This window comes from Triturus cristatus, chromosome 6, assembly GCF_964204655.1.
Source record: "Triturus cristatus chromosome 6, aTriCri1.1, whole genome shotgun sequence".
Lineage (NCBI taxonomy): Eukaryota > Metazoa > Chordata > Amphibia > Caudata > Salamandridae > Triturus > Triturus cristatus.
In genome coordinates, this window is record NC_140589.1 from 687,529,474 (window position 1) to 687,673,652 (window position 144,179).

The window sequence follows — 144,179 nt, forward strand, 5'->3', positions numbered from 1 at the left end:
AGCTTTCCAAGTTTTGCGCACAGTGACTGCTACATTATAGGTGATGCGCACACCTTAAAGTTACATTATAAAATTTTAAACTGCACTATTTTAACAAATGAAGGTGATGTGCACATCATATTAATTTGTAACTTCTCAGCACATAGTGTTTTTACTGTAACATGCATACATTCATTTTGCACACTGTAAACAACTATTATTTATTACATACGTTGTTCTTGAGGTTTATTGATGGCCACCATGTGGAGAAGTGTGTCTCAATGATTAGAGCGGCAGACCCTGATGCAGAGGACTAGTCTGGGACCAGGGTTCAATTCCCCGCCTCGGCGGGTCTTGGGCTCAAAATTCCACGGACCTGATAATTCTCACCTTGGTGCCATTCCAATCATGGAGTGCAACTCTGGGCAATAGCTTGCTTAATCTCCACAACGGCCCCACAATGCTAAGGATGCCTGGCCTCCACCTTGGGGGTGCCCAGGAATGGACGCCTCACAGGGAAAGCCAGGATGGGCTCCACAGCGGTATTCGTACAAGCACCTTGAGACCCTTGCGGGTGAGTAGTGGGCTATACAAGTATCAATTTACATTTTTACCATGCAAAATATTTCTTGTCTACCTCATTTTTTAGCTGAACCAGGTATAATTAAAATAAAATGGAAACAATGGTTTAAAGGTTTTGCTAGCTATATTATAGCTTCGGATGGCACAAAGTTTGATCCAATCAGGAAGTTGGCTCTATTGTATAACAATTTAGGTTCTGAAGGTCAACGCATATTTCATCATTTACCTGTTATCATTCAAACTAATGTGAGTGACTGGGATGTCTACAAAGAGGATGTGTGCAGACTCTCTAATCATTTTAAAGAGGAAACAAGTGTCGTAGTTGAAAGGCATACGTTTTATACCAGACGCCAACTTGAATTTGAGACAATTGACACTTTCCTAACCGAATTAAGAGTCCTAATAGCCACATGCGAGTTTGATGGAAGTATTGATTCATATTTGAGAGATCAATTAGTTGTCAACTGCTTCAATAAAAAAGTACAAGAAAGACTTCTCTGTTGCAGGAATCCCTCGTTAGAAGAAACGTTAGATTTGGCTAGAGGGATTGAGAGATCAGTTGTTGCACTTAAAGCGTTAAATAAAAATGAAACTTACATTGAACCGGTGATGGCTATAGGTACTAAATCTAAAGGTTATAATTATTCCAAAACTCAAGATGCAAAAACACAAAATGTTTGTTATATATGTGGGTCATCTTCTCATTGGGCCAATGCAAAAAATTGTCCAGCTTTGGGAAAACTTTGTGTTAATTGCAACAAAGTTGGATACTTTTCAAAGATGTGTAAAGTGCCTCGTAAAATTGCCGCTCTTGAAACTGTTGAAAATGTAGTACAAATTCCTGATTCCAATGTTTGTGCTATCAAATGTACAAAAAAAATTGTTTTAGCAATTGATTCTGAATCCTCTGATGGTGGTCCGTTATGTGACGTTTCCATTAGCGATATTAATTTACAAGTCACTGTAGATTCTGGTTCGCCGGTTACTTTTATTACTGATGATTTGTTATTCAAGCATTGGAAACATTTACATCTCAATCCTCCGGACATTCGTACCATTGCTTTAGGGGGCATAACATTGAGATGTTAGGGTTTTTCTCCGATAATATCAAATTCAAGGACAGAATCATTTTCACCAAAATCTACGTAGCAAAGAAAGGGTATAATATACTAGGATGGAGAGACCAAGGGAAATTTGGAATGATTCTTAGATCAGGCACTTCTTTCCCTATTTCTCTGGTTGATATCCCCAATTCAAATATTGATCTTCAACAGCTATTGTCTGATCATCACTCCCTTTTTCAAGAAAGACTTGGTTTGGTCCATAATTATTGTATTAAAGAAGGACGCAATACCAGTAATTCACAAAGTACGAAAAGTTCCTCTATCAATTAGAGATCAACTAAAACTACATTTGGAAAAATTAGTTTTGGAGAAAGTTATTGAACCAATCGATTCATCAGAATGGATTTCTCCGATTGTTGTGGCCAAGAAAAAGGATTCTAATGACATCAGACTCTGCATTGATTTGAGATCCTTAAATAAGAACATTTTAATTGATTGTTTTCCTCTTCCTAAGATTCAAGAAATGTTAGCTCGTTTAGATGATGCTAAATTCTTTTCATGTATCGATCTTAGATCAGCATATCACCAAGTTGAACTTGCTGTTGAATCACGTTCCCTTACTGCGTTTAGCAACCCTTTTGGTGCTTTTCATGTTTTGAGAATGCCTTTCGACCTTGCTGCTTCGGTCTTTCAAAAATTGATGTTCAAATTGTTTGGGGAATCAAAGAACGTGTTGGCATATCAAGATGACATTCTCATCTTTTCGAAAACATCTGACAAACATATTCAAATTTTGAGCAATGTTTTGTGTACTCTTGAAAGTAATGGGTTTACGGTAAAAAAAGAGAAGTGTAGGTTTCTTCTCAATAACATTGATTATTTAGGTCACCATATCTCAGACATGGGTATTAAACCTAAGTCTGATCTGGTTAAAGCAATTATGGATAGTCCTACTCTAATCAATAGGGATCAACTTTGATCTTTTCTTGGACTCTGCGAATATTATTTGCGTTTTATTGACAGCTTTTCTTTACAAACCGAATCTTTGAGGAAACTGCTTAAGAAAGATGTGGAATTTATTTGGAGTGAAACTCAAGCCGCAGCCTTTTCCAACTTAAAAGATTTAATTTTAAAAACCCCTACTCTACATTCCTTTAGGGATGATGTTCAATCTATTCTTACAGTTGATGCAAGCGGTGTTGGTTTGGGTGCTGTTCTCACACAATTGGTTGATGGTATTGAACATACAATAGGATTCGCTTCAAGGTCACTTTCTCTATCTGAACGCACCTATAGTACCATAGAAAGAGAAGCGTTAGCCTGAGTTTGGGCTATCAAACATTTTGAAACCTTTCTCTGGGGGAGAAAGTTCCTATTGATCACTGATCATAAACCTCTTGTTTTTCTTTTGTCTAAGAGTGATCATGAGAAACTTAGCCCCAGATTAGTTAGGTTTCTCTAAAAAAAGTTCGAGTTTCATTTTTCTATCAAGCACATTCCTGGAGGGAAAAATATACGCGCTGATTTCCTCTCTAGGTGTCCTCTGTTTGATGAGACTCCATCCAATTTTGTTGATGATAACGAATGTGTAGTAGGTTTAGTAGATGGTTTGGTGGTGTTGGAAGGGGCTATCATTCTGAATGGATTCAATGCTCTATATCAGATAATCTGAGGTGTATAATTAAAAAATGTATTGTCAATGGTTGGCCACATGAAAGAACGTTATGTGAAGATTTAAGATCTTTTCATAAAGTGAAAGAGGATCTCACCATTGAAGGTGATATTGTTTTGAGAGGTAATCTTCTAATTCCTCCTGCAAAACTCAGACTTAGGTTAATCAATTTTGCTCACCAGGGTCACCTTGGCATGACAGGTACTAAAAAACGATTAAAACTATTTTATTGGTAGCCCGGGATGGATGTTGAGGTAGAAAATGTTGTTGGTCATTGTACTAGTTGTTCTATGTCTGACAAGTCCTTAAAAGTGCCTCTTCACCCTGTTGACTTTCCTGATGGTACATGGGAAAAGTTAGGCATTGATTTTATTGGTCCCATGTATAATATTGACTCTAATCTAAGATATGCTTTGGTTATTGTAGATTATTTTTCAAAATGGGTAGAGTGCAAATTCCTTCCCCAACCCTCTACTTTAGCTGTAATTGATTTACTCACGGATTTATTTCGACGTGAGGGAATCCCTAAGAGTTTAGTCTCAGACAACGGTGTCCAGTTTAAATCTCAAATTGTTTCACATTTCCTGGATAATTTGAGAATTAAACATTTGACCGTTGCCCTTTACAGTCCAGAAGGTAATGGGATGGTGGAAAGGATCAACAAAATGATTAAAGAAACTAAACAGCTTGCGTCTTTGTAAGGTGAGAACATACATGAAGCGATTCAAGAAAGACTCTGGAGTTATCATAATACTCCTCATTCAGTCACAGGAATTCCACCCTTCGTTCTTCTCAAAGGACGTTATGGGTCGTCCAAACTTTCGCCTTTCTGGGTACTGGAACAAACCAATTCTGCTTGTAACTTACCTGATATTGAACAAGTACGTTCCTCTGTAGAAAAGGCTCAAGATAAAATGAAATTGGCTTATGATGCAAATAAAAAGTGACAGTTCTTCATTTTATGATAGGGGATTTGGTCAAAGTTAGGAGACCGCTTGGTTAAAAAAACTGTAAATCTAAGTTTTGTCCTACTACTCGCATTGTCAAAGTTACCAAACATGCAGTTTTAGTTGAAAATGCAAAATGGTGGAGCAAAAGGAATGTGGTTTTGGTAAAGAATGATGTTCATTTTAAGTCTGCTGGTGGAATCTTCATTTTTCCAATCGCTCTATTATTCAGAGTAATACAAATTGCAATGATAATGTTATTGCACAGGATATTGTTAATGATGAGCAGTCTGCTGTGAATACTAATCCAGATTCGTTGTTTTCGGAAAGAAGGGAGAGTTTGGAAGATCAGTTCAGGATACTATTGCTAGAGGTAGCACAGGAGTCACTCGTGTTCCTCATTATTTGAAAGACTATGTATTACAATGATCTTTTATTTTTGATTTTGTTTATTTTAATAATTTTTGATTGTCACTTTTATTTGGAGCTATTTTGTTTTGGTGTTTAAGAGGGAAGATGTGTTGTATTCTCTGTTGTATTCTCACTTGGAATGTTCTGCTGAGTGTATTCGAGGTTCTGGTGATGAGGTTCGGAGGTCGACAGTTGTGTTGAGACCTCCGGACCTGATCGCCATGGTTTCCTGTGCCTGCGTGCATCGGCGAATAAAGAACCCCATTTCTTTAACATCGTACTCATCGCTTCATCCTGATTTATGATGACAGCTTCTACTTAACACTATTGTTCAAGCCCTTGTACTCTTTCATCTAGATCTAGATCTAACCTTGCTCAATTACCTCCAAGAGTCTAACAGGGACCTCTTAAGGGCATCTTCCACTATGCAGCACGTTTCATTCAATTCTTGAAGAAATATGATTATCATTATTATCCAGCTGAAACTGCATTGCCTTTCCTTGTCAGCCTGCAATATCTTCAAAACCAGCTGCATCATTTACAAAGTCACAATGACCAGCACCCTGACAAAGAGTGCATACAAGCTAACTATCTCTAATAGCTCTCGGCACACCCGTAGCTACCACAACTAGAGACTACAGACTAAGAAGTGCAAAAAACAAGGCTGTAGAGCTCTTCCATCTATTTGCACAGGATCTGGAACAACATCCACATATCCATCTGGCCTGCCCCAATGCTTCCCCAATTTAGGAAAGCATTGAGACACACTGCTTGATAGAATATCACATCACACTGCATCAACCGTACACAACCCAACTCTCTCTCCTATCACTTATTGACATTATGCTCTTCTTTGATAAGCTTGAAATGCTATTTTCCATGATTTTCCATGATTAATCTTTTTAACTGCTAGTGCTTCAGAGAATCAATGATGGCGCCCATACCTTTCCTTTGATTGGATTTGCATGCATATCGACAATATGTTGAAATGCTTGTACCATAGTGTGATTCACTCTATATCTCTACTAACAGTTACTACAAGTAGGGAAGGGTAAACCCATTGATCACTTCAGAATCACCCCAAGCGTTACAACTATGGCCTTTGAAATTATTGATATTGGTCCAACACAAATATGACTAGGCAACAAATACCGTTGACTCCTCAACTACAATATGAGGTGGGTATCCTAGTCAGATAACCATTACTGGTATAATGAGTAGAGGAGTGCCTCATTCTTTAAGGCATCTCATTTTTTTAATAGAAAAGTACCTATTTGATATTATAAAATGGCAGTTGATCTCACACAAATTTGTACCATGTCTCCTGATTTACACAATATGTCTCTAAAAACGAAATGTTCTCCATTGACAAATCTTTTAACCAAAACTCTTTAACAGGCTCAAATCAAGTGTGATGACATCCTCAAGATGCCTAACACTTGCCAGTTCTAGACAATGAAAGGATGTCAGGACTCTGCTTAGATATGTGTTCATGCACTCCTCAATGAAACAAATGTAATAGCCTAACATATCACTAGAACAATTTTGACCTCTGAAGCAATCCAAATGTATTGTCTCTGGCATCTCTACAAGTGCATCTCTTGTAGTAACTGGTACTGGCATTAACACAATTCAGTTCCAAAATTATATGTACAATCCTTTTTTCAAACTGCTTTAAAATTAGTGATTCTAAAGAGGTATTAAAACGAATTTCGAAACCTATTCAACACATGCCTTGGGATATGGTATCTTAGCTGTATTTCTTTAAAGATTCAACCCATCCTCCAAGCTGTGTATGGTTTCCATCTAATGTAGCATGAATGTTAATTATTTTCTTTTTTTGTCACCTCACTATGAATTCTACAGAGGACTGTGTCTTTCATCTGCCTTTCCCTTGCAGCTGTTAAACTATTTATTGAGCATACATGCACATGGTTGTCAAGCACACATTTAAGTTTATAAGGTACTTCGTGATTAAATGATTTTTCTTCATGTGTCTTGTCAGCCTCTCTACTTAGACTTGTAACCGCAAGAGATACCATGATGTCTTCACAACATGGACCCTACTCATAAAGCAACATTTGGTAATAGACGTATGTGTACAGTCAAAGTTACCTTTTTCTATGCATGTCTGTTATTTATTAAGGGATTGTGGTAGGAGAAAACCCTTTTACGAGAGTGAATATCTCCACCACAAAGTTGTATTTCCCACTCAAGCAGTGGGCATTCCAAGGCAGGGTTTGGCTTGCAAGTTTAGGAATGCCACAAACATGTATGTTTGCGGGTATTCTCAAACTCCAATCCAAACATTTACCACCATGTAAAGGATTACAGATTTACTTCAGCACAAGTCTGGAATAACTGCCCTTCCAGGGTGGGAAATCAACATATCACCCGCAGATTTAGTGGGGGTGTAAGGGAATGGGGTTCTGCATGGGGAAACAAAATTCACCTCATAAATAAGAAAAAAAGTGCATTTGGAAATGGGATCCTATTCCCCCAGTGCAGAGTTCTTCTCCATGGATATTTCTGCACAGCAGGAATAGGAGCCCACTAGAAAAGTCACCTCATTTTACCAGGAGTACTTTTGGAAACTTGCTCTTAACTCAGCTTTCCAACCCTACTCTTGGGAGCATTGGTTAGAAGCAAAAAAAGTACATTATGGTGAAGGCGAGACCACTCAGTCCATACTTTTCCTACCTGTTATGTAAATCATGCCCAATATGGCTTACAACTAACCACAATAAATAATGCATATATTTTTCTATGATCTTGTGAGTTTCAGTGGACTTTTGCATAGCTGGTCACAAAAGCAGTATCACCATGCACCATTCCATTCAACCTAGAACTTCTCCTATCCAACATGCTCAATTTTTGGCTTTGAGTTGGTGAGCTTGCAATCATGTGGCCTGATGTTGTTGTGGAGGTGGCGGTGTGGGTATTCTTGTGCGTTTAAGGGAAGATGTCTTCTGAATCAGCATCTTCACTTCACAACCACGATAACTTATTGACAACTGCATGCAGGATCCTTCATGTACAGTTGGGTTTCACTGTCTGCATCCCGTTCTGCAGGCTTAGAATTCACAGTTTGAGGGACAGATGATTGTATCTTAATGCTCTATGTTACGGTCACTTCTAACCATTGTCTATCCATGCAAGATGGCCCAACTGCATGGATTGTGCATAGGTATAGAGGGTGATGGCTGCCAAATTGTTTGAAAATAAACCACTTTTAGCAAGTTGCTACCATCACATTTATTTATTCACTTCAGCTAACATTATTGTTGCTGCACAATGCACTAGGAGTACAATTGCTAAAATATGCTTCCATCTCATAGTAAATGTCCCTCTGAGAATTCTATAGGCATATATGAAGACACTCAGACACATTCTAGAGGTGCACAGCCTATTCCAGTGGAACCTTAGCAACACAGTTAGCTACTAGTACAGAAGGAGATAGAACTGCACATAAGTAAGAGCACAGGAGCTAATATTTGTTTCAAAATACTGCTTGTCAATCTCACATGAGTTTTCTTTCCTCTTCTTTGTAGCTGTTTTGAAGTTTTTGATGTAAAATGCCGGAGCACAAAATGACAAACTGTTAACTCGATCCATAAAAACAAAATGGCTCTCCTCTGCTTCTTTATCATACACTAAAAATAAAAAAGATGCAGGCTTTATTAAATTAGTTAAGGAACAATCAAAAGACAAGGACACTGAGACCTTCTCAAGAGGATACCTCCCCATAATACAAGTAAGGTGCGGATGCAGGGTGGCAGCTGACTGCTGGGACTCAGTGGCCCCTCTACCGTATACCATGCCTGAGATGCATGCGGGCATTAGGGGGTGAAGTGCTTTGGCCGATTGAGCCCGGATGGACCTGTATGGGATGACACTGGGGGCTGTGCGCTACTGGGGGCCTCCTCCATGATACATCATCTTTCCGTTAGAAGACTGGCAATGGACGGCGACACACCATACTCTCGCCTGCCTTTGTCCATGGCTGAGGTGACATTTTTAACATGGAACATTATGGACTTGAACGACTACCGCAAAGCACGACTCATACTTACGTATCTCTCTCTCAAAATTGATGTCTGCATTTTACGAGAGACACACCTCACAGTCAACAACACAGCTAAACTGCATGAGAGATACTGGGGTGACTCCTACTCTTCATTCAACTCTACGTGAGAGGTGTCACTGTATTGCTTAGGAAGTACCTGCTATGGTGCGCTACACAAACCCACATAGATACTGAGGACAGGGGACTCTCTTTGCCCAACCTGTAATCATGGCAGCTGTATATGGCCAGAGTACGGACGATTCGGACTTCTTCCTCCCTATGTTGAAGTTGATTTCCTTAATCGGCCCTTACCCACTGATATGGGGTGGGGACTTTAATATTGCACCCGCGTCCCCAACACACATGGCTCCTGGTCCCACATTGACCTATGGCCGATCATTCAGGATGTTGCATCTTGGGCTTCATAAGTTGAGCACATTGCGTGTAACCTATCTGATCACTCCCCTGTGCGCCTTACCCTGAAGATCCCAGTCACTTTCCAGCATATGTTTGCATGGCGCTGCCCCCTTTTGCACTTTGCGAGACTGTATTCAGGGAGGGCTTGTGTACTGCCATTGTCGCCTTCTTTGAACTGAACATTGGTTCAGTGGGATCTCCCTCTGTCTTCAAGGAAACTTTTAAGGTGGTAATCCGGGGTTATGTATCGCTGAGTAATCTGGAGGGGGAACAACCTTTACAACGCAACTTTTACAACGCACTACCTTTACAACGCATTTTTTACAACGCATAATCCATTACAACGCATGACATTACAACGCATGACACTACAACGCATTTTTAAAAACTACCTTTACAACGCATTCCATTACAATGCATACTACCATTACAACGCATACCATTACAACGCATAATATTACACTACACTATCCAACACTTACCCTACTGTTGCACCCCCTGGAGTTAGAATAGTAATTTTTACCCCTATACTATCCAACACTTACCCTACTGATGCACCCCCTGGAGTTAGAATAGTAATTTTTACCCCTATACTATCCAACACTTACCCTACTGTTGCACCCCCTGGAGTTAGAATAGTAATTTTTACCCCTATACTATCCAACACTTACCCTACTGATGCACCCCCTGGAGTTAGAATAGTAATTTTTACCCCTATACTATCCAACACTTACCTTACTGTAGCACCCCCTGGAGTTAGAATAGTAATTTTTACCCCTATACTATCCAACACTTACCCTACTGTTGCACCCCCTGGAGTTAGAATAGTAATTTTTACCCCTATACTATCCAACACTTACCCTACTGTTGCACCCCCTGGAGTTAGAATAGTAATTTTTACCCCTATACTATCCAACACTTACCCTACTGTTGCACCCCCTGGAGTTAGAATAGTAATTTTTACCCCTATACTATCCAACACTTACCCTACTGTTGCACCCCCTCGAGTTAGAATAGTAATTTTTACCCCTATACTATCCAACACTTACCCCACTGTTGCACCCCCTGGAGTTAGAATAGTAATTTTTACCCCTATACTATCCAACACTTACCCTACTGTTGCACCCCCTGGAGTTAGAAAAGTAACTTTTACCCCTATACTATCTAATACTTACCTTAAATGTAATTTAATATTATGCGTTGTAATGGTATGCGTTGTAAAGGTAGTATGCGTTGTAATGGAAATGCGTTGTAAAGGTATTTTTTAAAAATGCGTTGTAGTGTCATGCGTTGTAATGTCATGCGTTGTAATGGATTATGCGTTGTAAAAAATGCGTTGTAAGTGCATGCGTTGTAAAAGTGTGCGTTGTAACGTCATACATCCATCTGGAGTGCTTCGATCTATTTGGGGTGCCCTGGAGCGGCTAAATGCGGAAATCAAGACACTCGACCAACAATATATAACTGACCCTTCCCCCACCTTGCTGGCAGATATATGGGTTAAGTTGACCGAATACCACACTGAAGCCAAACGAGAGGTGGCATACCTTGGCCATGAGGTGCAGGCCCACCAGTATGGAAAGAGAGATCGCCCTGGCAAAACTCTGGCAAATCTATTGAGGAGACCCCATGCATCCTCATACATAACAGAACTATTGAATGACACTGCGGGTAGAACTACATCCCCAGTGAAATAATTAATAGAATCACGTCATTCTATTCCCAACTGTACACTGCTGGGGCAAAGACACCCCATGACATCATAGACCAACATTGTGACTCGATCGAGTTGCTATGGCTAAGTAATGTACACCGAGAATACCTAAATGAACCATTCGCTACCAAGGAGACCGCAGAGGTCATCGCTTGCCTTCCGGCCGATAAAGCACCAGGATCTGTTGAGCTTATGCCCATGTTCTATAAAGAATACGCCTTTATCCTCATCCCCCACCTTGCCGAAATGTACAATGAATCAGTCTCCTCCGGCCACTCCCCCCACCCTCCATCAGGCACTTATTACACTAATTCTTAAACCGAAGTGCCTGAGTGTTGTGATTCACATCAACTCCTATCGTTAACAAACACCGACATTAAGATATATGCAAAATTGTTAGCAAACCGATTCCTCCCACTCATGCCCCTAATAATCCACCCAGACCAATTTGGCTTTATACCAGGCCGCGCTACGTCACACAACTTGCGTACCATTTTTTCTATAATGCACCAAATCAACCCCTCTTTGCCCGTGGTGGCGGTCCTGCTGGATGCCACCATTTGATTCATTAGAATGGCCTTTTCTCTTCTCGCTGCTTGCCCGCCTAGGTTTTAGCCCAGCCTTGATCCATAAAATCAAGCTGCTATACACCCTGCCCACAGCGTGTATTAAAATTAATGGGCAAAATCCAGATCCCATCACTCTCACTAGGGGCACAAGGCAGCGCTGCCCACTTTCTCCGATGCTGTTCACCATCTCGATGGAGCCATGACTGCGACATCACCATACTCAGCGAGGCATTGGTTTTTTGACCCACAGCTTGGTGACCTCCATGTATGTGAACGTCGTGGCATTATATATACGCAAACGCAAAATAACCTAGCACCAATGACAAGGGAGGTGATACGATTTGGCGGGTGTTCTGCGGTACAAATAAACTGGAGCAAATCCATCCTCTTTCCCCTAACTGATGCGACACAGCCCTTCCCACCGAATACCTGATAAAGTGGGCTACGAGACCGACCATGTACCTTGGTATGTGGCTGAGCAGGTATACAGAGGAGCTTTGGAAAGCAGACTTCGGCAGAGCCATGGAATGGCTGGAAACTAAAATTCTTGTATGGAAACATCTCCCCTTTCCCTGGGGGATCGCATTGCGATTGCCGAAATGGCAGTGCTGCCGAAACTAGTAAACCTGTTTCTGAATATTCTGATACCTCTTACTTCGCACTTCTTCAATAGGCTGCGATCAAACATGATCAGTTTAAAATGGGCCGGCCGGCAGCCACATATCGCCTATGAAACCTTGACGCTACCTTTCTCATGCGGTGGGATGGTAGCTCCAGATTTCAAACTCTATTCTTATTGCGCCCAAGCTAGCTTCCTTCATTTTTGGCTGCACCCTACGCCCTTTCAACCGCATGTGGTAGTCGAGACAGAACTTGCTTCCCCCTGGCCGCTTAAGACAGCACTATTTCTGCCATATGTGGCTCCTAGGCACGAAATTAACACAGTTGAGTGTGCGCGCTTGGTGTCGGAATGTATCTGCAGACACACTGGGAACAGCGATATATATGCGTGGGCGATGCAACTGCCTCACAATCCCTCTTTCCCTCCACTGCAGACTGGCGGGATTGAGCACCGGGCTGAGTTGCTGGGTATACGCACTAATGCTGACCTTTACCCTAATGGGAAGTTCCTTTCCCTTCCTGAGGGCGCCACGCTACTCGATAACACGCTGTACTATCAAATTAGAGCTACCAGCAGAAACATTGGTGACATATTCCCAAGTCCCTCCACCAAACGCAGCACTTGAATACATACACACCACCACATCTTCTCGTAAACTTGTCACCAGCCTATAGCGCTTACCCTTGCGGAATTCCTGACGGACACTGAGTGCTCGTGTTGCACCTGGGTTGCAGACCTAACTGAGTGACCGTCATCAGAACAATGGCAATACTGATGCAATCAGACCGAAAGGCTTTCCCTAAACTACCGCCTGCGACTGATACACTTTAAATTTCTCCACAGATTTTACTGCACCCCAACTGGGCCTGGTCGCAGATGCGTGAAGCGCGCACTGCTAGGCCCCCGACGCAACATTCACAAACCCGGCCTGGACTTACATGAAAGTGGCTAAATACTGGCAGAAAGTGTTTGAAATTATTAGTACCATCTCCTCCGACACCATCACATCAGACCCGCTCGCGTGCCTACTGGGATATGTCAGGGAGATCCCGGATGCCAGTCGTAGACTGGTCTCAATGCTGCTTGTGTTGGCCAGGCGGAGATTGGCGATTGACTGGGGTCACAGGCCAGCGTAATTGCCCAAAGCTGTGCTTGCAAACACAGCACACTGCCAGACGCACTTGAGTGAATACTGGAACCTGATGCCCCTGGCTAGCAGGCCACATGATATCTGGGCTCCCCTGGTGACATACCTCCACCAATCTGCTGACACTGGTGAATGCCCTGATGCCCATGAGACAGAATCCCAGCCCGAGCCCCTGCAGAGCCTCCGATAATGTCAGGCCTGTAACTTTATGACCACGAGATCCTATGACCTGTATCCATACCAGCGAAACAAATGCTGTTTCATGCCCCGATACCATCAAGATGTCATATACTCTTTTTGCACCGTTGCCGTATATTTACTTTGCCAAATGCCAAATGTCAAAATGCACAATTGAAGGCCTACATTGTAACGTGTTATCTTCAATAAAAATAAAAATAAACATTTAAAAAAATGTATCTCAAGGAAGAGGTAGTCCTAACATTAGTGAATACCCATTTGTGAATTGTACACTTTCAGGACATGATGAGTTTAGGCTTTGGCAAGGGGGTTTGATTGCCAAGCCGATTTTGCAGTTTTTGCAATGGCAGACCTGGGATATGTTTTGAGAGCCTACTAAAGTAGGAGGCACATTAAGTGCTGCAGGCCCACTAGTAGGATATGAATTTGGGGCTAGCATCTATAGTATACGACTTTACTAGGGACATGTTAGTAAATTAAATGTGCCAATTGGGTATAAACCAATGTTAATGTGTTTAAAGGATAGAGCACAAGCATTATACCACTGGTTAACAGCAGCTAAGTACACAGAGTCCAAAAGCCAACAAAATGGGTTTAGAACACAGGCGAGTTAAGGCAAAAGGTTTGGGGATGACCCCGCAGAGAAGGCCAAGTTCAACACCATCGATGTAAGAACTCAACCTTTCCTCCTTTCCTAAAAACTCATGTCTTTTGATTGTTCCTTAACTAATTTAATAAAGCCTGCATCTTTTTTATTTTTAGTGTATGATAAAGAAGCAGAGGAGAGCCATTTTGTTTTTATGGATCGAGTTAACAGTTTGTCATTTTGTGCTCCGGCATTTTACATCAAAAACTTCAAAACAGCTACAAAGAAGAGGAAAGAAAACTCATGTGAGATTGACAAGCAGTATTTTGAAACAAATATTAGCTCCTGTGCTCTTACTTATGTGCAGTTCTATCTCCTTCTGTACTAGTAGCTAACTGTGTTGCTAAGGTTCCACTGGAATAGGCTGTGCAACCTCTAGAATGTGTCTGAGTGTCTTCATATATGCCTATAGAATTCTCAGAGGGACATTTACTATGAGATGGAAGCATATTTTAGCAATTGTACTCCTAGTGCATTGTGCAGCAACAATAATGTTAGCTGAAGTGAATAAATAAATGTGATGGTAGCAACTTGCTAAAAGTGGTTTATTTTCAAACAATTTGGCAGCCATCACCCTCTCTACCTATGCACAATCCATGCAGTTGGGCCATCTTGCATGGATAGACAATGGTTAGAAGTGACCGTAACATAGAACATTAAGATACAATCATCTGTCCCTCAAACTGTGAATTCTAAGCCTGCAGAACGGTATGCAGACAGTGAAACCCAACTGTACATGAAGGATCCTGCATGCAGTTGTCAAGAAGTTATCGTGGTTGTGAAGTGAAGATGCTGATTCAGAAGACATCTTCCCTTAAAAGCACAAGAATACCCACACCGCCACCTCCACAACAACATCAGGCCACATGATTGCAAGCTCACCAACTCAAAGCCAAAAATTGAGCATGTTGGATAGGAGAAGTTCTAGGTTGAATGGAATGGTGCATGGTGATACTGCTTTTGTGACCAGCTATGCAAAAGTCCACTGAAACTCACAAGATCATAGAAAAATATATGCATTATTTATTGTGGATAGTTGTAAGCCATATTGGGCATGATTTACATAACAGGTAGGAAAAGTATGGACTGAGTGGTCTCGCCTTCACCATAATGTACTTTTTTTGCTTCTAACCAATGCTCCCAAGAGTAGGGTTGGAAAGCTGAGTTAGGAGCAAGTTTCCAAAAGTACTCCTGGTAAAATGAGGTGACTTTTCTAGTGGGCTCCTATTCCTGCTGTGCAGAAATATCCATGGAGAAGAACTCTGCACTGGGGGAATAGGATCCCATTTCCAAATGCACTTTTTTTCTTATTTATGAGGTGAATTTTGTTTCCCCATGCAGAACCCCATTCCCTTACACCCCCACTAAATCTGCGGGTGATATGTTGATTTCCCACCCTGGAAGGGCAGTTATTCCAGACTTGTGCTGAAGTAAATCTGTAATCCTTTACATGGTGGTAAATGTTTGGATTGGAGTTTGAGAATACCCGCAAACATACATGTTTGTGGCATTCCTAAACTTGCAAGCCAAACCCTGCCTTGGAATGCCCACTGCTTGAGTGGGAAATACAACTTTGTGGTGGAGATATTCACTCTCGTAAAAGGGTTTTCTCCTACCACAATCCCTTAATAAATAACAGACATGCATAGAAAAAGGTAACTTTGACTGTACACATACGTCTATTACCAAATGTTGCTTTATGAGTAGGGTCCATGTTGTGAAGACATCATGGTATCTCTTGCGGTTACAAGTCTAAGTAGAGAGGCTGACAAGACACATGAAGAAAAATCATTTAATCACGAAGTACCTTATAAACTTAAATGTGTGCTTGACAACCATGTGCATGTATGCTCAATAAATAGTTTAACAGCTGCAAGGGAAAGGCAGATGAAAGACACAGTCCTCTGTAGAATTCATAGTGAGGTGACAAAAAAAGAAAATAATTAACATTCATGCTACATTAGATGGAAACCATACACAGCTTGGAGGATGGGTTGAATCTTTAAAGAAATACAGCTAAGATACCATATCCCAAGGCATGTGTTGAATAGGTTTCGAAATTCGTTTTAATACCTCTTTAGAATCACTAATTTTAAAGCAGTTTGAAAAAAGGATTGTACATATAATTTTGGAACTGAATTGTGTTAATGCCAGTACCAGTTACTACAAGAGATGCACTTGTAGAGATGCCAGAGACAATACATTTGGATTGCTTCAAAGGTCAAAATTGTTCTAGTGATATGTTAGGCTATTACATTTGTTTCATTGAGGAGTGCATGAACACATATCTAAGCAGAGTCCTGACATCCTTTCATTGTCTAGAACTGGCAAGTGTTAGGCATCTTGAGGATGTCATCACACTTGATTTGAGCCTGTTAAAGAGTTTTGGTTAAAAGATTTGTCAATGGAGAACATTTCGTTTTTAGAGACATATTGTGTAAATCAGGAGACATGGTACAAATTTGTGTGAGATCAACTGCCATTTTATAATATCAAATAGGTACTTTTCTATTAAAAAAATGAGATGCCTTAAAGAACGAGGCACTCCTCTACTCATTATACCAGTAATGGTTATCTGACTAGGACACCCACCTCATATTGTAGTTGAGGAGTCAACGGTATTTGTTGCCTAGTCATATTTGTGTTGGACCAATATCAATAATTTCAAAGGCCAAAGTTGTAACGCTTGGGGTGATTCTGAAGTGATCAATGGGTTTACCCTTCCCTACTTGTAGTAACTGTTAGTAGAGATATAGAGTGAATCACACTATGGTACAAGCATTTCAACATATTGTCGATATGCATGCAAATCCAATCAAAGGAAAGGTATGGGCGCCATCATTGATTCTCTGAAGCACTAGCAGTTAAAAAGATTAATCATGGAAAATCATGGAAAATAGCATTTCAAGCTTATCAAAGAAGAGCATAATGTCAATAAGTGATAGGAGAGAGAGCTGGGTTGTGTACGGTTGATGCAGTGTGATGTGGTATTCTATCAAGCAGTGTGTCTCAACGCTTTCCTAAATTGGGGAAGCATTGGGGCAGGCCAGATGGATATGTGGATGTTGTTCCAGATCCTGTGCAAATAGATGGAAGAGGTCTACAGCCTTGTTTTTTGCACTTCTTAGTCTGTAGTCTCTAGTTGTGGTAGCTACGGGTGTGCCGAGAGCTATTAGAGATAGTTAGCTTGTATGCACTTTTTGTCAGGGTGCTGGTCATTGTGACTTTGTAAATGATGCAGCTGGTTTTGAAGATATTGCAGGCTGACAAGGAAAGGCAATGCAGTTTCAGCTGGATAATAATGATAATCATATTTCTTCAAGAATTGAATGAAACGTGCTGCATAGTGGAAGATGCCCTTAAGAGGTCCCTGTTAGACTCTTGGAGGTAATTGAGCAAGGTTAGATCTAGATCTAGATGAAAGAGTACAAGGGCTTGAACAATAGTGTTAAGTAGAAGCTGTCATCATAAATCAGGCCACTGCACCTGGGGTCCAGCTGCACAGCATAAATCAAGCCCCAGGTCGCTGTGCAGTAGCCGCCACGGCCAACAGGCCAGTGGAGGTACAAGGCTTAAGAACTCCAACAGGTCACTCGGCTAGGAGGCTGTATTTCTGCATCTGACCCTGGCGCGGCCCCCGCTCCTTCATGAACCACAGCGGCATCCAGGGCTCAGGCAGGAGCACTGGTGTAATCCCATGTAGTAGTGACAATGCAGGTATTTTCACTCAGCCAGCGCTTCGAGCAGAGCTGCAGGCCGCTGATCTTACAGGCCACAGTCCCCGTGCTTCTCAGGCACAGTCCCTGTTCAGTGGCCGGGTGATAGCGTTCTTGGTGTTACAAGGCCTTCGGGGTAATCATGACGGCATCGCCTGCTACCTGGTGTACTCAGCAACTCAGGTCCATCGTCTGAGCAGCTGTACCTCTACTCTTCTTTGCAGATTTTGGTGAATTTGTACGCTCGGCCAACAGAGTTCGCTTAGAGCGCAGCCATCTTGCCGCTGGTGAACCCCCCCCCTTGAGATAACATTGGGTAACCTTGTTACATTTAATGAGTGCTAATCCTTGACTGAGAACAGGTAGGTAAATAAAGTTTGGTGAGGCATTATGAATTAAAATCCTCATTGGTGGTAAAGTCGGTTTTTAAGTCTTTATTCAGAAGTATGGCATTTTCTGGTCCTACCCAATTGGTGCATGCGGCCTGTATCTGGGTCACATTACTAGGTACAGCTGGCCACTGGTGTGTGGGTCAGGATGGGCCATCTCTGTCAGGAAGAGACGGAAGAGCTGTCACCTACCATACTTGCACATCACAAAGACTCTGCCCAGCACACTTGCACAGGCTTTCAAACCAGTCTTTTGTGCCTCCAGACAAGCTGATACCATGGCAGGAAGGCAGGAAATTCCAGACAACTCTGTAGGGGGGGCTCTAGAAGCTTCTCCCACTTCAAATTGGTCAGCAGATATGCATAGTGGACCCATAGACACAACTGATCAGCACACTACTGGACCGGGGGATACTAAAGAAGGACTCCCTGCTTTCTCAGAAGAAAGGCTGGACCTGCACCCTTCATCCCAGGCTGATGTGACTACAAAAATCAGCTGACTGACCTCGTGTTAGAGCTGCAGGGAGACACCAAGCTCCAGAGGTCTCTCTGCATCTACAAAGCTGGCCTGGCCTGTGTGGCATCAGTTGACCTTGAAGTAAAAAGGAAAAATCCTAAAGTTTTGGACTACTTGCAGCCATAAATGGGCCTGTTCATACCAAGATCTGGCCTCCCACACCGCCCGCCAATGCAAAACTCAGGTGAACCCGACTCTTTGTACAACATTGACTTCCAGCAACTTCTGACAATGCAAGATCTGCACTTCGTGCTACAGCATAGACAGCCCACAGTGACCACCAATGTGAATCTTCAGCAACAACCATTCGCAATGCTTGACAGTATGTTGGCGCTACACGATTACCAACCACAATGCCTGACCTCTTCGCGCTAGAGACATTCATCTATCTGCTCCTCGCATCCTCCTTCTCGGCAAATGGAACTCTTCACTTTAGACCTGAGAAGTAAGGTTTTTTAGTGGAACTCTCCTGGTCCCTGTATCCAGCACAAGCTCCATTGCATTCGGCCTCAGCTTGCAACTTTTACCCGGTCTTGTGCAACCAGAAAAATGCAAGTGGTGCTTTGTGGTTTTAGGCACTATACTTGCATTCAATATTTGACATTGCATATCTACGGTTCCACTGATTGGATTGTTGTCATTTTGGTGTCAAATAGTTTATTACATTTTATTATATTTTTCTAAATTGTGTGAGATTTTTCCTTTGTTGAGTTTCTACTTTATTACTGTTTTTGTGCTGCATACATACTTTACACATTGCTTCCAAGTTATGCATGACCAGTTTTGTGTCAAGCTACCAGAGGGTTAAGCACAGGCTAATTTAACAACTTTAATGGTTGACTCTGACGGGGATTGTGGCTGTTGTTTGAAGAGGGCTGACACCCTCCTCAAAGAGCAACCCAACTTCTTACAAGTGGACACTGACTTTCAGTGTTCCAAAGTTATGTTGGCTCACTGGAACTTGTTTGATTGAGTTATTGCATGGCATTAAACCTTTGGTATTCAAGATACAGTGTGCTTTTGCTTCAAAGCACAGCTTTTTAAATCTAGAAATAATAAGTTAAGTAAGTATCGATTTAGAGTATGGCTGAAAGGCTATTCCCTTGCAAATGCAGGGGAGCACCCTGCCCCTAAACCCCATGGCTTGCCAACCTCAAGTTTTCAATTGACAGGGCCCCGTTGTCCCTGCCAAAAGAAAGCTCCCACCAATGGCCCGCCAGTATCGCCCATTCCAGGAAGGACAAATGTGTTTTTTTATGTCAGTCATTGCAAGGTACATCCTGGCAGTGAGGGATAGAATAATAAAAATGAGCTCCACACCAAGAGAGAAAATACTCGGGAAGTTGGAGTTATTTATGTTTGAAAAACAAAAAAAATGTAAAAATGTTGGTGTACAGCCATCAAAATGGACAGCGGCCATCCTCCAAACCTTTGATGCTTTAAAGAGAACCACCGTGTTTGCGGCTCCCTTTAAGATACAGAGATTTAAAATATAACTAAAAAATTAGGAAGGCAGATGTAATGTTCTCAGCCACCTTGACAAATGTAGTACTGACTGTAAAATGATAAATCAGGCTCTAAGTGTCTGATTATGATAGCGGGAGGACCGCCACCGTCAGCCAACCGTAAGGGGCGATCCGGCTTCCACATTACAATGGTGACTGGATCGGTGGATGGTTCTGACAGTCGGATTGAATCAGACCGCTAGTAGGACCGTCTGCATAGCCCAAATTGGTGGCAGTCCCTGTTAGGCACCACCAGGCATATTATGATCTCAATCCTTTGCCAGCCTTTCCATGGTGGTTCACCCGCCATGAAAAGGCTGGCTGGGAAGGACATTGGGGGCCCGTAGCGGACCTCCCTTTCCCTCTGTCCTATTCCTGTGGGTGTTGGGGACAACAACATATCCCTGTACCAAGTGACAGGCACCGCATGGTGCCTGTCACATAGTACAGGGATATGTAAAACATCCCCTTTTAACATTGCGGTGGGTAATGTGACGTAATTCCTATTGTGGGACTGCCGCAAGGTTTGCGGGCAGTCTCCAAAAAGAGACAATAGCGTCCGCCATTGTAATCACCCCCAAGTTTTTTTTAAATGGGGGCATTCATTAGAGGGATGACTTTGTTCAACAAACAGCAGATTGATCATTTTCATTTAGCTTAAAAGTGAAGCCATTACAGACTGTTTTTTAATTAGTTGAATGCCTTCATATTTTTGGAGGGCTGCGGGGCAGGGAACTGCTTTCGGTGGCTTACGTTTCCAACTGTGGGTGGTGATGGGGTTCGGGAGCAGAGATAAATGTTGTAGGAGAAAGTTTTGGTGATGGCTATATCTTATCCAAACGTTACACTTTCGATTATTCTACAGTTAGAATATTGAGTAGGTATATTTATTATTTGAGGGTATTCTAGATATGGAGATTAGGTTATACGATAATTATTTTTGTTTTATATACTTTCTTTAGATTATGTTTTTATATAAGTTCTGTTTTTGTAATTTTTTGGGTCTCTGATTTCTGCACATCAGCACCAATTGTGCGTATTTTAAAATCAACACTGTAATATTCTTACCACTCTTCATCTACTTTTTGATGTAATGCAAACGAAACATTTTGCTTGCTCATATCTTCACAAAATATAATTTACTTGAACTGTGCATGTTTCTCAATATTCTTTTGTAGCAAATTACATGTGGTATGTTGTAAAGGGTTTGTGCAATACATTGATTGGAATCTACATACAGCGTCTTTATGGAAGTGAAATATGAGATTGAAAAATATACTGTAAAATAAAAGGAATAAACAAAGCTATCATTGGGAATCTAAAAACATTGTCATTCAACAAGCGAGTCATCCTCAAGATTAGAATCAAAAAAACGAAAACTCAACTAGGTAGGTCATGAAAATAAATGCTTATAGTTAAACTAAAAGGAACTTTTTGTCTATTTTTCACAAGAATGTAAATGTCAAGATTGTATACACCAAGAGATAAACCATTGGGAGAAAACTGATAAGAAAGATACTGGTTAATAAACAAGAAGTGCACTGGGACATATTTATCTTCCTAACCATAATGTACAGACATTTGTACAACGATTCAGATAAGCAACTGTCACAAGGTGGAACACTATACAGTGATCCATGGTTGTACCAAGTCCTGTAAAAGCAATATGAAGCAACATGTATATCATGAACCTTATTAAGTCTCTACCTGCCCCAGTGAGTAGAAAATAGGGGTGATGGACCGCAAAATTAGAAATGGGACACCAGAGATAGATAATTATTGTAAACAAGGAACTCATTTTTTTCATGCCCTCCTCATTTATACAGTTGTGAAGAAGAAGAAACGTAATTGTTTGGTTAATTACAACAATAACAATGCTACAAAAAACATTTTTTTTCTGTACATAATAAAACACATTACAACTTGTAACTACCTTATACGAGAATTAAAATTGCCATTCGGTGTAATACAAAACGTTTTGTTTATATTGTTGGTTGAACTGGTATGTTTTTAGTGCTAATCCATGACACTTAAAAAAACTTTAGCAGTTTACAGTTCAGTTGAGTGTCTAAGAGATTAAGACACTGGGTCATGGCAGCCCTACATGTCCTGATTTTCCTGTTTTTGAGGTCAGGCTGCAGTAAAGTGACTCATGCCGAATAAAAGTGTGGGCAAATACAAATCAGATGAACAAAATCCTCTTTGTTTGACCACAAAGTCTACATGTTATGGTGCCTTTATATTTCCAGCTTGGTTGATCTGCTGTTGTTTGTGGGTCACCAAACCAGAGTACCATCAGTTGTTTCTTGTAAAACATAGATAAAGTGGCGCTTACGTAGGGTGCTTGTTTAAAAAGGCGTAGTTATTAATTTCCATTCACGCATGTGTTCACCTGCTGAATGTTGTTTTGTCTCCTAGCAATGTTTGAAGTCTTGCAATTTTGTTGGCAATACATCTGAATTCTGAGAAGGACAGACTTTCTTTTCGCAGGTCTTCTGACTTGGTGTTTTGAAGGGCTTTATGAGGAAAATTATAATATGATGATTCTTTATCTTTCTCAACTTCCATCCAAAGTGCTTCACTGAGTTTACAGTGTTCTCGGTTCAGTTTTACCAGCTTTTTACTGTCGAAAAGATCCTTTGTTGTGTTTCATTTATTTGGGATCAATTGCAATCCTGTTTAGAGGTGCTCCGAATCAGATACGGGTTTGCCAAATCTGACACGGAGCCCTTGTTTCCGATCTAATCGTACCCAATTCTGAACGACTGATTACAATGCCCGGAAACATTAGGGCTGACTGAATCGGTTCCGAATGGCATTCATACAGGTCGAGCCTTTCAGAGCTGATTCATACAGCTCTATGGTAACGGTTCCCAAGCGAGCAATTATGATGACAGATTCAGACAGCCGTTACAATTCGGTTTGCCTGGAACAAAACGTCTGCTGGAATCTGTCTTAATGCATTAGCCCATTTTTTCCATGTAATTCCTTTGTGCTTGTTGATTGCATCTGTTGTCTAAGTAGACTCCTAAGTATTTATAGTTTGAAACTTCCTCCGTTTCTTGCCGTTCAGCCAGATATTGGGCTAGATCTATTTTGAATCAGCATGGTTTTTATCTTGTTTATGCTGATTTCCAGTTTATTTATTGATACACAATTCTGAATTTTTGTCAGCGCCCTCTGAAGACCTACGTGCATGAGGCTCATTAGTATGACGTTTTCAGAATAAGAGAGGTGTGACAGTGGTGGGAGCCCTAGTCTTGGGGGTTGAGTGTTAGTTTGATCCAACCTTTCAGCTAAGTCACTCGTGAACAGGTTAAATAGGGGGGGGGGGCAGTGTGCATACTTGTTTCAACCCCCTTTGTGTCAGGGCTTTTCCTTGAGACACTTATCCTGTCGCCTAATTTGACTCCTACCCAGGTGTGTAGGTGGATTATTCCTCGTGGTATATATCCTGGGATTTTCCAGTCTTTTAGCTTTGTCCATAGCCTGTGGTGGTCCACGCAGTCAAAGGCTGCCTTTAGGCCGGGAAAGCAGAGGTGTAGTCTTTTCCTATCCTGTTTACATTTGTTGGCGATCCGAGATACCGCTAGTTTGTTCATAATGGTTCTGGTTCCTTTCTTGAATCTGATTTGAGTGACTGGGATCAGGTTCTGCTTCTCCGACCACTCAGTTAGGTTGGCCAGAATCATGGAAGCATAATATTTTGCATCAACGTCAAGTAGTGTGATGAGTCGATAGTTTGCTGGATTTGTTCGGTCACCTCCCTTGTGAATTGGATTTAATTTGGAGCCATGCCAGCTTGGAGGGATACTGCCCAGCCTTTCTATTTTGTTGAACAACATTGAAAGTTGTATACCCCAGAATTTTGTTTCTCCCTTGAATATGCTTTTTGGAATACCATTTGGACCCGGAGCCCCATTGCTTCTTCCTCTCTTCACTATATCAATGGTATCATCAATTGAATTTTTTTTATCAAGATGTTTTATTTTTAGTTATTCTGCTGTTGCAGAGGCCGTCTTGCCTGTGTTGTGTTCATTATTTGATTGGTGTACCAGTATCTTTGTTTGAAATGTAACTGAAAGGATTTTCCCTTCTAATCTTTTTACCATGAAGTCTACCCAATTCTACTCTTACACATTGGAATTACACAAACTTTTAGTTGGCCTGGGCAGATTCAATTCTTGTGATGATGTGTTTGTCCACCTCAAGCGTTTTAGGGAAATTGTGTTTAAGATGCCATCCAGGCCTAAATTGTTTGGGTGCCTTTCAGGTGTATACCAAACAAAATTTGCTGTTGAGTATGGTCACGCTACATCAAGAAGTTGATAGAGAACTGGGCCAGATGCGGCATCAGGGGTAGGGAAATGATTTGGTAATCCAGTATTGATTGAACTTTTGTAATGTGAAATGTAAATTTTGGCGGATGGTCCTTTGTCGTTCTCCCTTTGATGACTCGCAGTCCTAAGTACTCTAACGTTGTCACGAGTTCCCGACCTGTGTAATCTGGGTGGTATGCTGGCAGCTGAAATTGCAATGGAACTTTTCTATGCATGTTGTTGGAAGGCACCTGTTATAATTATCTCCCAGAGGGTCTGCGTGTTTCTTGCCTCTGCAACTATTGATATCAGTGACGAGATTAGTGCTTTTTTAATTTTGGTACTTGGGTGTATGTAGATGTTGATCAATAGTACTGTTCTAAATAGTGGATTCCCGCCACGCGAAAGTTTGATCAATTGCAGGCCGGGGTCTAGAGATATAGGTTTTTCAGATTTGATGTTGAGTGACCTCCTTTCGGGCGGCTGTGACTCTCAGTTTTTCTTGCGCAACTCCAAAACATGTGGTGAAAGTCTGCTTCCTGTGATTGGCATCTGGGGCAAAGAAACTGTGTATCTGGATAGAATCACTGAAGGCGTGCCGGTGTCAGGTACGCTCTATGGAGTATGTAGAATTGTATATTTTTAAAGCGTGTGTTTCTAGATACCTTCTTGGGGTATTCCAGGGCCCTCTCCCATTCTTTCTCATGTAGTGGGCGTCCGATTTCTTCCTCCCAAGTGGTTCGCAGGGTCTCTAATGTTTTATTAGTAAGTTCTCGTATGGTTTTATATAGCCAAGTGGTTAAGTGTCGCCCCCTTCCCATATGTAGAACCGTGTGTAGGACTGGGTGTGAGTTCGGCTCCCCTAGCGAGAGGTCATGGTATGGTCGGTAACTCTCAAGAAGTTGACGGTGGAGTAGGAACTGGCCTGGGGGAAGACCGTGGTCGTCCATAAGGCTTTGAAACGGTCTCAGCTGTCCGTCCTCGAAAAGGGACTCCATCTCGGTAATGCCACAGTTCGTCCAGGCGATGAGCATATTGGTTGTCTAATAGTGTTCGCGTTTGGGCCACCCAACCAACGGGAATAACGAGGAGTACAGGGGTGTCTCCGGTGACATGCGGTGTACTCTTTGCATACACTTGCACGCCACTGCTACTTGTAAGGGATATGTACGTTTTGGTTTAGTGCCGGGTAGTAATAGGCGATGGAGCTCCGATATGGGTACCCGACCAGTCATGGTGTGCGTTTCGTCTGTGTGCCTATCTGCCGTCCAGTAGGATAGCCATTGTAGTTGTGCCGCTAGGAAATAGGATTCAAAGGAGGGAGCGCCCAGTCCTCCCTGTGTGGTCGGTAATTGTAGTTTCTTCAGTGCTATTCTATATCTGGTGGGACCCCAGATTAACGTACTGAGAAGCGAGTCTAAGTCACGAAAGAAGGTTCTAGGCGGGATCACTGGTAAGTTGGTGAAGTGGTATAACAATCGCGGAACCATTATCATTTTGGCTAAAGCCACCCGGCCGATCGGGGCCAGTGGGAGGCTCTTCCAGAATCTGATTGCGGCTCTGATGCCTGCCAATGCCTTACGGGGGTTACCCTCGAAAATGTCGGTCGGGGAATGGTAGAGACGGATCCCGAGGTAACGGGGTGCTTCCGTGCTCCAGGCCACCTGTTGGCTGCCTAGCCATATGTCCTGGGGAGGTAGGTTTGGACGTAGTGGGTATACTGCGGATTTATCCCAATTCACTTTTAACCCGGAGGCTGCTGCAAATTCTGTTAGTGTCGCCCAGATAGGAGTTGAATCTTCCGTGATGTCTCGTACGAATATTAAGAGGTCATCAGCATACATGGAGACGCTGTGTATGGTGTCTGCTATGGGAATGCCCCAGTGTGTCCCCTCTTGTCGCAATCGTATAGCTAGGGTTTCGACTGCTAGGGCAAAGAGTAGGGGCGACAGCGGGCAGCCCTGCCTCGTGCCTGTCCGGACTGCAAACTCTGCCGAGATGTACCGTCCTATGCGGACACGTGAAGTGAGTTTGGTGTATAAGAGTTGTGTGTATGCTAAGAGGACGGGACCGAGTTCCATCCGTTGCAGGACCGAGAAGAGATACTGCCAAGTGAGGGAATCAAAGGCCTTCTCGAGGTCTAGGATGAGACAAGCTGACCGAGGATGTGTCTCTCTCACCTGGTCTTGGACTATTCGGCGTATGTTCTGGGATGTGCGTCTCCCGGGGACGAATCCACATTGGTCCGGATGGACCAGAGGTCGTATAATTTGTGTGTATCTGTACGCTAATATCTTCCCGAGGAGTTTACAGTCGGCGGAGAGGAGCGTGATAGGGCGGTAGGAGGCCATCTGTTGCGGATCCCGCTGTGGCTTTAAGAAGGTCACGATTACGGATTCCCTTAGGGATCTCGGCAGCTCTCCCCTTTCTAACGCGGTCGCAAACATCTCTACTAGTCGAGGGACCAATTGTGGGAAGAAAGTTGTGTAATATTCCAGGGGGAGCCCATCTAATCCCGGTGCCTTGTTACGGGCTAGGGCATGCAGGGCTTGGGTTATGTCTGTGGAGGTTATCGTCGTATCTAGGGCCGTCCTATCCGTCTTCTTAACTTTGGGTATTGTCAAGGGGTCAAGGAAACAATCTATTATGGCCTGTGTAGTTGGAACCGGACTGTTATAAACCTCCGCATAGTAGCAGTGGAACGCTAAGAGAATCTCGGCCTGGGATCGCACTAAATTACCTTGGGGGTCCAGTATTTCTGTTATGGGCTTCACGTCGGCGTCCTGCTTGGCTAGCCATGCCAACAATGTGCCTGTTTTATCCCTTTCTTTATGCATCCGGGTTGCATACGATCTAAAATTGTACCGGCGGAGATCAGCGCAGGCAGCTTGGTATTCTGTTTTTGCTGTGGCTATCCGCTTTGCCCCTTCGGCGGATGTGGTGTCCCGTTTAGTAGCTGCGGCAAGTTGTTGTTCAGCCTTGGTGAGCCCTTGTTCTAGTGTTCGTTTGACCCCTATGATTTGTTTAATATATTCTCCTCGGGCCACTACTTTGAATGTGTCCCACTCCACTAATGTTGAGGAAGCTGTGCCTGCGTTGTGTGCGAAATAGTCTTGGATGCTACGTCCCTGTTCGTGCCTAAAGACCAGGTCTGATAAACAACCCCGTGGTAGACGCCAGGTGGGGACGGGGGGGTGTGGGGGTCTCCAGTTTAACCGTAGGATATGGGCATCATGATCAGATATGACCCTGCCCATGTAGTCCGTGTGACTAATTTTGAGTAAAATCGCTGCTGAGCATAGGAATCTGTCTAGGCGGACTCGTAGGTTATGTGGGATGGAATGGAATCAGTAGAGACGGGTCTGTGGGTGGCACATTCGCCACGCATCAGTGAGCACCCATTGTGTAATCCAGGCCCGGAATCTTTCGGTTTGTCTGGAGGCGGGAGAATGTGCGGGAGGGGGGTTGTAGCGGTCCAGGGCTAGGTCCAGCGTGCAATTGTAGTCCCCACCTAAAATCCAGGCAATAGAGGCAAATGGGGCCAGAATCCCGGTGAGGTGATCCCAGAATTTGTCTTGCTCTACATTTGGGCGTATATGCTACCCAGGAGTACTACTTGCCCATCGAGGAGTCCCTCTGCCCTCTTTATCCACCACCCTCTGGAGTTCCTGAAAAGGAGTTCCCGGCCGAACCCAGATCAGTGCCCCGCGTGCGTATGCGGAGTATGTCGTGGCACATATAGTGCCGCGCCATTTAGTTTTCCCACCTCTGTCACAATGAGATGTGTCTCCTGTAAGAATGCTATCCGAACATTGTGGCGTTTTGCATATGAGTACGCTGCATACCGTTTGCTCGGTGTGTGGAGTCCTCTGACATTGAGTGTGAGTGTGTTGCATGGTTATTGCCATGGCTCGGTGTCAGTGCGCCACAAAAGGGGAACATGTGTCTGGTGGAGCATGGTAATCGAGACCTCCCTAGTCGGGTGAGGGCACGCGCGACCCATTGCGCCAGTCGTCTATGTATTTTGAGTACCCGGGTGTATGTTGTTCCATGAGGGAGGTTGGGGCATTGCTGAACTGGTATAACAAACCGTACAACTGAGGTCGGGAAACAGTCCCAATACCAGGGACCCATCGTTGGGGTCGATGCGTCCAAACCTACTCTCCCTAGCGAGGAGGGTGTAACCATATATAGTAGGGGCGGCAGTGTGTATGCACGAGGCCAATCACAGATCGGGCCTTTGTAGGATCTGTGGGCGTTGCTCAGGGCATGCCGTGAAATGGCTATGGTGCGTGTATCTAGCTAGTGAGTTCCGGGTGCACCTGCCCTCACAGATATCTCAGCAAGCACATCTCATGCCGAGAGGGTCCTCGTTTGTCCATCTAGGATGTTGTCCGCTGTTTGAGGAGTGACCAGAGAGGGTGTAATGGAGTCCTCGCCAGATAATGTTCCATTGCTGTCATTCTCCCCTTCCGATGAAAAAATGTGCGGGGTCGATCTATGTCCTCTGTAGGGGGGATGCCTGAAGGTCAATCACTGCCTGCAGGGCCTCCCGTCGTTCTTTCGCGATTTGTTCCAGGTCTGGAGAGTCTTGGGTACGTGACCTGGTCATGCCATTTACTCTGCCGCGTTGCTGCTTCTGGGTGCGTCTCCAGGTTCGCGGTATTTTAGGGGTGGGGTCTCGTGTAATTTCGGCTCTGGATTGCTGTGGGCATTGATGATCCGCCCAATCATGTGCTTCCTCTGCGGTAGTGAAAAAGACAGTAGAGCCGTTCTGGATGACCTTGAGGCGAGCTGGAAAGAGCAGGGAATACTGGATATTGTTCTCTCGGAGTCGGCGTTTCACATCCAAGAACGAAGACCGTTGTTGCTGTACTGCTCGTGCATAATCCGGGAATACCATTATCCGCTTATTTTCCACCTGCAGGGGGCCTGCCACCCTTGCTGCTCGCAGCACCGCATCCCTGTCGCGAAAATGTAGGAACTTCGCCAGCATCGATCTTGGCACAGCTCCTGGTGGCGGTTTGCGGGCCGGGACCCTGTGGGTGCGCTCAATGGAGAAGAATGCCGTCCGTCATATTGAGTAAGTAAACATTAATTCTAACTTTATAGACAATATTTATATATTTGGGTTTCACGCTGGTCGTAGACCTTAGCATTACATTCTTAAAGTAGGGTGGCTGAACAGCAAAAAGTATACATGTTTACAATCTCTTGAGTAACCCTTTCCTAAAGCTTTAATGTGTTTTGAATAATGTTTGGAGGGGAACCAATGCTTAACCCTAGGTAGCTTGGCACAAGAACAAGCAGTCAGGGTTAACTTAGAGCTAATCTATAAAGTATTTTTGCAGCACTCAAACAGAAAAAAGTGAAAACACTACACAAGAAAAATCCCACACCAATTTAGAAACAGAAGGGCCTATTTATGAACAGTTTGAGTCACTCTTACACCACGCAACGTGGTGTAAGTTTGACGCAAACCTTACATGCAATATATGAAGCCACACAATGCCACTTTGCATGGTCCTGAGTGCTTCCATAAATCTGGAGTAAGGCGACACAGCGCATATTGCTATGTTACCTTACTCTGCCCTGGAAGGGCATTCCATGGGCTTTGCATGGGTGTTCCCACGCAACTCCCATCTTTTTGGAAGCATTCCCAGATTTACCAGAACTGGTAGACCTGGGACTGAGCCAAAAAGATATGCCTTCTCAGGTGAGGAACAAAGAGGAGAAATATATTCTATGTGTGTTGCATTCTGCAGAAGAAAGAGGAATATGCCTCTCTGGATTGTTTTTGTGCAGGAAGGTGTCCTTCCAGCGCAAAAACAATCCTGTATGCAATGCAGGCAACCTTGCACCATGGCGAAAGGGTGGCTGCGTTAGCGCTAGGCTTCCAAAATGGCAACATTGCAGGGAAAAAGGCAGGAATGTGCCATATTGCCTTATTCATGCCCTTTCCCTGTCATGCAGTGCAGTGAAGCAAGGTGACTTGCTGCGCTGCACTGCATGCCTTTCTCATAAATTGGCCCAATCGAGTAAATTCTAATATATTACTTGATACTAAAAGGACAAACATTTTATCAGTAGAACTGGAGTTATGATTTTTAAAGTTATTGGTGAAAGCTAGTGCCTAAAAGATCAAAGCACCAACTGCGGACATGTAGTCATGCGAGACCTGGTCAAAGTAAAAAAATATGGCTGACCGTGATGGAGCATGGGTAGGGTACAAGAAGTGAATTAAATCTGGTTGACGCTTATCTTCGGACTTAGAAGAAATTTTGAAGAAAAAGCTCAGAGAAGGTAATGTTTAGCCGGTCAAGGCTGTAGGCGGTGTCCAAGAAAGAAGCATCATCATCAGGGAGCCACTGAGTGAAGTCACGGTGAAGATCTCAATATTCTGGCTTACATACTTTTTTGTGGTCGAAAATCTCCAGCAGGACGAGGCAAGAGGCTGTAGCTGATGAGACTTCCAGGAGGTCAGATACCTTCTTGGGGAAGGACCACTGAACAAGAATTGCTGCTGTGGAGGACAATGTAGCAGGAGCAGCTGCAAACTCAGACCAACCGGCTGTTCACCTTGGATGGATGGACGAGCAGGTTGGGCTCAGTCTTCTCTTGTTCTCAGAGCTGTTTTTAGCCAAACATGTTTTAAGTTCCAAGTTTTTGCTTTTGGCCATCTGGGCAAATTCAGCACCACCACCAAGGGTCCAGGACTGGAGGGTAACCACATAGGGGGTTAGGAAACTCTGAGCCTGGTTACAGGTGATAGTTCAAGATGGTGTGAGCTTATTATGTCCCCTGTGGCTCTGAACAGGAGGCCAGAAAACTACCCCTTGGAGTCACTCTAGTAGTCCTGGGATCAGGTGAAGAAGCAGGGCTCAAGCAGCAGGGCCAGCCTCTGAGAGATCAAGGCAGGTCCCAGGCAGCAAAGCAGCCTTTCCAGGTGCAGCAAAGTAGTCTTGCGGAGTATGCAGCAGGCCACAACAGAAGACAGTCTTCTGAGAGTCTTTCCACAGGTCCAGAAAGTGAACCAAAGAGTGGATCTGAGTGCCCTATTTTTATATATGGTGCCTTCCTTGAAGTAGGAGAAGTTTCCAGAGGCTTCTCTGAAGTTCTTAGAATTTCCGCCCTCTCATGTCCTGACTCCAAGCTGGCTGCAGAAACAATGAAGTGGTGACAAGCCCTTTGTTTGCAGGCAGCGCACAGCCTATGCAGTTGCAAGTACGGCTGTGCCAAGCACTGCCCCCTCGTCCACCATGACATGCCACATTCAGTCACACGTAAGCCCTCTATTGTATGACTGTTAAGGAGTAATTCACAAAGTCCAACTGCCAACTTGTTGTAAAAAAGTAGTTCCATTCCATGTAGTTTCTTTAAATGATTTATTCCAAGATAAGATGTTACAATAAGAGAGCCCCAACAGGAGCAACCTCCCTGCTGCTCAGCCCTTCCTCCATCTGACACTCTCTCATCCAACATTCCACAACCAGCTCTCACACCTGCATTCCACTCCAAAGACACACAGGCTGAGCAGCAGGTATAACACATCTCCATTTCTTAATGCAAATGAAAATTAATTGCAAAAAAATCACAATGAAATAGATGCATGCATAAGGTGACAATAATAAGTACATGCAAGAGAGGGGCAACCAGCAATACATGTTGATGGCGATATACATGTATACAAAATAGCAAAAGATAAATATTTGGAAGAAGTAAGGAGGTCACACAATCTAGCGATTCTAACACACACCACTTCTCCCTTTCCCATACAAAACAAAATACACGCTCCCATAAAACCAAGCCAAAGCAACACACAGACTGCCACACCACCAAAACACAAACAAAACCCCAAAAACCAAACAAGAAGGCTGGCCAGGCCAACAAGAGGTAGGAAGGGTCCCAACTAAAAGGCGCGAAAGCAAACCATACTTGCAAGATGTTCAAAAAATGTAATGCTTCCCCCAATCACAACGCTTCACTGAAAAATGTAGCACTCCCCCCAACTAAAAATGGGGTGTGATGTGTAGGAAAAACTGCACATGGAACTATGCAAGATCACACTCTTCACTAAACATCTAAATACATTCCCCAAGTAAAGATGGGGTGTGACGTGTACAAACTGTGCTCCACACGGAACCTGAAGAAAACCAAACAAAAACTCCACCCAAATCAAAAGTTGAGTTGTGATGTGTGGAAAACTACGCTCCACACAGAGCCTGAAGAAAACCAAGCAAAAACTCCATCCAAATCAAAAGTTGGGCTGTGATGTGTGGAAAAGTATGCGCCACACGGAACATCTGCAAAAAGCACAATTAACAAAATCATGAGCACAGCACAGAACCCCCTGCACAACATCATGAAAAGTAAGGGAATTCTCTCTGGAAGCATAACACAGCACACAAGAAACATATCAAAAACAAAGTGCAGAACTTTCAAAATCAACAGAATTAGAAATCAGGTTCAGAAAAACTCCCTGGACAACAGCATGTACACAGTGAAAATGTAAAGTGCACACAACGGTCCTATCGGGTAGTACTCGCACACACACCACAACAGTGTGACACTGACAAGTAATCATCACAGAAAGTACATAGGCATTAAATTAGGTAATGCAGAATGGTTACTGTGGTAAAACCTTAAAAGGAAATTAAAAAAATAAATTGAGCACTAAACACTGGTGAGCGACCTCTCACCCGAAGTGTGGCACTGTCCCCAAGCTCACATTACTATCAGATGCTGTAAGAAGTCAGGAAGAAAGTGAGTAAAAAGTCACGGGATACTGACTTTACTGAAGACATTGTAGATGCAGCAGTAGCTGGGCAGAACTCTCGTTACCCAGTAAATACCTTTCCAAGAAGGAGAAACAGCTGGAAAAAATGCAGTAAAGGAAGAAAAACTAAGCTTCCACACGTCCAAATAGTCCTAGTTGGCACCTCGAGAGCAAGATGACGGCACTCACTGGTGACGCCGCGCTGGATGGCTCTCGGCATCACTGTGCTCTCCAACATCACTAAATGGCAGACACACATCACAGAAGAAGCGAAGAAGACATCGTAGGAGCGCCGGACGCAGGTAAAGCTGCACACACTCTGTGTATGCACTATGGACAGCTCGTGGCAATTTGAAATTTCAGGGAGCGTATAAACTGCCGTAGTATTGACGCAGGGTTAATACACAATAAAACAAAATATAAATATATACAAAAAAGTAAAGAACTCACAGCCACAGCCAGCAGAGTTTAGATAAATCCATCAGCTCACCAGGGGTGCCAATCCTCTGATTCCTGTGAAGAGCCATCACCGCAAAGTAAAACCAGCAGAACAGGCATGGTGCTCATATCTCAGAAGGGCGGTTGGAAACAAGGCAAAACAAAAAAACGGTGAACTGCTCAAGGACACGCAGCTGGGCCATAAGAGGGTAGAGACACAAGCAGGAACAGCAGGTCTCGTACATAGAAAGGGTCAAAAGAACAAAGTAGGTCTCTGGGGCACTTAGCAGCAGTATTACCACAAAGAGACTGGGACTTGTCACTCCTATGGGAAACTCCACATACGGGAGGCACTCTTCAAACGTAGGAGAACAGGAACCCCTCTCCGAAGGCTGGAGGGAAGGCAGCTGGGTTGGATCTGGTAATGAGTGTAGCCAGAAGCAACAACAGGTCTTCTCCATCGCAGGGTAGCGGGGTAAAGTAGATCACTGAGGCAGTAGAGAAGAAGACAAAGATCGCTCTTCTGGGAAACTGCAGTTTGTGCAAACACTGTCCCAAAGTGACAGGACGGGGACCACTGTCCCAAAGAAGCTGGAGAGCGAGGGAAGTAGATTAGGATCTGGCACATTACGGTGGGAACTCTCATCTTTGGGTTGTGGACGACCAATTGAGTGGTCACTGGTGGGGCTCAGGGGTGCCAGCTTCTTGAAGTTCCACTTGAATCTCTATATAATAATAATAATACAGCATTTTGTAGAGCGCGAACAGCTACCTCACAAGGAGGTGTCCCGGCGCTGAAGACCGCTGGGGAACCCATCCTGGTTTTCCCTGTGAGATGGTCCCTTTCTGGGTGTCTCCAAGGTGAAACCAGGCATCCCTGGCATCTGTGGGGGGCCATTGTAGAGATGAGGCAAGCTTAATGCCCAGAGTTGCCGAGTGTGTTCCTGGTTAGAGTAGGTACCGAGGCGAGAATTAACAAGTCCGTTTTTGACCCTGGTCCACAACCCTGCCGCGTCGGGAATTGAACCCTGGTCCCTGGCCGAATCTCTGCTTACGGGTCAGCCGCCTCTAACCAGTGAGCCACACCTCTCCAATATCTATATCTTCAATTCAGTTACTTCAAGCATAGTTTCAGTCCAATAAGATGGCGCACACAGGTTCTTCTCTGATAAATCGTCGCCAAAATATGTTGTAACGAAGTAGGTCCATTCCATGTAGTTTCTTTAAATGATTTATCCCAAGATAATATGTTACAATAAGAGAGCCCCAACAGGAGCAGCCTCCCTGCTGCTCAACCCTTCCTCCAACTGACACTCTCTCTCATCCAACGTTCCACAACCAGCTCTCACACCAACATTCCACTCCAGAGACACACAGGCTGATCAGCAGGTATAACACAACTACACCCAGGCATGTGACATAGGCCAGGCTGCAGTCACCAAATGGCAAGGGCAGGAAAATGCCAACTTTCTAAAAGTTGTATTTTCAAAACTGCTATTGAAAATCTGACTTTACCATTAAAGAGGGTTTGAATTACAATTTCATAGATAACAAACATGAAATGCAAATCTATCCCCAGTCAAATGTTAGCACTTATTAAATGTAATAAGGCAACCCAATGTTATCCTAGGGGACAGATAATCCTCATAGTAGTGAAAAACTAACTTAGGGGTATTTCACCACCAGGACATGTCAACCTTAAAAGTACACACCCAACCTTATATTTACAATGCATCCTGTACTATGGACTATCTAGGGCCTACCTTAGTGTTGACATATGCAATACAAGGGGGTTTATGGCTTAGCAAGGGGATTACATTGCCAAATTCAATTGACAGTTTAAAACTGCATTCAGAATGCAATGTCAGGCCCTGTGACATGTTTTAGGGGCTACTTAAGTGGATGGAACAACATCTGCTGCAGGTCCACTAGTAGCATTTAAAGTACAGACCCAGGGTATACGGTACACCACTCTACAAGGGATATATAAGTAAATCCAATATACCAAGCAGATGTAATCCAATTTAACCATGTATAGGGGAGTGAACGCAAGCACTTCATCACAGGTTACCAGTGGTAAAGTGCACAGAATCCTAAGGCTAACAAAAGCAAATGTCTGCAAAACTGGATGGAAACAGGCAAAAGGTTTAGGGAAAGCCTACCATAGGCTGACAGGTCTAACACCCAACAGTTAATTGCGGCTCTCTAAAGTTCCATATATGATGATAGCGGCATTGGAGCACATTACGAGTGTTTGTGTAAGCTTAAATGGTAACTCACAGTTGTTCAAATACAGAAAAAAAAACTGTGCGGCAACATGTCACCACTTTATTTTAGTAATTTTTTATTATTTAGTTGAGCTAGAAACAAATGTTTTTGATGATATCTTCAAATTATGCAGCAAATGAGGGAGTGTGTGGCAAATGTTGTATATCCATAATTATGTGTAAAAGGCCGTTTTCACAGACTGGTGCCGGTGTTTAAAATATGGTCTCCTTCAAATTTGTATGGATTAAGACAGACTTTAATCCAGTTGCGACAATTTCGAGGGGAGACTGCCAGGAACATTTGGCCTCCTCCCTAGCATCTTCAGGTGAGTCGCTGACACTGGCTTAATGGCCACAGACAGTCCCATGAAACTTTTATGATTGAAAGGGACATGGGTCCTCCAGGTGAAAGCAGGATTCATGAAAGTAATGATTTCCAATATGCCTCAACAGGATAAAAGAGAGTGCCAATGAACAAAATAAGCTATTTGAAAATGTATAAACAAAGTAGACACCTCAAAACTCCTTAAACGACATAAGGTTTTAAGCAATGAAACGAATAAGGATAAAAAGGTGCAGTTGCAATAAAAATAAAAGTTGTAATAAGCTGGTGAAAATGCCCTCACGTTTCATGCTCGCAATAAAATAAAAATAACTTGACCTACTTCCCACAAGAGGTCGACAATGAAAAGAAAGCCTAAAATGAGAATGAGATGGCTGTACCCTTTGCAGAGAGTTGCCCTGAGAATAGGTTCAAAGATTATTTCAAATACTGACAAAAGAAGCTTTTCATTCTTTCATTTAATTCTTCATTCTGCGATAGAAAAACTGGCCACCTTTTTATAGAAGTAATTTTTCTGTCCACATTTCACAGTGTTTGCATTAGGCAGAAATTCACGTTTACATATTTCAAAGAAGAAATTAAGTTGTTTATATGGTTATTTGTTCTTTCAGGCATACATTCAGTCACATCTCACTTCAAGAGAGGGACACATTATGTAGCAGTGTGTCATTAACATGAGATTGAAGGCACTCCTTTTCAGAAACATATAAGGTGAAAGTGTTTTTTATCCTATCACTACAATCTCTATAATATAGCCTGTGAAGCAAGGAGGAACAACGTTCTCTGTAATGAGCTGTCACACAAATCAGGCTGCCTGGCCTCACATATGGCGATCAGCCTCCCATCAATCCTTCTTCAACATATTTTACACCAAGAATCAAGACAGAAGAAGAGTCTAAACATGAGGATCAAGTGTGTCTGGCAAGGGGACTGCTGATTTAAGCCATGTTTTCAGAATACCTACAAAAGACAAATTTGCACACACTTATTATACTGGTGTTTGGCGATATTTCTCTTGAACCAACCATATATGCCGTGCTGCTCCTCAATACAACATTAAAGGTGTGTGTGTGCACGTTTTAGGAAGTAATGTGTTAAACTGTACATTTTACTACCAGGAATCTTGCCCTCTAATCCCAGTATTTTTCAAAACTGTGTCATCTTCTACAAATCTTCCACACATCAAATATTCAACAAGTATCGCAGACATAAAAAAACACTACTATTAAGCACATTTTGAAAAATGAAACGAGTTCAGTATGATTCATCAAGACGCGATAGGGATTCATTTAACAATTTCTCACTGAGCCAGACTCTATCCTCTGCGACGTACCTGTAAAAAAACTTAATATTTGTCACATTTTTAATTTTAATGTATGTTGAGTAACTGACAGAGCAAGGGACACATTCCAAGTAGCAATAAAGCGAATTACAGAAAATATTGTTTTATGACGTGTGTTTGAAACCAAAAGGCAGACAATGAGATGTGATGTGGAAGAAATACAAAGCGTGGACAGCACACGGCATAGTTATCATGGAGTGACCTTAATGTAATTTAAGTATTTAATAAAATATCTGGTACTGTACAGAAATAAATAAAGGAAGCAGTGGAGCCAAACCTTTTCCAAACTACTTTGCTTAAAGATTTACTGAGTTAAATAAAATTACACTTAGCACTATTCAATTTAGAATTTTGATAAGGAATTAAAAGTGTATAATTGTGACATCTGCCCACAAAAGACATTTCTACTCATCTTTTTGGAAAATGAGATTATGTTACAGGAAATAGCAATTCAGAGATATCAACCATCTGTTCTCACTTTCCTTCTGCAGCTTTATGTTCAGTGCGTGTGAATTTTAAGTATTGCAAAGGTGTCCCACACTACAATTAATTATGTTAACCTTCGATGTGGGGTCAGCATTAAGGTTTAGATTAAGAGCTGCACAGTGAAAAAGTACCGTCTTGACAGGATAATGTGCAGCCAGTTCGCTGAAGGACAGATTTATGGGAAATCTGCTCCCTGTTTGACACTTATCCACCAGCTCAAGCAGTATAAATTCTGTCCTATAATTGAATTAGAAATAATTCAGTTGTAAAATGTCTAAAATGGACATTGCTTCTTCTGAACGAAAATCGGTTTCATTTTTATTGTACTGAACAAAAATATGACTTGTGTCTGCCATATTTAAGTTCAGGTCTCCCTTTAAGAAACAACTAGTATATCAGAAATTAAACATTACCTACGGCTCAACATAATTCACAAAACCCTACCTACCTTCTCACAGGTTTCTCTAGATATTTTCTCCTATATTGCCCAGATTAGAGACATGCAACATAGATAGAGGAGGGACGTATCCACCCTTGGTGTCCAGGTTGCCAAATGACTACGTGAATTTATCCCACTTATTAAATAAAATATTATGTTTCTTTATAAAAAAAAAAAAAAAACATTGATTGAACCGTCTGATACACTGCTGCTGATAGTGTAAATTGTTGGACCTATCAGCCTTAACGTGGTGTCCCCCCAAACCTTATGCCTACATCCGCCTATTTTTGCTGATTTTGCTTTTGTTGGCCTTAGGACTTTGTGCACTTTACTACTGCTGACCATTGCTAAAGTGCTTGTGATCTCTCCTTTAAACATGGTACGATTGGCTTACACCTAATTAGCACATTTAATGTACTTGTAAGTCCCTAGTAAAGTGGTATCGCATATGGCTATGGCCTGCAAATCTAATACGATAGGGGGACATGCAGCACCCCTTGTGTCACCCACTTTAGTAGCCCTCCAAACATGTCTCAGGTCTGCCATTGCCTTCTTTTTTAATATATTTAAGTCACTCCTAGGGCAGGCCCTAAACAGCCCATAAAGCAGGGTGCAATGTATTTGAAAAGTAGGGGCTCCAGGATTGGAGGGGTCCATGGCTGGTGGGGAGCACTTTCAGCAAAAAAGAGCAGAATCATAGTAGATTATGTATTGTTAGGGTTTTACTATATAAGGAGGACACAATTAAGAGTGTGCTACCATGGTAATGGGGCTTAAAGCTAGATTCATTTCTTGCAATGTCAATGGTATGTCTAAGAAGCAGAAGTACGGCGGCTTAATTAGATTATTAACATTGTTTTTTTCACATGTTCTATTTCTTCAGGAGACTCACTTTAAAGGCAACTTCCTGAAACGTTTCATTCTTAAGCATTATTTAAAGATATATTTCACTTAAGGTGGGTTGGCAGTTAGGAGGGTAGCAGTGTACCCAGGTAAAGGAGTGGAATGGCTGATCTCTCCAGTTATCAGGGGCCCTTAAGGCAGATGGATTTGGCTGAAAGTTAATGGAAATGGAAATCCCTTGAATTTGGTGAATTGATGACCCAGGTACAATAAACCTGATCACTAATATGGCTGTGGGAGCAGTGGGCCCAATAATTTTAGAGGGAGATTTTAATTTTATCCAGGATTTAGTCTGGGGTACATCCAATAAAAAAAAAAACAATTAAAGCTGAAAACAAAAAAAGTGGTAGGTGCATTGAAGCAGCACTACAAATTGATTGGACCGTGGAGTAGGGAACACTTAGGAATCTCTCAATATACGGGCTTCTTGCACCGCTTTCATATAGCTTCCCGTATTTTTTATTTCCTAAATTCTCACCCCTTTAACTAATTTTTGGATCATGCCCTGGTTACCATTGAAGTGGAGTTGGAGGCAAGGAAAAGGGAGAGGTCCAGGTGGCATATGGATTGCAACCTTCTTGCCAAAGGTTATGGGAACATTTATTGGGAAATTGTATTCTGTTGAATAAAGGCACTGCATCACTGTTTTTGGTCTGGGTAGCCTTTAAGGCCACAATCCGGGGGCAGATAATTGCTTATATGACTCAACAATCTAAAAACTGTGTGGAGCAAATAGCTGAGCTCCAATCTGCAGTGGATGCTGCTCTCCAGAAGAGGAATAGGCCCCAGAGTTCACAATCTCTTATAGCTAATCATCTGAGTAAAGCTAAACACGATTTGAGGGATCTTTTTTATTCTGGAGGAAACCAATAGCCTGAGGGCTTTTGAACAGCGGGTACATGAGGAAAGCCAGATGATTGGTAAATTTCTTGTCTGGTCGATGTGGGTTAAACAGGATGTGTCACTAGTTACTGAGTTGCAGAAGCCTGGGACAGGAGAAACGATTTGTGATGGAGTCAAAGTGTCCAACATTTTCTTACAGCATTATAAAAAATGTGTACAAAAGTAAGTACTCAGTCCCTCTGGATAGTATATACCAATTCTTTTTGTCCATTAGGCTGACGCAGTTGGCAAGCACCAGGAAGAGAGAATGGCTGTTGGTATATCTGCGGTAGAGATACAGCAAGCTCTTTCCTAAATGTCTTGTGGCATCAATGGTCTTCCAGTAGAGTCTTTTAAAGCATCTGCCAGCGAGCTTCCACCCTTCTTTACGGAGCACTTTAATTTCATAAGGGAAGTAGGGGAGGCCCCATAGGCCTTTAAGGAATCAAGGGTTGTCAGTATTTTAGAAAAAGTATAAAAATCCAAGAGTTGTCAACTCATATCGACCAATTAGTTTGATATATGTGGATTACAAGCTTTTAATGAAAATATGGGCAAATCCCATTACACTGCAGCAAATGCTGCAATACATAATAATCAGACGGGGTTTGTGGTTGATACGGTGATGTCAGCCAATACTGGCTTCTTAGTGTATGCAGTAGTTTATTTTGTGGTAAACCAGACCCCTGCAGTCACATTAATGGTCGATGCAAAGAAAGCATTTGACCTGGTAAATTGGGATGCTCTGCTCTGTGGTCTAACAAGGTTTGTTTTTCTTTCTCAATTTATTGTAATGCTTTGGAATTTATACCAATGGACTCAAGCGAAGGGGTTTGCTAATTCTAATCTAGCTGGGGTAGTAGGTATAAACAAGGAAATGCTCCAGGGGTGTCCTTTCCCCCCAGTTTTATTTAAAAATGTATAGATCCCTTGGCAGTGAGTATTAGGGAGAATGAGAAGATTGAGGCTCCTATAATAAGGATGTTCAAATTAAAATTATTTGGGTTTGCGATTGTATTCTCTACCTTAGGCCAGGAGAGAAGATCACCCAAAAACTGTTCGCGGAGTTTGAGCAGTTCAAAATGATTAGGGGGATATAAAAGCAATCAGACTAAAATATAACTGCTTTTATTTAACACCTCTGCTAGTAATCTCCCTTCTCTACAGCAGCAGGCTCGTTCTCTTAACCTGATCTGACATTTAGGGATATATGTAACAAATAGCTATTCCCAGATTAAATTATGTGGTTATGATGTAGAAGATTAAGGATTTGTTGGACAAATTGACACTTTTTCCCTCTCACACTAGTAGGTAGGGAAGCCCTTATTAAAATGTCAATTTTACCTTTGTTCATATTTCTTTTTTCATTTTTTTTTTAAAATTTTTTTGTGCAGCGACAAATAAATACATAGCAACAATATATATTATACAGAATACAAATAAAAACTGTAATATGAGGTGTATGTATACAAATATTTCATAGTTAGATCTTAACATATATAAAAGAGATAGCAGCTGAGGTAATAGCAGCGGTTTATGAAGTAAAGAAGGTGAATATGATTCCAGATTTAATTATAAATACAATATAATATTAAACACAGTATCAAAAATATCTTCCAAATTATGAGCCCCCTTTCACTCCATTCATCCAATTTACAATGTGTTGCCAGAGTTTTTTACCAGCCAATCTATAATGTCTCCCCCTAGTTATATATATGGCTATTTCTTGATTAAATATAGCTAAAAATCTGGCAAGCCACATTTGAAAAGAAGGTGGAATCTGTTCCTTCCAACTAGCTGTTAATAAAATTCTAAATACCGCCGATCCAATAAACAAGCATGATTATTCAGATTTATTCAGCCCCAATGAGCTATCACAGCCTAAAATAAGCAGAGAAGATGAAATAGCTAAAGGGTGTCCAAACACCTCTTCCCAATATTTAGCTATTCCAGCTTTTAGCTCTGATAATTTATCGCAGGTATAGAGCATGTGGCTTAGATCCGCGGGTCCAAGTCCACATCTAGGACAATGATCATCGAGTCTCTTCCCCCATGTAAACAGCTTCGCAGGGGTAAAATATAAATTAAAAATGGTTTTATATGCTTGGGCTTTGAGGCTCGATGACATAAGTATTTTAGCCACTAGATATAAACTCTTATCGATGTCCACATTGGGGTTAATGAGTCTTCGAGCCCAGGAGGATTCAATGTGCTCTAGATCATCAGATAGGTTGTTTAAGAGCAGGTGATAAATGTTCCCAATTTTAACTGATTTTATACAGAGAGTATCAAAGAGTGGTATTTTTTTTAATAGGATCTTAGGATTTTTTGATTTCAGGGCTATTTTAACCTGCATAAACTTAAAAATGTGTGTTTCAGGAATTCGAAATTTATTCTGAATCCTAGAGAAGTTGCAATCTAATTCTTTCCCACAGAAATCCCCAACTGTTCTTATACCTGCCCTTTCCCATTTCTTTGCCATGTCATCATTAGCTAACATGGCAATAGCGGGGAGCCCCATAAAGGGGTATATCTGTTGTATTTTGGGATTTTAAGAAACCTTAAGATCTTGCACCAGACACTCCTCATATTCTTAATTATTTTAAATTTGATTTTTTTGAAATAGCTGGGCTCGAGTTGGATTAAGAGACAGTCTTGATATTTTTACCCCATCAGTAGTTCATAAATGGAAGGAATTTCTGATGAAATATTCTCTGTAGCTGGCGTTAAAGTACTAAATAAAGGAATCATTTGTTGGAGGAAGGCCGCCCAGTGATAGAATACCATATTAGGGAGTGCTAAGCCTCCTCGATGTTGAGGTAGCGTTAGATGTTTAAGTGACCTTCTAATTTTCCCATATTGCCACATATAAGAGGATAGCAGCGAGTCTATAGTTTTTAAAGTAGTGTCTGGTAGTATATTCATTTAAAAAAAATTTCCCTTCCCAATAATAGATAAATGTAAACTATTAACTCTCTTAAGATCTTACTCAATGTTCTTAATTAGCGGGTCATAATTCAACCTATTAATCAATTCAACCTTTGATGTTAAACATATCCCAAGATATGTAGATTGCTCTACTCTCCGCGGATCGGCATATATTGTATTATCAGTACATATGATAATCGTTTTTCCTTTGTTAAGTGAATATCCAGAGAATAGGCCAAATTGATGAGTAATTATATCAATTTCTGTAATTGCCTCAGCGGGATTTGGTGTTAATATAGCCACATCATCTGCATAAGCTAAAACCTTTGTATCGTAGTTACCAATTCTTATGGGTTTAATTTTTTTTTCTTGTAGTAGTCTAACAATTAATGGATTGATATAAAGGGCAAAGAGAATCAGGGAACAGGGGCAACCTTGTCTTGTTCCCCTAGATATTTTGATGACATTCGATTCTTTGCCCAGTATCTGTAATTTTGCCTTTGGTTGGTGATACATGGCTTTGATCGAATTTATAAAATTAGACCCAAAATTATTTAGGGAAAGGACCCTCCATATGAAATCCCAAGATACTCGATCAAACGCCTTTTCGGCATCGAGTAGGATCATCGACATATGGCCCCCCACACCGGACATATAATCAAAGAGTGCAATGGCTCTACGGATATGATCCGCTGTACCCTTTCCCGGAATGAACCCGTGTTGCCAGGGGGAGACCAAGTGTTCAATGACCCTCCCGAGACGATTGGCTAGATTCTTAGCATAGAGTTTAGAGTCTGAGTTAATTAGGGATATAGGGTGAAATGATGCTGGATTCTCAGGGGGTTTATTCTTTTTTGCAAAAATTATTAAGTCTGTTTCCTTCCAGGAATCTGGAGACTTACCGGTTCTTTGTATACCAGTAAATAAATCATGCAAAAGAGGAACAATCAGTGGGCCTAGAATCTTGTAAATTTCTAGAGGAATTTTATCCGGGCCTGCTGCCTTCCCTGGAGCCAGCCCAGCAAGAGCTTGTTGTAGCTCAGCAATACTAAACTCCTTCTCCAGATCCTCCTTAGTTATCTCATCTAATATCCCCAATTATGTGGTATTTCCGATGAAGTCGGTCAAAGCATTCATAACTTCGGTGGCACTCTGGGGGATATCATCCATGTACAATCCCTGGTAGTACTGGCGAAACCCTTCAATTATTTCATCGGGATCTGTATAATTACTGCCATTTATATTAATAGATGCTATCAAATTATACGAGGCCTTCTGGCGAGTACGTAGCGCTAGTTGTTTGCCAACTCTCTCACCATTCTCATATACACTACTACGATGTGTCTTAAATACCTCTGCCGAACGTTTTGTTATCCAACTATTTAACTCAGTTTTTAGGATTAGTATTTGATAAAGAATATGGGTTCCATCCTCACCTTGAGTAACTGCTATAATATGCTCTTCTTCGGCTTTTACTAAATCTTTAATTAATTGTAAATTCCTGGCCTCACGCTGTTTCTTTGCCCTAGCCACATAGCTGATCGTTTCCCCTCTTAAAGCTGCCTTAAAACAATCCCATTCTACCCCCCTAGAAGCACTATACCGATTCATATCGAAGAATTCCTCTGCCCATTTTCTAATAAACATTATGGTGCCGATCACGATCCGATAAAAAAATTCCCCGTACGACTCGTATCCGGTCTTTTTACCGTACGAATCGTACAAGTGCCGTACAAACTGCCAATTACGATTCGCATGGGAAAAAGACCATACGAATCGCATTGGGAAGAATTCCCCACACGTCCTCGGGTCGGAAAATGTGTCCGACATGTCCACGGACGATTTACCGTACAAACGTGAAAAGTGAAGTCCGACCGAGGAATCACGATCCATCCCGTGCGTCCGATGTTACAACCGTATGGAAAAATACTGTCCGCACCGAACACCCATAGCAAACATGGAGACATGTGCCCGCATACGCGCCGAACACCTCCCCAGCCCCCGTACGTTCGAGTCGTACCCCCACCCGTGTATGTACACCCCTGTACGTGTCGTACTCCCCCGTGTATGTACACCCCTGTACGTTCGAGTCGTACCCCCACCCGTGTATGTACACCCCTGTACGTGTCGTACTTCCCCGTGTATGTACACCCCTGTACGTTCGAGTCGTACCCCCACCCGTGTATGTACGGTGCGTACGCGCTGGGGGTACGCACCGTACATACACGGGTGGGGGTACGACTCGAACGTACAGGGGTGTACATACACGGGGGAGTACGACACGTACAGGGGTGTACATACACGGGTGGGGGTACGACTCGAACGTACGGGGGCTGGGGGGGGTATGACTCGAACATACGGGGGCTGGGGGGGTACGACTCGAACGTACGGGGGCTGTGGGGGTACGACTCGAACGTACGGGGGCTGGGGGGGTACGACTCGAACGTATGGGGGCTGGGGGGGTCGGCGCATACATACGGGGGCTGGGGGGGGTCGGCGCGTACTTACGGGGGCTGGGGGGGGTCGGCGCGTACATACGGGTTCTGGGGGGGTCGGCGCGTACATACGGGGGCTGGGGGGGTCGCGCGTACATACGGGGGCTGGGAGGGATTCGGCGCATACATACGGGGGCTGGGGGGGGACGGTGCGTACCGGGCCACCTACTCTGGTCGTTTCGCGCCGTACTTTGCTTTTCCGGCACTTTTTGGGTGCCGTGAAAATATCGCCGTCCGGACTGCTGTCGATCCGAATCGTACTTCCTGGGTCATGAAACGCTGCCTGAATGCGCCCGACGTCACTTCGCAGCATTCCCGGATCACATTCGTACGTATATTTTCGTCTGTCGGTGTTTTTTACGATTCGTACGGAAATGGTGTTTCCGTGCGAATCGTAATTCCATGTTTATAAAGTTTTCCGACCGGGTACGAGTCGGACGGAGAAAATTCTCCGACCGACGGTTCGTACCCGGTTTTTACCGGATCGTAATCGGCACCTATATATTCTTCATCAACAAGAAGCTTTCTATCAGATGTCCATTTAAAATGTGGCCTGGTAAAATTAGTTGCATCGATTGTCAGAAGTAGAGGATTATGATCTGAAATGATCTTGGGGAGTTTCTTTATTTCTGCTTTAGTGATTAGATCACGTGATGTAAAAAAATAATCTATCCTAACATATCTGTTGTGCGGATACGAATAATAGGTAAGGCCAGGATCATGGCGTTTCTTTATACTCCAAATATCTACTAAATCATGGCTGGAACAAAGATGGCTAATGGCATTAAACACTTTAGGCTTTCGGCCTAAGTAATTATCTTGTATATTTTTACCAGAAAAAGGGCCTAGAGATATATTTAAGTCTCCACAAAAAATTATTGATTTTGGCCATGAAGCAAGCTCAATCTCAAGGTTTTCAAACAATTGAGGCTCATCTTTATTTGACCTATAAACTGAGCAGATGGTAATGCCAGATGTCAGTGTTACGATGGCCCACCTCCCTTGGGAATCGGTTAGTTTACGATTAGGCCTCCCCAAAGCAATTTTAGCCATAATTACTACTCCCCGGGTGTTCGAGGTTTGGGTTGTGGAGGCAAGCTGATTGTAGCCAGTAATTTTTAAAAGCTCTTTCTTCTCGCAGGGAATGTGGGTCTCTTGTAAGCAAACAATGTCAAAGGAGCCTTACCTAATTAATTCAAAAAAATGCGCCCTCTTGTTTTTATCATTCAAACCAGCCACGTTCCAAGAACAACATGTTAGTCTTCCCATAAACATTTAGAATAAGAACCCTCAAATTCCTCAAAACCATCTACAATAATAAAATAGATCAGACCAAGCTCTCTAAGTATACACTTCACAATCATTATTTCTTTGTATTGTACTGCCATAGTATTAAATTTGAAGCTGCTTATTTTTTCTGTAGTCTTCACCCTCATCCCCCCGCCCTCCTCCTGCCCACCTACCCCCCCACCCACAAACCCCCCACACCCCCACCCAATAGTGAGACAAACAGACTCCAAGAGAGTCTGAGATGATAGACATGCAACATATGACATGAGCTCCCTTATATTCCCTTCTTATTCACTTCTCCTCCCTTCTCTCCATTCTCTTCTCTTCTCCATTAAACTTATTCGTTCCACCTGTCCCCCTTTTTTTTTTTTTTGACTGCATTTGACTAATTTGACGTACTTCACCGTGCAAAAACTTAATTCATAGCTACACATAGGACCTCAAACCTAAGTACTTAGCTCATCTAAATATTCTTTGGCTTTAATCTCTGATAGAAAAAATTAAATCTGACCTTTCCAAACCACCTTTAAGCGAGCTGGGTTGTTTAAATAGGCTTGTGCATTTATATCCTGAAAAGGCTTAATTAATTGTCTCAGCCTCCAACGCCTCTCAACAGTGGTATGACAAAAGTCTGGACGGACAAAGTACATAATCTCATTTCTAGTTCTTTTGGCCTCAGGTCGGGCATTTTCTGCCTGCCGTAATAAAAAGTTGCCAAAGTAAACCAGTATGGCTCGAGGGTACGCTCCAGATTTCTGCGGGTGTTTCAAAGTGAGAGGTACGCGATGAGCCCTTTGGACCTCCATAAAACATGATTCGAGGCCTGCCAATGCAGCTCAGCTGGGCACTTTTCAAACTGCCAACTTGACCTAGCAAAATTAACCTTTTGGCAGGTCTAAATCTTCTGTTTTAATAATTACACACCCACCTTGTAGTAGGCAGAGAGCCAGGTGCATGGTATTTACAAAGTAGGACAGGTGAACCTACTTCTATATGGTCTTTTAGAGAACAATCTTCAAAGTTATATTTCAGGGTGGCACAGCTGGCACTCCCATAGAACAGCATCAGCTTAATCAGGTCAAATTACAACACCTTGTAAAGCATAACTTCAGTTTGGGAATAACAAGAACAGTGGTTCAAGGACTCAAAATAATAATAATTTAAATTTGAATTTGATAGCAAAGTCAGATTTTAAATGACTATTTTGAAAATACCACTTATAGAAAGTTAGCATTTTCCTGCTTACATCTTTCAATAGTCTTTTTCAGAGCTAATCGCTAACTGTCACCTGGCAGCCTGCTGGCCTGGAAGGGGAACAAAATAGCATGGGCTGAAAAGAGGTGTGACTACCTTCTCAGCAGTGTGCACAACACAAGACATCAGCGCCAGTTTTCTAACCCTTTGCATGTTGAATTGGGTACTCCCAATTTACATAAGTTAACTTGCTTATTATGACTCACTAGTAAATGGTACCATGGGTACCCAGGACCTGTATGTTAGAGTGTCCACACAGGGCTGCAGAACTGATTGTTTCAACCTGGGAGTGACAAAGTACAACATGGCTCCTAACATGCCATTGCAGACTGGAAGGGCAGTTTTAAAACTGCTAGCTCAACTTTGCCGTTTCAACCAATGGGAAAGTCCACACTTCCCTTAACAATACATATATATATATATATATATATATATATATATATATATATATATATATATATATATATACACACCAAAAGTTCCCACGTTACTGGTGCCCAGGATCCTACAGAGCGGCCTCACAAAGAATGGGCACGGGGCAGCCCATCAATACATCACTGTCACCAAAAAGTAGTGAGACCCTTTGCTGCAAATGCCGTTTATTTCTCAAGTACAGCAGCGCCATTTACATCTTCCATCCCATCTTCTAACGTTTCAGCTAACTGCCTTGCTCACAGAAGGAAATGAAATAGTTTGCAGGTGTGCTGAGGCACGCTTTTTCAAAGATGCAACACGTGACTGAATTAAAGCTACTGCAAGTCCCAAAGTGCATTGTGTTAATGTCTCAAAGTTCAAACTGGAAGTCTCCGATAATTTTTACCTTGGTGGTACTTTTCTTTTAAACACAAGCACTGATCTTGATTCGGGAAATACTGGAGTCAGTCAGGTGAGTAGAAACAGTGTTAGAATGCTGTTAAAATACGGACTTGAAAAACACACCACTCGCAGCATGATCATGGCAGGAGATAATCCTGAATGAATCTCTTCCTCGCGCCATCCTTTTTGCACCATTGGCATCACCTCAGTAGGTTAGGTGCGCGAGTGGATCAGGCACCTCAATTAATATACACCAAAAGTTCCCACGTTACTGGTGCCCAGGATCCTACAGAGCGGCCTCACAAAGAATGGGCACGGGGCAGCCCATCAATACATCACTGTCACCAAAAAGTAGTGAGACCCTTTGCTGCAAATGCCGTTTATTTCTCAAGTACAGCAGCGCCATTTACATCTTCCATCCCATCTTCTAACGTTTCGGCTAACTGCCTTGCTCACAGAAGGAAATGAAATAGTTTGCAGGTGTGCTGAGGCACGCTTTTTCAAAGATGCAACACGTGACTGAATTAAAGCTACTGCAAGTCCCAAAGTGCATTGTGTTAATGTCTCAAAGTTCAAACTGGAAGTCTCCGATAATTTTTACCTTGGTGGTACTTTTCTTTTAAACACAAGCACTGATCTTGATTCGGGAAATACTGGAGTCAGTCAGGTGAGTAGAAACAGTGTTAGAATGCTGTTAAAATACGGACTTGAAAAACACACCACTCGCAGCATGATCATGGCAGGAGATAATCCTGAATGAATCTCTTCCTCGCGCCATCCTTTTTGCACCATTGGCATCACCTCAGTAGGTTAGGTGCGCGAGTGGATCAGGCACCTCAATTAATATACACCAAAAGTTCCCACGTTACTGGTGCCCAGGATCCTACAGAGCGGCCTCACAAAGAATGGGCACGGGGCAGCCCATCAATACATCACTGTCACCAAAAAGTAGTGAGACCCTTTGCTGCAAATGCCGTTTATTTCTCAAGTACAGCAGCGCCATTTACATCTTCCATCCCATCTTCTAACGTTTCGGCTAACTGCCTTGCTCACAGAAGGAAATGAAATAGTTTGCAGGTGTGCTGAGGCACGCTTTTTCAAAGATGCAACACAAGACTGAATTAAAGCTACTGCAAGTCCCAAAGTGCATTGTGTTAATGTCTCAAAGTTCAAACTGGAAGTCTCCGATAATTTTTACCTTGGTGGTACTTTTCTTTTAAACACAAGCACTGATCTTGATTCGGGAAATACTGGAGTCAGTCAGGTGAGTAGAAACAGTGTTAGAATGCTGTTAAAATACGGACTTGAAAAACACACCACTCGCAGCATGATCATGGCAGGAGATAATCCTGAATGAATCTCTTCCTCGCGCCATCCTTTTTGCACCATTGGCATCACCTCAGTAGGTTAGGTGCGCGAGTGGATCAGGCACCTCAATTAATATACACCAAAAGTTCCCACGTTACTGGTGCCCAGGATCCTACAGAGCGGCCTCACAAAGAATGGGCACGGGGCAGCCCATCAATACATCACTGTCACCAAAAAGTAGTGAGACCCTTTGCTGCAAATGCCGTTTATTTCTCAAGTACAGCAGCGCCATTTACATCTTCCATCCCATCTTCTAACGTTTCGGCTAACTGCCTTGCTCACAGAAGGAAATGAAATAGTTTGCAGGTGTGCTGAGGCACGCTTTTTCAAAGATGCAACACGTGACTGAATTAAAGCTACTGCAAGTCCCAAAGTGCATTGTGTTAATGTCTCAAAGTTCAAACTGGAAGTCTCCAATAATTTTTACCTTGGTGGTACTTTTCTTTTAAACACAAGCACTGATCTTGATTCGGGAAATACTGGAGTCAGTCAGGTGAGTAGAAACAGTGTTAGAATGCTGTTAAAATACGGACTTGAAAAACACACCACTCGCGGTCGCCAGTAGGTAGTTATAGTTAGAACAACGTTTCCATAGGAAGAGCATTTTTTGTTTTGCTTATAACTTTGGCTTTGTTGGATGAATCTTCATGAAATTTTCGAAACAAATTCTTTGTTCATATCAGCTCCTATGTCGGAAGTTTGGGGGTGATTCATAAAGGGGGGGCTGAGAAAAAAGGGGGTCCCTAAATGTGTTTTCTCCATGTTAATTTCCATAGGAAACTTTAGACAAGGCTACAGGTCGAACGGGTGAATGGAATTACCCCAAATTTGGCAGGGAGAAGGGTCTTGGTGTAGAAAGCACGCTTTTGTTTATTTGGTGTAAATCCGTTCAGTAGTTCTTGAGAAATATGGAAATTTACAGATATCAATATTTGGGAATTCTGCCATCTGATTGGCTGAGGCGTTATGAGCACGAGCTTGCTGCTTATTGGTTGGGAGCGCTGCGAGCGGTTGCAACTAGGAAGTGTTGGCAGCCATTTTGTGATTCCGTCGAAGCGAGTAAGGGGGTAAAAAGGGCAAAAAAGGTAGGAAAGAGGACGGTAGAAGCACTGTAACCTTTGTGGGGGTGTTTAGGGTGTGCTACAGAGGTGGTGCGAAGCGAACTACTCATAGCTATCGGTCTGAAAGTGCTGGGTACGGAAATTAAGTGAGGTATTGCGTAGAGTCTGATGCTGCTAAGGTGAGCTGGTGCAGGATTCGGGGATGAAAGCGTGAGCCTAAACTGTGTGTCTTATGGTGTGAAGTCATGTGCCCTGGCCGCTGTGCCACACGTGTCTAAGTAATGTCAGTAATATTTTATACGTAGTAGGAGGAAGTTTTGTTTGGAACACGGTAATTTGTATATGGTGCTTAGGTGGTGTTATACATTTGTAAAGTGCAAACTACACAGAAAACGATTATTGATTGGAAGATAAGAAGCATTGGGTACTAAAATCTAGGGTGCATATTAGTTGCGTGAAAAAGCATGTTTGTCATTGGTTAATAAAGAGCAGTCTAAACATGGAGTACAGTCGATAGTATGAAATGTGCAAAAGCTCAACTAGACGTGATACTTGCATTTGGAAGGTACATTTGGAACTTAAAACAATGGTGAACTTTTAACCCATAAGTGCTGGTAAATGTTTGAGAATATGCTGAAAAATAAAATGATTCGTATAAAAAATCATGAACTTTTAACCTGCAGGTGCCGTAGAATGTTCCAAAAAGTGTGGTGATAAAATAGGTTGAACTTCTGACCTGTATGTGGCGCGGAATATTAAGTAGCTTTTCAGATGGAAAATTCAAAAATAACCAATGGAGATAGGTTTTGGAATGTCAAAGAAGGAATTAAGTATTCTGATTTGTTCTTTACATGTATTAATATGTGGAGCGACAGAGAAATTGTGCCATTACTGGTTCCATTCTTGATGAAAGCGGTGCAAAACATGTACTGTGTGACAAAGAAAGAATTGCATGCGTGTGTGACATTTGAAATCTGCATACCAACTACAAAGGTGAGGTAGAAATTAACAATGTATGTTATGTGGTCTGTAGTAGTGATTAAGTATTTGAGGTGGTATTTTTCAGTTTGAAAGTATTTTTTATTTCAAAATAGTATACTGTTAGTAAAGTGTGGTGTTTTATATTGGTTATAAAATATGCATAAAGTTGTTAAATATGTACTTTATATATGTTTAGGAATTTTTCACAAAGAAGAAATGTAGTTTCTCCTCTTCAAAGGACTGTATGGTTTTGAAAATGAGGTACAGCGTTAATTTGGGTTTGTTAATGTATTCAGGCGAGATAAACAAAATGTCCCACGTATGCAAATTATACTTTTTGTGGAAGTAGTGGGGAAGGGGAGAGGTAAGAGATGTATGTGTTATTAAGTTAAGAGCGATAAAACCAAAGCTAGAAATGTTATGTGGACAGGTTGTGGTCTCATTTTTGACAGTGAGAGGTAGATTTGAATATAAGTCTAGGTAGGTTGTTGTACTGTGAGGCCGTCTACAGTGTTTGGAGATTACATAGAGAGGCGATGGAGATAGTAAAAGTATTACGTTCCTTTTATATGTACGCATAGTTTGAATAATTTGATCATAGGTTGAGATATAATATGAACATGGTTTCTGGTTTGCATTTGGGTATAGTTAATAGTTTTAGTAGTTTGTGACTAGTGAATAATAAAACGGTAGATATACTAAAATATGTGGTAGTAAAAGTATTAATTATTGTCTGTTCTTATGAAACAGAAGTGGTTGGGGAGTGTTTCTTTAGAAGAGATGTTTTATAAATGTGTGAGAGATAAAAAAGAAATGAAAATGGTATATTTTCTGTATGACTTTCTTGACATTAGTAAACTACATGTCATCATTACAAGTGATAGTAATTGTCAGGCTGTTTTCCTGTGCTGAATATACGTAGGTGTTTAAGTGGTCTGGGTTTTACCGGTGCTCAGTTTCACTATCTCTTTTGAGATACTCGTCAATTTGTTCGTTCAATTTAATGTCCTTAATATGCATACAGTAAAGGGACGGTATATCAAAAGTTTGGAAATTACAACTTTGATTACTCTCCCCATCCTCTGCTATTCACTGTACAGAGTGTTTAAACGACTTTATTAACATACAGATGTATAGCTAGTAAAGGTGGTGTAGTGCCACTGGGCCCATTTATAAACCGTGCTATGGGATGGTTTATGTTTTACCCGCCAATTTGCATGTTTGAATACTTTTGGATGATAAGCGTTACAGAAGACACCTTTAAAAATTATGCCCCAGTATGGGTATAGTGCCGCTACTAGGAATGGTCGCGGTCTCTCTTTGATTTCGTACGGTTAAGCAATGGTGGGGGTGGGGTGGGGGAGGTGGGATTTGTTGGTGATTAAAACACAGACTTTAGTAACGTGCAGATGTCTAGCTACTAAAGGTGATGTAGTACCACTGGGACCATTTATAAAGCGCCCTATGTCATGGTATATGTTTTATCCGCAAATTTGCATGTTTTAATACGTTTTGCTGCTGAGTGTTTTGGGAGATATCTGTTGAAATTAAGCCTCTGTATGGCTATAGCGGCGCTTCCAGTTTTGCTGGGGCTCTTTGTTTTGTTGCATAAAGTTAAGCAAGGGCGGGTGTGGAGGTGGTGTAGTGGTACTGGAACTATTTATAAACAGCCTTATGGTATGGTGTATGTTTTACTTGGAAAATTGCAGGTTTCAATTAAGGGTGGGTGGAATTTGCTAAATTGACTTTTGCAAATTCTCGCGAAATTGCGCAAATATCCGCGAGCATGTGAAACTTTCGCGAAGATGCGGAAGATGCTTTTCCTGTCTGTTTGCGATGTGTTTTTGAGTGCTCACGGGAAAATATATCTCCAACTTGCTAACCAACTAATGGGCGCGGTCATCTTGCTCGCGATGCTTATTTCCTGTTCGCGATAGCAATGACGTGTTCGCGATCGCAAACTCTCGCGGGAAATCGCGACCGGCTACCAACAATCCAACATCTTGTGGCGAGAATGCATTTTTAAAGCATGAACAAGAAAAAACTTCCGTCTCGCGGCAGGTTGCAAAAGTTTTGACATTTTCGCGCTCTCCGCGGAACGCAAAAATGTCAAAATATAGCAAAATACGCGAGCGGAACGAAATTTACCGCCCAGGCCTAGTTTCAATACCTTTTGCTGATGAGCGTTCCAGCAGACACCTGTTTAAATTAAGGCTATGTATGGCTATAGTGGCGCTAATGGGAGCACTGGGGCTTGTTGTTTTGATTTCGTAAGGTTAAGCAAGGGAAGGGGTGGGGTTGGGAGAGGTGGGTATGTTGCTGATTATAACACGGACATTTGTAACGTGCATATGTGTAGCTAGTAAAGGTGATGTTGTGCCACTGGGTCAATTTATAAAGCACTCTATGGCATGGTACATGTTTTATCCAGAAATTTGCATGTTTTGATACCTTTTGTTGCTGGGCGCTGCGGCAGAGACTTGTTCAAATTAAGTCCCTGTATTGCTATAGTGGCTCTACCAGGTTTGCTGGGGTCTTTCTTTGATTTCGTAAGGTTAAGCAAGGATGGGGATGAGGGTGGTGTAGTGGCACTGGGCCCATTTATGAAGCGGTTTATGGTATCGTATATGTTTTTCTTGCAGATTTGCATGTTTTAATACCTTTTGGTGATGAGTGTTCCAGCAGACAGCTATGCAAATCACACATTATTTCTGTGGATAACAAGTCTTCGTGCTGATAGACACTCTTGCACTGTGATAGAAGGCTGCCAGCATTGATGGAAAATCATGAAACTTGCTGCTATTGTACATTTAAATGGAAGCTTGGATCATTTCTTTGTTACTATGGTGCAGTGAGGGCTTTAATTGGGAAAAAAACTGGGGTTGCTCTAAAAGGGGTGGGGCAAACCTGTTAAAGGGGTGTGGGCTATCCAAGTAGGGGCGTGGTCTACATGAAGATAACTAGCATTGTGTGCTGAAGAAAATCCCCTCGATTTATCCTACATTCGGGAAACACGCTCTTAAAAGGATTGCTCTTCCTCCTACAACGTGGGTCACGTAGCATGATGTCTCCACTTCTCAGTAGTGAGCAAAATGAGCATGCACACATCAATGTGCATGCTCTGACTGCAGTGCAATAAAAAAAAGCAAAAACTTGACTACCTTTGCGAGGGCCGAAAATAGAGCCCGCTAGAGACCCGTTTCGAGTTTTTCTGAAAATAACTGCCGGTGCTCAGAGCCGGCCCACTTAAAGCCCTGCATCCATTCATCCTAAGCACTGCGCCATCCAACCATCTTTCAATTCATTCAGACATTCCTACCTACATACATACATCTGTCCCTGCAGTTATTCTAAGTATCTATCAGCCCACTCGCCTATGGTAAGCACTGTGCCATCCATCCAGTTATGCGCCCATATATTCATACATACATCTGTCCCAGAACCAATCCTATGCGTCTATCAGCCCACCCGTGTATCCTAAGTACTGGTCCATGCATCCATTTATCCTTCCATTCATCCATATATCCATACATCCATCCATCTAGCTATCCATTCATTCATCTGGTCATGCAACCAGTCGCCCTTTATTCAACTATCTGTTCTCATTTTCGTGCACTCTCCGCCGCCGATCCTAAATACTGGGGTATTATACTCATTCACCCAGCCTCTTAAGGGGCCGAAAAGGCTGGCGATAATCATTGAGAGGCAGATGAAGTTTCTGATAAAGAACAAGAAAGCTTTGAGTTGCTCTTTGTGGACCAGAGTTCACCACCCTTCTTTGGTGGTGTTTTAAACAAAGGTTGATGTAGGGAAAGAAATGTAAAGCAGCTTTTCAGTGTTAGACGTTAATTTAGAAAGATAACAGGGTATATTATCAAGAACGGCGTTAAAATTATTACTCTGCTAAAGCGGCGATAATGGGCTTGATAATATTCCCTTGTCAATTGCCGTAGCCGGCCAGGTTGTGGTGTGAAGCTGGGCTTCTATGGGAATTCACAGCTCATTATTGCTGCTTTAGCGGCAGTTTCCTGCCGAAAAAGCGGCAATAATTTTAACGCCGTTCTTGATAAAATGCACCTAAGTGAGCCAGGCAAAGCGTGTGTTTTCGTAGCTCTACAACAACACCCTGTGAAAGGTGAGAGCAGGGTTGTGTTGGAGTTGGCTGCGTGTGGTCGTCTCCAAAGGTGCAACAAGAGCGAAATTTCGGGGGAGGCTAGTTCTTTCAGCAATAGGCAGAGTGGGGATGTAGGGGCTCTAAAAAGGGGTGGAAAAAAACAGAGCATCATTTACAAGCAAAAGGTCTTTTGAAGACCTGTGAAGTACTCGGGTGAGGCTCTGTGTGTGCTATTGCGAAGCTGTCTAAGGGAGTCAGGGGCAATGGGCGTTGTGCGCCTTGTGGTCTCTCTGCTAATCATGCCACGATGATGTTGCTCCGACACTGCAAAAAGAGAATGGAAATCGTGAGAGAAAATGGCTCTCTTCAAAGGATCTTGGGGCATATCACCAAGGCCTGGCGTTAGAATTATCGCCGCTTTTGCGTCCGTTTTCGGATGAAAAGCGGCGATAATTCTATCGCCCTATCAGCATGGACACACTAACGCGTGGATCCATGCCTTAGCTCCAATCTCCTTAGTGCCTCGCATCGCTAATGAGATGCGAGGTAGGCGTTCCCGACAGAAATCCAGCGAAAATAACCGCTATTCCGGCTTCTCCCTATCAACAATGGATTCGCTATCCCACCTAGTGACTGAAAATGTAGTGCTAACCGGGTATATCGCCGGTTTCTTACGCCTGCTCTTTTTATTACTAAGCCATATGTGTCATGGGAGGTGGATTGTCATGCTAAGTCCACATCTCCCTATTTACAATATTTATCCTAATGCTGTGTTTGATCGCTGGAAATTCTGCGATATTGCCGAATTACACTGCTATTGCCGGGATTTCTATCGCCTCGGCGATGCGCGTTGCTAATAGTGTGCTAACCGGGCGATGGAATCCGGCGATAGGCGGCGTTAGAATTGTGCCCGCTAGACACGGCCAGCGATAATTATCGCTGGCAGTTGATGATATGCCCCTGCTTTTTTCCTACAGCGCGACTCACCTGGCATGATGTCTCCACTATTTAGTAGTGAGCAATGTGCATGGTCTCACTGTCTCACTTCAGTCCAATAAAAATAAAAAAAACAATGGACTACCGTTGCGAGGCCCGAAAATAGAGCCCCATAGAGATCCGTTTCGAGGCCCCCAAAAATAAACTGCCGGTGCTCAGACTCCCTCCCCTCCAATTAAAGCTTTGGGTGCAGTGTTATGTTTGCGAAGTTGTAGATAAAATTGTTAGGCTAATAATGGTAATTTTTCTGTGTGCCGTTTGGATGGTAATATCATCCTAAGTATATAGATTACAATTTTTTTAAATATTATCTATAAAGTTCTCTGCGGTGGGTTGCAGAGGGAGTTTGTGGGGTGGTGGGGTGTGGTGGAGAGGGGAAAAGTACGAGGTAGTGTACTTACATGTAAATTGTAAAGGTGTATGTAAATAATTAAATAAATAGTTGCTGTATGTTCTATGGCACTACCCGTCATCCTACTGCTCCCCTGCCGTGCTCCATCGCATTGCAGCACTGCCTCTGGAAGCCGTCAGTAGAATTTATGTAATTGTATGGTATTATTGTAATATATTGAACTGATGTAAAAAATATTTGAATCTTTTTTTTTTCACAAAATTATTTCGTTTGGATAACAATTTGAAAATGCCTAGAAGAACTGAGAAAAAAAGACAAGAAAAGAAGCATTTATAATTGCAGAAAAGAAAAGATTTGGAATTACAAAAATATGAGAGCACTACACAAACAGTTTCTTCTGGTAAAAAACACTCGACAATTTCTGAAAAAAATATTACGAACATTTAATGAAAATAACAACACACAAAGGAAAAAGAAGAATTTTTCAAGTAAGGAGAAGGAGACTTCAATTTCAAATACAAGGAAAAGAAAACATGATAAAGAAACAGTATCTGTTACCCGGAGACAAAAACTATTTCAAGAAATTCGTCAGAGACTTTTTCAAACTAGAGTGATTCAAAATTTAATGAGGACATGCTGCAAATTTTTAAAAAAAGCTGCAATTCAAACAGAAGCAGCGTATCGAAAGTATAGTGGATACTGCTTTCACTTTAAAACAGAAGTTATTCATTGTGATTTTGAAGAGGATCAAAGTATTAGATAAACTAATCAAAGTGTTGAAAGAGAAAAGTAGAAGAAAAAGACTGGTGAACAGAACCAACTTTTGCAAAATCTTTAGTGGACATCGGAAACATACTTCCAGTAGTGAGCCTTTTCTTAATGAGGAAAGTTACTTCCAGGAAAATAGTTTACCATTTGCAGTTGTTACTAGAGGTCGTTGCTACAAAGTTCAGGATGGTTGTCCCCTTCCAAAAGTTGGTTGGTAAAAGTGCAGAAGAGTTAATAGTTGAAGAAGTGCAAGGGAAACGTACACAAGCTCCTGTGTATAAGTGGGGTTGTAGCAGTATTTGTAGTATTCGACAGGAATCTATTGATATAATGCAAAATTTGCTACGAGAATATACATAGAAAAGTATTAAACAGAAGATTAAGTTGTTGCAAGGACTAGATCCATGTAATGTAAGAAAATATACTGAGAAACATGGGCATTCTCTGGCTTGTCTTTCAAGAAAAGTGTATAAAAGTGTTTTTCATCACTTGCGGATGTCAGCAGTACACCATTTAGAAATGAGGAAGTTTGTAAGAAAACTGTACTATGTAAAAAGTCCTGCATTATGTTTAATTGAACTGAATACAGCTCTTTTATATGGTTCTTTATCAGATGTTCAAAACAATTGTGATGATTTTGAAATGCGATATTTTGGTTCAGAAGAGCAGTCAATAGAAAGTGAAAGTTTGACAATTACAGATGTTGAAGGAGATGGGAAAGTGATTAGCACTGACCAGTTTGAAGAAGAAATTGGAAGGTTTAATGTAGTGTGCTCTGAAATACCAAAATATGTTTGTTGTCGACGTAGTCATTATAAAAGTCAAACTAGGAATGTTGATTTGTATTTGAAAAGTGAAAAGGAGAACAATAGTAAGTCGGAAGAATTTGCAACATACTTGTTGGTGGAAGGTCGATTTGAGTTAGGTAGTGATCAACGTATATGTAAATATTGTTACAACAAATTAGAAGAAAACAAAATGCCTGCTAGAGCAGTACATAATAACTTAGAATTAGTAGCAATTCCGGAGGAACTGAAAGAATTGAATACATATGAGTCGGTTCAAATTCAATCTGTTCATCTTTTTCAAACTATAAATCGGATGGAGCCTAAAACAGGTAAACTGCCACCAACAGACTTGCAAAGAGGGCTGAAAGATTGATAGTGGTTTACTTACCTTTGGATTTTAAGAAAAATATTGAAACTATTGCTGGAGAGAAAGACGAAAATGAGGCAGTAGTCATTCTAAATAATGGTGTACCAACAAAGAATCAGAAAATATGGCAAGAATTTGTGGATGTTAACAAAGTTGAAAAGGCTACCTTATATCTTATAGAGAACAATATTTATTACAAAACTGTAAACGTGGATGAACAGGTAATAAGTTTAGAAGATGAATGTGAAATTTCAAGTGGTCAAATAGAGAAAGTGGACAAGTCAAGGACTGAAGAGATTTATGAACATTACACAATATGTCCTTTGCATTCAAAAGAAGCAATAGGAAGCAGCATTGAGTTATTTCAAATGAAAAAAGCACAGGGAACTCCAATGAGTGTATGGGAGAAGAGCTTGGAAGCTCGTTGTTTTCCACAGTTGTTTCCTACTGGAGAAGGTGGACGATATGATGACCGACCTGTACATATTCCAGCTTCAGAATATCGGTCAACAAGATTATATTCTGAAGATCCTAGATTTCGACAGTGCATTCCATACATATTTCACCTTTTGTTTGAAAGTGATTTATCTTCTTTATCATTGAACCACATACTTAAAACTTGAGTTCATCAATCACTTCTTTCTGCGAAAGAATTTGTGGAGAAAGTTGAAAAAACAGATGAAAATTTAGAAGCACAGTTAATCAATTTGATGGCATGTCAACGTAGAACAAATGAGTATTGGTATCATCATCATGTGTATGTTACGGAACTTAGGTACACCAACATGGTTTGTCACACTTAGCTGTGCAGATTATGCATGGGAAGATTTGCTTGAGTTTCTAAGAGAAGGGAAATTCAATATTAAAAATGTTGAAATAAAGACTCCTGGTGAACTGTGTTCATTGGATCCTGTAAATGTGTGCAGATATTTTAATCATAGGTTTCAAGCTATGATGTCTTTTATCTGCAATAAAAAGAATCCACCTCTTGGAGAAGTTACCGATTTCTTTTGGAGAAAGGAGTACCAAGCAAGAGGTGCACCTCATATACATATGCTACTATGGGTCAAGGATGCACCTAAATTTGAAACTTATTCTGATGAAACAGCATTGCCTTTCATCGAACAGTGTGTGACATGTGAGATTCCAGGAGAAGAAGCAGATAGAAGCTTGAGACAGCCAGTTTTATGTTTCCAAAGTCATCGTTGTGGAAAGTGCTGCAGAAGAAAATACAAGTCTAAAGGAAAATGTTACACCAAGGGGCCGATTCCGATCCTGTATTTTTTTTTCCCGTACGACTCGTATCCGTATTTTTTTATGTACGAATCGTACAAGTACCGTACAAACGGTGAAGTACGATTCGTACGGGGAAAATACATACAAATCGCCTCGGGGAAAGTCTACGAGACGTCCCCGGACAGTTTTACGTACGAGTCATAAAACTGAAGTCCGAGTGCACAAGTCCGATCTGTACCGGCGTTCCGAATGCACAAGCGTATGGAAAATGTCCCGTACGGAGCGAACTGTGTACGACCCCTACCCTGGGTACACATGTGCCTGGGGTACGAGTCGTACGGCCCCCCACCCCAGCCCCGTATGTACGTGCCGTACCCCCACCCCAGCCCCGTATGTACGCGCCGTACCCCCACCACAGCCCCGTATGTACGCGCCGTACCTCCAGCCCCGTATGTACGCACCGTTCCCCCACCCCAGCCCCGTATGTACGTGCCATACCCCCAGCCCCGTATGTACACGCCGTACCCCCACCCCAGCCCTGTATGTACGTGCCGTACCCCCTGCCCCGTATGTATGCGCCGTGCCCCCACCCCAGCCCCGTATGCACGCGGCATACCCCCAGCCCCGTATGTACACGCTGTACCCCCACCCCAGTATGTACACGCCGTACCCCCAGCCCCGTATGTACGTGCCGTACCCCCACCCCAGCCCCGTATGTACGTGCCATACCCCCAGCCCCGTATGTGCGCGCCGTACCCCCACCCCAGCCCGTATGTATGCGCCGTACCCTCAGCCCCGTATGTACGTGCCGTACCCCCACCCCAGCCCCGTATATACGCGCCATACCCTCAACCCCGTATGTATGTATGTAGATGTCAGAAGTGCAGCGTACTCTATCAACACACTTTCTAGAACATTCTACAACACGTGCAGGTTAAAAGTTCATCAATCTTTTTAAACTTAACCATATTTGTTTGCAACATTTTCTCGAAAATTTAACGGCATGTGCAGGTTAAAAGTTCACAATTGTTTTGAGTTCAAACAGTGCCTTCCAAATGCAAGTAGCAGATGTGGTTGAGTTGACAATTTTTATCCTATGATATGTACTCCACGTTGAAACTGCTTTTTCTTAACCAATCACAAAGATGCTTTTCCACAAAACGAATGTGCACCCTACTTTTAAAAAAGAATGCTTTTCGTCTCCCAATCATGTATCGTTTTGTATGGCAATACAAATTAGTTCCCCATCTTTAAACATATCTCTTATTCTACCAAGGAGCTGCATGAGCTACAGACATCTTTCCATACCTTCCAGCCATACCTTCAGTTTTCCTGAATAACTTAAAGCTGTGCATCCGCACTTATATGTAGCTCCAACTAATCAACACACGGGCTCTTTTTAGAGCCAACCTATAACTGACAACTTGGGCCCACTATTTTAGGGCCAGGTAACGGCAGCTCCCGCACCCTCACCAAAATGTATTCTCCACACAGCCGTGACGCAGCGTCCGGACCATCTGACTTTGCAGAACAGAGCTCTCGCTTTGATCACCACCTCTACTCCCCCATAGGGGTGAGTAGTTTGCGCTTTACAAATACCGTATTGATTTAGCTTCGCACTCCCTATACAACACCACCTAACCACCATATACAAGTTGGACAAGTGTGGCACAGCGCTCAGAGTACATGACTTCACAGCATAGCAAACACAGTCTCATGGTTTCATACCTGAGTCCAGCAGCAGCTCAATTGAGCAGCATGACACTCTAGGCAATACCTCACTTAATTTCCGTACCCAGCACTTTTAGACCAGTAGGGGTCAGTAGTTCACCGGCTTTACCCCGAGTCTATCAGCAGCTCAGCTTACGCCCCCAGTGCCATCAGACCCGTAGGAGTGAGTAGTTTGCACTTTACAAATACTGAATTGATTTGATACACACAAATTTATCTTCACACTCCCTGTATAACACCCCCTAAGCACCATACACAAGTTACAATGTTTGAAACAAAAGTTCCTCCGAGTAAGTATAACTACATACTGACACTACTTGGACAGATGTGGCACAGCGGCCAGAGCACATGACTTCACAGCATATGACACTCTGTTTGGACTCATACTTTCATCCCAGAGTCTGGGAACAGCAGCTCATTCCTAGCACCATGAGACTGTACACAATACCTCACATATTTCTCGTACCCCAGGACTTTCAGACCAGTACGGGTCAGTAGTTCATCCTAGTAGGTATAAACACATGCGGACACTACTTCCACAGGTGTAGTGCAGCGGCCACAGCACATGACTTCACAGCATAAGACACACAATTTGGGCTCACGCTTTAATCCTCGACTCCCGCACCAGCTCACCTTAGCAGCATCAGACTCTAGGCAATACCTCACTTAATTTCTGTAGACCAGCACTCTAACACTGCTAGGGGTGAATACTTTGCTTCACACCCCGTATATAGTACACCCTAAACACCCCACAGAGGTTACAGTGCTCCAACTCTCCTCTTTCCCACTTTTTTCACCCTTTTTTCCCCTTACTCACTTCGACTGAATCACAAAATGGCAGCCAATACTGCTCGTAACGCCTCAGTCAATCAGATGGCAGAATTCCCAAATATCGATATCTGTAAATTTCAATATTTCTCAAAAACTACTGAACGGATTTACACCAAATAAACAAAAGTGTGCTCTCTAGACCAAGACCCTTCTCCCTGCCAAATTTGGGGTAATTCCGTTCACCCGTTCAACCTGTAGCCTTGTCTAAAGTTTCCTATGGAAATTAACATGGAGAAAACCTGTTTTGAGACCCCCCTTTTTTCTCGGCCCCCCTTGACGAATCACCCCCAAACTTCCCACATAGGAGCTGATATGAACAAAGAATTAGTTTGGAACATCTCATAAAGATTCATCAAACGACGCCAAAGTTATAAGCAAAACAAAAAATGTTCTTCCTATGGAAACTTGGTCCTAACTATAACTACCTACTGCCGACTGCCAGTAATGGTAAAATATATATATATATATATATATTCACAGAAAAAACCATAGGTTTCAGGCATGTTATAGTTAGGAATTAGCATTTAAACAACCTCAGAAATTCACTGAAAAAACCATAGGTTTCAGGGGTGTTATAGTTAGCTGGACTTTTCACTTGTACAAAACCATTGAAATTCCCCCGTTATAGTTAGTTCAGCTAACTATAACTCGCGCGCCCGCAATGCACTGCTGATGACGTCACATATAACATCACTCATGACATGGTCAGTGACATCACTCATGACATCACTGATGACATCTCAAATGACATCACTGATGACATCACTGATGACATCATCCAGTGAATGTGTGTTTTTCTGAAAGTTAAATATGTTTTATATATGTATATCTCAAGGTCGATGGAAGAATAAATGGGTATATAAGTGTCTAAATGGATGATTTGTTTTTGAAAAATTGATTGTGTAACTGACTGATTAAGTGCATCATAGTGAAAACATGGCTTAGTGAGTAATGTTTAACCCCTTCGACGCTCATGACGGAGCGGTTCCGTCATGAGCGTCGGTTGCGCTGTGCGCATGACAGAACCGCTCCGTCATGGCCCCGCCCGCGCACAGAACCTTCAGCACGGCGCAGAAATCCGCGCCGCGCTGAAGGGGTTAAATATGTAAATATCTGTATCAGTCTCTCACTTTGTGTATAAGTGGCTGCATGGGTTGGTGAGTAGCTACATGGGTGTCTATATAGGTTATTAGTTGTTTTTTTGAGTATCAGTCTGAGTGTCTGCATGGTTCGGTGGGGGGTATTACGTAGTGCATAGGTGCATGAATGAGTGACTCACTGTTTGTATGTGTTGAAGACAGCATGTGTGCAGGACTGTATGGGTGGATGAGTGTGTGTATGGGTGTGTTAGTGAGTGAATGACTGTCTCAATAGAGTCTTTATGAGTAACTACATATGTTTTAAACTAGTACATGTGACTATTGGTGTACATAAGTGAGTATATGTGAGAGTGAGAGATTGAAAGAGTTCCTGTATGAATAAGTATGTGTTTCTATAAGTGATTGTTTACAAGACTAAGTATGTGTAAGTTTCCATAGAAGTAAGTGTGGTGGTGTGTGTATAACTGTATAAGCAAGTAAATGTATGTTTGGTTCTTTATTAGCATGAGTGACTATGTGTGTGAGTAACTCTATGGATGAGTGGCATTGTGTAACAGGATGTATAGGTGTATGAGTACATATGATGAGTGAGTACATGTAGGAGTGACTGTATAGGACTGTTGGTGAATGAGTGGATGTGTATGAGGATCTTAGAATTACTGAAGAGGTTGTTGTAACTGGTATTGGTATGTCCATTGTTTTGAAAATTTGAGTCTCTATTTTTGAATGTGTGTATCAAAGGTTATATTAGGGTGAGAGGAGGTCTGCCACTCTATCACAAGGATGATGTCATCAGTGATGTCATCAGTGATGTCATTTGAGATGTCATCAGTGATGTCATGAGTGATGTCACTGACCATGTCATGAGTGATGTAATATGTGACGTCATCAGCAGTGCATTGAGGGCGCGCGAGTTATAGTTAGCTGAACTAACTATAACGGGGGAATTTCAATGGTTTTGTACAAGTGAAAAGTCCAGCTAACTATAACACCCCTGAAACCTATGGTTTTTTCAGTGAATTTAGGAGGTTTTTTAAATGCTAATTCCTAACTATAACGTGCCTGAAACCTACGTTTTTTTTCTGTGAATTTCAAAGGTTTTTTAAATGCTAATTTCTAACTATGCCTACAGAGATAGGACATGTGAAGAAAGAAGAAAAAATGCACAGTAAGAAAAAAAAGAAGTGCAGAAAGAAGCAACAGAAGTCCGCAAAGACGAAGAAAAGTGCAGGAAGAAGGATAACGTGCAGAAAGAACAATAAGAAGAGCAGAAAGAAGCCTTGTTGCAAAATCATCCTGTACCCTCAACTTTTTCAGATGGATACTGGTGGTAACTGAGTCTGACTAACCAGTCCTAGAGCCAGTGGTAGGTTAAAAGACACTTAGAATACAGTGAAAACACCTACATACACTAGGGAACATTATGCGTTGGGGTCTCCCTGTGATTAGCATGACCTCCTCTGTAAGCCCCTAGTATATAATAGGGCATGGGGATTAAAACTACCTCTTAAAACAGGCCACAGGGCGTTTTTGCACACGTTAACTCAGGCCCCGTCCCCTCCCTTCACCACTCTGTAAACACGCCCTGTGTCCGTTTTTAGTTGGGAGATTAAGTTCATTTGAATCCTGAGGGTCCCTAGGGTCCAACTAGCCCACTAGGTACCTCCAGTAAGTGCCAGAGAGCTGCGTTGCAGAGAGGTGTAAAAAGTGGCACGGCCTGGACCACCTCTCTGCAATGCAGCTCAGTGGCGCTTACTGGAAGCACTTGGTGGGCTAGTTAGCCCCCAGGGGCCCTCAGTATTGAAGGGAAATTATATCCCCAATTTAAAATGTGCCATAGTGCGTGTTTGCACACGTCACCTCAGGCCCCGTCCCCTCCCTTCACCACTGTGTAAACGCGCCCTATGGCTGTTCTAAGTGGAGAGATTAAGTCCCCTTGAATCCTAAGGGTCCCTGAGGTCAAACTAGACCACTAGGTACCTCCAGTAAGCGCCACAGAGCTGCGTTGCAGAGAGGTGTAAAAAGGGGCTTGGCCTCAGAACACCTGTCTGCAGCACAGCTCCCTGGCGCATACTGGAGATGCCTGTTGGGCTAGTTGGCCCTCAGGGACCCTCAGTATTGAAGAGGAATTAATTCCCCAACTTACAATTCACCAGGGGGCATGTTTGCAGAGTGCTGCAAGGAGGGGGCGTGGCCTCCGGCACGATGCCAGTCTTTTATTTATTTGAATTTTTTAAGAAGGGGGCTGTGTGGTTCCCCTTCTTATTCTAATTTATTGGCCCTGATGACCCCATCCCCCAGGGCCTGTCTCCTAATTATATTTATTTGACCCCAATCCCCAGGGCCGGCCACTGTTTTTTATTATTTTTTAAAAATATATATTTATAGACACACCGAGGACATGCTGGACAAACCGTACATACCTATCACCATGACGATTTGCGTGATATTCATTAAAAGGCGACTATGCATACAATGAATCCACGTGGAATGTATTTACACCACTAGTGAAGCTCTGACATGTCTGATGCCCTACCGTGCCTAATCCCGGTAGACACCCTTGTCGTTTATTTATACAAACATAGGTAGCTATTGACGGGCACATTTAATACACATGCACACTAACCCTGGGCGTAGTTCGCGTAGTCGCGCTTCGCGAAGCTTCGCGAAGATGTCATTGCACTACGCGACCTTCGCGAAGCTTCGCGAGCTTGCGTAGTTGCTTGTGGCAACCTGTTCGCGATGGCTTTTTCTTGTTCGCGAGCGCGGTAAGCATGTTCGGGGAACTGTTTGCATGCTCGGGGGATATATCTCGCGATCTTACCCATGCGGTCGCCAATGGGCGCGGCCATCTTGTTTTTATATAGTCCCGCCCGCTCGCGATGCCTTATTTCCTGTTCCGGGTCGCGGATAGCGTGTTCGCGATGTGCATTGACGTGTTCGGGAGCGCATTTTACTTGTTCGCGATAAATTGTACATGTTCGCGAGAAATATCGCGCGAACTTACCCACGCGGTCGCGAATGGGCGCGGCCATCTTGTTTTTCACTCTATGCCATGTTTCTGGGCCTACTTTTGTATCCTCCCTTTATCTCAGCAATCCTTTGTCTTTTAAGCCTTTTTCCTGACTTTTTTTAGTTATTATCTATCTCTCTGTTTGCCTCAGTTTATATTTTGCATTTTATTTCTACTTTTACTGTGTTTTTGTTACTTTTATAAAGTTCTTTCTATCTTCTTCCCCCTAACTTTTTTCCCCTTCTGACTTTTCTTTTCCGCCTCCCACCCACCCCAGAACCATGGCCAAGGGCACACCAAGTCCCAAGGGCAAGGGACCTGCAGGCGCAGAGAAGCGCCGCCTGCCTTGCGGCAGAATGCGTCCTGCAGGGGTGCAGGCCCGGCAACTGTTTGGGGAGGAGGAGGTGGCGGCTCTTGTTTTTTTCATCCAGCGCCTCCTCCCCTTGACCTTGGCAGCAGGCGGCAGGCCCGGCTCCGGATACGCTACCCAGGAGCGGCACCGTCGGTGGGCGAAGGTGCGCCGGGCCGTGTTCCGGTGCACTGGGATCCGGCGCACCCACAACCAGCTAGCTCACCGGTGGTCCGACATCCTGGACCGGGAGCAGGACCTGTTGGACCTGCTAGGTGTCGAGGTCATCGGGCTTGGTGAGTAACTGATTGTGTATATTAAATTAGATGAACAACAAGATTACTGCTGCGTGCCAAGCGTTGCTGGTATTACGTTCCAAAAAGCAAAATGTTCTTTGATTTAAGGACCCAGGTTCCCGGTGGTACTCTTACTTGTTTGCAACGTAGTTTGCGCTAGCTTGTGCTGATGCTGATTATGTAAGAGTTTACTTTACAGAACTGAAGTTAGGTAATGCGATTTGCTAGAGAGACTCTAGTCCTTCCATTGTCCTACTGTGAAATAGTGGTGGATGGATATTGGATACTAGGTTTAGTTTGTTAGTAGTAGTTACTAATTGTTTTATGCGGTCTGCGTGACGCATCCTCTGTCACTGAGTGCTGCTTACCCCAGTCCTCCGTCGAACCTTTTGTACTTTGTTTAGTGTGTGGTAGGCTTAGCATGGTCAGTCAGTAGCAGAACTAGATCAGCATTATGCAACAAACCCACAATTTGTTGTATGTATGCACTAATGTATGCAACTATGCATGTGTCCTCCATCTCATCATCTATGCATTTGATGGCTGACAAAAAATTCAAGTGCAGACTTAGTGAACAATTGGCCCGTCTGGAATAGGTGGTGTAGGTCAGGTGGTACTTACTAGGCTTTGTTAGTATTTGGAATCAGAATGATCAAGGAACACTGGATTGTTCATAAATAAGTAGACGATCCGTAAATGCACTAGGAAGCAGCCAGTAGTCGATCCATCTGATTAGATAGGGCAATTTTATTGCACTTGTTGTTTCCTAAAATGTTCTTTGACTTATTGTTTTTCCAAATGATTTATTATTTTTCTCACAGCACTCCTTAATGTTGGTCTCTTTCTGTATTATATTTTACATGATCATCAGCACCACCCAGGGGCAAGAAGACGGGGTCGGAGTCGGCGGGGGAACCCCAGGACCTCTCCTCTACTGAGGCTCCTGCAGCTGGCCCCAGTAAGTCCTCCATTGGTTAGATTGACATTTATATTTCCCTAAATGTTATGTTACTGCATCTTTTTTTTTCCAAACTCTAAATTATGGTTCCACTTTCTGAATCTTTTTTACAAAAGCTTACTTCTTTGACCTTGACTATCTGTTTACTAATTCTGTTTATCCCTGCCTCGAAGTTGCTTCTAACTCCCTCTGCTATGACTCTCTGTGCTACTAATACTACTACTATTACTATTACTATTATTACTCTGTGTGTAGCGAAGCTTGCACAGTTGCCCACTCTTTAATAGACGGTTTTCTTTGCAACAATTAAACTCTGATTGACCAATAGCTCTAGCCACTGGGTCCTGTCCTTTGGTTGTCCTCTTCAAGTCTTCTCAATGTTGAGGCTTTGACAATTACCACAAACAAAATTCCCAACCAGATATTTGACTAGTATTTTTGATCGGATAGTACATGATACTACTATTGTCTATGATTCTGCAGAGCCACATACAGAACTATGCACAACAAAATAGGATGGTGGTGATGGGAGGTTGGATCTTACTGATCACACCTCAGTCAGAAAAACCCAGGATCCCCTAACAGACTAGCTATAGTGTCTCACATTAGGGTCCCACTCCCGACCCCCCCACGAAGACGATACACAATGTTGATGATGACGGAGACAGAGACAATCCAGAACATAATAACAAACACCATTTTGCTCACACACTTGTGTAAGTCCACTCCACCACACCAAATACCACAGAGTCTATGTGTAAGTTCAAAAGGTTTATTTGAAACAAGTATCAAACTCTGTACATCGTTAATATGAAATTTAATTTACGACAGCCATAGTCAATAAGCCAGCAAAAAGCCTAACATTAAAACAGTAAACATTTACAAGTGCATGATTGACAACAAGAACAAGAGCCAAGATCTTTATAATTGTGGAAGATCCCTCACCGTAGAACGTAGAAATACTGGTTACATCATCTTGCATCCACTATGCTCTGTAAATCTCTGGTTTGTAGAAGGGAATCTTTCGCCTATGATATATGAGAAAAACACTGCGAGTTAGCCGTTAGATAGTATACTGGTGAATGATGCTAGCATTTTGCAGTCATGCCAAAAAGTGTAACATGTATGTGTGATGGCTAAGCAATATAAACTAAACAAAGTCAATATGTTGTTTTTTTTTCGACCTCTTCACTTGTACGCAACAGTCAAGCGGCCTTAAAGGCATCTACTGCACATCAATACGCTGGCAGGTATAATATGCACCAAAAGAGTAGTAGTCGACATGATGAATCTAAAAGGGTTACTCATGGCTCAGGCTAACTTTCAAAAGAGTAGAGTAGGACTAGATGACCCTCGGAAGTGGAACCATATCCTACTAGTGTCTGTCTACTGACTGTACTTACTGTCTAGTGCTGATGTATGTTGCATCGCATTAACTTTTTGTTCAATGTTCCAAGTGAACACTTAAAATAGGGGGAGGTTTACAGGCATCTAAAAAATTTGATGCTTTTTTCTAGGCACACTACCATCCACCAGTGCCGTCGGGGCCAGCGATGCGGCCATTCCGGAGGGGGCAGGCGAACTGGCGGCACCTGCAGGAGACACAGGGCCCAGGGGGGATCCAGCAGCAGTGGCCGGCGGCGGTGAGTTATATTCATTACTTCTTGACATTACAGCTAGATGGAACTGTGTTCACTATTTCACTGTACTGTGCGACAATATACAACGGTTGAAGAAGACACCCTTTACGTAGCATTACCAGCGTGAGTAGAGTAACCAATGGCCTCTTCTATTTGATTCCAAAATCAGCTGTGAATGTTTTATGGAGAAGACAAACTCAGATCAGATGACCTTCATGGATGTGTTGAACATAGAGGGAAAGCACTAAGGGTGGAAGGACGGGCGAGATAAACAATATGACTGACCGGCAGAGAAGGATATGTTGTTGGAAGCATGTATAGGAGTCTGATAGTAATAAGATCAGATGCATGGGTTGTTGAAGGATGGGTGGAAGGTGAAAGAATGCCTGCCTGGGTGGGCGACACAGTATGGGTGGATAGTACTAGATAGCAAGAATCAGCGGTGTTTTTGGTTCAAACTCAAAGCCAAGGCAAGGAAGGAAGGAGCAGAAGCATGGGTGTTTGTTGGTGAAACCAACTAAGGTTTGTTAAGAGATATATACAAAAGGATAGACGTTTACTTTAATGGATGTATGCCTGGATGTACTATCACCAAGAGACAGTATAGGTGGAAAGTGTCCCAGGAGATTCTTACCTTGAAGAAAATGTAACAGAAACTGCGCGACAGTAGCAAAGCCTAGAGGAATCAAGGTAGTATTATGAGCATACAGTACACTTGCAGTAGTTTGCAAGCACGTCATATATTATCAAGCGGAAACCCCTTCCTCCCACTCTGGGGACCACTCCCTACCTATTATTATTAATGTATTTTCGATTGGGGCAGCCAGCCTGCAAAGGGTGGCCTATCTCTTGTTTAATGTTTATGTATATTGGTTACACAAGCAATGAAAGCAATGTACCCTCTGCAGTAGCGGTTGGTGGTGGGATTGTTGGCGGGCGGCGACATGGGGAGGGGACGGGTGGGTGGCACTGGCGAGTAAACTGTGTATTACTGTTACGGCCAAATACAGGTAATCAACATAAAAATAAATTAAACTATTTTCAAGGTGCGCACTGCACCGCCGAATGCGATGCAGTGTGTGCTACTGTGTGCAGCAATGTTTTTTTTTTTATGTATTCTTTAATTACCTGTGAATGTCCTTAATCCATCGTTTACTATCCCCACCCTGCACCTTCCCACGTCACCGACCGGCAGCACTCCCACCACCGACCGCTACCGACCTGATGTCGTATATCGTATTAGCACTAGCAGCATCTATAATATGAATATAAGCAATGATCGTTGGATCCGATAAATAAATAATCAGCCTTTTTGTAGTACCCATGGTAGGGTGTAAGTGAAATTGTGCATGCCATTTGCCCTCATGTAACAGAGTATGACCAGTGCCAACGGCCGTAAGGCGTCAGACAAAAAGATGAGCTACCCCACCTGCAGACAGTAGTAGTAAATAAAAGTAACGTGAGTCTGCATCATCATGTGGCTCATATCTGTTTCTCTTGGGTGCAAGCTTAGCTGATGGACCTGGCATGCCGCCTACAACAAGGTTATGTAATTGGGCTAAACTACAGATAAGAACAGCACGACTGGTGTACCGCAGTACATACATAGTACGATTATATTTATAAATAATGTCTGAAACGGTCACAAATGTTAGAGTCCAAGGAAGTAGGATTAGAGATACTTACCCCAGCATCAAATCCCAAATGTTATGAACTGTGCTTGCTAGTGATACTGTGACACTATGTGTTGAATGATTAGTGTTCCTGTTTTGCTAAGAGTATTGGCTCCAACATGTTCTTTTTCTTTTTTGATATAGATGATACTCCTTCCCAAAAACCATCAAGGAAGGAGTTGGCCGCTAGGGCCCGGCGCCGGAAACTGGAGGCCATCTGCGAGCATTATCGCCGGCTGGTGGCTCAGGAGGAGGAGGAGGAGGAGGAGGCGGCTGAAGCTGCAGCCTCCTCCAATGCCCCGGGCCCCAGTCAGGCCCGGCCTCCACTTTCACGGCGCCGTGGTCCGGCATTTGCCCGCCGCCGCGCCTCGATTTCCAGCACTGCTGCCCCCCACCCTGGAAGCAACTTTAGGGCATTTCGCCGCCAGCTGCTCCGCCGGATGGCCCGCTGGGAGGAGAACATGGAGGAGCGGGTCAAGATCCTGGTGGATAAACACCTTAAGGCCCGCCGACAGTAGAGGACCTCGTCGTTTGCCCCTTTTTTAATTCCTTTTGTTGGTGGGTGGGTTTGTGGGCGTTGGGGATTTCAACGGACATTGGGACTTTGGACTTTCGTTTCGTTGGGGTTAGGGAGGGGGGTGGGTTAGGTCAGAGCGGGATAGTTTATTTTTGTTAGGGGATATTAAAAATATACTTACTATTTATTTATATGATGTTAATGTTTTTTGTGGTGGGTTACAGTTTTCCGAATTCAATGTAAGTTACATGGTTGTTTACTTTGTTTCCGTGCTGCTGCATGCCCACAGCCAGTGTTTGATTTAAAAGATCTGCCGATTTTGTAACACACAAACCGATAGATGCAGTACCCCTCACTGAGTTATTTTTAATTGTCATAGTACTGTCAGTCTCTCCTCCTAGTCCATACCTCCCACCAAACTCTTACCTGTGATTGATGATGAAGTTCGGCACACTGATGGCTGCATGGTTGGTTTCTCAAATTGACGGAGTAGATGCCATTATAGTGGTGGTAGTAGTAGACACTGGCAATAGCGTTTGAAAAAAGAAAGAGAAAGTCACTTGACTGAGACTCAGGGAGGAGGAGTGGAACAGAACACAAAGTAAACTACAGCATGGGTGGTCAAGCAGAAGAAGATCCTTGCCCTGCCTTAGTTGAAATTGAATTACTGTTGCTTTCACCACATCTGCCCCAGCAAGCGTGTGATCAATTGGTGTACATAGTCATCACATCACACCTCAATATAAATCACACAGCCCGGGGGAAGAGGGTTAGGGATTGATGATTGGATGGGAAGTGGGGTTTTGGGAAAGGTTTGAGAAAGAAAAACAGACAATATGCATGGACACAACAAAAGTAAAACACAATCTTGTAAGACGACCATGATCCATTATCAAAGAAATCAAAGTATGAAGTGAGAGAAAGCAAATGCATGCATGCTGAGGAGGATAACTTGATGGTTAATGAGATAATGAGTTGTACTATAACTACTATGACCCAATGAGACAGTACAGTCAGGGACGAAATTGAAATTTGCCTTGCCTGTCTGACGCCCTCAGAGCTCAGACCGAACCCAATTGCCTGCTCTACCGGGCTTACTTTCATTTTTCAAGCTAGCTAAGGAAACTAAAAAAAAGTTGGATCAATTAACAAACAAACCACAACACACAGTCGTAATGATTAAAGAGAAAAAAGCAAGCAAATAAATGTAAAGACGAATGATGATACTAAAGTTACTGTATTATCCTGGTCCAAATGAGGAGTTGCATCATTCTCGTCATTCTTCTTGGTCCTCCCTTCCATGGACACTCCGCACATCAATCTTGGGTATCACTGCCTGCCTGATGCGTATTGGTAAGGTACGTGTGAGTCGTTTCTCCCACTGTAGCACAGGGTAAAGGGCCGGCCAGCCTGTAAGTGTAGATGGAAAAACAAACGGGGTATTGAAAAATTACAGCCTTTACAACAATAAACTCAATTACAGTGGAGTGCAAGACAACACTCTGGAGAGAACACTTTCAGACTGAGGCAGCTTGGATAGGCTACATAGTGTGTCTACTCTACAGCAAGCATTAAGGTACAACAACAACGGGACAGGATTCAGGAGCCAGCACAGCCACAGGACAGGAGAACCGCGGCACAGGCCAGGCACCCTACCCCTTACTTACATTTTGACCGAGCCAGAGAAATGTCAAATGCACTGCAGCAACCTAGAATTTTCCCAATGAAGTGACTAAATCAATGCGCCACTGTCCGTCATACCACTACACTCTACTCCAGTCCACACCACTACAAGGACATCTAGCCTAGGTCTGCTGTGGTTCTTGTTCAAACTTTTTACCTTTTATGTCAGCCCATCAAACGCCGTTATTCCATACATTTTCTCCAATCCAACTGACTGTGTGCAAAGATAGTATGCTCAGCATCCTCAATGATGGTGACCGTGTGGTACGTATTCTCCAACACCAACTCAGTCTGTAGTGACTGATTAAGTTTATAATATATTCCATATTACCAAATTGCAACGGATATTGGCCGGCACCTGCAGTGGTAGGAGTACAATGTGGTCATTATTAAACAGCAAGGAAACATTAACTGTCACCACACCTGAGTCACTTGTACTTTGTCGGTAAACTAGTATAGTTCTACTTCATGGCATGCACAATTCTTCGTAGTGAGCCAGCATCCAATGCAATGCATGCCACCATCATTCACAATAATCACTCATTACCTGTCTTTGTGTTCTCTTTGGCTGTCTGATCTGATGCCTGCCTAGCCTTCTGCCAGTCAGTGATGAGTTTCTTTCGGATTGGAAACAAAATGGAATATAGGTGGAGTCACGTTTCACTTCTTATGGAGGGACTGTTAGAGGCAACATGTATTGTACTATTCTCCATCTCCATCCAATGTCTGACTTGCTTGAAATGTACTTAGGGAGAGTACGGAACATGGAGCAGGACCCTGAGGAGTGGAGTGAACAGTTATGCACAGACGTGCAACTCCAATAGGGAAATAAAAAAAGGAGACTGTTGATGGCATTGTTGTGAATGTAGATTTTGAACCAGAAAAACAGATACACACAGTCACACACAAATAAAGGAAGGGAGAACAATTTGAAAGCCTAGTTGTCAGGGAAGAGGAGCTCGTCCTCAAACTCTGGTGGTTCGGACAGCAGTACGTCTAACAATCCACTACTTATGTCATCAAAGTCACTCTCCTCTTCCTCCTGTGATTCACGTATTTTGTACTCTGGTGGTATAAAGTGTTGATTCATTTTGATCATGGTTAACCTCTCAACACTTTTGGGCGAGAGACTGGTCCTTTTGACAGTAACAATGGCACCAGCAGCACTGAAAACACGCTCTGAAGAGACACTTGCAACAGGGCAAGCCACATACTTTATCGCCAGCCTGCTGAGCACTGGCCATTGGCTTCTTTTCCCATACCAATACACCAATGGGCTTTGCTCCATGTAGACCTCTGTTGTGTCATCTAGATAGGCCTGAACCATCCGCTCAATGTTCAGGGGTGATCCGATTTCCTGGGCCTCTTTTGCCTTTGCATCAGTCATTGATGTGCAATACCCTTTCCGTAGAAACCAATCCCCTGCCGTTTTTGGAAATGTGCCTGATGATCCTGTTGGTGCTGTTGATGTTATTGCTGCTGGCAGTGTTGACTGCTGGGAGGCAAACGCACTGCTCTTGGCTTCTGAAGTAGAACTTCGTTCTGGGTGCCCTGCAGTACTTTTTCTGACCTGGAGGGGCGGGCCTTTAATGAAGATCCTTTCGTTTTCAAACTCAGTGGCTTCCTTAGCTATCCAAGTTTTGTACTGGGCAACATTCAATTCTGAAAAAGGAATGACTTCATTACTGCGCAGCAATAATTTGTAACGTGGATCCAAAATTGAGGCAGTAATGTAATGTGGATCTGACAGAATGTTATTTTGAAGCCTTGTATTGTGAGATAAGCGAGCGGATAAGGTGTCTGCCAAAGAATGTGCTTCTACTTTGTCATCCACATCTGCGTACATTTCTGCCACATCCTTCAGCTGTTGCTCTAGCATGTACAACAATGGGATAGCTTGGCCCATAGTACAGTCCTCCCGGCTCACTTCACGGGTGAAGACCTCAAAAGGAAGTAGCATCTCTGTCAGGCTTTTGACAAGGTCCCATTGGGTCATCTCATCTCTCATGCCTTTCACTGTAGGATCCCCTGACCTTTTCATGACATAAGCATTAAGTGGTATATACTGCTCAAACAGACGCTCAAGCATGTAATACGTTGAGTTCCAACGTGTTGGCACCTCTTGGATGAGTGCTTTGACTGGCATTTTATGCTCACGTTGAATCACCCTCAGCTCCTTCCGGGCTTTAAAAGAATGGTTGAAATGTGTGCATATTCTTCTGCAGGTGGTCAGTAAGCTGCTGACTTTGCTTTCATTTTTCAGAAAGTCTTGCACAACAATGTTAATGCAGTGTGCCAAACATGGCACCCTGAAATACCCACCATCTTTCATGGCCCGAACTACATTACTGCCATTGTCCGTGGCAACAAAACCAATGGTAAGACCTCTTGGTCGCAGCCACTCCGACACCTTGCTGTTAAACTCATCCAAAATGTTAGCAGCAGTATGAGATTTCTCCATTGCAAACATGGCTACAGTTGCATGTTTGCGAGTGTCTTTAAAAATCTCAGCGGTGTCAACAACGCCGTCAGATATCTTATCTTTAACACCCGAAAAAGAGACCCAGTGTGCAGTGATGCACATGTAATCAGTGGCTTGGCAACTGGTCCACATGTCTGTTGTCAGGTGTATACTCTGAACAGCACTCTGTTTTAAGGCTTTTCCAAGCAATTCCAGCACGTCGTGATGTAGTGCTGGAACAGCAACTCTTGCAAAATAGTAGCGGCTGGGAACTTTCCATTTTGGGCAGATGGTGGTCACAAACTCAAGAAAACCCACCCCTTCAACAAAAGAAAAAGGGAGAAGGTCCAGTGCTAACATTTTTGCCAGCTTAGCATTGTACAAACGTGCTATTGGGTGATTGCGTTCGTACTGCCCCTCCGGCCTACTAAACATGCTAAGAATGGTAGGCTGCATGGTATTCCTTTCTGTGGTCGACTTCGCACTTTTTGGCCCAGCTGTACTCCTTGGTGTCTCAGGCTGGCTCTTACTCTTGTGCCAATGAGATGTGGCTGAGGATGTGGGCGTTACCACTGCAGTGCTGGGGACAGGGCTACTTTGTCTACCACTAGCACAGAGAATGTCTCCCTCTTCTTCCTGTTCCACCGTGAGCGGACTTTCTACTCGTTTATGCCCAACAGCAATGGTTCCAGTTTTGATGAGCCTAAGGTGCTCCTCCCACTGGATTGCGTGGTGTTTTTTCAGATGGGTCATTTGGCCTCCGGTACCATAGTTTGTACCAAGCTTTCCACGGCTAACAGAGGAATGACAAACGGAGCATACAGCAATGTTCTCCTCCTTTGGGCTAACCGTAAAGTAGTCCCACACTGGGGAGCTTAACTTTTGTCTCCTGCTGGAGGTGCCACTCCCACTTCCAATGCCGGATGAACTGGAGGGTGTGTGTTGAATTTGACTCTGTGCAGGACCACTACCTACTTCTGCTGAGGTGGTGCTTGTTGTGCTGGATGTAGGACGCTGCCGGCCCTTTGCTAATGTAAATATGGAAGCTGGAGGTCGTGTTGGTGTTACCTGTGTTGGAGGTATGCGTGCTACATCCCTCGCATCCATTTTGGATAATGTAAAAATGTTGCTCTCCATCTCCTCAGGCCCGGGAGTGATGTTTGTGATGACTGGCTCATCATCATCATCATCATCAACCTGCTCTTCTACATCAACATCCATAAGTGTAAGGCTTTCTGGAACCTTCCTTTTGCCATGCCTGCTCTTGTGATGTGTTTCCCTCTCAGACTCACTTTGTGGCTTCCAAGTGACATCTAGATCATCAGAAGGGGGGCTTGGTGAAGAACTTGATGTACTAACCCTCCTTTTCCTTGCTGGGGATTTAAAAGCCAATGCAACTTCTAAAGGAGTGGCTTCCTCTTCTTCCTCTGCATGAGGCTCAATTTCCTGAACTGCCCCTACTTCAGGAGGAACAGCTACTATTGCGGGCGGTAGCTGCGGCTGTTGACCACTTATCTGCTGTGTTGATGATGTTCCCTCCTGCGTGGATTGTGTACTACTTTGAGATAGCGATAAGTTTAGTTCAGGCTCAGCATCACTGCTTTCTACCATAAGGCTGGCTACCTCTTCCACACTCATCTGCTTGGGCATGGGTTGGTGGGTTGGGCCCACTGATGTGGAGGTGCTGCCCCCAGCTTGCCCCCCCGACACCGCTGCTGCAGGCCTCATTTTTGGTGAACCAAAAAAGGTTTTGGGAGGCACACCAGACTTAAGTGACACTTCCTTCTTCTTCTGTTCCTTCTTCTCCATGGCAACTTTCTTGGTACCGAAGGACCTGCTACCTGCTTTCTTTGGGGGCATCTTCAACAGATGTCAAAACAGCACTCAGTTGCACAAGTTGCAGAGATGCCTGGTCAGGTCACTGACACGTCACGTTGTGTACACTACAGCAGCAGGACGTCGGTCTGGCACCACAACAGTGGATGATGATGACACACCTCTGTCTTTTGTGCACCTAAAAGCAAAAAGCCAGAAGAACATCAGTCAAAAGATCCATAATATAATATATAATTTATTAGTGTCTCGTGGGTTGTCATCACAATTATTAAATTTCATGCAGTCAGTGAACAACATCAACAGTATAGCCAGCCATTAAGAGACTGACAAGGCCAGGGATCCTTTTGTATTTGTACTGTGTAGTGTACACTTAGGAAGAAGAATAGCAAGGGAAAAAAAAAACCCGCCGTGATGATTGCTGAGTTGTACCCCTGGGCCTACTGTACGACTAGGCCACAATTTTGGACGCCTATGGCAAAGGCACAATGCATGCCTTCCTAAAATGGCCGCCACACACATACCCAGCCCCCCCACCACAATAACACACAAAAAGTGATTGGAAAGGACAGGAAGAGGAAGTTGTAGTGTCTGTGGAACTTAATCCCTCTCATAAAAATGTTTTCCAGACAAATAACAGCTTCTCCCTGCTCCAAACCTACAGCTCAATGACAGCCTGAGGAGTTTTTTGTGCAGAAATGCACAAAAAAGCGTTTTCGAGAAGGGTCTATGTTGCTCGCGAGATATTGTTTGCCAGATTGCAAAAGCTGCGTGTTCGGGATCGCGAACTGTACAAAAAGGCTTTCTCGCGTGCGCGAACACGCATATTGCGAGCGCAAAAATGACGAAAACTGTAAGTCTGCGTTGTCGCGCTGTGCAGAGTTACCGAAAGTTCGCGAGCTGAATCCCTTGCCTTACATGCAGGCCAAAATAGCCCAATTTGTTTAGCACACACCCAAAAAATGCTATTGCACCCCAAACACACCTTTTGCAACAAAATCCAAAGCCATCCATGGAGCAAAGGAAAATCACCAGACAACACCAACTGTACATGTAAAATCACGCACCACAGCTTGGAGGCTGACTACCTCTGGGCCTAGTGGAAGACTACTAGGCCACAAGCTTGGAACCGGATGGCAAAAGCAAGCACACTGCTTGGATGGCTTCACAAAATGGCCGCCACACACCCACAACAACCACAAGAAATGGGAGACAGTCAATGGACGCCTATGGCAAAGGCACAATGCATGCCTTCCTAAAATGGCCGTTCGCGAGCTGAATCCCTTGCCTTACATGCAGGCCAAAATAGCCCAATTTGTTTAGCACACACCCAAAAAATGCTATTGCACCCCAAACACACCTTTTGCAACAAAATCCAAAGCCATCCATGGAGTAAAGGAAAATCACCAGACAACACCAACTGTACATGTAAAATCACGCACCACAGCTTGGAGGCTGACTACCTCTGGGCCTAGTGGAAGACTACTAGGCCACAAGCTTGGAACCGGATGGCAAAAGCAAGCACACTGCTTGGATGGCTTCACAAAATGGCCGCCACACACCCACAACAACCACAAGAAATGGGAGACAGTCAATGGACGCCTATGGCAAAGGCACAATGCATGCCTTCCCAAAATGGCCGCCACACACATGCCCAGCCCCCCCACCACAATAACACACAAGAAAGTGATTGGAAAGGACAGGAAGAGGAAGTTGGAGTGTCTGTGGAACTTAATCCCTCTCATAAAAATGGTTTCCAGACAAATAACAGCTTCTCCCTGCTCCAAACCTACAGCTCAATGACAGCCTGAGGAGTTTTTTGTGCAGAAATGCACAAAAAAGCGTTTTCGAGAAGGGTCTATGTTGCTCGCGAGATATTGTTTGCCAGATTGCAAAAGCGGCGTGTTCGGGATCGCGAACTGTACAAAAAGGCTTTCTCGCGTGCGCGAACACGCATATTGCGAGCGCAAAAATGACGAAAACTGTAAGTCCGCGTTGTCGCGCTGTGCAGAGTTACCGAAAGTTCGCGAGCTGAATCCCTTGCCTTAAATGCAGGCCAAAATAGCCCAATTTGTTTAGCACACACCCAAAAAATGCTATTGCACCCCAAACACACCTTTTGCAACAAAATCCAAAGCCATCCATGGAGTAAAGGAAAATCACCAGACAACACCAACTGTACATGTAAAATCACGCACCACAGCTTGGAGGCTGACTACCTCTGGGCCTAGTGGAAGACTACTAGGCCACAAGCTTGGAACCGGATGGCAAAAGCAAGCACACTGCTTGGATGGCTTCACAAAATGGCCGCCACACACCCACAACAACCACAAGAAATGGGAGACAGTCAATGGACGCCTATGGCAAAGGCACAATGCATGCCTTCCTAAAATGGCCGTTCGCGAGCTGAATCCCTTGCCTTACATGCAGGCCAAAATAGCCCAATTTGTTTAGCACACACCCAAAAAATGCTATTGCACCCCAAACACACCTTTTGCAACAAAATCCAAAGCCATCCATGGAGTAAAGGAAAATCACCAGACAACACCAACTGTACATGTAAAATCACGCACCACAGCTTGGAGGCTGACTACCTCTGGGCCTAGTGGAAGACTACTAGGCCACAAGCTTGGAACCGGATGGCAAAAGCAAGCACACTGCTTGGATGGCTTCACAAAATGGCCGCCACACACCCACAACAACCACAAGAAATGGGAGACAGTCAATGGACGCCTATGGCAAAGGCACAATGCATGCCTTCCTAAAATGGCCGTTCGCGAGCTGAATCCCTTGCCTTACATGCAGGCCAAAATAGCCCAATTTGTTTAGCACACACCCAAAAAATGCTATTGCACCCCAAACACACCTTTTGCAACAAAATCCAAAGCCATCCATGGAGTAAAGGAAAATCACCAGACAACACCAACTGTACATGTAAAATCACGCACCACAGCTTGGAGGCTGACTACCTCTGGGCCTAGTGGAAGACTACTAGGCCACAAGCTTGGAACCGGATGGCAAAAGCAAGCACACTGCTTGGATGGCTTCACAAAATGGCCGCCACACACCCACAACAACCACAAGAAATGGGAGACAGTCAATGGACGCCTATGGCAAAGGCACAATGCATGCCTTCCCAAAATGGCCGCCACACACATGCCCAGCCCCCCCACCACAATAACACACAAGAAAGTGATTGGAAAGGACAGGAAGAGGAAGTTGGAGTGTCTGTGGAACTTAATCCCTCTCATAAAAATGGTTTCCAGACAAATAACAGCTTCTCCCTGCTCCAAACCTACAGCTCAATGACAGCCTGAGGAGTTTTTTGTGCAGAAATGCACAAAAAAGCGTTTTCGAGAAGGGTCTATGTTGCTCGCGAGATATTGTTTGCCAGATTGCAAAAGCGGCGTGTTCGGGATCGCGAACTGTACAAAAAGGCTTTCTCGCGTGCGCGAACACGCATATTGCGAGCGCAAAAATGACGAAAACTGTAAGTCCGCGTTGTCGCGCTGTGCAGAGTTACCGAAAGTTCGCGAGCTGAATCCCTTGCCTTAAATGCAGGCCAAAATAGCCCAATTTGTTTAGCACACACCCAAAAAATGCTATTGCACCCCAAACACACCTTTTGCAACAAAATCCAAAGCCATCCATGGAGTAAAGGAAAATCACCAGACAACACCAACTGTACATGTAAAATCACGCACCACAGCTTGGAGGCTGACTACCTCTGGGCCTAGTGGAAGACTACTAGGCCACAAGCTTGGAACCGGATGGCAAAAGCAAGCACACTGCTTGGATGGCTTCACAAAATGGCCGCCACACACCCACAACAACCACAAGAAATGGGAGACAGTCAATGGACGCCTATGGCAAAGGCACAATGCATGCCTTCCTAAAATGGCCGTTCGCGAGCTGAATCCCTTGCCTTACATGCAGGCCAAAATAGCCCAATTTGTTTAGCACACACCCAAAAAATGCTATTGCACCCCAAACACACCTTTTGCAACAAAATCCAAAGCCATCCATGGAGTAAAGGAAAATCACCAGACAACACCAACTGTACATGTAAAATCACGCACCACAGCTTGGAGGCTGACTACCTCTGGGCCTAGTGGAAGACTACTAGGCCACAAGCTTGGAACCGGATGGCAAAAGCAAGCACACTGCTTGGATGGCTTCACAAAATGGCCGCCACACACCCACAACAACCATAAGAAATGGGAGACAGTCAATGGACGCCTATGGCAAAGGCACAATGCATGCCTTCCCAAAATGGCCGCCACACACATGCCCAGCCCCCCCACCACAATAACACACAAGAAAGTGATTGGGAAGGACAGGAAGAGGAAGTTGGAGTGTCTGTGGAACTTAATCCCTCTCATAAAAATGGTTTCCAGACAAATAACAGCTTCTCCCTGCTCCAAACCTACAGCTCAATGACAGCCTGAGGAGTTTTTTGTGCAGAAATGCACAAAAAAGCGTTTTCGAGAAGGGTCTATGTTGCTCGCGAGATATTGTTTGCCAGATTGCAAAAGCGGCGTGTTCGGGATCGCGAACTGTACAAAAAGGCTTTCTCGCGTGCGCGAACACGCATATTGCGAGCGCAAAAATGACGAAAACTGTAAGTCCGCGTTGTCGCGCTGTGCAGAGTTACCGAAAGTTCGCGAGCTGAATCCCTTGCCTTAAATGCAGGCCAAAATAGCCCAATTTGTTTAGCACACACCCAAAAAATGCTATTGCACCCCAAACACACCTTTTGCAACAAAATCCAAAGCCATCCGTGGAGTAAAGGAAAATCACCAGACAACACCAACTGTACATTCAAAATCACGCACCACAGCTTGGAGGCTGACTACCTCTGGGCCTAGTGGAAGACTACTAGGCCACAAGCACACACATCCAACAAAGGTAAATCACACACACACACCAACAGTGAAATACACCACAGCCACGTTTAGCATTTCAATCCTATGCCATCCATGCCCTACATGATGTAGAAATTCTACAGACACCACAAAACATGGACCTATGGGTACCCTACTGGCTGAAATTGCAGAGAAAAACAACTAGGCCCATATTGAAAGTAGTACAGGCCACCCACCACAACAATAATTTTTTAAAACAATAAAAATCCCAGAAAAATGTAGGTACAAACAAGCCCCAATGAAACAATCACACCAATTCTCCAACTTACTTGTCGTCAATTAAATCTCAAATCAAAAATTCCTCAAATAAATCCAAAAAAATGGTGTGATGCAGCAGACAGACACAAAAAGTGATCCTTCCAGCTCCAAATCCAAATGAAAGTGAACAACACATGCACAAAGCACGTGGGAGGAGCCTGCTGGACAGGAACAGGAAGTTGCAGTGTCAGGGGCACTTCCTTCCTCTTGAAAAAAAAGTGTTAAAAAAATTAAAGGACTCTTTCTTACACAAAGACTACAGCAAGATCACAATCTGAGGAGTTTTCTGAGCAAAATGAACATTTTAGAGAAGGTTTTATGAAGCTCGCGAGATATTCTTTGCCAGATTGCAGTTTTTCCATGTTCGGGATCGCGATCTTACCAAAACAGCCGCCGGAAGTCAGTTCGCGCGCACCAATGACGTGTTCGGGGGCGCACACTCTCGCGGGCTTGGGCAGCCATAGTACAAATCTCGTGGCGCTCGCAAACAGACAGAAAAGCAAGTTGGCGATCGCAGAATCAAGGTAAGACATTACCGCGCGCGCGAGAATGAATATTGAGCGCGCGAGGAAGCAAATTTACTACGCTACGCGCTAGATTGCGTAGCAATCTGCAACTTCGCGCTCTACGCGAAGCGCGAAGTTACCAAAACTTCGCAAGCTCCGCGAACGGAGCGTAGTTCAACGCCCAGGCTTAATGCACACCAAGCCATTCAAAGGGGATTCGACAAAAATTCGACCAAAACTATGCAAGAAACCCCCCTCACGGTTAATAAAACATACATCCACTGCCGGATGTGTAATACTTTTTATTTTACTCTCTGGAAAGGGGACGAACATCACTTGAGAGTCACAGCGCGCTCCTGGCAGAGCCCAATGCTGTGTTACACCCACCATTGCCTGCTGAGTGCCACACACCTCTGCGTTGTATTCCACTAGCTAGTGCATATGCTATGACACTCTCTGCCCATGTGCACTGTAACACCACCCCGTGAATATGTCATGCCACACTTGTCTTCGCACGGGTTATATTGCCCCATCTAACGTGCCTTCCTCGATGCCTATGTTATAACGCACAGTGCAATGCCATACATATTACAATCTGGGATCCATATCTTTGTCACAGTGCATATGCAACGTTACACTCCCCAGCACATATTTTATATTACAACATTAGAGACTAGTTAGGTTACACAACACTGCCCTGTAAATATTACACTCCAAGGCGCATATCGCATAGCACGCGCTAGTGCCTGTGCTATCTCGCGCTCTCCAATGAATCTGTAATTGTGCACAATGTATTGCATATTATATTTCACGCCCGGTTCATCTTATATCACACTTTATGCTGCATAGTTTATACCATACACTATATCTAGTTTTCATTTTCAATCGTGCTCTCAGGACTATGTTCTATATAACACTGTGTTCACCTACCCTTTTCACGGGCATTACATTTTGCGATAGGGGTGGAGGGTCAGGGGGTGTTTCTGCCAAGTGAGCCCGGAGTCACAGTCACAAACGTCCTCTTCTTCCTGAATAAAAGTGAGATTATGCTGCATACTTGTTCATATTTTAAGTAGTTCGCACAGACACACGTTTTAAAAACAATAAAGTTCTTAATACCCGCCTTCTCTGAACAGTTAGCTTGCTGCCCCATCCCCCTCCTCCCTATCCTCTGTTGTGTGAATCCATGGACTAGCCTCCTCCCTCCTGCCATGCATGGTCTGATGTGGTGCCACTGCCCTCAATTTAGTATGATGTACCAGTCCACTCCTCCTGCCCTCCATTGCCCAATTCTATGCCCCATCATTGACCTCCTGCTTAAACTCTGTGCTTAGCTTGCTGCCCCTATTCTACTTCCCCCTGCCCTCCGATGTCTTTGTGCATGCCCCTGCTCCATCCTTTTTGCCCACCATGTTCCATGGACCTGCCACTCCTATCTACTCTGAGTGTTCTGTTGAGCTGCCACTCCCCTCCTACCTGCCTAGCATTGCCAGATGACTGTAACCTGTCCCTGCCACCTCCACCCTGCCTGTCCACATGCCATGCCCCTATCCTCTTCCTCCTGTCCTACATGGTCCATTGTGCTGCCACACCCTTCTGCCCTCCCTGGTCTGTTGTGCTGCAACTGCTCCTCCTGCCTGCCCCGTGCGGTCAATTGTGAGGCCCCTTCCCCTGAACTTTCTTGTCTGTGCACAGGTCCTGACCCTCCCTTCTATCCTCCATCGTCCTTTGTGCATGCCCCTGCACCCTCCTTCTTGCCCATCATAGCCATTGTGCTGCCACTAACCCTCCCACTTGCCATGCATGGTCTTCTGTGCTGCCATGGCCCCTCCCACCTTCCCTGTGTGGTCAGTTAGCTGCCCCTGACCTCCTCCCACCTTCCCTCCATGGTCTGTGTGTATGCCATCACAGTCTCAGTGTTGCTCTTCATGGTGTGTCTTGCTTCTAGTGCCCATCCTGCCTGACCTACATGGCTATCATGCTACTCCTGCCCTGCCCCCTTGCCCCCAGCCCTCTGTTTACATGTGCAGACCCCTACTCCCTCTCTCCTGGCTTGTCTGTTCCATTGTAATGCCCTTTATGGTCTGTTATGCTGCAGCTTTCTCTCCTGTCTGTCCATTATGGTCAGCTAGCTACCATTGCCTCTTGCCCCTCTGTTCTCTGTTGTCCATGTGCATGGTCCTGTCCCCTCCCTCTTGCTTTCTATGGATTGTTGTGCTGCACTCCCGTCCCGCATGCCCTGTGTGGTGTATTGTGCTGCTGCAAACAATGATGCCTGCCCTGCAGGGTCAGTTTGGTGCACCTCTCCATGTCCCTCCTGTCCTCTGTTATCCAAGTCCATGTCCCTACCCCATTTCCTTCCATGATCCAATGTACCATACTTGCGAACATTTTGAACTTGGTAAGAGGGAGATTTTGAAAAAAAACTGGGGTATTGATTTTCCCCTTTGAGTTACATTGAAAAAGAGGAGATTGTAGACAGGAGACAGATCAAATAAAGCCCATTTGAGCTTAAAAACATTGGACGTTTCCTGGCTGAATCGGGTCTGTTGGCATGTATGGTTGTACTACCATTGCCTCTTCCTTCTGCCCACAGTGGTCTATTACATTGCCACAGCCTCTCTTGCAAGTCCTGTATTTTTGGTGTGTTGCCCCTGCCCCCCTTTCCACTACCCTCCATAGTCTGTTGTGCTGCCACGGCCCTTCCTGCCTGCTCAGTGTGGTTAAATTGTTGCCTTTGCACCCTCCTACCTGCCTTCAATTTTCAGAGTCCGTGCCCCTGGCCTCTGCCTCTCAACAGTATCCTAATGAACAACTAGATTACTAACATTCTATATTTATTACAAAAGTGTGTAACGCCTGACGTCATCTTGATGTAATCAAAACTGTAATACCTAGAGCATTGCCTTTAGAAATTACATATATGAGAGGGTCTTAATGGCAGCAAAATTATGGTTAGTGCTCTAAAAGACTAAAATAAGGACATATTTTCTGAGTTTTCAAATAGCGACAAAGCCCTTTTAAATTATTTGTTATCTTTATGTTTTTTTATCCAGTTGACCACTTGATTAAATGTTGCACTTAGGGGAGAGGATGTGGTGTTACTTCCAGAACTGCAGACTTTGCAACTGGGGAACCAGGTTGGAGTTTCTGCTTCAGCTCGACATTCTGTGATTCTGGTCAAATCACTTAGTCTCCCCATGTCTACAACCAAAATGAATTTGTTCTTGTGTGATGTAACCAATGCTCATGTAAAGCACTCCAATACCTGACAAGTCTGCACTATATAACACTGCAAAAACACAAAATAATAAGTGTTTTGCAAACTTCTGTCATTGGGCTATATTTGGGCTACATCTGGGTGATTTTGGGCTACATTTGGGCTCTTTTGTCTCCGGTGGCCATCTTGGGAGATTTATTTGTTATGAAGTTTCCTAATTTCCTCATGTCCCGCAGTCTCCTCAGTAGGAAATGCTTTCAGTTTTTTACTTTGATTCCATCATGAAGGTATTCAGATATGTCACACATTTGCCATAAATTCTGAATGTTAGCACTCTAGTTGCTCATTAGATCACTGTAGTAAAACTACTGTTCACCATGGAAGTCTGCTCCTGGTATTAAAAGTGCATGTTTCAGTCTGCATGTCAGAATTTTTTAATGAAATAGAAGAGGATTTGAGAAGTCACTCAAAATGTGCCCTCATTTTCTTTCTTCAGCATTAATCATAATTTCTATGGCAAAATGAACCCCCTCATTGTGTTCCTTTTTAAATTAAATGTTTTAAGTGTTACCAATTTATTCCAATCAAGATGGCTTCAGGTGTGCTATACTTTTGTCATAATGAAGACAGTAAGCGCTCTAGTTGTTTTTAAGAACACTCTGGGACATTCTGTCATTGGGCTATACTTGGGCTACATCTGGGTGATATTTGGGCTACTTTTGGGCTCTTTTGTCTCTGGTGGCCATCTTGGGAGACTTATTTGTTATGAAGTTTCCTCATTTACTGCAGTCTAGATGGCTTCAGGTGTGCCATATGTTTATCATAAGTAGGACTGTTAGCGCTCTAGTTGTTCTTTGGAACACTCTGGGAAGCTGCAGTAGAACACAAAGGAATCAACTGACAGTCTCTGCCCTTGTTGGATGTACATGTTTTACTGAGAATGTCAGACTTCATTCTCACATGACTGAGAAAGATAATGTGAATTTACAGAAAATAAGCTCTCAGTTTAGCTTATAGATCACCTTCCAAACCTCTGTGGGAAAAGCATGAGAAAATAGTTTTCTCTCAAACATGATTCATGATATCCCAGCAGAAGGCTTTTTCACATCGTGAAATCACCTTAGAACATACCACAATTCCTAAAATGAGTATGGTACCATCAACAAATGATTTATAATGTAACTAAAGTCTTAAAACCTTCTATTAACTGCAATGCTTTTTAATGAGGTGCTATCATGGATATTGGTCCCAAGATGGCTGCCAACACTTCTTGGATGAAGTGCTGACAGCCAATCAGATCTCAGGATGAGATGTGTGGTTAGGCTCTGCCCACATATGTATATGATTTTACTTTTGATTTTCTCAGGAACTACTGAACAGATTGACACCAGACCTGCAAAAGGCACTTCCCTGACCTGAGGACTACCTCTCTGCCAAATTTGAAGTAATTCTGTTCAGCCGTTCGGGCTGTACCTTGGTCTAAAGGTCCCTATGGAAAATTGCATGGGGAAAACATGTTTTGGGACCCCCCTCTTTTCTCAGCCCCCGCTTGACAAATCCCCCCGCTACTTTCAGGGTAGGAGCGGAGCGGAGCGCCCCACCTATTTTGAAAATTTCACGAGGATTCGTCAACCGGCGCCAAAGTTATTCCAAATAGAATGTTGCAGATTTCCTATGGAAACACGGTCCTAACTATAACTATCTACTGGCGACCGCCAGTAGATAATATATATATATATATATATTCACTGAAAAAACCATAGGTTTCACACACGTTATAGTTAGGAATTAGCATTTAAAAAACCTTGCAAATTCACTGAAAAAACCATAGGTTTCACACATGTTATAGTTAGCGGAAATTTTACTGATAAAAAACCAATGAAATTCCCCCGTTATAGTTAGTGCAGGCAACTATAACTCACGCGACCGCAATCCTCTGCTGATGCTAATACTGTATTTAGACACTTATTTGCCCATGTCTTCTTCCATACATTTTTAGCTATACATATATTACAAATATTTTTTTTTCATAAAGACACATATGTCATCAGCAGAAGATTGCGGTCGCGTGAGTTATAGTTGCCTGCACTAACTATAACGGGTGAATTTCATTGGTTTTTTATCAGTAAAATTTCCGCTAACTATAACATGTGTGAAACCTATGGTTTTTTCAGTGAATTTGCAAGGTTTTTTAAATGCTAATTCCTAACTATAACGTGTGTGAAACCTATGGTTTTTTCAGTGAATTTGTACGGTTTTTTAAATGCTAAGTTACTTTACGCCATTCGTGGCGTGCGCGCCCACTTAACGCAGTTCGTTCCGGGAAAAACGCATTTTGGGACCCCCCTTTTATCTCAGCCCCCGCTTGACGAATCCCCCCGAGACTTTCAGGGTAGGAGCGGAGCATAGCGCCCCACCTATTTTGAAAAATTCGCGAGGATTCGTTGACCGGCGCCAAAGTTATTCAAAATAGAATGTTGCGGATTTCCTATGGAAACGTGGTCCTAACTATAACTACCTACTGGTGACCGCCAGTAGGTAATATATATATATATATATATATATATATATATATATATATATATATATATATATATATAATATATATATATATATATATATATAATACATATATATATATTCACTGAGAAGACCATAGGTTTCAGAGACGTTATAGTTCGAAATTAGCATTTAAAAAACCTTAGAAATTCACAGGAAAAAACCATAGGTTTCAGGGGTGTTATAGTTAGCTGGACATTTCACTCGTACAAAACCATAGAAATTCCTCCATTATAGTTAGTTCTGCTAACTATAACTTGCGCGCCCACAATGCACTGCTGATGATGTAACATATTACATCATTCATGACATGGTCAGTGACATCACTGATGACATCACTGATGACATCTCAAATGACATCACTGATGACATCACTGACGACATCATCCAGTGAAGGTGGTTTAGTTTATACCAATCTGTATTGAAGATTGAGTGGATATATAGCTGTCTGGATGGAGGATTTAGTGGCTGTCTGACTTTCTGTTTATGTGAGTAATTAAAAGTGTCTCACTTAATACATGGATTAGTAACTAAACTATGTGAATGTGTGCAGCACTGTCTCTGTTGTTATATAACATGCTGCATCAGTTGGTCACTAACTACATGAGTGTGTATATTAGTTATTGATTAGTTGGGTGAGTATTTGTATGGGACATTGAGTTTGTGTGTGGTTGGATGGGGTGTCTGTAACTCTATGCATAGATGTGTGAATGGTTGATTGACTAGGTGTATAGATTTAAGAGTGCATGTGGAAACAGTTGTTTGGATGACTGAGTGTATTTATGTGTGTGTTGGTATGCGAATATATGTTTTAGTTGTACATCTTCAACAAAGTAAAAAAATAAAAGGCATTGTATGTGAGAGTTGGTGTATATAAATAAGTATGTGTAAGAGTCAGTGATTGTGAGAGTAACTATATGAATGAGTGTATAATTGTAATGGTGATTTTTTAACATATTAACTATGAGTTACTATGTGTTTGAATAAATGAGGTGTTGTTGGATAATTGTGTAAGTGAGTAAATGTAAGTGTGATGTTTTTTTTTTCATGAGTGAGTAGGATAACTGCATAACCGACTAAGATGACTGCTGATGTGTCAATGTCTATCTATGTGTATAAGTGCATTTGATAGTGTTCTATTAATTAGTGACTGCATGTATAAATGATTCTGTTGTTGAATGGGTAGTTGTGTGTGTAGACTTAGGAATCAGTGAGAGGGTATGTAGTCAGTGGTATTGGTGTGTCAATGGTTTCAAATATGGTACTCTGTATTTTACAGTGAGTGATGAAAGGTTATACTAGTGTATGATGAGGTGTATCAGATTGTCACGTGGATGATGTAATCAGTGATGTCATTTGAGATGTCACTGACCATGTCATGAATGATGCAATATGTGACATCATCAGCAGTGCATTGCGTGCGCGTGAGTTATAGTTAGCACAACTAACTATAACGGAGGAATTTCTATGGTTTTGTATGAGTGAAATGGCCAGCTAACTATAGCACCCCTGAAACCTATGTTTTTTTCTGTGAATTTCTTAGGTTTTTTAAATGCTAATTTATAACTATAACGTCTCTGAAACCTATGGTTTTTTCAGTGAATTTGAAAGCTTTTTTAAATTCTAATTTCTAACTATAACGTCCCTGAAACCTATGTTTTTTTTCAGTGAATTTCAAAGGTTTTTTAAATGCTAATTTTTAAGTGTAATAGTAGCTAGGCCTATTTTTTGTACTGATTTTCTACAGTTTTTTAACTGTTTATTTATAAATATTTTATTCATTAAATAACATTATATATTTTTCTAAAAATTGCACACAAAAAATTTAAACAAAATTCAAACTGAAATATTGATTAATTTTGGGGTTTTCATTTTTTATTTTAATATATTTATATTATTTTCTTCTTTTTTTTAAAATTCCAATTTTTTTTTGGAGTCGCACATTCAAAGCATACACATCACGGTGTGCGCGCGCATTCTAGCCACCATTTTTGAATAGTCGTGAAGGATCCGCCTACGGCTGAGCGTTTTTCAGTTACATAATATACATTTAATATTACGTGATGTGGGCGATTGGTATGCGACCAGTCCGCGACTCCTGCTCCCGCGCATTTGCGACACATGTGCATTATGGTACGAGATGCTTGCGCATTTGTGGGTCCCGCGTGACGTCATATACGTGCTGGGGCGCGCTGGGTGAGCGACTCCCGCCAAAAAAATGTATGTTACAAAATGAGATGTATGTGTCTTTCATATACATAGTAGGGCAAGAGATTATCTAATATATTCATAAAAATAATATATTTGTACTTATAATAAACTTATAATATTTTTAAATATGTTTTCGCAAAGTCGGGTGCGTGCATCATGAGTGCAGAGAACCAGGTCAGCAGAGCTGCTGTAGAGCCAGAGAAGCCAGGTCAGCAGAGCCCTTGTAGAACCAGAGACACAGGTCAGCAGAGCTGCTCTAGAGCCAGAGACCCAGGTCAGCAGAGCTGCTCTAGAGGCCGAGAACCAAGTCAGCAGAGCTGCTGTAGAGCCAGAGAAACCAGGTCAGCAGAGCTGCTTTAGAGGGAGAGAACCAGGTCAGCAGAGTTGCTTTAGAGCCAGAGAACCAGGTCAGCAGAGCTGCTTTAGAGGGAGAGAGCCAGGTCAGCAGAGCTGCTTTAGAGCCAGAGAACCAGGTCAGCAGAGCTGCTCTACAGCCAGAGAACCAGGTCAGCAGAGCTGCTCTAGAGGCAAATAACCAGTTCAGTAGAGCTGATTTAGAGGGAGAGAACCAGGTCGAAAGAGCTGCTTTAGAGCCAGAGAACCAGGTCAGCAGAGCTGCTCTAGAGCCAGAGAACCAGGTCAGCAGAGCTGCTGTAGAGCCAGAGAACCAGGTCAGTAGAGCTGCTTTAGAGGGAGAGAGCCAGGTCAGCAGAGCTGCTTTAGAGTCAAGGGACCAGGTCAGCAGAGCTGCTCTAGAGTCAGAGAACCAAGTCAGCAGAGCTGCTTTAGAGCCATAGAACCAGGTCAGCAGAGCTGCTTTAGAGCCAGAGAACCAGGTCAGCAGTGCTGCTCTAGAGCCTAAGAACCAGGTCAGCAGAGCTGCTCTAGAGCCAGAGAACCAGGTCAGCAGAGCTGCTGTAGAGCCAGAGAAACCAGGTCAGTAGAGCTGCTTTAGAGGGAGAGAACCAGGTCAGCAGAGCTGCTCTAGAGGGAGAGAACCAGGTCAGCAGAGCTGCTCTAGAGCCAGAGAACCATGTCAGCAGAACTGCTTTAGAGCCATAGAACTGAGTCAGCAGAGCTGCTTTAGAGCCAGAGAACCAGGTCAGCAGAGCTGTTGTAGAGCCGGAGAATCAGATCAGCAGAGCTGCTCTGTAGCCCAACAACTAGATCAGCAGAGCTGCTCTAGAGCCAGAGAACCAGGTCGGCAGACCTGCTGTAGAGCCAGAGAAACCAGGTCAGAAAAGTTGCTTTAGAGGAAGAGAACCAGATCAGGAGAGCTGCTTTAGAGCCAGAGAACCAGGTCAGCAGAGCTGTTCTAGCTGACACTGACTGACAGACGCTGACTGACTGACACTGACTGATTGACACTGAATGACACTGATTGACTGACACTGACACTGACTGACACTGACACTGACTGACACTGACTGAAACTGACTGACTGACAATGACTGACACTGACTGACTGACACTCACTGACTGACTGACTGACTGACACTGACTGACACTGATTGACTGACACTGACTGACTGACACTGACTGATACTGATTGACTGACACTGACTGACACTGATTGACTGACACTGACTGACATTGACTGACTACTCTCTACTACTCTACTACTCACTCTCTACTACTCTCTACTATTCTCTCTCTACTACTCACTCTGTACTACTCACTCTCTATTACTCTCTACTTCTCACTCTCTACTACTCTACTACTCTCTACTACTCACTCTCTACTACTCACTCTCTGCTTCTGTCTACTACTCACTCTCTACTACTCACACTCTACTACTCGCTACTACTCACTCTCTACTATTCACTCTCTACTACTCACTCTCTGCAACTCTCTACTACTCACTCTCTACTACTCTCTACTACTCACTCTACTAATCTCTACTACTCTCTACCACTCACTCTCTACTACTCTACTATTCACTCTACTACTCTCTACTACTCTCTCTCTACTACTCACTCTCTAATACTCCACTACTCTCTACTACTCACTCTCTACTACTCACTCTGTACTACTCTCTACTACTCAATGTCTACTACTTACTCTCTACTTCACTCTACTACTCTCTCTCTACTACTCTCTACTAATACTCTCTACTATTCACTCTCTACTACTCACTCTCTACTACTCACTGTCCACTACTCACTGTCCACTACTCTCTACTACTCTCTCTACTACTCACTCTCTACTACTCACTCTCTACTACTCACTCTCTACTACTCTCTCTCTACTACTCACTCTCTACTACTCACTTTCTACTACTCACCCTCTACTACTCACCCTCTACTACTCGCTCTCAACTACTCTCTACTACTCACTCTTCACTACTCACTCTCTATTAATCGCTCTCTAATACTCTCTACTACTCACTCTCTACTACTCACTCTCTACTACTCTACTACTCTCTACTACTTTCTCTACTACTCACTTTCTACTACTCACTCTCTACTACTCTCTACTGCTCTCTCTACTACTCACTCTCTACTATTCTCTACTACTTGCACTACTACTATCTACCACTCACTCTCTACTACTCTACTACTCACTCTCTACTACTCTCTCTCTACTACTCACTCTCTACTACTCACTCTACTATTCTCTACTACTTACTCTCTACTACTATCTCTCGATTACTCACTTTCTACTACTCTCTACTACTCACTCTCTACTACTCACTCTCTACTGCTCAATCTCCACTACTCACTCTCTACTACTCACTCTCTACTACTCTCTCTCTACTACACTCTCTCTACTACTCACTCTCTACTAGTCTCTCTCTACTACTATCTCTCTACTACTCCCTCTCTACTACTCACTCTCTACTACTCACTCTCTACTACTCTCTACTACTCACTCTCTACTACTCACTCTCTACTGCTCTCTACTGCTCACTCTCCACTACTCACTCTACTACTCACTATCTACTACTCTCTCTACTATTCTCTCTCTACTACTCTCTCTCTACTACTCACTCTCTACTACTCACTCTCTACTACGCTCTCTCTACTACTCACTCTCCACTACTCTCTACTGCTCAATCTCCTCTACTCACTCTACTAATCACTGTCTACTACTCTCTCTCTACTACTCTCTCCATACTACTCACTCTCTACTACTCATTCTCTACTACTCCCTCTCTACTACTCACTCTCTACTACTACTCTCTACTACTCACTCTACTACTCACTCTCTACTACTCTCTACTACTCGATCTCTACTACTCATTCTCTAATACTCACTCTCGACTACTCACTCTCTACTACTCACTCTCTACTACTCGCTCTCTGCTACTCTTTCTACTACTCTCTACTACTCTCTACTAATCTACTATTCACTCTCTACTACTCACTCTCTACTACTCTCTACTACTCACTCTATTATTCTACTACTCTCTACCGCTCCCTCTCTTCTACTCTACTACTCACTCTCTACTACTCTCTACTACTCTCTCTCTCTACTACTCACTCTCTACTACTCACACTCTACTACTCTCTACTACTCACTCTCTACTACTCACATGCTACTACTCTATACTACTCACTCTCTACTACTCTCTCTCTACTACTCTCTACTACTACTCTCTACTATTCACTCTCTACTACTCACTCTACTACTCTCTACTACTCTCTACCACTCACTCTTTACTACTCTACTACTCACTCTCTACTGCTCAATCTCTACTACTCACTCTACTACTCTCTACGTCTAACTCTCTACTACTCTCTCTCTACTACTCACTCTCTACTATTCACTCTCTACTACTCACTCTCTACTACTCACTCTCTACAACTCGCTCTCTACAACTCGCTCTCTACTACTCTCTACTGCTCACTCTCACTACTCACTCTCTACTACTCGCTCTCGACTACTCTCTTCTGCTCACTCTCTACTACTCAATCTCTACTACTCTACTACTCTCTACTACTTTCTCTACTACAAACTCTCTACTACTCACTCTCTACTACTCACTCTCTACTACTCTACTACTCTCTACTTCTCTCTTTACTACTCACTCTCTACTATTATCAACTACTCACTCTACTACTCTCTACTACTCTCTACCACTCACTGTCTACTACTATACTACTCACTCTCTACTACTCTCTCTCTACTACTCACTATCTAATACTCACTCTACTACTCACTCTCTACTACTCTCTCTCTACTACTCGCTCTACTACTCACTCTCTACTACTCTCTACTACTCACTCTTTACTACTCATTCTCTACTATTCACTCTACTACTCACTCTCTACTACTCTCTACTACTCACTCTCTACTACTCTCTCTCTTCTACTCACTCCACTACTCACTCTCTACTACTCTCTAATACTCTCTCTCTCTACTGCTCACTCTCTACTACTCACTCTCTTTTACTCTCTACTACTCTCTCTCTACTACTCTCTCTCTACTACTCTCTCTCTACTACTCTCTCTCTACTACTCATTCTCTACTATTCACTCTACTACTCACTCTCTACTACTCTCTACTACTCACTCTCTACTACTCTCTCTCTCTTACTCTCTTCTACTCACTCCACTACTCACTCTCTACTACTCTCTAATACTCTCTCTCTCTGCTACTCAATGTCTACTACTCTCCTCTACTCACTCTCTTCTACTACTCACTCTCTACTACTCTCTACTACTCATTCTACTACTCACTCTCTACTACTCTATCTCTACTACTCATTCTCTAATACTCACTCTCGACTACTCACTCTCTACTACTCACTCTCTACTACTCTCTACTACTCGCTCTCTGCTACTCTTTCTACTACTCTCTACTACTCTCTACTAATCTACTATTCACTCTCTACTACTCACTCTCTACTACTCACTCTCTACTACTCACTCTCTACTACTCACTCTATTACTCTACTACTCTCTACCGCTCCTTCTCTTCTACTCTACTACTCACTCTCTACTACTCTCTCTCTCTACTACTCACTCTCTACTACTCTCTACTACTCACTCTCTACTACTCACTCTCTACTACTCTCTACTACTCACTCTCTACTACTCACATGCTACTACTCTCTACTACTCACTCTCTACTACTCTCTCTCTACTACTCTCTACTACTACTCTCTACTATTCACTCTCTACTACTCACTCTACTACTCTCTACTACTCTCTACCACTCACTCTTTACTACTCTACTACTCACTCTCTACTGCTCAATCTCCTACTCACTCTACTACTCTCTATGTCTAACTCTCTTCTACTCTCTCTCTACTACTCACTCTCTACTATTCACTCTCTACTACTCACTCTCTACAACTCGCTCTCTACAACTCGCTCTCTACTACTCTCTACTGCTCACTCTCACTACTCACTCTCTACTACTCGCTCTCTACTACTCTCTTCTGCTCACTCTCTACTACTCAATCTCTACTACTCTACTACTCTCTACTACTTTCTCTACTACAAACTCTCTACTACTCACTCTCTACTACTCTACTACTCTCTACTTCTCTCTCTACTACTCACTCTCTATTATTCTCAACTACTCACTCTACTACTCTCTACCACTCACTGTCTACTACTATACTACTCACTCTCTACTACTCTCTCTCTACTACTCACTATCTAATACTCACTCTACTACTCTCTACTACTCACTCTCTACTACTCACTCTCTACTACTCTCTCTCTACTACTCTCTACTACTCACTCTCTACTACTCATTCTCTACTATTCACTCTACTACTCACTCTCTACTACTCTCTACTACTCACTCTCTACTACTCTCTCTCTACTACTCTCTTCTACTCACTCCACTACTCACTCTCTACTACTCTCTAATACTCTCTCTCTCTGCTACTCACTGTCTACTACTCTCTACTACTCACTCTCTACTACTCACTCTCTTTTACTCTCTACTACTCACTCTCTACTACTCTCTACTACTCACTCTCTACTACTCCCTACTACTCGATCTCTACTACTCACTCTCTAATACGCACTCTCTACTACTCACTCTCTACTACTCGCTCTCTGCTACTCTCTCTACTTCTCTCTACTACTCTCTACTACTCACTCTATGCTCTCTATTACTCACTCTGTACTCTCTACCACTCTACCTCTCTTTATCTCTCTCGCTACTACTCTCTACATCTCTAACCTCTTTACCTCTACCTCTCTACCTCTACCTCTCTATCTCAACACCTCTACCTCTCTACCTCTCTCTACATGCACACATATACACATATATATGCATAGATATGCATTTATATATATGTATGTGTATATATATACATACATACATAAACATATATATAATCTGCATATCTATATAAATACAAATAAAAATGCATGCATACATATACATATACAAAACAAATTAGTGACCCGCCCTTGGTCACGGATCGGCACCATCGTCAGTGTTCTGGAGGTCCGTGTGTCTCTGGATCTACTAGCCGCACGGAAGCGGTGATTTCAACGCGGATGTGTCTGCGAGGGAGTCCCACCTCCAGAGCCCTGTGGGCTTGTTCGCTGTGGAGATTGCTGCAGCTGAGCAGGACAGGAGATACCCACCTGAGGATTATAAAAGCCCCTTATGATTGTGGAACGAGAAAAGTTGATGGCGCCCATGTGGGTTCTTATTGACACTACAAGTCCCAGAATTCAGTGGTCTTGATTTTCCTATTGATTGAAGAAATAAAAGAGGGATCATACTGCCGATGTGTCATCGCCATCATTCTTGTTCGTGGCCCAGGAAGAAGGGCGTAACCAGCCTGAAACGCGTTGGCCTAAGAAGGAGGCTGTATTATTTAATACTTACCTGCTGTGTGGAGTGATCCTGGGTGTGCCATCTTCTGTAGGGGAAATCTTTGAAAACATACATATACATATATGCATACATATGCATGTTATGTACATGAAAGTTTGAAAAACACTAATACAAGCAAAGCTAAAAAGCCACCTAATTACAAACAGAATTGCTTTAACTTAAATGAGGGCGAGACCTATTGCATTTTCAATGCTTGTTTACTTTGGTTCCATCAAGAAGGCATTCCGATGTGTCACACATTTGCCATAAACTCTGAATGGTAGCACTCTAGTTGCTCATTAGATCACTGTAGTAAAGCTACTGCTCACCAGGGAAGTCTGCTGCTGGTATACTAAGTGCATGTTTCAGTCTGCATGTCAGAATGTTTTAATGAAATAGAAGAGGTTTTGAGAAGTCACTCAAAATGTGCCCTAATTTTTCTTTTTACAGCACTAATCATAATTTGTATGGCAAAATGAACCCCTCATTGTGTTCCTTTTAAATTAACTACTCACTCTCTACTACTCACTCGCTACTACTCTCTACAACTCACTCTCTACTACTCACTCTCTACTACTCAAATGCTACTACTCTCTACTACTCACTCTCTACTACTCACTCCCTAGTACTCTCTACTACTCTCTCTCTATTACTTTCTACTACTACTCTCTACTATTCACTCTCTACTACTCACTCTCTACTACTCTGTACTACTCACTCTACTTCTCTCTACTACTCTCTACCACTCACTCTCTACTACTACTCTCTACTATTCACTCTCTAATACTCACTCTCTACTACTCTCTACTACTCACTCTACTTCTCTCTACTTCTCTCTACCACTCACTCTCTACTACTCTACTAATCACTCTCTACTACTCTCTACTACTCACTCTCTACTACTCAATCTACTACTCTCTACTACTCACTCTCTACTACTCTCTCTCTACTACTCACTCTCCACTACACACTCTCCACTACTCACTCTCTACTACTCTCTACTATTCACTCTCTACTACTCACTCTCTACTACTCTACTACTCTGTCTACTACTCACTCTCCACTACTCACTCTCTACTACTCTACAACTCTCTACTACTCTCTCTACTACTCACTATCTACTACTCTCATCTACTCACTCTACTACTCTACTACTCTCCACTACTCTACAACTACTCGTTCTCTACTACTCTCTCTACTACTCACTCTCTACTGCTCTCTACTACTCACTCTCTACTACACACTCTCTTCTACTTGCTCTCTACTACTCGCTCTCTACTACTCCCTACTACTCACTCTACTACTCTATCTCTACTTCTCTCTACTTCTCACACTCTACTACTCCACTACTCTCTACTTCTCTCTCTCTACTACTCACTCTCTACTACTCAATCTCTATTTGTCTCTACAACTCACTCTCTACTACTGTCTTTCTGTACTGCTCACTCTCTACTACTCACTCTCTACTACTCACTCTCTACTACTCTCTCTCTACTACTCTCTACTGCTCACTCTACTACTCACTCTACCACTCACTCTCTACTACTCACTCTCTACTACTCACCCTCTACTACTCTCTCTCTACTACTCTCTAATTCTCCCTCTACTACTCTCTCTCTACTACTCTCTACTACTCACTCTCTACTACTCACTCTCTTTTACTCTCTACCACTCACTCTCTACTACTCTCTACTACTCACTCTCTACTACTCACTCTCTACTACTCTCTACTACTCACTCTCTACTGCTCACTCTCTACTACTCTACTAATCACTCTCTACTACTCACTCTCTACTACTCAGTCTACTACTCTCTACCACTCACTCTCAACTACTCTCTCTCTACTACTCACTCTCCACTACTCACTCTCCACTACTCACTCTCCACTACTCACTCTCTACTACTCACTCTCTACTACTCTCTACTATTCACTCTCTACTACTCACTCTCTACTACTCTACTACTTTGTCTACTACTCACTCTCTACTACTCACTCTCTACTACTCTACAACTCTCTACTACTCTCTCTACTAGTCACTCTCTACTACTCTCTACTACTCTCTCTACTACTCACTCTCTACTGCTCTCTACTACTCACTCTCTACTACACACTCTCTTCTACTTGCTCTCTACTACTTGCTCTCTTCTACTCCCTACTACTCATTCTACTACTCAATCTCTACTTCTCTCTATTTCTCACTCTCTACTACTCCACTACTCTCTACTTCTCTCTACTACTCACTCTCTACTACTCAATCTCTATTTGTATCCACAACTCCCTCTCTACTACTCTCTCTCTGTACTGCCCACTCTCTACTTCTCACTCTGTACTACTCTCTACTACTCACTCTCTACTACTCTCTCTCTACTACTCTCTACTGCTCACTCTACTACTCACTCTACCACTCACTCTCTACTACTCACTACTACTCACCCTCTACTACTCTCTCTCTACTACTCTCTCTCTACTACTCTCTCATACTCACTCTATACTACTCACTCTCTTTTACTCTCTACCACTCACTCTCTACTACTGTCTACTACTCACTCTACTACTCACTCTCCACTACTCTCTACTACTCACTCTCTACTACTCACTCTCTAATACTCACTCTCCAATACTCTCTACTACTCACTCTCTACTACTCACTCTATGCTACTCTCTCTCTACTTTCTATCACTCACTGTCTACTCTCTACCTCTCTACCTCTCTCTCTACTACTCTCTACTGCTCTACCTCTCTACCTCTACCTCTCTACCTCTACACCTCTACCCCTACACCTCTACCTCTCTACCTCTCTACCTCTCTCTACATCTCTCTACATGCACACATATATATTTGCATATATATGCATATGCATTGAAGAGAATATATATATGTGTGTATATATATATATATATATATATATATAAATACATATATAAACATATATATAATCTGCATATCCATATAAATACAAATATAAATGCATGCATACATATACATATATGCATACATATGCATGTTATGTACATGAAAGTTTGAAAAACACTAATACAAGCAAAGCTAAAAACCCACCTAATTACAAACAGAATTGCTTTAACTTAAACAAGGGCGAGACCTATTGCATGTTGACTGCTTGTTTACTTTGGTTCCATCAAGAAGGCATTCAGATGTGTCACTAACTTTGCCATAAATTCTGAATGGTAGCACTCTAGTTGCTCATTAGATCACTGTAGTAAAGCTACTGCTCACCAGGAAGTCTGCTTCTGGTATTCAAAGTGCATGTTTCAGTCTGCATGTCAGAATTTGTTAATGAAATAGAATAGGATTTGAGAAGTCAAAATCTGCCCTAGTTTTTCTTTCTGCAGCACTGATCATAATTTCAGGAATGCACCAGATATTTTGCGTCACGGCAGACACCTCTTGCGCCACCATGGATGCGCCGCATTTACGATACAAAAACAACAGTTGATGGACAGAATGCAGAACAATGTCATACATTCACCCCAGTGCAGAGATCTGGGCCTAAATCCATCGTTTTTTTGCTCACCATGCAGTTCCAGTTTCAACCCAGCTGTTGGAGCCGGCCTCGTGGCGTGGTCCTGTTCCCCCTCGCTAAGCCGCACGAGGTCCCATGCACCTCGGGGCTCCTCCATTTTGGATGGTACGTGACTCTACGTAACCACCTACGTGACCCCGCTCCACCCGGCCTCGGTCCCAGCGAGGCCCGACATCGAGGCGCCAACCCCTGGCCCGGGGGATACCACGTGAACCCTTCCCACTCCCGGCGGAGGGCAGTATCGATGGGACCCCCAACCGTCCTTCCACACCTAGGTGCGATCGCCCCACAGCTCTCTGGGGCCTGGCGCCTCTCCTGCTGGGCGTCTGGCCGCTCCCTACCCGGCCTCTCCGCCCCCCCCGGGCGCAAGGGTCCGGACATCAAAGGGCTCCAGTCCTATATCTGGGGCGACCCGACAACAAGACAACAGTTGTATCCTGGAGTCAAGAGCCCTGCTGATCGGATCGCGGCTGACCCTACGGAGAAAGACTCATCTTGAACCCACACTCTGAGCCCTGCTGTCGACGTCGCGGCGCCACCGTGCTTAAAGACCTTCACGAACCTTTGGGGCCCTGCTGACGCTGTCGAGGCCTGACCTTGTTGAAACGTACCATCAGAGCCCAGCTGACCTCGTCGCGGCTCGACCGAAGCGGACCTACCACCGGAGCCCTGCTGACTGTGTCGCGGCCCGACCCAAGCGGAACTACCACCCGAGGCCTGCAGACGCCGTCGCGGCTCTCCACGTCCGAGCCGCTCTGAGACCAGCACTCAAGGTCTGGCGCAGAGCCTTCCCGTACCTGGCTGGTACTAAGACTGTCCCGCTACCCTACCCCTCCAAAGACAAGGAGACTCTGACTGGATCACTCGATTCCACTGTAAATATTGAACGTGCTACTATTGATAAAGAACCAAGATAAGCAACTGATACGGAGTCCTGTGTGGTGGTGTTACTGGGCCTTGTACGATCATAGGAGAAGGACCTCCCCTAGGGGGCTTCTCAGCGGCGCTCGGCTATAACTTTGCGGTAGGAAGGTGCCCCGGAGTTGTCTCCCCGACTCCCCGGTGGTCCTCCCTCCAACACCAGCCATATGCAAATCAGTCTTGACCCTGTGCCTCATGGGAACAGTCCAGCCTGAACTGCCAAGCCAGGTCCTCCCAGGACTGGAACCAAGCATCCTAGGACCGGTTTCGGGGTTTCACCCCTCTTCAGCCAGGATAGCTTGATTCCAGTGGCATGGAGAGCACGGGACACACGTCTGAACATACCCGTCCCACTTGGGGTGACAATTGCAAAAACAACAGTTGATGGACAGAATGCAGAACAATGTCATACATTCACCCCAGTGCAGAGATCTGGGCCTAAATCCATCGTTTTTTTGCTCACCATGCCATTCCAGTTTGAACCCAGCCATATGCAAATCAGTCTTGACCCTGTGCATCATGGGAACAGTCCAGCCTGAACTGCCAAGCCAGGTCCTCCCTGGACTGGAACCAAGCATCCTAGGACCGGTTTCGGGGTTTCACCCCTCTTCAGCCAGGATAGCTTGATTCCAGTGGCATGGAGAGCACAGGACTCACGTCTGAGCATACCCGTCCCACTTGGGGTGACAATTGCAAAAACAACAGTTGATGGACAGAATGCAGAACAATGTCATACATTCACCCCAGTGCAGAGATCTGGGCCTAAATCCATCGTTTTTTTGCTCACCATGCCATTCCAGTTTGAACCCAGCCATATGCAAATCAGTCTTGACCCTGTGCCTCATGGGAACAGTCCAGCCTGAACTGCCAAGCCAGGTCCTCCCTGGACTGGAACCAAGCATCCTAGGACCGGTTTCGGGGTTTCACCCCTCTTCAGCCAGGATAGCTTGATTCCAGTGGCATGGAGAGCACGGGACTCACGTCTGAGCATACCCGTCCCACTCGGGGTGACAATTGCAAAAACAACAGTTGATGGACAGGATGCAGAACAAAGTCATACATTCACCCCAGTGCAGAGATCTGGGCCTAAATCCATCGTTTTTTTGCTCACCATGCCATTCCAGTTTGAACCCAGCCATATGCAAATCAGTCTTGACCCTGTGCCTCATGGGAACAGTCCAGCCTGAACTGCCAAGCCAGGTCCTCCCTGGACTGGAACCAAGCATCCTAGGGCAGGTTTCGGGGTTTCACCCCTCTTCAGCCAGGATAGCATGATTCCAGTGGCATGGAGAGCACGGGATTCACGACTGAGCATACCCGTCCCACTGTTCAACACTCCGTCCATCATTTCCTTTGGTTTTTGCTTTGTTCGCCATAAGTTGGCAGGGTATGCTCAGACGTGAGTCCCTTGCTCACTTTGCCACTGGATTCAAGCAAGCCTGGCTGAAGACGGCTGAAATGCCAGAAACCGGTCCTAGGAAGCTTGTTTCCGGTCCAGGGAAGACATGGCTTGGCAGTTCGGGCTGCACTGTTCCCATGAGGCACAGGGTCAGACTGATTTGCATATGGCCATGTCTGAACTGGGGTGACAGAGTGGGCTAAGGAACGGTGATGGATTAAACCCAGATCAGTTGACTTGGGGTGAGTGCTTGCAATGTTCAACACTCCGTCCATCATTTCCTTTGGTTTTTGCTTTGTTCGCCATAAGTTGGCAGGGTATGCTCAGACGTGAGTCCCTTGCTCACTTTGCCACTGGATTCAAGCAAGCCTGGCTGAAGACGGCTGAAATGCCAGAAACCGGTCCTAGGAAGCTTGTTTCCAGTAAAGGGAAGACATGGCTTGCCAGTTCGGACTGCACTGTTCCCATGAGGCACAGGGTCAGACTGATTTGCATATGGCCATGTCTGAACTGGGGTGGCAGAGTGGGCTAAAGAACAGTGATGGATTAAACCCAGATCAGTTGACTGGGGGTGAGTGCTTGCAATGTTCAGCACTCCGTCCATCATTTCCTTTGGTTTTTGCTTTGTTTGCCATAAGTTGGCAGGGTATGCTCAGACGTGAGTCCCTTGCTCACTTTGCCACTGGATTCAAGCAAGCCTGGCTGAAGACGGTGAAATGCCAGAAACCGGTCCTAGGAAGCTTGTTTCCGGTCCAGGGAAGACATGGCTTGGCAGTTCGGGCTGCACTGTTCCCATGAGGCACAGGGTCAGACTGATTTGCATATGGCCATGTCTGAACTGGGGTGGCAGAGTGGGCTAAAGAACGGTGATGGATTAAACTCAGATCAGTTGTCTGGGAGTGAGTGCTTGCAATGTTCAACACTCTGTCCATCATTTCCTTTGGTTTTTGCTTTGTTCGCCATAAGTTGGCAGGGTATGCTCAGACGTGAGTCCCTTGCTCACTTTGCCACTGGATTCAAGCAAGCCTGGCTGAAGACGGATGAAATGCCAGAAACCGGTCCTAGGAAGCTTGTTTCCGGTCCAGGGAAGACATGGCTTGGCAGTTCGGGCTGCACTGTTCCCATGAGGCACAGGGTCAGACTGATTTGCATATGGCCATGTCTGAACTGGGGTGGCAGAGTGGGCTACAGAATGGTGATGGATTAAACCCAGATCAGTTGACTGGGGGGGAGTGCTTGCAATGTTCAACACTCCGTCCATCATTTCCTTTGGTTTTTGCATTTACAATACGGCGCACCATGGGGCAAGAATATACAGATGCATGACACATCTGCTGCCGTAAAGGTGACGCATTGCTTGAGTGGCGTCGCAAGCGCGACACAGGTCCAGCAAGGCTCGGGGTGCCCCTATGCCTAACATGCTGCATCAATCCTTACGCCTGCTTCAAGCAGGTGCAGGGTTTTGACACAGCATGGCCGTAAAAGTGACTGAGTGAAATCTTGTAGATTTCACTCAGCCACTTTTAGAAGGCTTTCCTGCCCCGGAATGCCCCCCCTGCGGCGGAATGCCCACATGTGGCGCAGGGCTTTACAACGTGAGGCATCTCCCTAGATGTGTCATGTTGTAAATACCCTGCAGCATGACACTGGCTTCGCGCTGCTGCTGCATCACAAAAGTGATGCAACGGCGGCGCAAATGTGGCATACGGGGCTTGTAAATCTGCCCCTTTGGATTTAAAATTGTGCCAAAAACTAACCATCACACAGATCCTTACTGTAAGAAATTGGGTTGTTGGTTGAGGTGGGTATGAGCCCTTCTAAAGCAACAGCCACAATACTTGTCAGGGTGAACCTCAAAACTCACTAAATTAAACAGTGCTTAACCCTCTTGTAGCTTGTCACAAAAGCAGTCAGGCTTAACACTTTGACAATGTGTAAAGTAATTCTGCAGCACTCAAACAGTAATAAAGTGAAAGAACAACACAGGAAAAATCAAAGTTAATAAATTATTTGACACCAAAATGACAAAAATCCAATCAGTAGAACCGGAGCTATATAATTTGAAAGGTTTCTGGTAGGTATATCGCCTAAAAGCACAAAGTGCTGCTCAGCTATCCAGTCATGCACGACCGGGTGAATGTCACAATTTCTGGCCTACCATGATGGAGCACAAACTGGATACAGGGATCATGTTAGTTCCGCTGAAGAAGTTACCTTCTAAAGTCCAGCACAAGAGTTCAATATGCTGTGGAGTAGGCAACGATGAGCAGGGAAACATGGCAGATGATCTTCGCTGCAGCACAATGTGCAGGTGAGTTGTCGTCAGCGATCATCACTGTAGTGCAAAGATCTTCTTGGGCGTCGCAGACGGTCACTGCTGGAGATTCACATTGCTGATCAATGCAGGCTGTTGACCCTATAGCGCGAAGTGCAGATCTCTAGTATTTACGGTCGTCTCCGGTGATCGCTGTAGCATGAAGAGGCAGCTTCACTAGAGCTTTGCATTGGTAGTTGGCGCAGATGGCAAGATCTTGGCGTGAATGGTCTCTGTCGCAAAGAGCACAAAATCTTGGGGATCAGGAACTCACTCCAGCAGAAGACAGCATTGCTCAGGCAGGTCCAGTTTCAAGTTCAGTTTCAGCTGGCCAGCTAGGGAGTTGCAGAGATGCTTCTGGGGCTTCTTGTATCCCTGTAGATCAGAACAGGAGGTCACTCAACTGACCCTTGGAGTAATTTCAGCCTGGGATGAAGTGTGCAGGTCGAAGTCTTCCTTCTGAGCAGACAGTGCAGGCCTCAAGAACCAGGGTAGTAGGGAGTACTTTCTTTCTAGCATCCACAGCTCCAGAACTGTACTGAAGTGTGGGTCTGAGGGTCCCCTTTATATACCTAGTGCCCACTTTGAAGTGGGAGACACTTCAGGAGTTCACCCCTACAGACATGTTTGAAATTTCCTCCCTCCCTGTCCTAGTCCCAATCTGTCTGGGGTCACAAAAGTCCATTGTCAAGTCCTTTATGTGTGAGCTGCACCAGTCCCTTTGAAGTGCAAATGTGCTAGGTGACAGCTATTGTTGCAGGGTGATCTTTTCACCCTGTAAATGTGCTATCTAAAATAATAAGACACATGTGTGAAATGCAGGAACTGAGTCAGAGTGGCACTTTATTCGAAGAACAAGTTTAAACAATAAATGTCAAAAGCGCATTATGATTCAACAAATACCTTTGTGCAATCTTAGTAGATAATAAGTGTCAAAGAGACACATCTCAGATAATAAGTGGAACCATGCAATATTATACGTTTTAAGATTTTGTCAAGGCAAGGAAAGGGAGGGGATGAGAGACTTAGAGAGAGAGAGAGAGACAAATATTTTCAAGCTATCTTGAACACTACAACCTCAATAGGCGATGCTCAAAATAGAGCGTTTGACCGGGAAAACCAACCCGTGTTAGACACTGCAGAAGGTGGTCATTGAATGGAGTGAGGAGCAGATATTTTATACTTATTTAATGTGGAACTATTGACCACAGGATCCATACATTAACAGGTGCTCTTGACTGCAGACCTTCAGTTACTTCTTTAAAATATTAAAAATGTAGAAGTAACACCATGGTGCAAAAAGTGTTATCAGAAGGTTATATGATGCTTGACCGTAGATCATGATGAAATTGGACATTTATCAAAAATGATTTGCATCACTTCTCTGAAACCTTTACAAAGGTTATAGGTCATGTTCTCATGGCAAGTTGCTTGTCTTGGTTACTTTCATCTAGCAAAGAGACAATAATATGGAGAAATTGAAATATTACAGCTGGCCCCCATCATCATTGTACCTCATCGTGTTCTCCTTAGCACAAGATGTTCCCTGTACTGTGGTATTGCTATATTTCAGTGTTTGTGAGAAGAGAAGTGCACATCGGGCACGACAAGGGAGTGGGGGCTCGGTGACTTTGTTTATCAGAAAGACATCGAGCTGGAGCTCATGTCCTTTGCAGAGGAGATGTTTTGTGATTTTATCAGAGAGGAATAGGGCCTACCGTGTTTAGCAAATGTTATCGACAGAATGATCAAGTTATCTGTTAGACCTGGCACCTTGGCGTGGGTCTCCCTTCCATTTTTTGCTGGTGTTAGATGCTTAGGGCACTGTGCCACTGGTATCCAGTGCCAAAGTGCAAGTGCTCCTGTTGTAAATTGATGTATGGATTAGTGATTCCATGATTGTCTGGTTTGGTTTACCTGTCAGACCCTAGTACAGTGCACCAGGAGTGCCCAGGGCTGATAATCCAAATGCTGATAGTGGGCTTGCAGCACTGGTTGTGCCACCCACAGAAGCAGCCTGTTAAAGTGTGTCTAAGGCCTGCCATTGCAGAGCCTGTGTGCAGTCTGGTACTGCCATGCTGACTGGGCAAGTGCACCCACCTGTGAGTCCCTAAACCTTCCCTTTTCTTCATATCAGACACCCGTATGGTAGGCCCAAGGGAAGGGTGCATTGTAAGTATAAGGTAGGACATGCCCTGGTATGTGTGGCATGTCCTAAGAGTGAATTACAGCCATTTTTGTTTTTCACTATTGCAAGGCTAACTGTTCCCCATAGGCCAGAATGGGCTGTTTGATTATTACATCTTATAATCCTAACTGACTCAGGGAACAAGGTAGAAATTCAAGTTTAGTATGCCTGAACTCAGAATGATGAAATATATCTTTTAGTGAAGTTGGTTTGAACATTCTGTGTTTGAAAATACCACTTTTAGAAAGTAGGTATTTTCTTGTCTAACCATCCAAACCTGCCTCTGCTAGGCTGTGTACTCCTTGCCTGGAGTTTGAGTGACAGGGGCTGGGGGATTCCAGGAGACAGGGTGAGTCAGAACAGGGCTGAATAGAGAGATCTGCATCTAGGTGGGTGGGAGGAGTTGCACCTGAATAGGGCTGTGCCTTCCCTCCACAATGCTGGCTCCACCCCCTTTGGTGCGTCTGATGTCTCTGCCCTGCACTCTGAAAGGAAAGAAGGAGTCTTGTAAACAAAGTGTTCCAGGACTGACCAGAACTGGTTTGGACTAGGCAAAGGCCTCTCTGCCTTCAGAGAACAAAGAGAAACTGGGTATAAATGTAGGGACCCAAACCCAAGAACTTTAGATCACTTTGGGAAACAAGAAGAAACTTTTACTGAGGAGAGGAACCAGAGAGACTGAGGAGACACTGTCCCTAAGCTTGAGGGATTTGCCTGCAGTGGTTGCCTGACTGCCAAAGAGAGGAGAAAAGGAACTTTGTGTACTTTATTCAACTTGGGAAGGATCTCCAAGGGCTTGAGAAAAGGTCTTGGCTCCTGCAGAAGTCTCAGGGACAACAGACTTCACCCACCAGCTCCCCAAGAGTTCTTTGGTAATGCCTGCTGTTTTGCAATGCTTTCTGAGGGACTGCGTGTCACAAGGAGCTGGAAGCGCAACTCACGAGCAAGAAGCATGTCACCGCACTGCCGCTGCCGCTTCACAGCACGAAGCGCCTTGCATCGCCGGAGAAGAGGATCGACGTCGCAGCAGATGCCGCTGCATCACTGGGAAGCATGTCGCAGAAGGATCGTGAGTCATCACAGGTCCACCGAAGCACCTCGCATCGCCAGGGGAAAGGATTGACGTTGCAGCAGACGCCGCCGCATCACTGGGAAGTGTGTCACAGGGCCTGTCGCGGCTCATCGCCGGAAAAGAGGATCGACGTCGCATCAGATGCCGCCGCATCTCCGGGAGGCGTGTCGCAGGGCCTGTCATGGCTCATCGCTGGAGAAGAGGATCGATGTCGCAGCAGACGCCACCGCATCACCGGGAAGCCTGTCGCACCATCTTTGTTTCTTTGCAATAGATCTTCAACGCATCACCGTCCTTGCAACACTTTCATTGTCTTGCGTTACGCATCTTATGGTACATTGAACTCTGAGTGTCGCATTTACCATCTTAAGAGAACTAAGCTAATTCTACAATTTTTAAGTACAGTATTGTGAATTTTTGTCGTTTGTGGTCTTGTGTTAAATCTATATAAAAAATACGTATTTTTGCTATAAAACTTGCGTGGTGTCCATCTGTAGTGTTGTCACTTGATTACTGTATGTGTTCACAAATGCTTTACACACTGCCTCTGAGATAAGCCTGTCTGCTCGTGCCAAGCGGGTGAGCATGGGTTATTTTAGGAGTGTATCCCCTTACCCTGACTAGACGCAAGGGCCCCTACATGGACAAAGGCACCTACCTCTGCCAACTAGAGACCCCCAATTCTAACATTAACAAATTCCTATATTCTGGCTGGTGGGGCCATATGTGGGTCTTATGCTGCAGGTTTGGGGCAGGAATGGCCTAAGGCATACATATGGTAAAACGGGACCCTGCTTTATTTCCCTCCTCTTGTTCATTTTTGAACAACACTCTTACAGTGTACTTATCTGGCTCTTCGTCTTTTTGGGACATCCAGGGCATGTCATTGGCATAGGGGCACTTGTACTGTTTATCTAGCTGTGTGCTTAATTGTACATATTCTCCTTCAGGTTTTTCAACTAGGCATTCATTATGATCTATGTTTCTATCTTCCCTTATTGGGTGTCTACCAGGGGTAATTGGGGGTGCTAGGTACCTGGCCTAGGGTGACAGTGGGTGTCTGCAATGAATGTGAGCTTGATGCTGTGGGCTCAACTACTTCTAACAGTGCTATTTTATCCCCATTCCCTGGCCTGCTGTCCTCATGTATGCTCTTTCTGTATATTCCTGTCCCAGCATTATTTATACCCACTACTTTATTACAAGCATTCTTTATACAGTGATATACTATCTGTGCATCACAACAAAGGAGCAATAGCACACCGCAAACCGGTACTAGTAATTTTAGGAGGGCAGACAGCCATGAGGGCATCCGGCTAAAATTTAACCAGTCCATGGCTATGTCTGCCCTGGCTGGCACCTCCTTCCTCAACCATTTTCTTCCCTATATTTTTTAAGTTCTCAATGGCCTTTGTGATGGAGCCATTCTCCGTGTGGTTTGCTGAAACGAACGTGCAGCAGGATTTTCCGATCTTGTGACATACTTCACCCTCCATCGCTGTTAACATGTCAAAGACATACCGGTGCTGAAGAACCATAAGCCTCAGGGGGCGTAGCTCTTCCTTGATGGCATTGAGCCCATCCCTAGTACTGCTGAGGGCACGCTTGACTTCGTAGCGTGTCACCTGGAGCCAGCGCATATTCGCTTTTATCTGAAACATTGAGATATTGCTGCCAAAGAACAGCTGTTCATCATTAAAGAGACGGTATTCTTGGGGAATGTCGTCAAAGGCGTCATTGGTGAAAAACTGAGCAGTCCGTCGGTGTCGGTGGAGAAAGGTGACATCACCTGTCATTGGATGTGGGAGATATTGGTTGCTGGAATGACCAGGTGAACTTCATGCATGGTCACCAAGGTGCATAGCCCATTCAATTGTGAAGGCAGTTGGAGATAGAGACGTTCTCTGCAAGCCCATTAGAGGGCCATTAGACTGGAGGTGCCATATTGCATGTCCGAATTAAAAATGGTGCTGTTGCTGTTGCATCCCAACAAGTTGTGGCCCACAGGTATTGTGCCTTTCCTAAAAAACAGAGGAGAGGTGACTTTAGTTTGAATGCTTTTTTAGGTTTGAACATTTTCTCCCCACCCAAGGTGTACCTTCCACTTTCCTGTGACCATATCTGTCCAACTCATCCTCAACCTCCCAGTCAATCCCTTCTTCATAATCTGAATCTACGAAAGGGGGCCCTAAGAATGCTGCTTTGTATATCACTAAGCCGGGACCATTCCACTTATTGTGGGAATAAGTTTGTGCCCATAGGAGCAGCACAGTCCTGTTTTGACATGGACATGGGTGGCTGTGCTTTATTGTTACATCGCATGCTGCTGAAGGTGATGATACTGAGATATATCCGCGCTTCCTAAAGTGAGGTGCTTTAAGGTCCATGTTGAGAATTCTTCTTCTATACATGTTTGTTATTACCTCTTCAAGGGCACCTGTGTCAGAGTTTATTCATTTATTTATTTATTTATTTTATGGTTTATACCGCGCTAGAATCGACTCTGAATAGAGTATCTCTGCGCACAGAATAGAGAGAGAGAGAGGGAGATGAAAAGAGACCAGCAGCAGCAGGTAGCGTAAAGTTCAATTCCGCTTAAAGGTACATGCGATGAATAGATGAGAGATTCCTAAAATAGAACAGTTTTAAGTTTTTTCCTAAATTTAAGGTGCTCTGAGCATCCTAGGAAGCTTGCTTCCGGTCCAGGGAAGACATGGATTGGCAGTTCGGGCTGGACTGTTCCCATGAGGCACAGGGTCAGACTGATTTGCATATGGCCATGTCTGAACTGGGGTGGCAGAGTGGGCTAAAGAACGGTGATGGATTAAACCCAGATCAGTTGACTGGGGGTGAGTGCTTGCAATGTTCAACACTCCGTCCATCATTTCCTTTGGTTTAGCTTTGTTCGCCGTAAGTTGGCAGGGTATGCTCAGACGTGAGTCCCTTGCTCACTTTGCCACTGGATTCAAGCAAGCCTGGCTGAAGACGGCTGAAATGCCAGAAACCGGTCCTAGGAAGCTTGTTTCCGGTCCAGGGAAGACATGGTTTGCCAGTTCGAGCTGGACTGTTCCCATGAGACACCGGGTCAGACTGATTTGCATATGGCCATGTCTGAACTGGGGTGGCAGAGTGGGCTAAAGAACGGTGATGGATTAAACCCAGATCAGTTGACTGGGGGTGAGTGCTTGCAATGTTTAACACTCCATCCATCATTTCCTTTGGTTTTCCTTTATTCGCCATAAGTTGGCAGGGTATGCTCAGACGTGAGTCCCTCGCTCACTTTGCCACTGCATTCAAGCAAGCCTGGCTGACGACGGCTGAAATGCCAGAAACCGGTCGTAGGAAGATTGTTTCCGGTCCAGGGAAGACATGGTTTGCCAGTTCGAGCTGGACTGTTCCCATGAGACACCGGGTCAGACTGATTTGCATGTGACCATGTTGAACTGGGGTGGCAGAGTGGGCTAAAGAACGGTGATGGATTAAACCCAGATCAGTTGACTGGGGGTGAGTGCTTGCAATGTTCAACACTCCGTCCATCATTTCCTTTGGTTTTCCTTTGTTCGCCATAAGTTGACAGGGTATGCTCAGACGTGAGTCCCTTGCTCACTTTGCCACTGGATTCAAGCAAGCCTGGCTGAAGATGGCTGAAATGCCAGAAACCGGTTCTAGGAAGCGTGTTTCCAGTCCAGGGAAGACATGGCTTGGCAGTTCGGGCTGGACTGTTCCCATGAGGCACAGGGTCAGACTGATTTGCATATGGCCATGTCTGAACTGGGGTGGCAGAGTGGGCTAAAGAACGGTGATGGATTAAACCCAGATCAGTTGACTGGGGGTGAGTGCTTGCAATGTTCAACACTCCGTCCATCATTTCCTTTGGTTTTGCTTTGTTCGCTATAAGTTCACAGGGTATGCTCAGACGTGAGTCCCTTGATCACTTTGCCACTGAATCAGAATCAGAATCAGAAAATAGCTTTATTCGATTTAGTCAGAGAAATCACAAAAGCACAATTAAATATCATATCAGCTGTTATAAAAAACTATTAAAAAACGATCCATTAAAAACTTTAAAAAGGTTTCCGAATGGTCAACCAGATACAATTTTCAGTTCATTGATAGTCTGCATCTAATTACACTTTTTAAAAATATGACAACCAAATATGTTGACATTTCATCTTCCAACATGCGTAATTTTAGCAGTGCCAATCTACATTGTCTCAATCCCCAACGTTTCAATAAAAGTTTTAGATACTTGTTTCGTGGCAATGTATAAAATTTACAAAACAAAGTGCAGTGTATCAATGATTGTTGTGAAATATCGTTAGTTTTTTCCTAAATTTAAGGTGCTCTGAGCATCCTAGGAAGCTTGTTTCCGGTCCAGGGAAGACATGGATTGGCAGTTCGGGCTGGACTGTTCCCATGAGGCACAGGGTCAGACTGATTTGCATATGGCCATGTCTGAACTGGGTGGCAGAGTGGGCTAAAGAACGGTGATGGATTAAACCCAGATCAGTTGACTGGGGGTGAGTGCTTGCAATGTTCAACACTCCGTCCATCATTTCCTTTGGTTTAGCTTTGTTCGCCATAAGTTGGCAGGGTATGCTCAGACGTGAGTCCCTTGCTCACTTTGCCACTGGATTCAAGCAAGCCTGGCTGAAGACGGCTGAAATGCTAGAAACCGGTCCTAGGAAGCTTGTTTCCGGTCCAGGGAAGACATGGTTTGCCAGTTCGAGCTGGACTGTTCCCATGAGACACCGGGTCAGACTGATTTGCATATGGCCATGTCTGAACTGGGGTGGCACAGTGGGCTAAAGAACGGTGATGGATTAAACCCAGATCAGTTGACTGGGGGTGAGTGCTTGCAATGATTAACACTCCGTCCATCATTTCCTTTGGTTTTCCTTTATTCGCCATAAGTTGGCAGGGTATGCTCAGACGTGAGTCCCTTCCTCACTTTGCCACTGCATTCAAGCAAGCCTGGCTGACGACGGCTGAAATGCCAGAAACCGGTCCTAGGAAGCTTGTTTCCGGTCCAGGGAAGACATGGTTTGCCAGTTCGAGCTGGACTGTTCCCATGAGACACCGGGTCAGACTGATTTGCATATGGCCATGTCTGAACTGGGGTGGCAGAGTGGGCTAAAGAACGGTGATGGATTAAACCCAGATCAGTTGACTGGGGGTGAGTGCTTGCAATGTTCAACACTCCGTCCATCATTTCCTTTGGTTTTCCTTTGTTCGCCATAAGTTGACAGGGTATGCTCAGACGTGAGTCCCTTGCTCACTTTGCCACTGGATTCAAGCAAGCCTGGCTGAAGACGGCTGAAATGCCAGAGACCGGTCCTAGGAAGCGTGTTTCCAGTCCAGGGAAGACATGGCTTGGCAGTTCGGGCTGGACTGTTCCCATGAGGCACAGGGTCAGACTGATTTGCATATGGCCATGTCTGAACTGGGGTGGCAGAGTGGGCTAAAGAACGGTGATGGATTAAACCCAGATCAGTTGACTGGGGGTGAGTGCTTGCAATGTTCAACACTCCGTCCATCATTTCCTTTGGTTTTCCTTTGTTCGCTATAAGTTCACAGGGTATGCTCAGACGTGAGTCCCTTGCTCACTTTGCCACTGAATCAGAATCAGAATCAGAAAATAGCTTTATTCGATTTAGTCAGAGAAATCACAAAAGCACAATTAAATATCATATCAGCTGTTATAAAAAACTATTAAAAAACGATCCATTAAAAACTTTAAAAATGTTTCCGAATGGTCAACCAGATAAAATTTTCAGTTCATTGATAGTCTGCATCTAATTACACTTTTTAAAAATATGACAACCAAATATGTTGACATTTCATCTTCCAACATGCGTAATTTAAGCAGTGCCAATCTACAGTGTCTCAATCCCCAACGTTTCAATTAAAGTTTTAGATACTTGTTTCGTGGCAGTGTATAAAATTTACAAAACAAAGTGCAGTGTATCAATGATTGTTGTGAAATATCGTCACAGGGACAAAGTATCATCTCTTTCGACCAATTATTCGGTTCCGGGAATGTAATCCATCTGAAAAAAGTGCCCTCCCTAAAACGGGTCAATAACATCCTAGAATAACAACTCTGGGTATTTACTAGATAATCCTGTAGCCCAGGTCTCTGTAAAATTAAATGATTTTCCATTACCGATACCTTCTTTCCTTCTACTTGCCACCGTTTTGTCTCTAAGGTAATAAGACAAATCTCTTTTAGTTTTGTTCGTGATATTGTTGTTAAGAGATCCGGGGAGTCAAAGAATTCAGGGTACCCAATCTCTTTAAAAAAAGCTTTAACATAAGTAAGCCACTTAATGTTTAATGCACCCTGTAACTTTAAACAATCTTGAAATATGTTCCTATTTAATTCTGTCTCCTTAGTCGTCCACACCTTATGCCACAGTAAAATAGGGCTCTTTTTAATAAGATCTGTAACATAGGTCAGACCTAACTCCTTGTGGCAAACATACGTAGAGGTTGACTTTGGTACTGCTAACAGGTATTTGAGAAAAGTGTTCTCACAGAGTCGAATCTCTCGAGTGTCTGCTATCCCCCACATTCCTGCTCCATAAATTACTGTTGAAATACATTTTAAGTGGTAGATTTCCAGTAAGATATGTACTGGCCTGCCTCCCACTTTATTGGCAAATTGTTGTATTGCCCCAATAGCACGAGAAAACGCTAGTTTTCTTGTGTGCGCGGCAGCGGACCAAGACCCATTTTGTTCAAACACTATTCCCAAATAAGAAAAAGGTTTTAGTTTGTTCTTACCTTGATTTCCCTAAAAAGATCTTACATTGGTTGTTCCTTTTATGTGAACAACACATAGTAAAGGTTTTCCCTATGTTAATTTTTTTTTTGATAAACAAGTTTTTATTGTTTTAGACAACACAACAGAGAAAACTTTTGGACCCTGTGAACCACCACCACCACACAGTAATACATTAGAAGGTGCACCACAAATCCACTCTCCCCCCGAAACCCTCCCCCAACCACCAAGTCGCCCTATGAATGTACGTTGCCCAGCCATTTCCCCCAGACCTTTCGATATTTCTTGGGGCAGCCCCGCGCCTGGTAAAGAGTCCGTTCCTGCGCCGCACACCAGTCCACCCCTGCGCCCCACTTGGCTAAGCTGGGCGGCTGCGGCTGTTTCCATGCCGCTGCAATGTCTCGTTTGGCCACCATTAAAGCAGTCATAAGGAACAGCTGTTCCGGGCGTGTGCCATCTAAGCCGTCAGTGATGCCCAGTAGGGAGTGTTTAGGTTCATGTGGCACCTCCCACCCCAGGACCTCTGTAAGTTCAGACTCGACGCCCCTCCAGTATCCCTCCAACTCCGCTCAAGACCACACCATGTGAAGGAAATCAGCCGGCTCAGAGCCACAGCGGGGACAGGCTGCTTCAGTGGAGAGGCCCGCTCGGTGGAGGCGGGCCGGCGTCAGAGAAGCAGTGTGAAGGTAGTAAACCTGGATAAGCCGCAGTCTGGCGGAGGCCGTCACTAAGCGGGGAGCCATAAGGGCGTCCCGCCAATCAGCCTCATCCAGGGGCCCCACCCAGCCCTCCCATCGTTCCTGAAGGCCCTCCAGGGATGTGGGGGTGCAATTGACAAGGGAGCGATAAATCCTGGAGATGCCCCCCTCCCTAAATTGCCCAGCATGACGTGAGCCTCCGTGGGGCTGTGGTCCGGCAGCCGGACGTCCAGCGGGGTGTATGTGCGTATGACGTGTCGCAATTGGAGGTAGCGGTAGAATTGGGAGGAGTGGAGGGAGAAGCGCTCCTGCAGCTCCGAATAAGAACACATTCGCCCCCCCCCGCCAAACGTCTCCCAGCTGGGAAATACCGAGTAGGTCCCAAGAGTTAAAGCCCTCCAGATCCGCGACCTCCCGCAGCCATGTCCCGTGCCACAGAGGAGTGACCCGGGTCAGCCTCCCAGTCCATCGGGTGTGACGGAGCACCGCTCGCCAGGCCAGGAATATAGCTTTGGTGATATCCGGGCAAGAGGCAGGGACGGGGGTGCCATACAGACGGTCCTGAACGCCGGAGAAGCCCAGCTCCCCAAGTTCCACCCTATAGGCCGGGTCGGACCATCCCCCCCCAAACCAGTCGTGAATGACCAGGAGGCGGGTGGCTAGATAATTGAGGTAGAGATTAGACATGCCCAGGCCCCCATCGAAGGTGGGCAGGCGGCATGTCGACAGAGCCAACCTGGGCCTCACACACCCCCCCAGAGAAATCTCGTCGCCATCCCATCTAGTTTACGAAACCAAGGCCGCGGAAAGGAAAGGGGGGTATTTTGCAGCACATACAGGAACCGGGGGAGAATCATCATCTTGTAGAGGGCCACCCGCCCCAGCGGGTTGAGGGGCAGCTGGTGCCATCTCGCCAAGTCTGCCTTAGCTTTCTTGACCAGGGGGGTCACGTTGAGCGCCCAGCTCAGCTCCGGGAGGAGGGAGACCCAGATGCCCAAATATTTAAAGGACAACCGGCGGAGGGGGATGGTCCTCTGCCAATCAAAACAGTGCCGGGAGGGGTGCAAGGGATCCAAAACCGACTTCCTCGAATTCAGGGACAGACCAGACGCCCGGCCAAAACGACCCAGGATGGACAATGCGCGAGGTACAGAACGCGCCGGGTCGCCAAGATACAGCAGGACGTCGTCCGCGTAGAGTGCGATTTTATCAGCCTCAATGCCCGGCCATTCCCAGCGTTGAAGGAGATGGTCACTTCTGATCAGGGCCGCGAGGGGCTCCATCGCGAGCGCGAAGAGAAGGGGTGACAGCGGGAACCCCTGCCGCGTCCCCCGGCCGATCCGAAAAGGCCTCGACAGCGCTCCATTAACCAAGACCCTGGCACGGGGGCGGGCATACAGGACCCGCACTATCCCCATGAACTTAGGGCCGAAACCCATATGGGCCAGGACGTCAAATAGGTATGGCCACCCCACCGAGTCGAAAGCCTTTTCGAAGTCGGCAAGGAGGAGGGCGAGGTATGGAGTCAGGCGGTGGCGGTGAGCCAGGGCCACGTGGAGGCGGCGAAGACAGTGGCGAGTGCCCCGCGCTGGCATGAAGCCGCATTGATCCGGATGGACCAGAGTCGACAAAAAGGGCCGAAGCCGCTGGGCCAGGATCGCCGCATAAAGCTTCACATCAGTGTTAATAAGCGAAATCAGTTGGTAAGCTGCTCTGTCGGTGGACGGCGGTGTAGATTTAGGCAAAACCACAATGGTGGCCAAGTCCGCTTCTAAGGGGAAAGAGCCCTTCTCGATCGCTTCCGCATTGTGGTCCCGCAGGCGTGGGACCAGGCTGTCCCTATATGCGGCATAGAATTCCTGGGGGAGGCCGTCGGGTCCCGGGGTCTTCCCCGCGGACATACGCCCTATCGCGTCCCCAATGCCCTCAAGGGAAATGGGAGTTTCCAGGCCCTCCCATTCGTCCGGTCGAAGCCGAGCGAGGTGCACGTCACTGGACTCGAGCAGAGTGGCCAGAAAAAGATCCGGTGCCCGAGCCCGGTAGAGCTGGGAATATAATTGGGCGAAAGCAGCCGCTATCTCCACGGAAGAGGAATGGAGCACGCCCTCGGAATCGGTGATCGCCGAAATGATGCGCGATGTCCTAGGATAGGTGGCCAGGCGGTGCAACAGCGCGCCGTTTTTGTCACCCCAGCCGTACACCCGTGCCAGCGAAGACTGCCAGAGAAGCTTGGCCGCCTCAAGGGAGCGCTGCCGAATCTCCTCACGAAGGAGCCGCAGCTGCCGGTCCACAGCCGGGTCGTCAAGCTCAGCGAGAGACCGTTCCAACCGCAGCGCCCGGGCCTCACAGGCAGTGAGCTGCCGCAGCCGCGTCTGGCGGTGTCGCACCACGTGCGCCTTAGCCGCGCCTCTGATGGTCGCCTTGCAGGCCTCCCACAGGGTGCCCGCCGAGGAGACCGATCCCACGTTGGTGCAGAAGTACTGGGTAAGCTCCGTGCCCACCGCCTTACGAAGCGTCCTATCCTGGACAAACCAAGCGTTAAAGCGCCACATCGGCCGGGCCGTGTGAGGTGGAGGGCCCAGACCCAGGAAGACCGGAGAGTGGTCCGAAATCCCCCTGGGGAGGATACGGATATCTTGGATGCCCCCGCAGGGGGGACAAAAATCATGTCAATACGCGCATGAGAGCGGTGAGCGGCCGAGGTGTGGGTGTACTGGCACGCGTGAGGGTGCCAGGTCCTCCAGGCGTCGCAGAGGGCCCGGGCCTCGGCCCAGCCCGCCAGCTGCCTCGCCCGCGCCGCACGGGAGTCCGACACCGGACCCGACGAGTCCAGCTGAGGGGCCAAGACAGCGTTAAAGTCCCCCCCAAGCACGACATCGCCCAACGGGAAGGCATCCAACAGAGAGTCCGCGCGGGATAACGCCTGCGACAATCCGGAGGGTGGCGCATAGAATGACAGGAAGCTGGTCGGTCTACCGTCGAGTGTGCCGCAAACAGCAAGCCCGGTTCCCTGAGGGTCGTGGATCACCCGTGTGAGGACAAAGGGGAGGGAGCGGCGCAACAGGACGGCCACCCCGCGGGAGCCACGAGAAAAGCCAGAGTGCCACACCCGGTCATACCCATAGCGGGCTAAAAAGGGACACCTCTCACTGAGAAGATGGGTTTCCTGAAGCAGGAGCACATCAGCCCCCATTCGCTGGGCGTACTGAAGGACCGCAGCGCATTTAAGCCGATCCAGCAGGCCGTTGACATTCCACGACAGGATGCGCAGCTGAGCCTTGGGGGCTAAGTCTTCCATGGGAACAGTGGGCGGGAATCGCAGCAGGGGCGAGACACCCAGGGGGGCGCCGGCGGGACACTGAGCAGCAGGGACGCGTGGGGAAGGGACAAGGTGCATGGAAGCGCCCCGGGGAGCATGAATGACCTATTAGGGGGAACCAAGAAAGGCAGCAGAGAGCGGGCGCTGGCAGAGCGCATGTGAGTGTCAGGGGGAAGCCGCGCAGTGGCGCTCGCAAGAAGCTGTTGTGTGATGGGCCCAAGAAAAAACAAACCTGAACTAAAAGGAACACCCTCCCTAGGAGGAACAACCGACAAGATCCCCCTCCCGACCCCCCACCCTACACTTCGAAAACGGAAGCATCTGTCGCCCTAACTTCAACAAACAATTACAAAGCCCCAAGCAGAGGCGCTCGGGTGTAAAGAGCTTGGTGGACCCCTTCTGAAGTACGGATGGAATGGTGGTGTCCTAGGTAACTACACCAGAGCAGAAAGCCGCCAAGGCCAAGTCTGAGATTGAGGCCCATGCAGCGGGACCAGGCCGTAGAATCCTCCGCCGAGACAGAGGACAAAGAAAAGTCACGTCAAATGGCTGGGCTGCGGGAGAGGCCGGAGAGGTCTATGTGCAGGGGGAGGGGGGTCGGGGATGGGTCAGGCAAAGGCGATGAGCGGAGGCGAGAGCCCCCAGCCGCCTGTGAAGAAGTCCCAGATGAGGCAGATGAGTCCCTTGGTCTCCTCCCCGACATACTCACGGATCGAGGCCCCTTCGCCGCCCCGCCGCGGGGTCGCCGGGACTGCGTGCACCGCCTGCGTCATGGGCGCGGGAGTCGAGCTGTGTCCTGAGCCGAGGGCCGCTGGGTTGGCGACACCCGCCCGGGCTGGCGCAACGGCCGTTCCTCGGTGAGCCAGGTCCACGCCGCCCGGGGAGTGTCAAAGAATAATGTCTTGCCCTGGAAGATGACGCGGAGGCGCGCCGGGAACTAGAGTTGGTAGCTGAGGCCCAAGGAGCGCATCTTGTGTTTCACCTCCATGTACGAACGGCGCTGCTCCTGGACCTCTCGGGTGTAGTCCAGGAAGACCATGATGGGGTGGCTGTTAAAGGCCAGGGGGGCTTGCAACCGCGCTTCCTTCAGGATAGCGTCCCTGTCTCTAAAGTTGAGGATCCTCAAGATGAAGGGGTGCGGGGGGGCCCCCACCGGGGGCCTGGCCGCCAACGACCGGTGCGCCCTCTCCACCACAAACCAGGTGGACAAGCTGGCCGCCGGCATCCAAGATTTGAACCACTTCTCCAGAAAGTCGTCGGTGCAGCCAGACTCGACCCCCTCCGGAAAGCCCACCAGGCGGAGGTTATTGCGGCGGGTCCGGTTTTCGGCATCTTCCGCCCGTCGATGCAGCTCCTGAGAGTGGGTCGTGAGCTCCCTGACTTGGTCTTGGAGCTGCCGGATGTCATCCTCCGCCGTCGAAATACGGGATTCCGCCTCCGTGATACGGGCTATGGCGTTGCGGAGGTCCTGTCGCAAGAGCGCGACGTCCACCTTCACCTCCCCAACCATCCCCTCCAGGGACGCGCGGGAGGCGTTGATGGCCAGCAGGATGGCGGCGAGGTCTGTGCCAGGAGCCGACGCCGTCTCACCGCCCATGCCCGGGGGGTCCGGGGTCATAAAGCGGTCGATTGTGGTCTGGTGGGACGTGGTCTTCAACTTGGCGCCCCTGTCCTTGCCCATGATGGCGCTCGGGATGGGTACGCCAGCGTCCGGGCTCAACAAGGCTAATCGGTGGCCAGCCACGCCCCCCCACCTATCGACCGGCCGGCGGGTGGCCAGGGACTGGAGGGGCCAGAAGAAAGGGAGAGCAAAGGCACCGCCGTCCCCTGGCGGGTGGAGGCCAGGAAGCCGCCGGAGACACCACAGTCCCGCTCTGGGCCGGGCCGCCCCTTCACCTCACCAGAGCCGTTCCGGCGCGGACCACCCCGCAGGCGTCCTCAGCCCAGGCACAGTCCCGGGGCCCTCTCACCGCAGCCCCTCACCGTAGGTCCACTGGTGCGCCCGATGCAGCAGGCCAGCTGGCAGACGCCCCCGGGTCTGGTCAACAGCTGGGGGGGAGAGAAAAGAGCGCCGTCTGCCCATCCGCGGCGAGGCCCCACCGGCGGGGGGGAGGGGATCCGAGGCCACAGACAGGAATGGGTTCCCACGCCGGCTGCGGAGGCCCGTGGCAGCTGGGCTCCGCCGCTCCCCGCAGTGGATCCCACCACACAGCTCTCCAAAGGGCCGCCGCCCGGTCACTGACGGTACGGGTCCGTAGCGGCGGCGCGAAGAGACACAGGAGCCGGTCCCAGCGCGGCCCACGCAGGCTCAGCTCACCAGCTCCCGGCCGTCGTTGTCGTGGGCCTCCGCAGGTCCAGGGGGCACCCCACGGCTCCGGAAACAGCACCCTACCGGGTCACCAATGGTTGGGGCAGCGTTGGGGCAGTGGTCAAGCAGGCATCTCAAGAGGCAGCCTTCCCGGGTCCCGCAATGGCCAGCCAGCTGCCACCGTCCACACGGCCTGCGGCCCTCGCTGACGCCGCGGGGCTCGCGCAATTTCCAGCGCCGGCCGCGGAACCAGCCCGTCGCGTCCCCAGCAGCCTCGTAACCAGGGGCAGCAGAGCTCAGCCCGGGGAGCAGGGAAACAGCCGAAAGTCGCACCGAGTGTGGTGCCTCGGTCCCGCTGCAAGTAGAGACCTCCGGATCGCTGCTAGGACAGCGGGGCACGGAGAAAGGCCGGATGCGAGGGGTCAGGCATCAGGAGCCTCACAGAGGGGCGGCCATCTTGACTAGCGCCACCTAGCGCTCTCCTATGTTAATTTTTAAGCCCCTATCACTCATGTAGTCAGAGAAGGAACAAAGTGTTTGCTGTAATCCCCTCTGGGTCCTGGCCATGATTACCGCGTCATCCGCATAAAGTAAGATGGGGGCTGAATTTCCTCCTATTTGAGGGTATTCTTGATTTTCAATAACTAAATGGGTTGCCATGGTATTAATATAAAGGTTGAACAGAAGTGGGGCTAAAATGCAGCCCTGTCGTACTCCTTTTTTTATGGGGAATTTCCTTGAGCATTGGCCCTCTTTACCAAATTTTACTCTTGCTCCCGCCCCTCTATATAATTCCTTGACAAAAAGTAATATGTGGTGATCAATGCCTAATTCCATTAAGGTATCCCACAGGATTTCGTGACTAAGGCAGTCGAACGCCGAACTAAGATCGACAAAAGTTAAAAAGAGGTTACCTTTTTTCGCCTCCACATATTTTCCTCTAATGATGGCTAAGTTCAACCCTTGTTCCTCAGTGCCCAATCCGGCTTTAAAGCCATATTGGAACCTTGAAAGGATCCCTGAGTCTTCTTCCCATGTTTGCAGCCTATTTAGTATTACTCTCCCTGCTATTTTCATAAGAGAGTCTAGCAACGAAATGGGCCTGTAGCATTTAGGGTCGTTTCGGTCCCCCTTCTTAAAAGTTGGAACCACTATTGCCTCTTGCCATGTTTGTAAAAAACCTTCTTTATTGCTATTATTTAGGACATTTGTTAACAGGGGCGCCCATAATTCCATTTTCATCTTATATATGTCCACAGGTACTCCGTCTGGACCGGGGGCTTTCCTGTTGCACTGTCTATGATGGCTATTTCCTCCTCAGCTACTGTAAAATAAATTTCCAAGGGAAACAAGCCATCTAAGCTCTCACAAGAATGGGCTAGTTCTTCCTCCTCCGCCTCTTGCGGAGCGTCTTTTTTGTAAAGTTCTGTGAAATGGGTTACCCAGGTGTCTTCATCTATCGCCATTTCAATGGTATCTGTGTTTCTAGCTGCAAAAAAAGGTGCATTTACCGCTTTCCAAAACCCTGTAGTATCTTTCAAGATACAGGCTTGATGTAGAGTATCCCACGCTTCTTTTTTAATTATCTTCTTCCGATTTTTTCTTGCAGCGTGGTAGGACACTCTCGCCTTTCTAATTTCAAAGGGATCTTTTGGTACTCTTTTGAGTGTTTGGATCAGGGCTGCATGTGTCTTCCTGCAATCTCGATCAAACAATCCATTGTCCTTTTGTCTAGGATGCTTTTTAAGAGTGCCCGTGAGGGCCTTTTTTATTTCTGCAGAAATACCGCAGAAAGCAGAAATAATTTCACTATAGTCCCCATCTGCTGATAAGCACAACATGAAGTCTTTGTAGTTATTTTTTATCAGGACTTCCAAGAAATCGACAGGGTCTACTTTGTTCCATTGTATTGAATAACCATTTAATTTGGCTAGAGTTAGTCTGTGTCTATAAAGATCTTCCGTGACATCATGATTTTTTCTGTTAGTAGTCGAAAGTTCTAAACACAGGCTAATGGGGAAGTGATCACTAAGTGCAATATCGCCTATAGCAAGCTGTAAAATGTAACAGTGATAACTATTTGATACCAGTATAAAGTCAATCACTGAGTTACAGCCCCTGCCATTAAAGGTAGGATAAAAAGGCGTCTGTTGGTTGCAGACTTCATTCGCAAAACCCAAATCTAACTCAAAAAGTAAAGTATTTTGCCACTGGATTCAAGCAAGCCTGGCTGAAGACGGCTGAAATGCCAGAAACCGGTCCTAGGAAGCTTGTTTCCGGTCCAGGGAAGACATGGCTTGGCAGTTCGGGCTGGACTGTTCCCATGAGGCACAGGGTCAGACTGATTTGCATATGGCCATGTCTGAACTGGGGTGGCAGAGTGGGCTAAGGAACGTGATGGATTAAACCCAGATCAGTTGACTGGGGGTGAGTGCTTGCAATGTTCTACACTCCGTCCATCATTTCCTTTGGTTTTGCTTTGTTCGCCATAAGTTGGCAGGGTATGCTCAGACGTGAGTCACTTGCTCACTTTGCCACTGGATTCAAGCAAGCCCGGCTGAAGACGGCTGAAATGCCAGAAACCGGTCCTAGGAAGCGTGTTTCCGGTCCAGGGAAGACATGGCTTGGCAGTTCGGGCTGGACTGCTCCCATGAGGCACAGGGTCAGACTGACTTGCATATGGCCATGTCTGAACTGGGGTGGCAGAGTGGGCTAAAGAACGGTGATGGATTAAACCCAGATCAGTTGACTGGGGGTGAGTGCTTGCAATGTTCAATACTCCGTCCATCATTTCCTTTGGTTTTGCTTTGTTCGCCGTAACTGATCTAACACCACTTGCAATAAGGCTTGTGGCATTACAGGTTTTCCTGTCATTATTTGCCTATAGATTAAATCAGCAGGATCTTGTTGTATTCCCCTCTTCTTCCATAACTCTTTCTCTTGATCTGTTGCACCCTCCTGTATTTCCCGGTGGTGTAACTGTGCAATGTGGTCATATGACTGTGAATAGTCTATAGTGTCTGTAAGTATGAAATCAGGGGCTGATTTCACTGTATCTTTGTCAGTCTGTTGTTCTGGTGTTGGTACGTTCTGAGCAAGCAGGATGGGGGCGTGCTGACATTCTGGTGATGCTGTGGGCAGAGGCCCCCTGGCAGCAGCTTTGGCTGCCCAGTCTGCCGGAACTGTGCCTCTGGAAATAAAGTCTTGGCCATTTGTATGAGCCACACATTTGACTACAGCTACCTTGGCTGGTAGTCTCAGTGCGTCTATTAGTTCCTCTAGTATTTCTGTGGATGACAGGTGTGCCATCTGATTTGAGAAATCCACACCTTTTCCAGTGTAAGATGCTGGAGTGTGAAGTTGTTATGACATATGCAGAGTCCGAATAAACAGTAATACGTTCGTCCGCCCCATTGTGTAAGGCGGCAATCAATGCCACTAGCTAATTTGCTTGGGCCGAGTAATGTGACGGTAATGTAATCTGTTGTACAATGTCTAGGGAGTCAGAGGAGTAATTTTGCTGTGCTCTAACTACTGCGGCTCCTGTATACCTGATCCCTGTTTCTTGATCAATGGTAGAAGAACCTTCAACAAAGTATAGGTACCGTCTGGCAATGAGTCCTCTATTGCTGCTCCTGACTCGTCTGGTGGGTATGTGGCAAAATCATGAGGGTCATCATCTGCAGGGTTTACTGTGTGGCACGTAACAACTTTCAGAGAGAGCAATGATAATATTACTTTGTAGCCTGATACTCTTTGTGTAGTTAGTGTTGTCTTGGCTTTCTGTGTTATTGCAAAGATGGCATGTGTAGTGTACAGTGTTAATGGGGATCCCATGACTATGGGGGTGCTTTTCTCAACAGCTAACGCTGCTGCTGCTAGAGTTTGTTTGCATGGGTAGTGGCCTTTCATTACAGAATCCAGTATGCCACTGAAGTAGGCAATGGACTTGTGCCCCATGGGGTATTTCTGGGTAAGTACTGCTGTCATGGCTTGGCCATCGCAGTGAGTGAACAGGTTGAACTCCTTGGTGTAGTCAGGGGACCCTAACACTGGTGCATTTGTTATTTCATCTTTTAGTTGTGTGAAGGCTGTTCTCATTTCAGGTGTCCAATCTAACTTATTATGTCTGTCTTTGGCCATTTTAATGGCCTTTACCAGTGGGGCAGTGATAGTGGAGAAATCAAAGACCCATTGCTGAACACAGTTTACTAACCCGAGGAATTTCTGCATGTCCTTGACTGTGTGTGGTTCAGGACTGCATTTTATGGCCTCAATCCTATCTGGGGTGACTCTTCTTCCTGACGCTGAGAGCAATTGTCCAAGTAAATGTACTTCTTTCTAACAATATTGAAGCTTCTGTTTGCCTACCTTATATCCTCTTTGTGCTAATGTTGTTAGCAGGGCTATTGAATATTTGTGTGAATGAGGCCTACATCATTTGGGCCAGTTGTCCAAATGTTGATTGGTACTTGAGCTAAATCAGCCTCATGTATGGAGACAAATAGTTTTGCAGCAGTGGGTGTTCTTATTTTTACTGTCACTGAGAGGAGGTCTGCATTTCCGTAAACAATCTCACTTTTTGAATAATGTTCAGGAGGTCCAAACAGTTGGTCATCTGAAATATCCCTGACTAATCCTCCTGGGTGAATGAAAATGACGCAGGCTCAAGTGCAGGCACTATCGTCAAATGCTTGGAAGGCCCCGTATGTAAGAGTCACTTCAAGACAGTGTATGTCTAAGATCATGTGTTTGTCAGATATTTGTGAAGCTGACACTTTTGATCTGAAGAGAAATTATTTCGGTAGTCGAAGAGTGTGGCCTCTTAGTTCTGGAGTGGTGGCAACAATGGTGTGTACTGCAGCGGAAAATGCGTGCTCATACACTGGATGGGCCCTTATCTGATCGCTCAAAGAGGAGTCCACAGTGACTGCCATCATCCTAGCCAAGGGTGTTCCTGGTATGAAGCAGATCATAGTACCTTTTTTATCAAAGTGAATTGTCATGTTTAATTTTGCCATAAGGACACACCCTAGGAGACTGTGGTGAGTAGAGCAGTTTTTGTTCCACCAAGTGGCCTCCTACCTCTATTGGTACTGGCGTAGTGAAAGGCACCCTTCCTATTGCAATAACACAAATAAGAGTAGAAGAGGGTCCCAGGGAAAACGTTTATAGACCTGGGAGGAGAAAATCCCCTATTTAGATACCATAGTAACAAAAAACAATCCTCGGGTCTGTGTAAGTATGCAAGATGCCAGCAGATAACGGATATGAGTCTCACAAAATCTCCACTGGGGAGAAATCCCTTTAAGGACGAATACCCTCACACACCATAGGTATAATGCTTCATCATAGGGGTTTCTCCTCCCAATGGGAAAACCTAGTCCCATTGAGGGCTACAACCCCCTCAATGTGAGGAGGGAGATCAGGGATATTTTAGAGATGTTTCTACTCTCACAAGGATGCTAAAATCCCATAGAAGGATGATAGTATAGTGAGGATGCAGCGCAAGTGGAAAGTGCTCCAAAAAATTGGTGAGATTAAAACTACCTAGTGGGGGCAAAAGGATTCTTTATTCACGTGCTCACACTGTTAGAGTTTAAAAATAATGCAGGGAGCAGTATGGAGTTAAACTGCTCGGTATTATAATGAGGTCGACATGTATCAGCCGAAGTGATCTCAATCGATATCTAGGCTTTCATCAGGACCAATGGTTATAAAGTTGCTGCTGTGTAAAAGTGAAAAATCAAGAAAAAAGGATAGTGATACTGTTGTAAATATATATTATCTTTTATTGTACTTACCCTACTTCGAGTAATGTTTAAGCCCTTCCTTTGTGTCCTTTCCCTGTTCTGACCTTGGAACGCTTGTGGGGTTCTTAGTGCTAGCGTGTTATTGCAGAGGGAATTCTAGCTGGGGCAGTTGGTGTCCGGTCAGCGGTTGTGGTGTACGCTTTGTCCATGCTCCGTAATAAATATCCTGCTTAATACAGAAGAGGCTCCTGTATTGTTCCTACTATTTACTTACATCAATTTGGCAATGAACTGAGAAGCAGACTGGACGAGAGAGCGAGCTCATTGGAGTTTACGGAGCGGATGGATAACGAGCGACAACAACCAAAAGAATTCACGACGTGAGGTGCAGCGCTAGTAGCGTGAGGGAGTGATGCGCTGAAACTGAATATTGGACAGAGGAAGAGGGTGATTGGCGACATTTACGAAGAGTCGTGACGTCACTCGACGAACTGTGAGTTGGTTGAATCTCAATATTGGTCACGAGCGGAAGCGTAACCAGGCAGCAGCGTAGTTCTATGTAACAGCGCGAGCACGCCATTACATCAAGCGTTGCTAGGCAGCAAGCTAAAGCGTGTATTGGTCCAGGACGCGAGCCTAGAAAGCAGCGTAATTGGACGTGGGGGCACGAGCTCTTGCATCGAGCGTTGCCTAGTAGCAGGACTCGGCATTTGTGTCAGCGGCATCCCGATCCTGCGTGGTTGCGCAACGGCGTAATCTCACGCAAACAAGCGGCCATCTTGGAACAGGACAAGATCAATGTTGAGCAAAACGGCGAAGTGAGGGAAGTAGAAGCTCGTAGCTATTAAGAAAACGAGTGCAACTTTGCGCATATAGGGAGAAGCCAACAAGAGTGTTCCATAATATAAAAAAAAAAAAGCAAACTATCAACTTAACATTTACAAGCCGTTTTTGCAAACAGAATTTTATGAAGTGTAGGGTGAAGAGTTACACTCATATACATATCAATATATGTGTATTGTAAGTTGAAACGTGATAGTTTAGGTTGTGGGACACGTCCTTGACAAGAGTTTCAAAGACATTATCTCCTTTTATTTGTTCCAACTGACGACGGCATGTCACAGCAATCAAACCAACAAGTCAATGTGACCTTACCTCCTCAGTTTCTTAGTGAACCAGGCGCACCATCAATCTCATGGGAAGATTGGATACGCATGTTTGAAAATTACTTAGACGCTCTGGATGGTCAGGAATTTGCTGCTAAACGAAAGAAAGCACTGCTGCTGAGTGCCCTAGGCAAAGAGGGCCAACGGGAATTTCAGTACCTTCCTCAAGCTTTGCAAGCAAGCGGGCAACCCCTTCCTAATGAGTATAAGTAGGCTATAACAAGACTGGAAGTGAGATTTGGAAAAGAGGAGAACCTTGTAATGAACAGATATAAGTTTTATACCCACAAACAGCGCACAGAAGAATCAATAGATGATTTTGTTGCGCGCCTCAGGGAACTATCTGTTAAGTGTAATTTTGGGGCAATGAGTGATGAGTTGATACGTGATCAACTCATAGTGCAGTGCAACAATAGAAAGATACAGGAGAGGCTGTGGGCAGCTAAGAATCCGTCATTGAAATTGGCAATAGATTTAGCGAAAGTGGTGGAGGAATAGGAAAAGTGTATGAAAGAGTTAGAAAGATGCAGTCCACAACAAAGTACGATTTCAGTGGTAACTGAGAAATCAAAGATTGAGTGTGAGTCAGGTTGTGAAGAAGTTGTAGGGGTGATTAAATATAAGGGGAAGAATCCCTTAAAGAAAAGTAATTTTGGAAAATATCCAAGTAACAGAGGCTGTTCCAGTACATCAGATACCAAACCATTAATCCTATGTATTGTTGTCGGATTTGACTGGATATACCTATGTGAGTGAGACAAAAAAATATAAGAAAAAGCCACAAGTCAAAAAGCACATATTTAAACCGTTATCAACATGATATCATGCCACTTCAGAAAGAATTGCCATTTACCCTTTCATACCGCAATAGGTATTCTTATTTTGTGAAATCAAAAACACTTGTCCAAAATTTGGGATAAGCGGCCACACATCGACCTGGCAACAGCTCAGGGAAGAGGGCCCCGCTCTACAAAGAATAAAAAAGGAACGATGTACATTTAAAACACTCAAGTGTCAAGCACTTGAAATATAAATACTGACCCTCAAACAACTATAATCGATAGGTCAACAGTAAAGAACGGCAAAATATGTAAAGCAAAACAGCCCTTTACACTCAGACACAGGTATGCGCTAAACAAGCAGTGAATGTCATGATGTCCCTATTCTTTTATTTAAAAATTTTAAGAGTTTAGCACTGGTGCGGTGATTGAATCCCGTCCGGCGCAATTTCTTTTACTCTGTATGGCGCCTCGGTGCAACCTTATTTTTTAAAATTAATACGTTTAATGGGGGGTGAATTTGTATGCTGATACTGTTATTTTAGTCTGTACTTGGCACCCACCTGATTCGGTCCCCGGTCCGTCACGGCAATTTTGTGCCGATTGAACGGAGGGACGCGACTCCTCCCCCTTGCTGCCCACATAGGTGCCTGCAATTTCGGCTGCGCTGGTGAGAGCAGTGTGAGCCGGCGCTGACAGCGTTGAGGCATTTTTTTACTGAAAGTTTAGCACTGGTGCGGTGATTGAATACCGTCCAGCGCAATTTCTTTTACTCTGTATGGCGCCTCGGTGCAACCTTATTTTTTAAAATTAATACGTTTAATGGGGGGTGAATTTGTATGCTGATACTGTTATTTTAGGCACCCACCTGATTCGGTCCCCGGTCCGTCACGGCGATTTTGTGCCGATTGAACGGAGGGACGCGACTCCTCCCCCTTACTGCGTCACTTCCTCTACCCTCCTATATTGGTAATGACTACTCGACCGGGCAGCGGGCGCACCGACAGCGCGCCAAAGGCACCTCTGCGCCTGTCCGCGGCCGGCCGGGGACAGGAGCCACGACCCCTGGCCGAAATGGGTCAGTAATATGTTGGAGCGCGCAACAACTTCGCGCCCTCTGTCCGGCATTTTCTAAAGCCTGTCTCCATAGTCTTAAGGCGGAAGACACTAACAACTGTAAAGAGTGTCAGTATAACTGGCTCAATAGATCTACGCTTAAGGCTGAGAATATTAGGCTTACATGCGGACTACTTAATACTAGATCTATGCGGAAGCATAATCTTGATATATACGATCTGCTCACAGATATGAAACTTGACCTCCTATTTCTTATTGAGACTTGGCTTGACCCCAATTCTGAACCGGATATAGTTGCTTCTCTTCCAGCTGGCTATGCCATAGTACGTCTGGACAGAACTGGAGGTAGAGGTGGTGGAATAGCTATAATTTTTAAGCAGCCACTATGTTGTCAACTTGAACCTCTCGCTATCGCTGACAGTGAGACAGGAGCCTTTTCCATTAAGGTTAACGCTGGCAACACCGTGAAGGGCTTCTTGGTCTATCGTGCTCCTGGTCCTTTCACCCACTTTACTACCAACCTAATCGAAGGTATAACGGAAGCCGCTTTGCGTAGGGACAAGCTTATGCTCTTAGGTGACCTTAACATCCATCTGGATGACCAACAGGACAAAGGAGCCATTGACTTCTGTCAGCAATTACATTCCCTCCAATTACACACCAGATCCAAGGCCCCGACCCACCAAAAGGGCCACTTATTGGACCCTATCTTTGTGAACTGGGAAGACATTGAAGTTAAGGCCCCCGTTCCTGTCCCCTGGTCTGACCACTTTTTAGTGCCTTTTATAATAAATATCCCTGCCAGCAATATCCAAAAGCCTACCAACTCTAAATATATGAGCCGTAAATGGACTGCTTTTTCCAAAGCTAAGTTCGATACTGCTCTGACTAAAGGCGGCAGACCAGGAGGTGAGGATGCTGCTACTGCATCGGATAGACTATAAGGCCGCATTAATAATGCTCTAGATGATATAGCCCCTCTCTGTCACAAAAATCCTTGTAGTAGACCCCAGAGATCCGCCCTCTGGTACAGCGATGAACTTCGCCTAGCTAAAGCGGAATGCAAACAACTAGAAAGACAGTGGAGGGTGGCTTACCTTGATCAAGCAAAACAGAGGTATATAGATAAACGCAGAGATTATCATAGTTTGATCAGGCGTGCCAAAACAACTTATTTGTCAGGTAGGATAGGAGAAGCTAATAACTCTACCAAGGAGCTATTCAAAATTTATAAGGAAATCTCTCTCTGTGGCTCATCTGTTGACCCGTCCTCGGTCTCAGAGGAATCCTGTAACCGTATTGCTGCCATCTTTTCTGATAAAGTGGCCACCATCTACTCCACTTTTTCGGGAGGGAAGGAAAAGGGAACAGAGTTCAGTGAGAACATATTGGTCGGTGTGGGTGTTAATAGCCTGGACAACTTTCTCACCCCATCCCCTGACGGGCTCCAGCAGATATGTCGCTCCATTAAGTCAGGATCCCCCCGGGATCCTGCATCACCGAAACTTCTTGGAGAGAGTATTGAGATCCTTGAACCCTATATTAGAGATGTTCTGGATCTTTCCTTCAGATCCGGCACCGTACCCAAAAGTTGGAAGCAGGCTGTAGTACTCCCGCTTCAAAAAAAACCTAATCTTAGCTGGGACCGGCTGGACAATCTCCGTCCTATTTCACTCCTCCCCTACCTGGCCAAAGTAGCAGAAAAGGTGGCAAATCTTCAACTTATGGCTTTTGTGGAGAAAGCCAACCTGCTCCACACAACTCAGTTTGGCTTTCGTGCACGCCATTCCACGGAGTCTGCGCTGCTCATGGCCACTGAGACTATCAGGCAAGGGGTTGATGAGGGGCATACTATGGCCCTCATTTTACTTGACCTAAGTGCAGCCTTTGACACTGTAGCACATTTCACCTTGCTACAGTGTCTCAACAAAGGTGGTGTCACTGGGTCAGCGCTGAGGTGGATCCAATCTTTCCTGACTGATAGGGGCTTTCAGGTCAGACAGGGGGAACACTACTCTCGTGTGTTCAATCTTGACCAAGGGGTCCCCGAGGGCTCCGCCCTGAGCCCCACCCTGTTTAACCTTTATGCTTCCCCTGTAGCCACCATTGTGGAAAGTCATGGCATTCAACTAGCGTCATATGCTGATGACACCCAGCTGGTCATCTCGCTGTCACGGGCACCTGATGTTGCGGCATCCAGCTTCAGTGCTTGCATGCAGGAGCTTGCATCCTGGATGTCTGACAACTGCCTGAAGCTGAATGGGTCCAAAACTGAAGTGCTCGTAGTAGGAGGTGGACCGAATGTGTGGTCCTCGGCATGGTGGCCAGCATGCCTGGGCTCCACTCCAGTGCCTTGTCAACAGGCCAAAAATCTTGGGGTGATGTTTGACTCCGACCTATCATTTGCTCCCCAGATTAATCAGGTTGTCGGAATGTGCTTCGGTATGCTCAAGAGTCTAAGGAAGACTCTGGACCTACTTCCAGTTAGTGCCAGGCAGACTCTTGTGCATGCCTTGGTCACATCTAGACTTGATTACTCTAACCTCCTATCTCTGGGAATAACAGCTGGAAACCTCAATCGTCTCCAGGTACTTCAAAATGCCACAGCTCGGCTGGTGCTGAGGCTTCCTAGAAGAACGGCCTCTAAAGTTGCTTTGAAGTCCCTACACTGGCTTCCGATCAGAGAAAGGATTACCTTCAAAGCACTTTGCATGTGTCACCGCATTATTAGGGGCAAGGCGCCCGCTCCCCTATACAACCTCAGACCGGAGCGGATGCTCAGATCTTCTGGCACCGGAGTGGTAGTCGTCCCCAAAATTCATAAAGCTCGATTGGGGGGGAGTTTCTTTCAGGTTTCTTGCAGCCAAGAGCTGGAATATGCTTCCGATGGAGCTGCGCCTCGAACCTTCAGAGGCTAAGTTCCGCAGAGCTCTAAAAACTCACCTCTTTCGCTCAGTACTGATGTAACCTCCCTGTTCTAGCCGCTTCTTACTTCTCACTCAGCGCGGGGACACGCCGGGGCGCGTAACCATGCGCTTTACAAAATTCCATAATAATAATAATAAAAAACATTGTTGAACAATGAATTATGTAGGGGTATTATTTTGCAAGGCAGTTGTAACCATATTAGCATAATGTCGACGTAAACACATCAGTTAGGTTTACTCTAGTCAAACCAAATTACACCAATCATGTTATCGTAAGCAGAGAAACTGACTCAATGTGGTGCTGTATAAGAGGTAGTATGGGAATAGCCACTCGTTATTGTTTTACAAGGCAGTTATAACCATATTAGCATAAAGTCGACGTGAACACTTCAGTAAGTTTTACTCTAGTCAAAAAAGATTTCACCAGTCATGTATTCATGAGCAGAAAATCTAACTCAATGTGGTACTATATAGGATGGAAAATGGGAATAGCCACTCGGAATTAGTCAATAGCATAAGCATTCTAGAAGTGTATTGCAAGATTGCTGAAAGAAAGTTTGCCCCTACGTCCTTACCTCTCTGTCGTTACCCAGTCGTGGTACTTGAGCTGTGACCGGAGGTACGGGCAGGAGGTTGGACACCAAGTATAAATATTCTTAGGTTTAGGCGTGCATTCACGTTCCAATTGTGTGCACCTGTGAGTTGACCCCTAGGTGGCTACTGCGATTGCCTGTGTTCATTAACCAAACGATGCATTGCGCATGGGTGAAGGCATATAGCGAAACACGCATGTGTTTAGATCACACACAGTACCAGTAAAATAGGGCATGCTCATTTGAACATACTTTATTGGTTCAATGCTGCCAAGTACAGAACCGCGCATGTGTGTAGATAATACACTGTGTCGGGAATATTAGGCATACTTTTTAAGTGGGTTTTATTTGCTCTGTGTTGCCAAATACAGCACAGTAATATCAATACAAGATGTATATAAATATCTTACTCTATATTCCGAACCCATAGGGCCCGATTCACAGAACTAACTTAAGACAAAATCCTAAACTTACTACCATTTTGGTATTCACAGAAGGCACTTACTCATTTTGGTATTCACAGAAGGCACTTACTCATTTCGGTATTCACAGAAGTTAGGAGTCCTAACTTGAGGACTCCTATATGCCTTCTGTGAATAACGAAAGTCTTAAAATTAGGATTTTTCTCAGTTTAGTAGTAGTATAGTTAGGACTCCTAACTTTAGGACTCCTAAATGCCTTCTGTGAATACCGAAAGTCTTAAAATTAGGATTTTTCTCAATTTAGTAGTCCTAAGTCTAAACTTAGGACTACTAAATTGAGAAAAATCCTAATTTTAAGACTTTCGGTATTCACAGAAGGCATTTAGGAGTCCTAAAGTTAGGAGTCCTAACTATACTACTACTAAACTGAGAACAATCCTAATTTTAAGGCTTTCGGTATTCACAGAAGGCATTTAGGAGTCCTAAAGTTAGGAGTCCTAAATTTAGGACTACTAAATTGAGAAAAATCCTAATTTTAAGACTTTCGGTATTCACAGAAGGCATTTAGGAGTCCTAAAGTTAGGACTCCTAACTTCTGTGAATACCAAAATGAGTAAGTGCCTTCTGTGAATACCAAAATGAGTAAGTGCCTTCTGTGAATACCAAAATGGTAGTAAGTTTAGGATTTTGTCTTAAGTTAGTTCTGTGAATCGGGCCCAGTGTGTTTATCTCATCGTTAGTAGATGGGCTTAGCAGAAGTAATTTATTAAGGCAAATTGCATGTGTGAACTGTATCTATAACCTGGAAAATGAACAAGAGGACAGCGCTGGTTAAGGGTGTTGTTGGAATGAATGAAGATGGATAGCCTTCTGAAAGACCAATGATGTGGTTTTTAATGAGGTACACAAAATTCAGTGGTACTATGTGGTCCACTGATGCTGCGCTCATTCCCTAGTGTTGTTTGGAGCAGTGCAGTCTGTCTCTAGAACAGTCAAGTGCTCTGTGTCTTATGACTAACCCCGTAAGAGTGCTCTTAACAATAGTGAATGGTATTCTTGAGAGTCTGCTTGCTGTATTGTACCACTAGAGCTGGATGTGGATGATGTCGGTTTAGCTGGGAGGATGATACCTGGAGTGTCCGCCTCCTCTGTGAATGCCACAGATTGGTGGATCCTAAGGAGGAATCCCAGGAATCGTGAATCACTATTGGAGAAATTGGTGAGTACAAAAATGGTGTAAGGTGTGTAGTCTGGTCAGTAGAGGAATCTGGTGAGTAATCCGGCCAAACCAGATCCGGGCGTGTAGTATCAGGAAGGTCGTAGTTCAACTAAAGTCAGCACAGACACTTGGACTACTGTCTCTGGTGTGAAGGTAACTCCTAGGATGTCCCAAGCAATGGACAAAAGGTCATTTTGATATTCAGTGAATGATGTAATACGATCTGTGTTAGCATTGAACTCAGCAACCGCTCTACCATGTACTAGGTGCAGAATAAGATCAATGGTGTCCTGGTGTTTATTGTTCATTACTTGTGGAAATTGTGCACAATAGTGAGTGGCAGTGTTGCGTGGTTAATAAAAAGAATACATTAAGCAGTTTAAAAATAGGAGTGCCCTTTAATTTCATTAATAATAAAGGGAATACAAAATTCCTCCTCCCCGCTGTCTACCACTTGACTGAATATTCAAGTGGAAGACTCGAAGACTCCATGGCTAGAAATGCAGGTGCGTTATCAGTCATGCAGACCTAGAGAAAGCAATGCCCAATTGCCACCAGTTAGTAAGGTGTATCCATGGGAAATGGAATGATGTACGTTGAAAGTCTGCTACTCAGAAGACAGGGGCAGGACAGGAGATGTGGAACCGATGTGCTAATGGTAATACGACAGTATAAAAAACACAGAAATGGGAGTAAAATGCACATGACATAGACAGATACTGATTCACCTAGTTATTTTGTCTTGCTAAATAAAACATTAAAGGAACACCAAGGGAAAGAGATGCACAAGGCACCGAACACCTAGTTATTCTTTCTTGCTAAACAAAACAGTAAAAGAACACCAAGGGAAAGGGATGCAGCAGGCACCCAGTCACTTGAAAGTGCAGACGGAGAGAGAGAGAAGACCAGAAGCATGCCATGCAGCCGTGCAGGTGGCCCAAGAGAAAAACGATTGATAAATCCTGTGCAATGGGAATAACAAGAAATAAAAAGGGTGCACAATGCGTGCAGACAAAAAGAAAAGGTAGATGGTATGATGGAGAATAGTGAAAGAAAGAGAAGACCCTTTATTTCGGCTTTACCCGAGAAGGAAAGGAAAGGAAACCACAAAGGATGGGTGGTGAAAGGAACGAACTTCCTCCTAATGAACTCTGCAGTTGAAAAACAAAAATGCTGTGTACTGAATGCAATAATACCACTCTAATTCCTTGCAAAAACTGAATTTTTGTAATGAATTATTTTTCCAGTCAAACATAAGCTGACGATCTCCCATTAACAATATTTAATTTTGCAGAACCTACAAAAGCTTAGAGCTGCCAGACGCACTCTCACAATATAAAGACAGTTTCAATATTCCAGGGTCTTTCACTCTGAACTGTGCTGTCTCCAGGGTCTTGCACCCAGAACAATACTATTTCCAGGGGTTTGCACCCTGAACTATGCTATCCCCAGGGTCTTGCACCCTGAACAATGATATTTCCAGGGTTTTGCACCCTGAACTATTCTATTTCCAGGGTTTTGCAACCTGAACAATGCTATTTCCGGAGAGCTGCCAGACGCACCATCCGCTATCTCCAAAACGCACAAAAGAAGCTCACAAACCACAACTGTGAAACGTATAAAATGGAACAAGAATTCCTGGGTCAGTGCCTACACACACAAGTGTCCAATGAAAAAGGGTTTCTGTTTTGTGGCAAGACAGTAGTCTGCAAGGAACAGTGACTTTGAGCAGAACTGTACCTGTCAGTGCTCGCCCCACCACAGCCAAACACCTACACCGGAGCAAGGCAAAGAGAAAAACAAAAATTCTTTGTCTTACCCAGGCATGTGCTGCTGTTAGTCAGGAAGAGGCACCGATGGCAATGTCTGGCGTGTCCCAAGTCCTCACAGCCTAGAAAGTCTGCTCTGCCGTGTTCATGGTTGCCAGCTGTTGCAGGGTGATCTTTAAAATAATAAGACACGTGTGTGAAATGCAGGAACTGAGTCCGAGTGGCACTTTATTCGAAGAACAAGTTTAAACAATAAATGTCAAAAGCACATTCTCCATCAACAAATAACTTTGTGCAATCTTAGTAGATAATAAGTGTCAAAGAGACACATCTCAGATAATAAGCTGAACCTTGCAATATTATAACTTTTAAGATTACGTCAATGCAAGGAAAGGGAGGGGGTGAGAGACCGAGAGAGAGAGAGTACAACGATTTTCAAGCTATAGTGAACACTACAACCTCAATAGACGATGCTCAAAATAGAGCGGTTGACCGGGCATGCCAATGCGTGCTAGACACTGCAGAAGGTGGTCCACGAATGGACTAAGGTGCAGATCTTATATACTTATTTCATGTGAAACTATTGACCACAGGATCAAAACATTAACAGGTGCTCTTGAAAATGATTTGCATCACTTCTCGGAAACTATTTGAGAAAGCAGAACTTTTACAAAGGTTATAGGTCATGTTCTCATGGCAAGTTGCTTGTCTTGGTTACTCAAAGCTAGCAACGAGACAATAACAAGAGGAAATTGAAATATTGCAACTGTCCCCCACCAACATTGTACCCCATTGTGTTCTCCTTAGCTCGAGATGTTCCCTGTTCTGTGGTATTGTGAGAAGAGAAGTGCACATCGAGCACGACGAGGGAGTGAGGGCTCGGTAACTTTGTTTACCAGAAAGACATCATGCTGGAGCTTGTATCCTTCGCAGAGGAGATTTTATCAGGGAGGCATAGGGCCTACAGTATTTAGCAAATGTTTTAAACAGAATGGTCAAGTTAACAAATTCCTATATTCTGGCCGGTGGGGCCATATGAGGGTCTCATGCTGCAGCTGTGGGGCAGGAATGGCCTAAGGCATTCATATGGTAAAACGGGACCCTGCTTCACATTCCACCCCTATTAATGCAGGACGGCCCATCCTGCCAACACCCAGATCCTCTATTGTGATACTGTCTGGGAGCAATACATATAGCAATACATATAGGCCAACTACACCTAGTCATGTGACTCAAAAAGAGGTGGCAGGCACCAAATGTTTGGGACAAGATGAGGCCAGTTTCTAAAAGTGAAATTTTTAGGGGTGTGACTCTAAACCTGGCTTTACCAAAGGGTTTTAAAGTACTATTCCTCAGACATCAAACATGATATTCCTACCAGCTCCCAACCAAATGTTAACACTTTTAAATGTAATAAGGTAACCTGATGGTATCCTTTGGGATAGTCAGGCCTTGGAGTTGTGAAAAACGAATCTGAGAGTTTTTCAGTACCAAGACATGTGAAACCTGAAAGTACATGCCCAACTTTTTAAATACAATGCATCATGTGCTACTCCAGGGGTGACAGATATATTTTAAAGAATGGTTTAGGCATGGCAAAAGCTTAATTTTACCAGGTCAAAATGGTAGTTTAAAACCACACACTGGCTGAAATGGCTGGCCAGAGACACATTAAAAAGGACTACTTAAGTAGGTGGCACAATAAATGATACAGGTATCATTTGATTTACAGGCCCTGGGTACATGTAGTACCACTTTACTAGGGACCAACAAGCAAATTAAATATGCAGATTGGGTGTAATACAATTCTACCATGTTTAGCGGAGGGAGCACAAGAACTTCATAACTGGTTAACAGTGGTAAAGTGCAGAGAGTCCTAAAAGGCAACAAAAAGGGTTCTGAAAACAGGAGGGGGGAAGGCAAAATGTTTGGAGGTGACCCTGCAGAGGGAGCCAGTTCCAACATTTACCTACCAAGGATTTGCACCAACCACAAACTGAATTCCAACATCCATCAAATTCTCCACTTGTATTTATAATAGCACTACTGTTTTTTGTGCCTAATAGGGAATTATCTCTCAAGAGTTTGCTAAGAATGCCAGACCGTTATCACACTTGTTAAATTATGTTTCTAACTTAAACTTCAATTTGAAGTTGCTGTGCTTCTTTGTGCTGCAATTTGTATTTAACTTTGCATTAGCTTGGGGGGCATGTATCTCTGTCTTATTTCCAAAGCACTGTATATTTATACCAAGCAGGTAGGCAATGAATGGCCAAATAGGCCCTTGTAGATTATCTACTGTAAGAATCCAACCAAAAGTGTTAGTTGTACCTGCAATATGGTTAAAGAACAAGACATAAATGGTGATGGACTCCCACTGATTGGATCAATAGCTCATATAATCAGCAGGATATATGCTCAACCTTATCTCTGAGATGCTCTCTGTACTGGCCATCAGTAAATTAGCTATAGCTGACTTGGACTGCTCTCAATCCATCAGCTTGATTATTTCTGACCCGCAGAAAGTCTTGGACATGTTATTCAGAAGTAGAAATGGCATGTCATTCTGGGCTTTCTGCACCACAGTGCAACAATAGACTTCTTTTTAAATAACTGGGGGTCGCTGAGTGGCAAAGCCTATATGATTGTATGAGAACTATGTGACTGGTGTAAGATGCATCCAGTGCACTGACTAGGAGAATTGCACAAGAGAATATTGACATGAAGAATATCAACATGTAAAAACACTGAGGACAGAATATAAAGAACCAAAATATTGAAAGATAAGTGCATATAGGGAAGTATATATTTACGATTCCGAACTCCACATCTATGTTCCTTGAAGATATAAGTACATATATGTGGAGTTAGGTAGAGAAATCTTACGTACTTATGTACCTGTCAATATTATTTTTTCAATATTTTGTTCCCGATATTTAGTACCCTCGATATTCTGATTTAAATACTTAGAAAATGCATCAAATTGAGAGTTTGTCCAAGCAGAGATGCAGTACATTTTGTTCATCAAATGACTTGGGCAGAAAAAGACTGTAAGTATTCTAGAGATGTTAATCGCCTTCTGCTAATTGTTTTGATGCAATTTAGAATCTACAGTTGTAAGGAAATAAAATGAATCTTTCCATCACGATCTTCAAAGTCAAGGCAAAATCACACTCAAGGAACAGCTTCACATTGAATTAATATTTTTTAGTAATCCACTATTTAGATTTTATGTTACTTCAGGACTGGTAGATTCACTCACTTCATGTACTGTAAGATATATTTGCTTTTGAACTTCTTCTATATGCCATTTATTTCTCTCTTTCTTTTCTTCTGTTTCCTTCCTATGTCTAGAAACTAGGTTTGTCTTGTATTAAGACGCGCATAATAATTAGTCTTGTATTAAGGTGAGCATAATAAGTAAATAAATGTGTAAATAAACAAATAATTGGCAATTCAGAAAAACCTTATCTAAATTTGAGGATCAATGTACTTCAATAGATCATCTCTCATTATACCTGGAACTACAAATGTGATACACAAGGACACAAACTGTGTGGCCCAATAATTTCTGAAATCGTTTTTGTTTTATAGATTTCCAATAATTGTTTGATTGATGAAAGTAAGTTTATCATATTAGAGGTCTCCATTATGGCAGATCTAATTCTTACTATGTTTTCCTTCTGTTCTCCATGTGTGCGGTTCTGTTCATACAATCAAAATATACTGTGACACAGTGGAAAAATGTATTTATTTAGTGCAAAATTAATGCTGAAGTTCCGTGGTAGGCAATTGTAAAAACATTTCCTCCTAGAAAGTCTTTCAATTTTTTTTAAGCACATTTTTTGTAACATAGAGGGATGTGAAAGTATGGGAAATCAATGCAAGGTGGGACCTCTAAAAATAACAAACATTGGCAAATACACTGCTTTTCCTAACAACTGATGTTTCAGGAAACCTATGCCATTTTACAAATGAATGAAGAATATTACAAACTATACTAGCATATCTCCTGTTATGTAAATTGTCCCACTTCCTAACACTCAGTGAAAATGTTGCTGATGTCCTCCACCAAATGAAATCAAAAGTTCACACAGAAATAAGTGGAAAAGTGCACGGTAAAAACCTCTTGGCTTCACTTTTAACCAAAGCCTGGCAATTGTGGGAGACATGGTCAAACACATCACACCAAAATCATTTCAC

The 144,179-nt window shown here is 44.4% G+C and overlaps 1 protein-coding gene across 1 annotated transcript; it reads left to right on the forward strand.

Moving 5' to 3' along the window:
- Positions 1–29,544: 29,544 nt before the first annotated feature.
- LOC146817733 (uncharacterized) lies at positions 29,545–73,293 on the forward strand. The gene is made up of 4 exons (XM_085609673.1): positions 29,545–29,563; positions 69,362–69,448; positions 70,966–71,091; positions 72,906–73,293. Exons 1-4 carry the CDS (start codon positions 29,545–29,547, stop codon positions 73,277–73,279), a joined length of 606 nt encoding a protein of 201 aa, XP_085465799.1. The 3' UTR covers positions 73,280–73,293.
- Positions 73,294–144,179: the final 70,886 nt, after the last annotated feature.

Bases quoted from the DNA above. Each gene is read 5' to 3' on its own strand.
- LOC146817733 (XM_085609673.1), top strand. The intron at 69,449-70,965 runs GTAAGTCCTCCA...GCTTTTTTCTAG, and splicing joins GGCTCCTGCAGCTGGCCCCA to GCACACTACCATCCACCAGT. The intron at 71,092-72,905 runs GTGAGTTATATT...TTTTTGATATAG, and splicing joins AGCAGCAGTGGCCGGCGGCG to ATGATACTCCTTCCCAAAAA.